At 43.0% G+C, this 144,179-nt stretch overlaps 4 protein-coding genes, 1 long non-coding RNA gene and 1 other non-coding gene across 17 annotated transcripts in view; 2 read left to right on the forward strand and 4 right to left on the reverse strand.

Moving 5' to 3' along the window:
• The window catches only part of cep43 (centrosomal protein 43), a 20,683-nt gene extending 15,649 nt beyond the window's left edge, over window positions 1-5,034 (reverse strand). For 3 of the 6 annotated variants that reach the window (XM_021311482.2, XM_021311483.2, XM_012854109.3), the window contains exons 1-4: window positions 4,874-5,033; window positions 585-638; window positions 438-492; window positions 52-140 (exon numbers count right to left, since the gene is read on the reverse strand). In XM_021311482.2, coding sequence (XP_021167157.2) covers window positions 52-140; window positions 438-492; window positions 585-638; window positions 4,874-4,957 — 282 coding nt within the window. In that variant the 5' untranslated portion in view covers window positions 4,958-5,033. Of the gene's footprint in view, window positions 1-51; window positions 141-437; window positions 493-584; window positions 639-4,873 lie in introns of all 6 variants that reach the window. The other 3 variants (XM_036130566.1, XM_021311481.2, XM_021311484.2) reach the window with 2 other exon arrangements.
• A 696-nt stretch (window positions 5,035-5,730) lies between these two features.
• Window positions 5,731-21,943, forward strand: mboat2b (membrane bound O-acyltransferase domain containing 2b). 2 transcript variants are annotated; one of them, XR_001165257.3, is made up of 14 exons: window positions 5,731-5,962; window positions 12,066-12,211; window positions 14,230-14,307; window positions 16,028-16,123; window positions 16,216-16,271; window positions 16,344-16,398; window positions 16,471-16,654; window positions 18,650-18,842; window positions 18,930-19,033; window positions 19,127-19,191; window positions 19,292-19,424; window positions 20,855-21,006; window positions 21,216-21,479; window positions 21,583-21,943. XR_001165257.3 is itself a non-coding variant. In XM_012854108.3 (13 exons), exons 1-13 carry the CDS (start codon window positions 5,873-5,875, stop codon window positions 21,385-21,387), a joined length of 1,524 nt encoding a protein of 507 aa, XP_012709562.2. In that variant the 5' UTR covers window positions 5,731-5,872; the 3' UTR covers window positions 21,388-21,943. The 2 variants fall into 2 exon arrangements, 1 of the variants encoding a protein (XP_012709562.2); XM_012854108.3 differs by having other exon boundaries at window positions 21,216-21,943.
• A 5,767-nt stretch (window positions 21,944-27,710) lies between these two features.
• Window positions 27,711-63,101, forward strand: kidins220b (kinase D-interacting substrate 220b). Of its 5 annotated transcripts, XM_036130551.1 has the most exons (30): window positions 27,713-27,892; window positions 31,659-31,814; window positions 32,690-32,788; window positions 32,883-32,981; window positions 34,393-34,491; window positions 34,577-34,675; window positions 34,761-34,859; window positions 36,729-36,926; window positions 37,031-37,129; window positions 38,415-38,513; window positions 38,599-38,697; window positions 38,796-38,973; window positions 39,071-39,235; window positions 40,815-40,994; window positions 41,068-41,233; window positions 42,784-42,935; window positions 44,391-44,680; window positions 49,181-49,321; window positions 49,400-49,640; window positions 52,711-52,802; window positions 52,888-53,032; window positions 53,121-53,283; window positions 54,365-54,543; window positions 55,521-55,756; window positions 56,399-56,521; window positions 58,316-58,345; window positions 59,790-59,927; window positions 60,005-60,103; window positions 61,086-61,316; window positions 61,397-63,101. In XM_036130551.1, the coding sequence occupies exons 2-30, from the start codon at window positions 31,683-31,685 to the stop codon at window positions 62,564-62,566; spliced, it is 5,241 nt and encodes a 1,746-aa protein (XP_035986444.1). In that variant the 5' UTR covers window positions 27,713-27,892; window positions 31,659-31,682; the 3' UTR covers window positions 62,567-63,101. The 5 variants fall into 5 exon arrangements, with proteins under 5 accessions (XP_035986449.1, XP_035986444.1, XP_035986445.1 ...); XM_036130552.1 differs by lacking the exon at window positions 58,316-58,345 and having other exon boundaries at window positions 61,397-62,566; XM_036130554.1 differs by lacking the exon at window positions 56,399-56,521 and having other exon boundaries at window positions 27,714-27,892.
• A 14,631-nt stretch (window positions 63,102-77,732) lies between these two features.
• On the reverse strand, window positions 77,733-79,854 carry sox11b (SRY-box transcription factor 11b). Of its 2 annotated transcripts, XM_036130414.1 has the most exons (2): window positions 79,259-79,854; window positions 77,733-79,132 (listed from the first exon to the last, which is right to left on the reverse strand). In XM_036130414.1, the coding sequence occupies exons 1-2, from the start codon at window positions 79,685-79,687 to the stop codon at window positions 78,569-78,571; spliced, it is 993 nt and encodes a 330-aa protein (XP_035986307.1). In that variant the 5' UTR covers window positions 79,688-79,854; the 3' UTR covers window positions 77,733-78,568. The 2 variants fall into 2 exon arrangements, with proteins under 2 accessions (XP_035986307.1, XP_012709561.2); XM_012854107.3 differs by having other exon boundaries at window positions 77,733-79,854.
• Window positions 79,855-119,677: 39,823 nt separating this feature from the next.
• Window positions 119,678-144,179, reverse strand: part of LOC110367061 — a 27,792-nt gene continuing 3,290 nt past the window's right edge. The window contains exons 2-4 of the long non-coding RNA XR_004928980.1: window positions 122,650-122,740; window positions 122,461-122,532; window positions 119,678-119,861 (exon numbers count right to left, since the gene is read on the reverse strand). This is a non-coding gene — a long non-coding RNA (uncharacterized LOC110367061). The remainder of the gene's footprint in view (window positions 119,862-122,460; window positions 122,533-122,649; window positions 122,741-144,179) is intronic.
• On the reverse strand, window positions 120,512-120,583 carry trnaw-cca. Its single transcript has one exon. It is a non-coding gene; the product is annotated as a tRNA-Trp (tRNA).

The raw sequence follows: 144,179 nt of genomic DNA on the forward strand, positions 1-144,179 counted from the left end.
ACGCTGAGAAGCTGTCACAGCAGGACGGCTCAGACGGAGCGAGGGACTCACCGCGTTGATCTCCGGCTGGAAGACGGCGAGGCTGAAGTCCAGGTTGAACACCTGCAGGAAGTCCAGGACCAGACTGGCCACCAGGCGTCCTGCGGGGACAGAGACGGGCTGAGGAGCAGACTCAGACGCTGCAGGTTTATATATCTGAGGCCGGGCGCCCACAGGTCTGACCAAACTGCAGCCTGATGGAGCAGCGCTGCCTCCCTGTGGTCTGGGCCTACAGCTGCACCTGGTGGATGCTGCCTGCTGCTCAGGGCCACATCCATGAATTCTGTTAAACGGATCTGGATCGGCAGCTCTGCAGGCTTTCCTTGCAGGACTGCAGCGGGGCGAATGAACGCCGCGGCGTTGCGGGGAAAGAAACTCCAGACACAACGTGAACTCACCGTCTTTGCTGCTGAGGCATTTCCTCAGGTTTTCGTTGATAAGCGGAGTTTTCTTCTGAGACGGTCGGAGAGAAACGTGACAAAAAGTGAACGTCGGCAGACGACAATAATGAAAACTGTGAGTCGGATCAAGAATGAAAGCTTCACCTCCAGCCTGTCCTGGTCCTCCATGGCCAGAAAAACGGCTGCCCTCATCTCCGCCTGTCAGAAAAAAACAGTTTAAAGCAGAAATGAGACGTCTGACATTTCCTCTGATACATTCAGATCAAACACAGTCCCTCACTGGGGGGGCGTACCATCGTCGAGTCTGTTCTGATGGAGGAACACAAGGCGTTCGTTAAAGAGGAACGTTTAGAACCGACCAAGAATCGTCCACCACAGAATTACTGTCGCTTGTGTCAGGAGCAAGGCTGGACAATATATTAATAAAACGCATTGATAAAATAGAATCATTATGATCGATATCGATAATTATCGATTTTAAGTGTAACCCTGGACATTTTATGCTGTTGCTTAGCAACCTATTTTTAGACACAGACACAAACACTGAATTCAAACTCTAACCTTTATTCTACCAACTTTTTAGTAAAACGTTAAGTTTTTAAAAAAAAGAAAAAAGAACCCAAGCTATCTGAATTCTTTGAAGGGGGCGGAGCTTCCTGGGTCTACGTTGTGATTGGTTGGGAGGATGTAATGATGTAATATTAACCTACATTATATATACACATTATATATTGCATTCTACCCTATAATGTATATATATTATATACATTATAGCGTAGAATACAAAAGGAAGGAAAACTGTTGTTCTACTGAACTTTTTATTTACCCTTTTTTCTATAATCGATATAAGTCTAGCGATCGATATTTATTGTTACTGAATTATCGTGCAGCCCTAGTCAGAATTGCAGGATCCAACAGAATAAATGTGTCCTTTCTGTTGTGTTACAACTGAAAAAGGGCAATATTTGTTTATTTCACCTGGTGCCCCGGTTACCTGAATATACTGAGGCGAAGACTCAGTCATCCTGGTCATGATCAAAACCAAAATAAGGTTAAAAATAAAACAACTGGACTTCTATTCTGAAACTTATAGAAGTCCAGTTGTTTGATTTTTTTTTATCCTTTTTTGGATTCAGTATACTGAGAACGTTTGCCTGATACGAGGATGACGATCGTCTGTTTAAACTGGATTATTACACTACAAAAATAGACCTAAAAATAAGAATTTATTTCTTGAAATGGATGTATTTTTCCTTGATTTGAGCAGGTAAATAGGACTATTTGCCAATGGAATAAGATTTTTGCACTTAAAATAGAAACAATTCATCTCCATCATCTTATTTCAAGTGCAATTCATCTAATTATCTTATTTTAGGGGTAAAAAATACTCATTCCATTGGCAAATAATCTTATTTACCTGCTCAAATCAAGGGCAAATACATTAATTTCAAGAAAATTTTACTCATTTTTAGTTCTCTTTTTGCAGTGTATAAACATTAACGCAACAAGTAAAAGCCTCTATGGTCATTTTTAGATGTCCTACAGAATATAATTTGCTTTGATTGTCACAAAATAACCAAACGTCTGTCTGTAGGAAACAAAACTCCACCTTCCTGAGTCAACCTATGAACACAGATGCTGCTTTATTCTTGGAAAACGCATTTCTGTCGCTAGATGGACCCCATGAATGGATCAGAAGCAGATCCTAAATGTGATAAAGTTCAAATTTAATAAAGTTACGCTCAAAAATATTATAAACTCTGGCAGATCTAGATTTTAAAGAGATTTTCATTGAATCAAGAAGCAGGAAAGGCAGGTAGCCTTCAGAATATAACCATTTATAAAGACACAGAGACAGAAAAATGGATAAATAAGAGAAAGATGGAGAGAGAAGATGGCGGCTCATATATTCTGTGATATTAAGGAGAAGCTAAGAGGAAGACAACAGGCAGCTGGAGCCGACATCTTCCTTAACTCTGGTACCAAGGACTAATCCGTCACGTCTCCAACTGGAGCTCATGAACCCAGGAAGGAAACGTCTCCTCCAAACAGAGACGAGAACAACACAACCGCCTCCTAACGTGACCCAGAAACCAGCATTTATGCCTAAAGTAGTTATGGTCGGGGATGCAGAAGTTAAAGGCATCGATCGGCTCTGCAGCACAAAGAGGACGAAGGAAATCTGCTTCAGCGTCTGATAGGACAGAGAAAATAACCTCATTAGCCGCTGATACGCCCAACATTCAGAGTCTCATCATCCATTAGCTGGAGCTAATCAGACCTGTTGAAAAATGACTTTATTCATCTTCTACGCCTGAAGATGAAGGTGTTGATGGGTGGACCAACAGCAGACTGCTTATGATCCATAAATGCTTTATTAAAGATGAAGCTCAGCCAGCGTCGTGAACTTCATTCACAAACACCAGATTTTCTGGGACACAGTGGAGTCGGTTTAAATCAAGACGGGGGAAAAAAAAACTTTTCACTGCCATTATCATCCGTGCTGTTAACAACAGAAAGTAATTTATCCAATCACAGGACGGCGGAGACGATGACATCACTGTCCCAGCAAAGAGTGGACCAGCACAAAGCCGATAGATGCTCTCCGTTCCTAAACGGACCGATAAGCGGCCGCCTCCTACAACGCCAGCTGGGAGGAGATCCAGATGAGAAGTTTCATCGCCTGGGATGATGTTGGTTAACTTCAGGGAGAAAATGGACCAGCATGCATCGTTCCTGCTACACTCCAACAGAACCATAGACATAATATAAGAGTAGACGCGTCATTGGGCGGGTTCTGCCTATGCTGCGATGCGTCAGAGCGTCCGCCATCTTAAATGTGGCAAATCTGCAGTTACTCAGTCACTTAAACAGTATCAGAGGGACTTTAATCTCTGAATATACTTTGTATTCGTCGTATTTTTTTTGTAATGTTACAAGTTTATTTTCGTGTCCCTTCAGCTTCATTTTCCTGAATTTATTCTCCTAAAGAATAAAAATATTTAAAATAATCTAACCTGGCCTACTCCAGGAGTGAAATAATTCTGCAAACTGTGATTATTCTGGAAATGTTCCCTCTTAATTCTCATAATATGATGTTTTTTATCATAACATTATCACTTTTGTGTTTGTTTGTTTATTTTTACTTTATTGACCTAGGACTTTTTTTTCTCATATTATTAATTTTACCTCTTTAATACTCACCCAAAAAGTCTGTTCCTAAAGGTTCACATGTGACACGGTTTTATGAAATAACAAAGACCACGTTTAGATCAATTAACAAATTGATCCGTATATTCATAACACATACAAAAAATTATATATATATATATATATATATATATATATATATATATATATATATATACGTGTGTGTGTGTGTGTGTGTATTTATTGCAGCACAGGAATGAGGCATCTTCTCTGATCCACGTTCACAATAACAGAACTCAACTTTTTTCTGCCACATACAATATGGCGGTGACGTTGACGTGCGAACCTGCGCCCTATGACGCGTCTACGTATATGATGTCTATGAACAGAACCACCAGAGGTCGGTTCCTCTGAACCACTTCCACACTGCACATCTGTGAATTGGTGCTAAATAAATAAAACTTAATAAACCTCTTAGCGCAACAAATTGAAAATAATGTGAAGACTGAAGCTGCACAGGTTAGAAAACACATTTGTCTTTAGGATTCAGTGTTGTGCACTAATGTGTTAGTGAGAGGATATTTTTTGGGACGCCTCTTAGCCAAAATGTTCCTTTCTGTAGATAAAACTATTAAAATATTTGAACGAGAGCAGGAGAGAATAAAACAGATGGTAGACAATGGCACAATCCATATGCTAATCTGGAAATGACGTCATGACCTACATTCATTATTGAATTTCAGACAATTCATGACAAATAAACGCCAGCTTGTTCAATTCGGAGCTGCGTTTAAAGCCTGTAGGCGGTGAAGTGAACTATGAACAGGAACCAGTTGACCCGTCTGAACTGAATTTAGAACAGATCAGTGATTTAGAACCAGTTTTAAGGAAGAACAGGAGCAGCACCGGCTGGATATGGCTAACAGAAATCATTACAACCAGAGCTGGTTCGGCTGAACCTAAGAAAAAAAACACATTGTCAACCCGAACGTGTTGGCTTCAAACTCAAAGCAAAGACTCAAAATATTTTATATTTTTTGGAGACATAACACTTATTTTTGTAAGCATAATACAATAATAATAAATAAACTTTATGATCCTCCTCCGTAGTTTTTTTTAGTTCGTTGTTTATTCAGTTTTACCCAACAGCTAGTTTACACTGTTTCCTCAAAGTTAAACTGGTTAAACTGCCTCATCAGCTGGTTAGCAACTCGATGCTAGCCGCTAAGCTAACGCCGCTAACCGTAGGCTCCCCGGTTCCGGTTTCAGTTCGGTTGTCTGACCTTCAGCTTGTTCAGAACTCCGCTGTTCTCCAGGTTCTGGATGAGCAGGTCCCTCAGCTCGGTGTCGTCCTCTGTGGCCGACATGTTCACCTGGATCTAAGCTAGCCGCTGCTGTCAGGACAACAGACCAAAACAAACTACCCGGAAGCGCCGCTGACGCTGCTTCTTCCGGTGTGTACCGCCACCTGCTGGAGCGGCTGCGCGGTGCAACAGCAGATTGATGGGAGAAATGGTAATCTTTCAATACTTTGCTTAATTATTCTGCTTGTTAATTTTATCATAAAGTTATGTGAGTTTGAAATAAATTGTAGAAACAAATTTAACATAAAATAATAAATAGCTGAAATAAAAATAGACATAAAATTAATCATCGTTTTCATGTTTGTACAGCTACATGTCACAATGTAGCTGTACAAGCTTGTGGATGTATTATAGTTTTTTTTTTGTTTTTTGTTTTTTTCAAAAGTATTATAATTTTAGCAACACTATATAGGTTTATATGCAATGTGTGATCTAAAGGAAAATAAAAACAAATCATGAGTAATAAAGTAAAAAAAAGAATAATCTGATTTTAAAAACACACATCCAAATAAAACATAAAATGGGAGAAAAAATTATAATTTTAACACAAATTAAATTACAAACATTAAATAAATGCTTAAATTATATAAAGTGATAATCAATAATTATTTAGCTAATAATCATATTTCAGTAATATTTCGCCCATAGAAGAGAAACAAGTTTAACTTGAGAAATGTGTTTATTATCACAGAAAAACGAAGAGAAGACAGGGGGTAAAAAGGAAAAGGGTGAGGGAGGGGGACAGATGGGGAGGAGAAAGTGGAGAGCTGGGTGGAGGAGGGGGAGTCAGACAGAAGGGGTGAGAAGGAGGAGGAGGAGCAGGAAGAAGAGGACGACGCTGAGGCGGACCAACGGAGCAGACTCCCGGTGGATCACGGAGCTGCTGCAGCCGGAGCCCCAAGCAGCAAACTCGGAGCCATGGCCGACGCAAGCGCCCAATCCACGGCCTGCACCGGCTCCAGCCTCCTGCAGCCGGTCAGCGAGATGACCAACCTGCCGCTGGATCAGGTAAGAGCCGGACCGGGCTCTTTCTCCATGCATCATCCCGGGGCCCGAGCCTCGGAGCCCGGCATGGAGCACTCCTCGGCTCCGGGGCTGGGATCGGGTCTCCAGCAGGCGCTGCTTTGGAACAAAAGATGCGTAAACAGGGCGGCGAGCCGGCGGCGGAGTCCTGGATGGACGGAGGCCTGCCGGAGTCCAGCTGTGGGAGGAGATTCTGTTTTGTAACGATGATCAGGGTCTGTGCGCGTCTGGATGCGCCTCTTTGTGGTGCGTCTGTAGCAAAATGAACCGGAATATATCCGAGTCTGCAGCAGATCAGAGGCAACGACCACCCAAACATCAGCTAATGCAGATTATCTCTGTAGAATAAAGAGGAAAGGCGGTTAAAGCGCCGCCAGGATGAAGACTTCATCAATAATAAGAGCAGTTATCAGTTGATTCAATCATTCCTGGCCCCTCAGAGCTCCACATGGACTCCAGACCAACAGCAGCCCGTTTCGACTTGTTTTTAAATTCTCTAGACGTTCTCCAGTGAGTGCCGGTCCAAAGGATCAGAACCCTGCCAGCAGTGACATATGGAGGTCTATGCACAGCTAACCTGTAAATATATATATTTATAAACGGTATTCCGACCTTTTCCACCCGTGCCATAAATCCTTCCCAGTTCAACTCAAACAAGCACAGGCAGAAAATTGCAATACGGCTGCCAGAGCTGCTGAAGCAGGTTCTGTTTGATTTTTAGCATTTTTTGGACCATCAATTATAATCAATCAACCAGATAAACCATAAATAACGTTCTGGTGTCCTGGTAGGAAGTGCTGATCAGTCTGCTAAAGCTGTACTTTGCAGGGAGGTTTTAAAGGACCAAATGTGTCTCACTGTGCTAAGGTACCAGTCAGGAGAAGAATACCAAACAAATCCAACAGCCTCACATCGACATATATGCTAGAATGCAGTGAAGACGGTTTGACTCAGAACCTTTAGGTGCCTAACCTGACTCCGCCAGATGGATTTGCTCCACCATATCCATCTGGAAACCTTCCGTTGAAGTAATTTTGGGAAGGGGCGAAAATACTGGTTAGCTGATTGGCCTATGTTGGTGATAGACGGGCCAAATAAACCAATCAGATCAACGAAGCATATGACGACAAGCTCTTGCTGAAACCAGTCGGGAGAAGAGCAAAAACATCTTTTCCTCTGAGAAAAGCCTCCAGAGCAGTGTTTTGCTCTTCTTTCAGTGAAGAAATACTCTGTAATTCCGATAAAACTTGCTCTATAGCCACGCTAACGCTAGTTTCATCGGCTGAAGCCGCCATGTTCTTTAGACTGAACTGGCTGTCGGGTCAGAGAGTCTCTGAATAAATGCTGCGGGGTACAATGACAGAGATCTGAGAGCCCAGACGGTGTCCTGAGCGTTCACACTGAGCCTGGTTCTGGTTCTGCTGGAGGTTCTCCTCCCTGTTAAAGGGGAGTTTTCCTCTCCACTGTCGCTTCATGCATGCTCAGTATGAGGGATTGCTGCAAAGCCATCAACAATGCAGACGACTGTCCACTGTGGCTCTACGCTCTTTCAGGAGGAGTGAATGCTGCTTGGAGAGACTTGATGCAACCTGCTGGGTTTCCTTAGAGAGTGCTGGCTTAATGACTTTAACGACTCCCCATTACTAAGGGGTGGACCTGTTTCTGTTGAATTTGCATGTTATTTAAGCCATTACAAGGCCTTTGACTTAGAGACTTAGACTTAGACAACTTTATTTGTCATTTTGTATGCACAGAGTGCGTACAGAACAAAATTTCGTTGCATACAGATTGTAAATTGCAGTAAAGTTAAAATACAGTATAAATTTAAATACAGTATAAATTAAAATACAGTATATTTGTTGGGTAGTAGTATAAAGCTTGATGCTCCACATTACTCCAGACATTTTGAATTGAGAAAACTTCCTGGATAGGAAGCGAAACGTCTTCAAACTTCGGAAAACAAGTCCAGTTGTTTTGTTTTTTCATTTTTTTTTGGAATTTCCTTAGAGAGGAAACTTTCTGACCAACCTGGAGGATTTGATGGAATCTGAGAAGAGCTTTGAGATGGCGTGTGTCATGAACTGGCGCTATATAAATAAAATTTAATTGAACTGGAGGACAACAGAACCTTTAAAGCCTTCTCCAGAGGAAAACCAGGAGCTAAACAGGGAAATAATACAGCTGATGACAGGATGTGGTTGAAAAGCGGACAAAGGTCTTCGTGACAGAGTCTAAGAAAGCGTTTTCCAGCCTCTCGCATCTCAGTGGAGGAACCCGGGTCCAGTCTCCCCTCCAACGAGGTCTCTGCTCTCTGAAGGTCCGTCCCCAGCATGTTGATGAGCCTCAGGTCTGGACTTTGACTGGACCGTTGTGACCTTAGTGCTGCTCGTTTTCAGCCCATCTGTTGTTGACCAGCTGCTGCGTTTGGGTTTGTTGTTCTGCTGAGGACCCACACTGCAAAAAGGGAACTAAAAATAAGTACAATTTTCTAGAAATGAGTCTATCTGCCCTTGATTTAAGCAGCTAAATAAGACTATTTGCCAATGAAATGCGTAATTCTACCCCTAAAATAAGATAATTAGACAGACTGAACTTTAAATAAGATGACGGACATGAGTTGTTCCTATTTTAAGTGCAAAAATCTTATTCCATTGGCAAATAGTCTTATTCACCTGCTTAAATCAAGAACAAATAAACTCATTTCAAGAGAATTTTACTTATTTTTAGTTCTATTTTTGCAGTGCAGTTAACTGTGTTAACACGTCGGCATACAGAACAACTAGAAGGTCCAAAACAGAGACTGATGGCCTAGTGGTTAGAGCAGGGCTGTTGCCTCCTGGAGAAGCTGCGAGTTCCCTGGTTCAATTCCCACAGACTGCCGCTCTGGGTCCCTGAGCAGGACGCTTAGACCCGGATCGCTCCCCACTGCTTCCTGAGGGACGGGTTGGATGCAGGGGACGCGTTTTACTGGAGCTAAGAGGATTAAAGATGGTTATCATTATCATTAAACCAAGCCCACATTATCACACCTCCACCACCGTGCTCTGCTGTTGTTCTCCAGTCTTCAGCTTCATGCATATGAAGCTCAGCAGACCAGAATCATGGTGCCATGTTCCCTGTAGCACTGCAAAAACTGAACTAAAAATAAGTACAATTTTCTTAAAATTAGTGTATCTGTCCTTGATTTTGAGCAGGTAAATAAGATGATCTGCCAATGGAATAAGATTTTTGCACTTAAAATAGGAACAACTCATCTCCATCATCTTATTTCAAGTGCAGGATGTCTAATTATCTTATTTTAGGGGTCAAAATACTCATTCCATTGGCAGATAATATATTTTACCTGCTCAAATCAAGGACAAAAACACAAACTTTAAGAACATTTTACTTATTTTAAGGTCTGTTTTTGCAGTGAGGGGACGGGAGGTTCTCCATCGATCCCTCCTAACAAGCGATTTTAGACATAAGACATTTTAGTCCAATAAGATGTTCATCCCCAAAAAGCCCTGAGCATGACGCCTCCCCCACCGTGCTTTGCTCTTGGTGTGAACCTGTGCCGTATGGCCAATCTTCTTAAAGCCACACTTGTTGATGTCCTGACGTTTGACCTTTAACCTGCTGAGTGAGGCCTGTAGAGTCTGAGGCGGAGCTCCTAAGTTTAATTTCTCTGAGCTTCCCGCTCTGACGTTGGGCTGAACCTGCTGGGACGTCCATCCTGGGAAGATCAACAGCTGCTGAGATGTTCTCCTCCTGGGAACGATGTTCTCTCTGCAGGACGGTGGACTTCAGACCGTCTGGACAGCAATAGCTGCTCTAAGGTCATTTCTGATGTCGTTCTGCCCTGCAGAGCAGCAGACGGAGAAATCTGCTGCTTTTATCGCTGATTCTGATTCAGTTAATCTGTGCATTCAGGAGAGAACAGATGAGATGAGACCTCTACTCTTCCTAAAGAAAGACAGAACAAATCTTCATTTCCTTCTTTCAGAGGGAATGTTCCTGCCGCTCCGGATCGGAGGAGTTTAACCGTGGGACGAGTAATCGCTCAGTTTACACACTTTCCATTATTTATGACACTTGGTGTCAGATTACAGACAGATGAGATGCTCTGGAAGGCATCGCTGCGAATGCGGTGAGCTCACTCTGAGGAAACACGAGACCACGGAGGATGAAGACGCTGCTCCTCATCCTCATCGTCTGCTGATGGTGATCTGTGTGTTTACGTCTGGGCTGTGCTGTGAGTTTTACTGTAAAAACACAAACATGCTCAGTTTACACCAAGCTGTTCAGGTGTGTCTGCTGGGGTCTGTGGTGGTGATGGGGGGGGGGGGGGCACCTGGAGTCTGTAGCGTCACCACGGGGGGATTGGAACCCACTCCGCTTTGCAGAATTGATGTAACTGAGGCTCATTGGAGGGTTTTCCAGGATGAGCGGCCAGATTTAAACCCAGACTTTGACTAGGCCGCCCCGAGCCTCCTTAAGCCGTGAGCTTAAGGAGGCTCGGGGCTTATGTTTTTGTGCCTTTTTTCACTGTTAAGTGTGTTTGTGGATTCTGACCCATGAAAGATTCTTTATAAATACCTACCTCCTTCCCTACTTCCTTCCCTACTTCCTTCGTTACTTCCTTCCTTCCTTTTTATTCCTCCCTTATTTCCTTCCTTCCTTCCTTTTTATTCCTCCCTTATTTCCTTTCTTCCTTCCTTCCTATTTACTTTTCCTTTCTACCTTGCTTACTTCCTTTCTTACTCACTTTCTTTCTTTCTTCCTTACCTATTCACTTTCCTCCTTGTTCCCTTCCTTCCTCCCTACATTCCTTTTCCTTCCTTCCTTTTAATTCCTTCCTTCCTTAAATATTTCCTTCCTTCCCTACTTTCTTCCTTCCTTACATATCCTTCCACTTCCTTCCTTCCTTCCTTCCTTCCTTCCTTCCTTCCTTCCTTCCTTACATTTCCTTCCACTTCCTTCCTTCCTTCCTTCCTTACATTTCCTTCCACTTCCTTCCTTCCTTCCTTACATTTCCTTCCACTTCCTTCCTTCCTTGCTTACATTTCCTTCCACTTTCTTTCTTTCTTTCTTTCTTTCTTTCTTTCTTTCTTTCTTTCTTTCTTTCTTTCTTTACTTACCTACTGGCTTCCTTCCTTCTTTACTTACCTACTCATTTCCTTCCTTTCTTATTCACTTTTCCTTCCTTCCCCCCTTCCTTCCTTTTCTTTCCTTACGTCTTTCCTTCCTTCCTCCCTCCCTCCCTTCTTTAGCGTTCTTCCTTACTTCTTCCTCCCTCGCCTCCTATCCTCTTCCTTCCTTCCGTCCTTCGTCTTACCATTGCCTTCCTTGCTTACAATCTTAATCTTCCTTAACTCACTTTCTTCCATCCTTTCTTCTTTACCTATTCACTTCCCTCCTTCTTCCCCTTCTTCCTCCCTACATTCCTTTTAATTCCTTCCTTCCTTTTAATTCCTTCCTTCCTTCCTTGCTTCCTTCCTTCCTTCCTTCCTTCCTCCCTCCTTTCCTTCCTCCCTACATTCCTTTTCCTTCCTCCCTTTTAATTCCATCCTTCCTTCCTTACATTTCTTTCCACTTCCTTCCTCCCCTCCTCCCTACATTTCTTGGTGCTCCTGCTTTATGAGCTAACTCTCATGGTGAACTCTTTCCTCCCTGCTGGACCCTCAGAGTTTTCCTCCACTGTGACTCTGCTGTGGGACGTCCAGCTGAACAAACCTCCTCTGTCCCGCCGCGGTCGGCGACCCGCCGTGACGGAGAGAAACCATCACAGCTTCACTCCAAACAGAGAAAACAAAGTTCTGCCAGAGCTGAACTGGTTTTGTTTGCTACAGGAACCAGAACCACAAACCACTGCCAGAGATTCTGGCTCCTTTTAAGGGAAAATTCATGTGAGGGTCAGTTTTCTCCCTGCCGGGCAGAGGAACCAGGGGATGAGTTTCACTCTGCGGCGTTTAAAAGGTTTTATCAGTCTTTAATATAATCTCGTGACAATAATGCGAGCGTTAAAGGGAAACTGAGAAGCTCTCTGTGGAGCCGTGCTGGTAGAGGAGCAGCTCTGACGCCACTTTTCCCTCCGCTCTGTCTGCAGGTGAACTTCGTGGTGTGTCAGCTGTGCGCTCTGATCTCAGCCTTCTGGTTCCGCCTCTTCCTGCATCCCAGGAAAACCAGTCCTTTCGTCAGACACGTGGTGGCCACCGTGCTGGGCGTCTACTTTGCCCTCTTCTGCTTCGGCTGGTAAGAACATGACTGAAACCTTCCGTCTCTAGTTTGTTTCTGCTAAACTAGACAGCTAAAGAGTAGAAATTAGTTAAATTCCTCAGAGAAAAGCTTCAGAAAACTGCTGCTAACCTGGAAAGGCTCTGCCCCTGTGAAGACTGGAAAAGAGCTCAGAAAGATGCAGGACTCTCAGGTTGCCACCGGTGCAGAGCTTACTGCAGATCAGCTGCAGGTAGAGCGTGTTCCTCTGCACGCAGCGAGGACCAGACCTTGCAGGGCGGCCATTAAGCTAAGTCTGTCCCAGGAAACGGCCACGGGACAGATATTCTGCAGAAGAAAGGAAAGAATCTTCCCTCTGATTGTCGGAGACGTCTGCAGAAGAGACGCTTAGAGTTCCAGAGTGTTACCATCTACCATAGAAAGTACTCCTGGGTCAATGTGAGCTTCTGTGCTTTCTGTGTCTCTGCTCTGTCTTCTCTAACATAGAAAGTACTCCTGGGTCAATGTGAGCTTCTGTGCTTTCTGTGTCTCTGCTCTGTCTTCTCTAACATAGAAAGTACTCCTGGGTCAATGTGAGCTTCTGTGCTTTCTGTGTCTCTGCTCTGTCTTCTCTAACATAGAAAGTACTCCTGGGTCAATGTGAGCTTCTGAGCTTTCTGTGTCTCTGCTCTGTCTTCTCTAAGCCCCAGTGGGTGGAGGCAGATGAGCGTTCACACTGAGCCTGGTTCTGGTTCTGCTGGAGGTTCTCCTCCCTGTTAAAGGGGAGTTTTCCTCTCCACTGTCGCTTCATGCATGCTCAGTATGAGGGATTGCTGCAAAGCCATCAACAATGCAGACGACTGTCCACTGTGGCTCTACGCTCTTTCAGGAGGAGTGAATGCTGCTTGGAGAGACTTGATGCAACCTGCTGGGTTTCCTTAGAGAGGAAACTTTCTCACCAACCTGGAGGATCTGATGGAGTCTGACTTTAGAAAGAGCCTTGAGATGATATGATGTTAATTGGTGCTATAGAAATAAGTAGAATTTGAAATTTAATTGAATTGAGTTAGGGGCCAGCAGAGAAGGGTCCGATTGAAGGGTTTGGCCATTTCTTCCAGTCCCGGGAGCTCTTCTGTGGAGAAAGAGTGAAATCAACTTTGTTGTTTATCATGCGTGATAAAGCAACGTGTTGCTTTAAAATGTTAAAATTAAAATCAGGAAAGTCTCCAGATCCGAGCCCCGGTGAGAACCTTGCTCCGTTTAGCCCACAGCATGATGAGACAGGAGCCAGCCAGGATCAACGGCATTTTCTCCCTCGGCTGGTTAACGTTTATTTTGATTGGCTGAGATTTGAATTGGACTCAGGGAGCCAATCAGATCGCTCATTATCTGTTTATTAATAAAGTTTCACCTCTGTAAGTATGGAGCTAAAACAGTGACAGCTTGCAGCGACGTTGACGAGAAATTTGGCGTTGAGAAATCAAACATTGTTAGAAAGTAAAAACTTGGGATTTTTCTCATTTTATGCTGCAGCTTTTATTTAATCAGATGTTTTCAGTGTCTCTGCAGAGTTTCTTCAGCTACAATGTTACTAATGGAAAGCTCCTGTCAAGTTCCGCTGCTCGACCACAAGAAAGGGTTTTACTTTCATTTATATTATCTTCATTAGCTTATATAGCAATGATTGTAGTGACATGGAGCTAAACCAGTGACAGCAGGTAGATGATGAGGAGTACTGGAAAATTGGAGGGTCCATGAAGGGGCCTTCAGTTTAGCCCCGCCCCCTAAGGTAAAACAGTGCCAGCTTGTAGTGACTTCATAGCTGAAGGAGCTCTGCAGTGACACTGAAAACATCTGATTCATAAGTTTTTTCTTTCTAACAATTTTTGACTTTTCCATGTCTAATTTTTCAACGCCAAAATTTTTTGACGTAATTACAAGCTGTCACTGTTTTAGCTCCATATGTAAGGACTTCCTGTCAGTTGGAGCTTTTGTTGAAGGTTGATTTAAAATAAAATAAAAAACGTGTCCATCAGTTCTGCCTCTTCCTTCTGCAGGTATGCGCTTCACTTCCTGCTTCAGAGCGGACTCACCTACGGCATCATGATCCTGACCGGAGTGGAGCACATGCACAAGTGAGTGTGGCGGGTCCCCTCAGTGCCGGCAGATCCAGACGATAAACGGTCCGAGGAGGCGGCAGCTGTGAAATGATCCGTTCAGATTAAATTCAGACCGTTGGGTTGATCCTCTGCTGTGGAAAACCACTTCCTGCTGCTTATGTACAGTAACTAAGGGGCGACTCCTGTAAGATAAAACCGCCACATCACAGGAGTAGATCACATCACGATGGTGACGCTAATTCAGACGTCAAATGGGCCGAAGATTAAAACTCAAGAGTTAAAAGTCTCAGTTCAACGTTGGGAAGTATTTACTATTCTTCCTGGGGTCCAGTTGAAAGGACTATTTGACATTAACATGATATGCACATAATTAATCTGACATATTTTATAAATTACATACAGAAACATGAATTTAAAAGTTGAAAGAGAGTGTGCTTTTTAAATCTCTAATGTTTTTAGGCAAGGCAAGGTAAATTTATTTATATAGCACAATTCAGTACACAGACAATGCAAAGTGCTTTATATGATTAAAATACAGGAAATAAAGCAGAAAAAAAGCAAGTAGGAAAAAATTTAAAAATAATTTATGCCCTTCCTGAATTTTTCTATAGACAACACTATCTGGTAAAATGATTATGTATCTGATCAGAATAAATAAGCTGTTCATAAAATTATTCAGGTCTCCCTGTTAGTACACTGCAAAAAGGCAACTGAAACTGAGTAAATCTTTATTGAAATTAGTGTATTTGTCCTTGATTAGAGCAGGTAAATACAATTATCTGCCAATAGAATGAGTATTTTTACCCCTAAAATAAGATAATTAGACATCCTGCACTTGAAATAAGATGATGGAGATGAGTTGTTCCTATTTTAAGAGCAAAAATCTTATTCCATTGGCAGATCATCTTATTTACCTGCTGTAATCAAGGACAAATACACTTACTTCAAGAAAGTTTTACTCACTTTTAGTTCCCTTTTTGCAGTATATGACTTTGTTTTTTTTTAAAATGGGTAAATTATACCGCAGCCTAACTTTTAACAGAGGCCACAATAAGGTGCGGTGCATTTCAATAAAGTAGAAAAATGACATCTTGGCACTAAGCGATCAGCTTTATTTGCTGCTCCCCAAAGGGATGAGTTAAAACGCAGAAGTGAATTTGTCCATTGTGAGATCAATGATGTTTTATTATTATTATTATTATTATTATTATTATTATTATTATTATTATTATTATTATTATTATTATTATTATTATTATTATTTTGGGCTACCTTGATCAATCCATTTATTCAAACACTATTCTAAATGAGACAGAACCAAAGATCGAACGTCTAGCAAAACTTTTGGAGAAACAAGAGAGGAACATCTTCTAACAACAGCAATACCTTTGCCCATTTTACCAGTGATATTGTCAATATGATGAGACCAAGACAAGTGATCCACTGTTATAACAACTAATTTCATTTTTGTATCAGTCGGTGAGACAGAAGAAACCTAAATTATTCCCAAAAGTCTTTGCACCAAGTGCCAAATAGTTGCATTTAATAAAATATATCATTACTGCACATTTAGTTTTTTTTCCACAGCTTTTAGAAGACTAACAGAAATAGCTGAATGTAGTCTAAAGCAGCTACTGGATGCTAAGAGCTCAGGAGATGGTGGCTCTGAGCTAAACGTCTCTCCATTGAGCGCTGGGACCATGAGGTGTTGTTGCTCTGACTCTTTTGGCTGCAGGTACTGCCTGGTAGTGGCTCTCAGCTACCTGAGTCTGTGCCAGATCACCCGCGTCTACGTCTTTGACTACGGCATGTACTCTGCTGACTTCACCGGGTAAAACTCCTCTTCCTCTCCTGTCCGTTAAGGCATCATGAGTCAAACGTCAGTGATGGTCAGCTGATTTGCCGCTTTGCTTCCTTTTCCAGTCCCATGATGGTCATAACTCAAAAGATCACCAGCCTGGCCTTTGAAATCCACGACGGTGAGCTGCTGTAATTACGCAACCCTGGGAAGACTGAGACTCAGGGGGGCTAACGGTGTCTTGTTTTGGCAGGAATGGCTCGGAAGGAAGAGCATCTGACCGCAGGACAGAAGATTTTAGCCATCAGGTTGGTTTTCTGCTCTGTGATTAAAGACCAGTTTACAGCTGCTTTCCTCCTGACGTCCGCATGTTTCTGCAGGCGGATGCCGAGCCTCCTCGAGTATTTCAGCTACAACTGTAACTTCATGGGCATCCTGGCGGGTCCGACCTGCTCCTTCAACGACTACATCGCCTTCATCGAGGGAGAACCGCGGCGCCACAGAGAGCAGGAGGCTGACAGGGAGTCCGGCAGCAGGCTGAGGCAGGGCGAGCCGTCCCCAAACGTGCGTCACGTGACCGCTTGGCTCTGAGCTGATTTCCCTGCAGACACAATCAATCTGAGCATGGCACAGCAGGGGCTCAAAGGCCATCAGACACTGAAATGGCCCTGAAATAACGAATATTCTCTGCTTTAAAATCCTACACTGCAAAAATAGAACTAAAAATAAGTAATATTTTCTTAAAATTAGTGTATTTGTCCTTGATTTGAGCAGGTAAATAAGATGATCTGCCAATGGATTAAGACTTTTGCACTTAAAATAGGAACAATTAATCTCCATCATCTTATTTCAAGCGCAGTATATCTAATTATCTTATTTTAGGGGTCAAAATACTCATTCCATTGGCAGATAATATTATTTACCTGCTAAAATCTCGGACAAAAACACTAATTTTAAGAACATTTTATTTATTTTTAGATCTGTTTTTGCAGTGTTACCCTAAATCTGAGTTTAGATTTTCAATGAAGAAGACAAAGAATCCCAATGAGAGACGGATTTCTTAAACCAGGGGTGTCCAAAGTGCGCCGAAGGGCCCATCTGTGGACCCTGGACTAACTTTAAAATTAGGCCTGACAAATTAAAACCTTTGTTAAATGGAAAGTGTCCAACGCAAAGAATTCATCTTTTAACAACAGAACGTTTTACGTTCTCTTTAATTTCATAGATAATAGGACCACATCTGTCCAGTGAGTTTAACTCAAAAGCAGATGTTGGTGCATCCAGATCTCCCAATCTGCTTAATTATTTATAAAAATCTGCTAGATTCACCAAGCTTTTACCAAAGCTAGACTGACCCAGATCCTGCTGTTGAGAACAGAATCAATTTTCCATTTTTTTTTTCAGTCGGGTCCAAACAGTTTGCAAACTGGATGTCTTTCCTTCAATAAGGCAAAGATGCACAATTATCTACAATTATTAACACATAATGTTTCCAAAACATCCGAATGCTTCATTAGTTTAAATAAAATGTTGCAGCCTTATATATTGCTAAACTGATATCTGCCCTGAACTTTTGACATGACAGTTTTGACCACATAACAAAAGTTTGGACACCCCTGTCCCTCCTGCCTCCTTTTGCCAGTAGGATGTCCAGAACCTCCTTAGTTCCTAGCTGGTAGCTGGACTGGGAGCTCATCCCTGTAACAGCTTGGTTCCTGTGGGCCGACCGCTTGGTTCCTCCACACTTCAGGTTCCTGAGTGTTTGGTGTTTCACTTACTGAGGTCTAGACGTTGAGACTTCAGGCTGTCTCCATGCTGTTGGTGAACCACGGTGGACTCCCAGGTGGGCAGATGGTAGCCGCCATGGTTGCAGCAGCTGTTGGCAGAACCACAGAGGCCTCTTCTACTGGACTTGTTCTTCAGTTGCATTGCAAAAATGGATCTAAAAATAAGTAACATTTTCTTAAAATTAGTGCATTTGTCCTTGATTTGAGCAGGAAAAGTAAGATTAGCTGCCAATGGAATGAGTATTTTTACCCTTAAAATAAGATAATTAGAAATACTGCACCTGAAATAAGACGATGGAGATTAATTGTTTCTATTTTAAGTGCAAAAATCTTATTCCATTGGCAGATCATCTTATTTAGCTGCTCAAATCAAGGACAAATACACTCTTTTCAAGAAAATGTCACTTATTTTTTTGCAGTGTGGTTGCTGCAGGCATAGTTTTTTGGACGGCGGAGTTTGTTAGACGGCCCACGCTCCTCCAAAGACCCGACGGAGACACTGCGTTGGAGAACCAGGAATGTTGTGTGTCCTGTTTTAGAAGGATCAATGATCCTCGTTTCTTTATCTGGAGTTTTATTTAAAAAGTCGCTCAAAAACCAACATTACAGTCCTAAATGTTAGGAGAACTCATCTTTATTATGTTTATAACTAACGCAGACTTCCAAACAACAACCAGGGGGTGGAAGCTCTATGTTGGAGATGAAATGAGGACAAAGATGTTTCTCTCTCCACAAGCAGAAGCTAAACCAGAACCAATGTGTTTCTCCTCAGGTGGAGGTGGTGCGTAAAGTGGCCACCTCCTTCTTCTGCCTCCTGGTTTTCCTCTCGGTGTGTAAAGTATTTCCTGTGGAACGAAACATTGAGGACGATTTCATCGCCAACACGCCGTTCTACGCTCAGGTGGTCTACCTGTACCTCTCCATGCTGACCACCCGACCCAAGTATTACTTTGTTTGGACGCTCGGTGGGTGACTGAAACATATTTACCAAACATCTTTGTTTCTTTGGCCTGTTTGCTCCTGTTTCATCCTGAGATTGTCTCACCTAACAGCTGATGCCATCAACAACGCTGCCGGCTTTGGTTTTAACGGCTACGACAGTAACGGCGCGCCCCGCTGGGACCTGATCTCCAACCTGAGGATACTAAACATCGAGGTCAGGGTTGTTAGGAGAGAACACATCGTTTTTACGCTTTATAACCAACACAGACCTGCAGCCAGACTAATTAGACTGTGTTTCTTCCCACAGTTTGCTACCAGTTTCAAAGTTTTCCTCGACAACTGGAACATTCAGACTGTGCACTGGCTCAAAAGGTCTGTCTGGAAACTCTGGGCTGTTTAAGACGAATGTTTGTCAAATGAATGAACGCGTTTTTCTGTAACCATATGCTGCTCTCTTTGTGTTTGAAATCAGGGTGTGCTATGAGCGCTGTCCCTACCACCCAACAGCGGCCACATTCATCCTGTCCGCCATGTGGCACGGAGCTTATCCAGGATACTACCTCACCTTCCTGACCGGCATCGTTGTGACGCTGGCGGCCAGAGCAGTGAGTTAGATCATCAGGTTCTCTGGACCTGTTATGGGATGGAGGGATGGATGGATGGATGGATGGATGGGTGGAGGAATAGTGGGATGGATGGATGGATGGATGGAAGGATGATGGACGGATGATGGATGGATGGATGGACGGATGGATGGATGGATGGATGGATGGGTGGAGGAATAGTTGGATGGATGGATGAAGGGATGGATGGATGAAGGAATAAATGGATGGATGGGTGGGTGGATGGATGGATGGGTGGGTGGAGGAATAGTGGGATGGATGGATGGATGGATGGATGGACGGATGATGGATGGATGGATGGACGGATGGATGGATGGATGGATGGGTGGAGGAATAGTGGGATGGATGGATGGATGGATGGAAGGATGATGGATGGATGGATGGATAGATGAAGGAATAGATGGATGGATGGAGGGATGGATGGATGGGTGGGTGGGTGGGTGGGTGGATGGATGGATGGATGGGTGGGTGGAGGAATAGTTGGATGGATGGATGGATGGATGGATGGATGGATGGGTGGGTGGGTGGAGGAATAGTGGGATGGATGGAAGGATGATGGACGGATGATGGATGGATGGATGGATGGATGGATGGGTGGAGGAATAGTTGGATGGATGGATGAAGGGATGGATGGATGAAGGAATAAATGGATGGATGGGTGGGTGGATGGATGGATGGATGGGTGGGTGGAGGAATAGTGGGATGGATGGATGGATGGATGGATGGAAGGATGATGGACGGATGATGGATGGATGGATGGACGGATGGATGGATGGATGGGTGGAGGAATAGTTGGATGGATGGATGAAGGGATGGATGGATGAAGGAATAAATGGATGGATGGGTGGGTGGATGGATGGATGGGTGGGTGGAGGAATAGTGGGATGGATGGATGATGGATGGATGGATGGATGGACGGATGGAGGATGGATGGGTGGGTGGGTGGGTGGAGGAATAGTTGGATGGATGGATGGATGGATGAAGGAATAGATGGATGGATGGATGGATGGATGGATGGGTGGGTGGAGGAATAGTTGGATGGATGAAGGGATGGATGGATGGATGGATGGAAGGATGATGGACGGATGATGGATGAATGATAGATGGATGGATGGACAGATGGATGGATGGACAGATGGATGATGGATGGATGGATTGATGGATAGAGGAATAGTTGGATGGATGGATGGATGGATGGATGGATGGATGAGTGGATGGATGGATGGATGGATGGATGGATGATGGATGGATGGATGGATGGATGGATGAGTGGATGGATGGATGGATGGATGGATGGATGAGTGGATAAACAGACGGTTGGATGAATAAATGTTGGCAAAGTAAGAAAATCTCCAGTTAGGAGGTCTTAAATCCTGAGCCGCTGAGTAACGGTCTGACCTTTGACCCCTCAGGTGAGACACAAAGTCCGGCCTCACTTCCTGCGTTCTGCGGCTCACAAACTGCTGTATGACATCATCACGTGGGCCGCCACTCAGATCGCCATCTGCTACACGGTGGTGCCTTTTGTCCTGCTGTCTGTGGGCCCGTCGCTAAAGTTTTACAGGTCAACAAACTTTTCACTGTTAACCCCAGATCTGGGTTTTCATTTGGGACATTTTCTACTCTGACCAGCAGACGTTTAATGGAGGTCTTTGACACTCAGCCTTTGCATAAACCTTGTATTTTCTTTCTAAGCTGGTAAAACTCAAACAGGCCTTTTTCCCTCAGGCTAAGTTTCATATTGTGTCTTACTTTCTTCCCTCCGTCCTGCAGGTCGTGGTACTTCTGCCTCCACATCATGTGCATCCTCCTGGCTGTAGCGCTGCCGGTCAAACCCAGACATCTGCGCCTCAAAGAGCAGCAGAAGGCCTGCTCCCAGGGTCCAGTCCTAAAACCGCTGGAGGCAGCAGACCCCACCTACAGTCACAAAGAGAAGACCTCATGAGGCGGGCGTCAGAAAGATCGGTGTAAATTTCCATGGACTTGTATGGGAGGACGTGAAGCCGAACGGACTGAGGGAAGCTCCAGCTGGACTAGGTACAGAAAAAAAAACAAAAGGCCAAACTTTATTAATTTGGATTCAGTGGGAGAAGAAAGAGAAAGCAGGCTCTGGGTTTCATCTTTTTTTTGTTTTTTAAAGGAATCATGACTGCCAGAACTGACAGCGGACAGACTCAGAAAAACCTGCCATGTTTAGGAATATAAATACCTAATGTGAGTTTACATGGGACAGCTGAGTGTGATCAGTGCAAACTGCCTGAATGATTTCAAAATGACTCCCTTCTGGTCAGAAACCTGCAGATTAAAGGAGGAAATATATGGTTAAATGAAAACTAACATTTATCAAAAACTGGAATACAACTTGGGTTGTGACAAAATGGGTTGTGTGAATAGAAGTCAGACCGATTAAAGGAACACTTAAATGTTTAAAAGAGGTTAGTTTTGGAAAATGTGCCAATGTTTGCTCACTCAGTCACCTTATTTGTTCTATAAAAAAAAAAGGAAAAGCGCTGCTCTGCAGGAGAACTGGTAACTGTCTCAATGTGTTTACATTTGTAAGTTTGGTTTAAAGTTCCTGCTGATGTTTCATTTAAAAAAGAAGACGCGGTTTGATAAACGGCTTAACTAAACCTTCAAAACATTAACTGAAAAAGAACTGTAATGGAGCTGAGATTGCATTTCTGTTCAACGGCATGTTTCATGGTTTTTCTTTTCCAGTTGGTTCTGGGCTTGTAGCTCAAAACGCTAATTTTCAGTTCCTTCACAGGACGGTTTGTTACGCCACTCAGGCTCGGTCTCATTACTGCATTTAGCTCAGACACTTGGAAGAAGCTGCTTGGTCTGGCAGATAATTATTTTGGGTAAAACCATAGACATGGAAGACTGGACGCCAGAGTTCGAAGACAAAGACGTATTGTGAGTGGCGTTTTTGAAACAAGGTTTCAAATTGACTCTTATATAACACATATAGTTATGAAAAAAAACAAACAAACACAGTTTGGTTGTTATGACTAAAACTAAATTGATTAAGTGGTTTGGTGTAATGTTATATACAGAGGTAAATTAAGGTAGGTTTAAGTGAATTTTAGGTTAATTGTGTTTTGTAGTGGTTAAACTGATTTGATTTGCAGATACATTGTCTGTTATTGACATTCTTATTACTAAATGATAATGTGTTATTGTTTTTAAACCAATTTAGTTCATAATTTTGCTGAATGTAAATTGAAACACTTCTTTAATTTAGAAAATTCAATTGGCACGTATGGCAATTATTGAGGAGAATGTGCCACTCACAATATGGAAAGGGAGAGAAAGCCGATACGGCTGTTAAACTTCCATGTCTACAGAAGGTTTGCCGATTATGATTAATCCTCTTAGCTGCAACTTCTTCAGAATAGAATAATAGAAACGTTTTTATTGACAACAATACAATCCGATTTTTGTGCAAAGCATTAAACGTTTGCATTCTGGTTATTCTAGACATTAGATCATTGCTCAGTGTCCAGTATTACAAAATGTTTATTAAGAGACTCAAAAGGCCTGCTCTGAAATAGAAGTTTGTGTTAAATCTGCTAATTCATTTTTAAAAGTCTTAGAAAGGCCAGTTGCCATTCTTTTTGGTACTTTCCAGATTTTTAGGTTTTCTGGCACCAAAAATAATTAAATATGTGCTCTAAAGGTGAAAAAGGATAATGTTTGTTCCGGTGATGGTTTAGTTTTATATCTGGACTACTGGGGAGAAAATCCTTTTTGACAAGTCAAGGCGAGTTTATTTATAAAGCACTTTTCAGTAAAAAGACGATTTTAAAGTGCTGACAGTTTTTTTTTCTAACCCAAATGCAAAGATGGTACAATTAGGTGAGTTTTGTTAGCTGCATACAACTCCACCAGCAAAACATAGGAAATGGGTAAAAAGAAAAAAAAGTCAACTTCTTCGACCATATGTCTGAAGAGACAAAAATACCATAAAGCAGTATTATACCAGTTTATACAGCTGTCCGAAGAGAATTACGATTCATACACCAGAAGTATATAAAAATGTTATTGCCATAAATAAAAAGAAGTGTATTTCCCTCAAGACTAAAAGAACATGCCACTTCCTGACTAACCAGTTTCTACATTTGTGTAAGGTTAATGGAATATTGGCCGTGATCTAAGTTGAAAGTACGCTGTGGTCATGATTTTCATAGGTTTCATAGGTCAATGTTCTCTTTGGGAGAGAAAAATAGCACCGTTCAAGGAATGCTCAACTACCCTCCATTACTGTTCGATAAATGTTCAGGGAACATTTGCTGAAGAGTACAGCCAACCTTGCATAAAGGTTTTCATAACCTTCATAGAGCAGTCTTAAAAGTATTCTAATGGGTTATTGTCAGTTGGATCTGTCAGATTTTATTGTAAGAACCTACGGAGAATGATTACACTCACACAATTTATATGTTGTTTTTTTTATTCTTGGTTTAAAATAAGGTAATGAAGTGCAGGTAAAACAGTTAAAGTAGAATTTTAAGATGATCAGTATGTAAAAAAAAAAAAATCTCCTGTACTGAACACTTTACTTTCATGCTAACTAGGGGTTTAATTTAGCTACAATTAGCCTACTTATTTTTGGATTTATTTAGCAAACTGATCCATGTGTACATTTATTTACTGGTAGTTTTTGTTACTTAATTTATTTTAACATTGAGCTTAGCTGAACGATTGTGCTGAAATAGCTACTTTCTGTATATCTTGGAGCTTCGGGTTGGCTAATGTTTTGGCTAGCAGGTGATAACTGTTAGCTACTTGAGCTAGCTGATACTGTGTTCCACTCAAAAATCAACTGAAATTTCCCAAGAAAAAAAGCCACAATCCAATTTCGAAAGTAGGAAGTATCCTACACCTGACCATAAACTTCAATTAACGAATAATAGTTAGTTGTTTATTTGTACTCTCAATCAATCAATCGATAGAAACAATGTTAGCAAGTTGGCTTGCTAATAGCTGTTAGCTTTGTTGCTTAGCACAACAGTTAGCAGGTTTTCTAATTTTTGAGACAACTGGAATGCAGTACGAATCCAACAAGATGGTTATATGACCCTACTGTAAATGTTCTCTGCAGACAGAATGTTGGTTTTAGTTTTGTCTAAACAATTTAATTTCCTTTTCTGCCTAAACCACTCTGAGTATTAACAATCAGTCCGTGCTTCCCATCCAAAAAAGCCAGTGTTTTCTTTGTCTTTTTTCTATGAAAAGAAAGAAATCTGAATCTTTCTCCGAATATTTCAGTTTTATTCTTTCTACATTTGTATTTGTTGTTTTAGGTTTCTATCAAGACTCCTGGTTGAAAAGATGAGATTGCTAATGAACATGTTTATGTAATACAATGATTAAAAACCAGCCACCCATCTTTGTAGTTTTAACATACATTTGTTTTGTCTGTTTATTTTTCTTTGGCTTGTTTTGTAAATTATGTGAATAAATGTTGGATTCTTTTTTTACTCTGAAAGTGTTCCAGGTAATGCAATTATCACTACACAGCACATTAATTTGAAGAGTGATGTCAGTAGTCTCAAAGCCAAAGATTTTGTTATCTGTTGATATTAAATAAATTATAAACTCATATAAATATATAAATACAACATGGGATGGATGGAATAACAGGACTTAACCAACATAATTAGGAATATACAGAGAAACGGCTCTGAGATGGTACAGTCAGAAGGATTATCTCTGTAATGACTAGAGACAACGGCCTCATACTTACACTTGTACTTTCCTGAGATAAGACCTTTAAACTTTAGACCTGAGCAAACTGACACCAAGCAAAGTTCCTCCTAATGCACTGAGCTAATGAAGATAAGAGGATTTACTGCATGGATGATCATCTACATTCATAACAGATTCAAAGAAGACAAACATTCACCGATGCTTGCAAAACATTAAACATTTAAAACACCAAATAATCAGACATTATGCTGTGGTAAGCAAAAGTATTCACACACCTTGAACTTGATCCACATTTTGTCCAAATGCAACCATAAATGTCAATGTAGTTTATGGGGATTTCAGGTGATGGACCAACAAAAAGTAGTAAATAACTTGAAGGAGAAAAAAAATTACAAAAATTCTTTTTACCACCTTCTGCTGCCGTTAGGCTAAAAGTCTGTCAGCTTTGCTCATCTGGAGACTTTGGAAATTAAATACATTATGGCACGTGTCTCTCAAAGGTTCAGAGTACACCAATAAAGCCTGATCTGTATTTTTGATGATGCTAGATCATTATTATTGACTGGTAATATTCATCAGCATCATCTTTGGACCAGAGTCTTGTAAATAATTAACTTCTTAATCAGTCACTTAATCTGGATGGCATTAAATTGGCCTCTGCTGATAAAGAAAAAATCTTGGTGTTATTTTTGACCAAGACATGTCATTTAAATCCCATATTAAACAGGTTTCCAGAGTTTCCTTTTTTCACCTCAGGAATATCGCCAACATTAGAAACATTCTGTCCAGGAGTGATGCTGAAAAACTAGTCCATGCAATTGTTACTTCAAGGCTGGACTATTGTAATTCTTTACTATCAGGAAGTCCACAAAATGCAGTTTAAAGCCTTCAGCTGATCCAAAATGCTGCAGCAAGAGTTCTGATGAAAATCAACCAGAGGGATCATATTTCTCCTATTTTAGCTTCCCTTCAATGGCTTCCTATTAAATCAAGAACAAAATTTAAAATTCTTCTTCTAACGTATAAAGCCCTTAATAATCAAGCTCCATCATATATCAGAGCTCTGATTACCCCGTATGTTCCTAACAGAGCACTTCGCTCTCAGACTGCAGGTCTGCTGGTGGTTCCTAGAGTCTCTAAAAGTAGAATGGGAGGCAGATCCTTTAGCTATCAGGCTCCTCTCCTGTGGAACCAACTCCCAGTTTTGGTCCATGAGGCAGACACCCTGTCTACTTTTAAGACTAATCTTAAAACTTTCCTCTGTGACAAAGCTTCTAGTCAGAGTGGCTCATGTTACCCTGAGCTACCTCTATAGTTATGCTGCTATAGGCTTAGGCTGCTGGAGGACATCAGGGTCTATTTATCTCACTCTGCTGAGTTCTCCTACTGCTCTCCAATTTGCATTATTTGTTATTTTCAAATTTTTCCCCTCTACAGTAGTTACAACTAGCCTGGCATTCTGTTTAGCTGTGACACTACCCTGGAGGTAGGATTCATCGACTGAGCTACTGCTGTCAACTACTTCATGTTATAGATGATAGAGTTGGGCCTGTCTTTCAGAATCTAACCCTGTTTTTCTCCTAGACATGACCATTGTCAGAGCTTTTAATGCAAAAAGCAGTCATCTAGACCTGAAAACAGTCTCAAGGCTTTTTTAGTTGTTTCTTTGTGTGATTGCCCTGTCTGGAGTCTCTGTGTTCCCCCCCAGTCAGTCATGGCAGATCACCGTTCACACTGAGCCTCTTTCTGGTTCTGCTGGCGGTTTATTCCCGTTAAAGGGTAGTTTTCCTCTCCACTGTTGCTACATGCATGTTGGTATGCAGGGGTGTCACCAAGAATTATGGGCCAAATGACAAAAAAATCTAAATCATCCTAAAAACTCACATTTATATATGTAAATTGTCTTTTTGGGGCCCTTGGAATCGTCCTAATTTTCCTCCCTTTACAACGCCCCTGTCGGTACGAGGGATTGCTGCAAAGTCAACGACACAATGCCAGCAGCCTTCCACTGTGACTCTACACTCTTTCAGGAGGAGTAAATGCTGCAAACTGCTGGGTTTCCATAGACAGTAAACCTTTTAACCAAACTGTCTGGATGATTTTATTGAATTGACTTTGTAAAATGCTTTGAGATGAAGTGTTTTGAATCAGCACCATATAAATAAAATCGAGTTAAATTATTGCCTTCCATTGTATACGTTAATTCATATACAAGTGTTTTAAGCATCATAGGTAAAATAAATAATTCATTAGTATGAAGTTGAGAAAAACTCTTAGGCTACACACCATGTGTTTATTTTGTTTTGAATATTTGACACATATGCATCATGGATATATGGATGCAGTAAATGTCACTCAGCAGTTCAATATACGTTTTTTTATATTTCATATTTCATTCTTTTAATATATTTTTAAGTTCATATTTTTAGTGGAATGGCGTTAATTCAAAGGTAGAAATTATCCGGCAGAAATCAGGTTGAAATCAAGTTTAACCGGAAACAGCTTTTATTTTGACAGGATTGAGCGGAAATGAAGTCCAGTTCTCGCGCTTGACGCACCGGCGGGCTGTGATTGGATCCCGCTGTTGTTTCGCTTGTTGTTTCGATCAAGATGGCTGCTGTTGTCAGGGATGGAGAATAGCCGCAGTCTGTCATCCGAAAACAGGCCCGGGGAACATTCCTAGAATCTCAGCACCGAACCGGAACCGGTCCAGCGAACCTGAAACCTGTTATTTTCTGAAGGTAAGCGCTCAGCATCCTCCTCCTGCTGCCACCCATGAATTATTGATCAGCTTGTCGTTGAGGAATCTGTCGGAATGGACCAGATTCCCGCTGATGTGTCGCTATTTTCCGCCTTGATCTAGGCTTTTTTTTTGCCGTTAATTTGATTATTTTAACTTAAATTTGATGTTTTTATTTTGTATTTTATTTTTCCTGCGCTGTTTGGGTCTTTCCGGCGGTGAATCGGTGAAAGTGTCCGACAGCGTGAAGGTTGTTCGGGTTACGGCGGCCATATATCACCGCTATGACAGCGGGGCTGTTGTTAAAGGACGGGGCGAGGCGGCTCGGAACCAGAACCAGAACCTGGACCAGGACCAGGACCAGACAGTCATTATAGGAGGAAATGTCGGTTCTAAAAGCAACAACTGCTTTCTGCTGGCTTCGGTCATTTATATATTATAAAAACTACCGAAATTATTTTTATTCACATTAACGACACATTTCGATAAAAGACACAGGATGAAATTAAACCAGTGTTCCGATTGGGTTATTATATGTGGTAATAAAAAAATAAAAAAATAAAAAATATATATAGATGGATGGATGGATGGATGGAGAATAATTAATATATATCACAATATAGCTTTATTCAATGAAAGGTTATATGACATTTCCCATATTTCAAAATAAGGGTGGACGATATGGCCAAAAACGTAAATCACGATATATTTCTTAATTTTGATTGATACAATAATTATGATATTGATATAAACAAAGTAAATGCCTTGGAAAGACTGCCAGCACATTAAACATTTTACTGACACCTTAAGGGCATGTCTGACCCATTAATTGTTACGTAGCCAAAAACTGCAAACCTCTTCAATGCTTTTTAAAATGTGATTAATTGTGCAGCCCTAAACGTTTCTATATAAATACACCTGCTCATAAAAATAATTGATTTATTTCTGTCAAGAAATAAAACTGAAAAAAATTTAAATAAATGTATTTACAGGCATTTTTTGTGTGTGATTATATTACAAATGTGATTAATTGTGCAGCCCTAAGCGTTTCTATATAAATACATCTGCTCAAAACAATAATTTATTTATTTCTGTCAAGAAAGAAAACAGAAAATAAATAAATAAATGTATTTACAGACACAGAATGTTCTAATATTTAATATGATTAAAGAGCCATGAAATTATATAATTCATTGGGACTAGTTTTATCTTAAATGTAAAGGTTAAACACAGTTGAGGCGAACGTTATATTTACAGTTTAACCTCATTGCTGACATTAAATAAAGACGACCTAAAATGCGGTGAGCCACAGGGCTCTGGTTTCTTTCTCCTCTGGTTTCCGCTGATGTAAACAGGTAAAATATAAAATATTAAAATGTTCCTGTACGCTGATGACTCTGTGGTCTACTGCCACGCTGCAGCTGTCTCTGCTGGGCTGAGGCGTCTGCTTCTCACTTTTCTCTCACTGCAGGAAGCTTCTTGCCTCTGTTAGAAAGGTTTTCTGCAGGGAGACTGAGGCGGACGGGGGGGCAGGGTGCTCGTTATCTTCCTGCCGTTATTAAAGGCCCTGAGATTCTGATTACATGTTAAAACTGAGCTAAAGTGGCTCCTGTCTCATGTAGTGACAGGAGGACGGGTCCAGACACATAAAGGCCTCAGAATAGCAGCGTTTGAAGCTTTCACAGGAAGCCTGCTGTACTTTCTCCTTCTCCCTGCATCAGGTGCACATTAACGCACATTAACGCCCATTAACGCCGGTTAACGCCCAGACTGCAGGTCTGAACGCCCAGAGTTCCTGCTTCTATCTGCTGATTCCACGTCTTCTCCTTATCGCAGCGTTTTAACCTGATAAGGAGACCCGCTGGTACCGGAGCTGCAGGTGGACAGGTGGAGCCTCCTGTTGACTTTCTGCCGTCGTTCCTCAAGCAGTTACACCAGTTATCAGGGCAAAATCTGCTTTTCATTCATTTATTAACATTAGCTGAATAATATTTACACCAGGGGTGCACTGACTCTGTGCGTCTCCCTAATGCAGTTCAAGAATGATTTGGTGGTTGATTCAGATGGAGGCTTTTAATTTATTAGGGCAAAAATCTGCTTTTAATTAATTTATTGAAATGACCTAAACACAGCCAGCGTTTTTAAAGAAAGGCCGACCCAAACCTGGTTCTTATTGCTGAGAATAGACGATTTATTATTGTAAATTTTTTTTCCTAATGGAGCTCAAATTGATCTGCAGGCTGAACGGCCGTCTGTTGATACGTGAAATGTGTAAAAGCCTCGTTAGCTAATGGATCTGCCGTGATTTACACACCTGCTGCAGAAAATGTTTCATTCAAACCCACCTCAGTCACATTCTGTGAAGAAGTTAAAACACTTTTTTTGTTACTCTGTTTTTTTTTTTAAATGATACTTTTGACTAGAACATGAGAGGCAGAGGCAGCTACCACCAGGAGGATCAACCTCTGGTCCGTACGTTCCTCAGAGACGCCTGCTAGGCGGCTTCCTGCTGTTCCTCTTTGGGAAAAACAATATATTTTATTATCATTGGTGGAGGAAGCAGTGGGCAGAGTTCTTCAAAGTGTTCAGTTTGGTGAACGTTCGCCAGGAAAGTCTAAAGATTCTGCAAAAGGTAGAGAGTGGCCTCCTCACTGGGGTGTTAGATGATTCTCTAAAGACTTTGTCCTACAATCCAACAAAGCCCCCCCCCCCCAACAAGGTGGATGGGTATTCCAAAAAAGTAAAAAAACAAAACAACTGGACTTTTTATTGAAGATTGAAGACGTTTTAATTCCCATCCAGAAAGCTTCTCCTCCATGCAGGTGATCACAACGTCTCTCCTGTAAACCAGGCCATTAACGACCTTAACGACTCCCAATTACTAAAGGGGTGGACCAGTTTCGGCTTAATTTGCATTTTATCTAAGCAGTTACAAGGCCTTTGTTGGGCATAATATAAAGCTTGGAGCTCCACACTACTCCAGACATTTTGAATTGAGAAAGCTTCCTGGATGGGAAGCGAAATATCTTGAAACTTCAGAGAAAAAGTCCAGTTGTTTTGTTCTTCTAACTTTTTTTGGAATGACCTGGATGACTGAGAACCTTTTGTTTACAGAGATAATTACAGAGATAATCCTTCTGTTGGCGGTTAATTTCATTAAAACTTTTAGCCTTTTATAGACAACGGCAGATCGCATCCTGAGCCATTTCTGTCTCTTGGCTCCAGAGTTAAATTTTACTCAGGTGTTGATTGAAAAACAGCAGAAACAGACCAGGAGATGCAGGTGGAGAAACCCCGGCGGGTCTCCAGTAATCTGCAGTGACGATCTGGCTGTGAGTGGCTCAGTGGGGCAGGTGAACGACGGCAGGTGAGCAGAGATGGAACTGATTAGTGGAAACGAACGAGTCCAGAACAAATCAAAATAAAACCTAAACGCTCAGAGACGGCCGGCTGCTTCCTGCAGCGACAGACCTGAGCATCCAGCCGCTCCCTGTCCTCCCTCTTTGTATGCCAGACGTGCCGGTTGTCATGGCGACGGCTGGGCTGCCTTTGATGGAGAACGAGACCCCGCCCCCACCCCCGCTCTCAGTCAGGTGAGGCGCTTTATCAGCGGGCGAGCAGAGGCTGCAGGCTGATCTGAGGTCAGCGCTGGTCCACAGGATGAAGGTCTGACTGAAGCTGCAGGACGCCCCCCCCCCCCCCCCCCCCTCCCCATCCTGTCCTCTCATTTGTCAGCGTGTTAAAGCCTCCGTCTGTCCGTCCTGCAGGGAGCAGAGCCACACGCCGCAGACATGGACACCACCACCTCCATCAAGATGACCACCCTGGCCATCCAGAACCTCTTCAGCTACGTGGAGGAGGAGAACCTGGCCGCCCTCAAAGCTCACCTGGACCGCTTCAAGGAGGTGGACGGCCGCAGCGACGTACGTAGCGCCCGGCCTCAGCCGCCGCTGTCAGCGTGTTTCTATAATATCAGCTGTGCCAGTTATGGAGGATGTAGTTCTGCATAACATTGATTTATTCAGTTATTAAAACAAAACAGTTGTTATTCTTGTTGGTCCTCGCCTTAAAACCCACCATTTGGCAATTTAGCCAGACTTAGTTTTCATTTTTAATTGGTTTTATTGTTTCTTTTAAGCTTTTTCCAGACATGATCTTTTTATTTTTTTTATTTTTTAATGTTTGTAGCGATGTGCAGCACTTAGTTTCTGCCGTTTTTAACCGATTTATAAATGAAGATGGTACGGTATTGTTTATTTTTTACTAATTTATAAATTATTCAAAAACATTCCTTTCATTCTGTTTATTAGTTAATATTTGGAATGATATAATTTTAAGATTGTTTTATTTATATTTAGTTTTACATGTGTATTAATTAATCAACCAAATGTATATATTTGTGTGTTTGTTCGTTTATTTTTTTAACTTTATTTTATTAATTAGTGTATTTGAATTAGTTAAACAATATTTTTATTCTTGCTTTTATCTGGATAAATTTTTTCCTGTGTTTTTGCTTTTGTTTTGTCTGTAATGACGTTTAATCCAAATACTGCTGGCCAGCTTTCATGCAGGTTTTTTTTGTCGGTTCTGACCCATTTTCCCGTGTTCCCATTTGTTTTTGTCGGTTCTGACCCGGTTCAGTGTTTGTTTTTGTCGGTTTTGACCCGTTTTTGTTTTTCTTGTTTTGTTTTTCTCTGTTTTGACCCGTGTTCCATGTTTGTTTTTGTCGGTTCTGTCCCGGTTCTGACCCGGTTCTGACCCGTGTCCGCTTCACTTCCTGCCTTCTCTCTGCGTCCAGAACGGTCAGACGCCGCTGATGCTGGCGGCGGAGCAGGGCAGCCTGGAGATCGTCCAGGAGCTCATCAGGAGGGGAGCCAACGTCAACCTGGACGACGTGGTGAGCGAACCTCTCTGTGGTTGCTAGGACACCGTCGCTTAGCAGCCGTCTCCGTGGCTACACCGCCTCCCTCTGTGTGTGTGTGTGTTTTCAGGACTGCTGGTCGGCTCTGATCTCGGCGGCCAAAGAGGGTCACCTGGACGTGGTGAAGGAGCTGCTGGAGAACAGCGCCTACATCGAGCACAGAGACATGGTGGGAGCAGTGGCTCATGGGAAATGTAGTTCTAATACATCAGTTTTAGAGCAGGCGTGTCCGCAGCGCGGCCATTTGTGGCCCCTGCACTGATTCTGGGTGGCATCAGATGCAGATGGAATATTTTAGTTTTTTTAATGAGGGCAAAATTATTACAGAAAAGTTAAAATCTTACTATTTAAAACGTTAAGCACAGCACAAAGTTTTCATCTTTTAATAAACAGACTTTTAAGATTCTCTTTAATTTCATAGCAACATCAATCCAGTGACATTTAATCATTGAAATACAGACTTTGGTGCATTAAATCTGCTTTGAATTAAATTATTAAAATTGGTTCATTACAGCAACAACTGACCCAAATACTGTTTTTATATTGCTAGACCAAAAAAAGGTAAAGTTTACTATTGTTAGTGAGTCAAATTAAATTATTCAAAATAATTTAGAAACTGGATGAATACAACAAATGAGCAAACCCCTTTTTTAATTTTGATCTACTTAGGGCTGAACAATAAATCGCATTTTCAATATAATTGCGATTTAAAAAAACGCAATTTCCAAATCACAGAGGTCTGCAATTTTTGGCTATGTAACAATTAGGGAATTAGACACGTCCATTAGGTGTTGGTAAAATGTTTAAAGTGGGTTTGCCTCCACATGGAAGGGAAGACAGTTGCAGCAGTGAGATAATCTAATTTTATTACTTGTTTTAGAGTTTATATAATCATACATAGCATTAAGTACAGGTCAATCAGTTTAATACATAGACTTGCTTGTTGGTTGCACTTTATGTTCAACAAGGATTGATGTCCAAATCAGTTAAAAGCTGTTCTCTTGAATAATATTCTGATGAATAGAAATATTAAAAGTTCTTGTTTAAAATAATCCTTGTTTACAAAAATCTTTATTTAGAGGCCATTTTTGTTGCTTGTGGTTAATGTGGAGAAAAGTCAAAATTGCAATTTTGGTTGAAATAAATCATAGGCAGAAAACAATAATTTCTGCTCCAGGTTTAGATGCTGTGGCTCTTTTAGCACCTGATCTGCACGGTGAGGAAACAAATTCATTCGTTGTTTGTATATATTTAAAAACACATGATAAATTAAACTTGAAAAAAATTGCATTAAATCGCAATATTAAGAAAAAAAAATCGCAATTAGATTATTTTCCAAAATCGTTCAGCCCTAGATCCACAATAATTTACACATTAATTTCCTACAAAAAATCTGACTAATTTATTTATTTAAAATTATCATATTTTGTAGAGCAGGTAAAAATAAATTAACATAACTTTTTTTTTTTGGTTTAAAAAACAAAAAGTGGATTTTTTTTGACTGGACAGTTTTGGCCCATGTACTGAAAAGTTTGCACGCCCTGTAGATGTTTGTTTTAAGTTTTGGTTCTGGGCTCCAGGGCGGCTGGACGGCTCTGATGTGGGCGGCCTATAAGGGACGGGTGGAGGTGACCCAGCTGCTGCTGGACAACGGCGCCAACCCCAACACCACGGGACAGGTAAGGCGGCCTCACAGGCGGCCTCCGCTCACGCCGCCGCCGCAGCGCAGGCTCCCACCTTCTCCTCTCCCTCCTCTCTGAGCAGTACAGCGTGTATCCCATCATCTGGGCCGCAGGACGAGGACACGGCGAGATCGTCCAGCTGCTGCTGCAGCACGGAGCTAAAGTCAACTGTTCAGACAAGGTGACAGAGACGGAGAACGAAGCTCTCGCCTCCTCTGAAGCCTCTGAACCTAAAACCTCCCTCTGCGCCCGTGTTTGTGTTGCAGTACGGCACCACCTCTCTGATCTGGGCCTCCAGGAAGGGCCACTACGACTGCGTGATGCATCTGCTGGAGAAAGGCGCCGACGTCGACCAGGAGGGGGCGGTACGCTGCTCTTGTTACCACGGCAACGCATCCAGCGGTCGCAGCCAACCGCGGTGAAGGGTTTAAAAACCGTTTATAAAACAGGAACCGACTGAAACCCAAACATGTTCGTTAGGAGAAAGATGTAAAAACATGAAAAAGTTAAACTTCCTGATTGGATAAGTGTCCTCAGTGGTTGTTGGAACACATTTCAGAGGCTGTAATCGTCCTGAGTCTTGATAAAGTTTCCAGATTTCTCATTTTGCGGGACGTCTCTTGATTCTCGTTCGGTCCAAACCTTCAAATCCTCCACGCTGTCATTCTTTGGCCTCTTCCACCCTGAAACAGATGTCATCGTCTAATTTTTATATTTGTTCCTTACATTTGTGACCCAGGCTGTAGGAGAGCTTTTACCAAGACAAAGACAAAAGTTATTAAAAATAGTGATTAAATGTGTTTGGAGCTAAAACTTAGCTTTCTAAAATGATTTATGAATTTTAATACATTGCCTGAATCCAGACTACATAAAACAAACTGTACCAAAGACATGGATATCAGCGGCACACGGAGTTAACAACGTGAATAAGGGATTCCAGCTGTTTGTGAGTCAAATTCAGGGAATTAATTTAGTGCAATACTGTCAGAGACAAAACAGACTACCGTATTTTTTGGACTATAAGTCACACCGGTCTATACGCATTTATTTAGATATTTATTTCACACAATTCAAGACTAAAAAGTGACATTTAACCTGGTAAGACAATTTATTAAATGAATCAGCTGCATCCCCAGCCGCTGAATAACCTGGAACATACCTGGGAGGATGAATGGAGTAAATTAGCACAACATCCAGCAGATCTTATTCAGTGCATTTCAGCGTAACGAGACAATGACGCTGAAAGTTGTCAAAATTACACTGAAATCAGACCGTGAGGGTAGCGGTGCTATATGCTAAGCTAACAGTACGACACGGATGTTTCAGAGCAACATAAAGTTTTATGTTCATCAGCAAAGTTGTAAAACACTCAGACAACAGAGCTGTAAGCTAGCGCTAGCTGCTATTAGCTTCACAGATGGCCTGATAACAGGTTCTGTCTGGTTCCTTAGAGCTGCTCCATGCAACGATCTGCTGAATAAATGATACTGAAACAGAGAAACAACATACAAACGTGTTCAGTCTTTGTTGTCTATAAGTTAATGTTTAAATTAATATATTCCACAAGCCTAGAGCGCCCTCTAGTGGCTATAGACGGTAACGTTTCCTCCTTGGTTCATGTTGGTCAGTATGAATTACCATTTAAAATGTTTAAATAAGTTGCAGGATCGGCCAGACAATAAAAAAAGTGGGACTTATAGTCTAAAAAATACGGTTATTTAAAATCTACATTTACGTGACTCGTAGAAAACATCCAGACCTTTGTTGCAAGATCCTGCAGCTGCTTTAGCGTTGCTGCTGGCCTCTCAGCGTTTTCCAGCCTCCGCTCTGCCGTGGTATCTATGAAATACGGCGGGGTGTTTTTTTTTTTACGTTACGTCTCTGTGATGAAAGCATATTTGGCAACGTGACATGCCTAGCATCATCATGCTCGTGTTTTATTGGACTCTTCCTAATTGATGGCAGGTTTGTACCAAAGAACACTGAATACTAGTTTAACACGTCACACACTCATGAAACCAGGTTATCGTGCTCATTTATGTTTTAGATTTTGATCCTAACAGATTTTTTTGAGTTTTAGTCGACTTTTACGGCATACATGTCCGGTCAGAGGGGAAACTGTTCTAAACCGTCCATTTTACCGCGGTTATGTGGATTTCTCACCTCCGCTGCTGAAGCGTCGCTCCGACCGGTTCGTTTTTACGCGCTGAAACAACAACCTGCGGTCTCCTCAGAACTCCATGACGGCTCTGATCGTGGCCGTGAAGGGCGGCTACACGGAGGTGGTGAAGGAGCTGCTGAAGAGGAACCCCAACGTCAACATGACCGACAAGGACGGCAACACGGCGCTGATGATCGCCGCCAAGGAGGGCCACACCGAGATCGTCCAGGACCTGCTGGACGCCGGGACGTACGTCAACATCCCCGACCGGGTGAGGCGCCGTCTTTTAAAAAGGCTCCGCCCCTGCCGACCAGCAGAGGTCGCTGCTGCACGGCGGCGGGGGGGAGGGGCCTGACAGACGTCTGTGTGTTGCAGAGCGGCGACACGGTTCTGATTGGAGCGGTGCGCGGCGGCCACGTGGAGATCGTCAGAGCGCTGCTGCACAAGTACGCCGACATCGACATCCGGGGACAGGTGAGGAGAAACACTGCAGTTACTCAGACATGGATATGAACCTTTAAGCTGCAGCTTGTTAATATGATATAAAATAAAAGGGTTAGATGGAGAAAAAACTAAAATCCATAAAAATTAACATTTCTATTATATTTATATAGCACTAATTCACATCATCATCAAGGTTCTTTCCAAAGTCAGACTCCATCAGATCCTCCAGGTTGGTGAGAAAGTTTCCTCTCTATGGAAACCCAGCAGGTTGCATCAAGTCTCTCCAAGCAGCATTCACTCCTCCTGAAAGAGCGTAGAGCCACAGTGGACAGTCGTCTGCATTGTTGGTGGCTTTGCAGCAATCCCTCATACTGAACATGCATGAAGCGACAGTGGAGAGGAAAACTCCCCTTTAACAGGGAGGAGAACCTCCAGCAGAACCAGAACCAGGCTCAGTGTGAACGCTCATCTGCCTCCACCCACTGGGGCTTAGAGAAGACAGAGCAGAGACACAGAAAGCTCAGAAGCTCACATTGACCCAGGAGTACTTTCTATGTTAGATGGTAATAGAGGATGATCTGCCTCCCCTGATGATGTCACAGCTAACAGAACGCCAGACCAGGTGTACCTTCTATGAAGAGAAAAATGACAGAGAAAAAAAAGTTAAAAGCTGAAATAACAACAAACAATGCAGATTGGAGAGCAGTAGGAGAACTCAGCAGAGTGAGAGAAATAGACCCTGATGTCCTCCAGCAGCCTAAGCCTATAGCAGCATAACTATAGAGATAGCTCAGGGTAACATGAGCCACTCTGACTAGAAGCTTTGTCACAAAGGAAAGTTTTAAGATTAGTCTTAAAAGTAGACGGGGTGTCTGCCTCACGGACCAAAACTGGGAGTTGGTTCCACAGGAGAGGAGCCTGATAGCTAAAGGATCTGCCTCCCATTCTACTTTTAGAGACTCTAGGAACCACCAGCAGACCTGCAGTCTGAGAGCGAAGTGCTCTGTTAGGAACATACGGGGTAATCAGAGCTCTGATATATGATGGAGCTTAATTATTAAGGGCTTTATACGTTAGAAGAAGAATTTTAAATTCTATTCTTGATTTAACAGGAAGCCAATGAAGGGAAGCTAAAATAGGAGAAATATGATCCCTCTTGCAGATTTTCATCAGAACATTTCTGATCCTGGATGAACTCTGGCTAAATCTGTCTTACGGCTGGCTGCAGGCTCACTTTCCAGCTCCGCTCCTCGGTGGATTTAAACGTGTCTGGTTGGCGTTGTTCTATCATGACGGTGCGCCGCTGTGTTTGCAGGAGAACAAGACGGCGCTGTACTGGGCGGTGGAGAAAGGCAACGCCACCATGGTCAGAGACATCCTGCAGTGTAACCCCGACACCGAGACGTGCACCAAGGTGAGCGCGGCTGCTGGGCTCCAGCTTCAGCGCCTGGTCCAGTTTAAAGGATCTGTTGATGATCTGCGTTTGTTCTGCCTGTCAGGACGGAGATACGCCGCTGATCAAAGCCACGAAGATGAGAAACATTGAGATCGTGGAGCTGCTGCTGGACAAAGGAGCCAAAGTGTCGGCGGTGGACAAGGTGGGCGCCTCTGTTAGCGACTGGACCGCCCGCCGTCCCTCTGGTTTATGGAAACATTAAATCATGTCAGTAACTCTTGTTCTGTCCTGTTTGTCCAGAAGGGAGACACGCCTCTCCACATCGCCATCCGCGGCCGGAGCCGCCGCCTGGCCGAGCTGCTGCTCCGCAACCCCAAAGATGGCCGCCTGCTGTACCGGCCCAACAAGGCCGGGGAGACGCCGTACAACATCGACTGCAGCCACCAGAAGAGCATCCTCACTCAGATCTTCGGGGCTCGTACGACGTTTATTCACGTTTTTAATTCCTGATCCGGGGGGAGAAATGAGTCCAGGCTCCTAAACGTCTGCCCTGTGCCCCCCCCCACCCCCTCCAGGTCACCTGTCCCCCACAGAGACCGACGGCGACATGCTGGGCTACGACCTGTACAGCTCGGCTCTGGCCGACATCCTGAGCGAGCCCACCATGCAGCCGCCCATCTGCGTGGGGCTCTACGCCCAGTGGGGCAGCGGCAAGTCCTTCCTGCTCAAGAAGCTGGAGGGTGAGTCCGCCGTCAGGTCGGCAAATAACGTCATATGTGACTCAGATTACCGGTCGTCCTTTTTCCTCCGATGCGAAGGATGGGTCCGGTGTCTCCTTCATCGATAAATCTATCCCATGATTCATTGCAGGTGGAGGAGGAACTTTTTAAATGGTAACGGTGGAACGAAAAGTTGGATTTATTAAGCTTTCTGTGACATAAAAGTTACTTTTAAAAAGATTTTTTATGGGAGAAGTTAGCTGCGTTAACCTGGAATATCTGCTAGGTTGGTTGGCATGTCGCTTGATTTAAAAAAAAAAAAAAAAAAAAGAACAACTTTCTCCTGCTTAAAGCTGGATGACAATAAATATCATCCCTTATTGACCCTTTTTTTCTATCAATGATAGAAAAAAAGGGTCAATAAAAAGTTAAACAGAATAACAGTTTTACTTCCTTTTGCATTCTAGCATGTAGGTTAATATTACATCATTACATCATCCCAACCAATCACAATACAGACCCAGGAACCAAGCCCCGCCCCCTTCAAATAGTTCAGCGGGCACACGTTCTTTTTTTCTTTTTTAAAAACTTGCAGTTTTGGTAAAAAAGTTGGTTGAATTCAGAGTTTGTGTTTTTATCTAAAAATAGGTTGCTAAGCAACAGTGTATAATAGCCAGGGCTGCACTTAAAACAAATGTTTTGAATTTGTTGATAATTATCGATATTAATCAATATGATTTCTATTTTATCGATATGCCTTAATTAAAGCTGCTGGCTTTCTGCTATGAGAAATAATTCAGAAATCTAACGTCAGTGTTTGGTTAGTTTGTTATTTTTATTCTTCTCTACATATAAACTGATTCCAGCTTTGCTCAGAAAGTTAGAGATTCCATGTTTAAGTTGGAAAACAAAATTATATTTGTCATCAATTAATTTTGTTTCGTGGTATGATTCAACATATAATTAAAAATTTGACTGATTAATTAATAATGCGCACTTTAAATCCTTAAATCATCATAAACTGATGCTGGACCTTATATCTGATCACGGATGTGTTTACTGACTGATTTTATGCGGTACAATGAGCTCAGAAATCTGTTAAAATGTGTAAATATGACTTTGGTTAGCAACAAAGCCGCTCCACTCAATGGATATTAGGAGCATTACGGTACACTGTGTCATTACCTGAGGACCCCTGAGCTGTCTACCAGACTGCCTGACTGTAATGTCTAAACTAGAAGTGCATTCATGTAAGGCAGCCTGGAGTACGCGCTAGCAACAATAAACATAGTAAGTTAATTAAATATAAAAAGTTTATTTTATGTTAGAAACAGAGCAGTGTAGTCCAGCTGCTCTGTCCTCCCCACAGAGACGATAGAGAGCTGTGGACGTGGAGGAGAGATATTACACAATATTTAGTGCGCCTTATGGTCTGAAACATACGGTAAATATGATAAAGCAACATTTTAAATAAAATGCTATAATGCATATATGTAAATAGGAAGATTAAACAGTTATTTACAGTGGAGAGACAGCAGGATTTCCGTTGGTTTGAGCTGAAACAGAAGTTAACGCTCCTCCTCTTCCTCCTCTTCCTCAGATGAGATGAAGACGTTTGCCGGGCAGCAGATCGAGCCGCTCTTCCAGTTCTCCTGGCTCGTCGTCTTCCTCTCGCTGCTCTTCTGCGGCTCCGTCGCCATCGTCCTCGGCTTCACCGTCGACCCCAAGCTGGCCATGGCGGTGTCCCTCAGCCTGCTGGCGCTGCTCTACCTGTTCTTTGGTGAGGCTCCCGCTGGCGTCTGTGGCTCTGTGCGCTTTAACCGCTGCTTTACCGGGACGTCCGTCTTCCGCAGTGGTCGTGTACTTCGGCGGGCGGCGGGAGGGCGACAACTGGACCTGGGCGTGGCTGATCAGCACCCGGCTGGCCCGTCACGTCGGCTACCTGGAGCTGCTGCTGAGGCTGATGTTCGTCAACCCGCCGGAGCTGCCGGAGCAGAGCACCAGAGCCCTGCCCGTCAGGTAAGGCCACGCCTCCTGCCGCTAACGAAGGCCACGCCTCCTGCCGCTAACAGAGGCCACGCCTCCTGCCGCTAACGAAGGCCACGCCTCCTGCCGCTAACGAAGGCCACGCCTCCTGCCGCTAACGAAGGCCACGCCTCCTGCCGCTAACGAAGGCCACGCCTCCTGCCCCTAACGAAGGCCACGCCTCCTGCCCCTAACGAAGGCCACGCCTCCTGCCGCTAACGAAGGCCACGCCTCCTGCCGCTAACGAAGGCCACGCCTCCTGCCGCGCCTCCTGCAGCTAACTGAGGCCACGCCTCCTGCCCCTAACGAAGGCCACGCCTCCTGCCGCGCCTCCTGCAGCTAACTGAGGCCACGCCTCCTGCCCCTAACGAAGGCCACGCCTCCTGACCCTAACGAAGGCCACGCCTCCTGACCCTAACGAAGGCCACGCCTCCTGCCCCTAACGAAGGCCACGCCTTCTGCCCCTAACGAAGGCCACGCCTCCTGCCGCTAACAAAGGCCACGCCTCCTGCCCCTAACGAAGGCCACGCCTCCTGCCGCTAACGAAGGCCACGCCTCCTGCCGCTAACGAAGGCCACGCCTCCTGCCCCTAACGGAGGCCACGCCTCCTGCCCCTAACGAAGGCCACACCTTCTGCCCCTAATGAAGGCCACGCCTCCTGCCGCTAACGAAGGCCACGCCTCCTGCCCCTAACGAAGGCCACGCCTCCTGCCCCTAACGAAGGCCACGCCTCCTGCCGCTAACGAAGGCCACGCCTCCTGCCGCTAACGAAGGCCACGCCTTCTGCCCCTAACGAAGGCCACGCCTCCTGCCCCTAACGAAGGCCACGCCTCCTGCCCCTAACGAAGGCCACGCCTCCTGCCCCTAACGAAGGCCACGCCTTCTGCCCCTAATGAAGGCCACGCCTCCTGCCGCTAACGAAGGCCACGCCTCCTGCCCCTAACGAAGGCCACGCCTCCTGCCCCTAACGAAGGCCACGCCTCCTGCCCCTAACGAAGGCCACACCTTCTGCCCCTAATGAAGGCCACGCCTCCTGCCCCTAACGAAGGCCACGCCTTCTGCCCCTAACGAAGGCCACGCCTCCTGCCCCTAACGAAGGCCACGCCTCCTGCCCCTAACGAAGGCCACGCCTCCTGCCGCTAACGAAGGCCACGCCTTCTGCCCCTAACGAAGGCCACGCCTCCTGCCGCTAACGGAGGCCACGCCTCCTGCCGCTAACGGAGGCCACGCCTCCTGCCGCTAACGGAGGCCACGCCTCCTGCAGCTAACGGAGGCCACGCCTCCTGCCGCTAACGAAGGCCACGCCTCCTGCAGCTAACGAAGGCCACGCCTCCTGCTGCTAACGAAGCCCACGCCTCCTGCCGCTAACGAAGGCCACGCCTCCTGCCGCTAACGAAGGCCACGCCTCCTGCCGCTAAAGAAGGCCACGCCTCCTGCCGCTAACCGAGGCCACGCCTCCTGCCGCTAACGAAGGCCACGCCTCCTGCCGCTAACGAAGGCGCCGCCTCCTGCCGCTAACGAAGCGCCGCCGCTCTCTCCCGCAGGTTCCTGTTCACGGACTACAACCGTCTGTCCAGCGTGGGAGGCGAGACGTCGATGGCGGAGATGATCGCCACGCTGTCGGACGCCTGCGAGAGAGAGTTCGGCTTCCTGGCCACGCGTCTCTTCCGCGTGTTCAAGACCGAGGAGACGCAAGGTGAGACATCAGCTGGAGCTCCAACATGGCGCTCCATGAGGCGCCGTCCCACTGGTTGCATCTGGTAAACGGATTCAAACCGGCAACCCGTCAGCTCCAGGGTTACCAGTGGGGGTGGTTTTAATAAATAGAGGCTTTTTTAAAAAGAAACAGTGTCTGTTCTAGCAAAAAGTAAAGAATAGTAACATTTTAGTTAGCAGACGTCAGAATTTATGGGTCTTTTAATCACAGCCGCCTCTTTCCCAGGATCTGGTGACCTGTAGTTATTTTGCCTTTTAGGAATAAAGACAATAAACAGCAGAGATTGGCTTTAAATCCTCTCAAACTATCACGTGATTTTTTTTTTTTTTGTTTGACGGCACAGATCCGGCGTCTCTTCTCTCTGCAGCCGGTAAAACATGTTTCCACTCTCTGGAAACCAGATAAAGAGGTTGTCTGTCAGCTTTATGCTGGTGAAGAAAGACTCAGGTTTCAGCTTTCAGAAACTTACAACACAGCTGCAGGTTTGATTCCTGCCAAGTTTCACTAAATTCACACCTCCATGATGTGAGAACAACATTTAACCTGCCAGCCAGCCTAACGAGGAGCCTAACGAGGAGCCTAACGAGGAACCTAATGACTCTCCATTGTTGGAGTTCCAGGTGAATCTAAGCTCTAAGGAGGCTATAAAAGTCTATAAAGCTGGAACTTCTCACTGCTTCAGACATTTTGGACTGAGAAAACTTCCTGGATGTGAAGAAAAACGTCTTCAACTTCAGAATAAAGTCCAGTTGTTTTAGTTTTGAATCTTTTTCTTTGGATCTATCAGCTTTATTTGACTTCTGTGGGTTAATCCCTGATATAAAGCCAATTTTAAGGTTCAATAAGAATCAGAATCAGCTGTTTGTGCCAGACATTTGGACAAATATTAGTAATTTGACTCAGACTGAGACAATAATGCAAAGAGCAGAGCGTAATAATGACAAATATTCCCGTTATTATGCTCATGTCGGAGGTGGAAGTGATGTACAGGTCTGCATTTTAATGACTACCGAGTTATTAAAATGAAATAAGTCTAATGAACGGCGATGAAACATATGGAATAAAATTAAAAAAAAGCTGTTCTAGGTGAAGCAATTGTAATATATTTTTTAAAAAGTTTTTTTGTTTCAAAATGGCTAAAAAAGTTGTTAAAATTTTTTCATTCAGTCACAAGTGCACAAATAAACAGGGGATTTTAAATTGGGTGAAAAAATTGTAAAAACTTTGCTAAAATGAATGTGATAATAAGTTTATTGTTCAACTTAAGAGTCATGTGTTAACCAGCCAGCAGGGGGCAGTAGATTCGCTTTTAGCATTTATCCACTTAATGTTGCAGCCTTCATAACAACATGTTCAGATTTGTGTGCATTTTACATTATGAGGACTACTTTTTCCCGTGGAGGGACACAAACAAACTGTGACTCTGTCCTCCAGGCAAAAAGAAGTGGAAGAAGACGTGCTGCGTGCCGTCCTTCATCCTCTTCGCCTTCATCCTGACCTGCCTCATCACCGGCATGGCGCTGCTGGCCGTCTTCAAGGTGGACGGCGAGAACCAGACGGTGAACGCCGTGCTGATCGCCATCGGCAGCGTGGTGGGGCTGGCCCTGCTGCTCAACTGCAAGACCTGGTGGCAGGTCACCGACTCGGTGCTGAACTCGCAGAGGAAGAGGCTCCACGGCGCCGCCAACAGGATGCACAAGCTGAAGAGCGAGGGCTTCATGAAGGTCAGCAGAACCGATCACTGCAGCGGTGATTTCACTTAGAGAACGTAGAGAACATGACCCGGTTCTGAAGTCCTCACTAAGACTAAGAACGTAGAGAACATGGACCCGGTTCTGAAGTCCTCACTAAGACTAAGAACGTAGAGAACATGGACCCGGTTCTGAAGTCCTCACTAAGACTAAGAACGTAGAGAACATGAACCCGGTTCTGAAGTCCTCACTAAGACTAAGAACGTAGAGAACATGGACCCGGTTCTGAAGTCCTTCCACTAAGACTAAGAACGTAGAGAACATGGACCCGGTTCTGAAGTCCTTCCACTAAGACTAAGAACGTAGAGAACATGGACCCGGTTCTGAAGTCCTCACTAAGACTAAGAACGTAGAGAACATGGACCCGGTTCTGAAGTCCTTCCACTAAGACTAAGAACGTAGAGAACATGGACCCGGTTCTGAAGTCCTCACTAAGACTAAGAACGTAGAGAACATGGACCCGGTTCTGAAGTCCTTCCACTAAGACTAAGAACGTAGAGAACATGGACCCGGTTCTGAAGTCCTCACTAAGACTAAGAAAGTAGAGAACATGGGCCCGGTTCTGAAGTCCTCACTAAGACTAAGAACGTAGAGAACATGGACCCGGTTCTGAAGTCCTCACTAAGACTAAGAACGTAGAGAACATGGACCCGGTTCTGAAGTCCTCACTAAGGCTAAGAACGTAGAGAACATGGACCCGGTTCTGAAGTCCTCACTAAGACTAAGAACGTAGAGAACATGGACCCGGTTCTGAAGTCCTCACTAAGACTAAGAACGTAGAGAACTTGGACCCGGTTCTGAAGTCCTCACTAAGACTAAGAACGTAGAGAACATGGACCCGGTTCTGAAGTCCTCACTAAGACTAAGAACGTAGAGAACATGGACCCGGTTCTGAAGTCCTCACTAAGACTAAGAACGTAGAGAACATGGACCCGGTTCTGAAGTCCTCACTAAGACTAAGAACGTAGAGAACATGGACCCGGTTCTGAAGTCCTCACTAAGACTAAGAACGTAGAGAACTTGGACCCGGTTCTGAAGTCCTCACTAAGACTAAGAACGTAGAGAACATGGACCCGGTTCTGAAGTCCTTCCACTAAGACTAAGAACGTAGAGAACATGGACCCGGTTCTGAAGTCCTTCCACCAAGACTAAGAACGTAGAGAACATGGACCCGGTTCTGAAGTCCTCACTAAGACTAAGAACGTAGAGAACATGAACCCGGTTCTGAAGTCCTTCCACTAAGACAAAGAACGTAGAGAACATGGACCCGGTTCTGAAGTCCTTCCACCAAGACTAAGAACGTAGAGAACATGGACCCGGTTCTGAAGTCCTCACTAAGACTAAGAACGTAGAGAACATGGACCCGGTTCTGAAGTCCTCACTAAGACTAAGAACGTAGAGAACTTGGACCCGGTTCTGAAGTCCTCACTAAGACTAAGAACGTAGAGAACATGAACCCGGTTCTGAAGTCCTTCCACTAAGACTAAGAACGTAGAGAACATGGACCCGGTTCTGAAGTCCTCACTAAGACTAAGAACGTAGAGAACATGGACCCGGTTCTGAAGTCCTTCCACTAAGACTAAGAACGTAGAGAACATGGACCCGGTTCTGAAGTCCTCACTAAGACTAAGAACGTAGAGAACATGGACCCGGTTCTGAAGTCCTCACTAAGACTAAGAACGTAGAGAACATGACCCGGTTCTGAAGTCCTCACTAAGACTAAGAACGTAGAGAACATGGACCCGGTTCTGAAGTCCTCACTATGACTAAGAACATAGAGAACATGACCCGGTTCTGAAGTCCTCACTAAGACTAAGAACGTAGAGAACATGGACCCGGTTCTGAAGTCCTCACTAAGACTAAGAACGTAGAGAACATGGACCCGGTTCTGAAGTCCTCACTAAGACTAAGAACGTAGAGAACATGGACCCGGTTCTGAAGTCCTCACTAAGACTAAGAACGTAGAGAACATGGACCCGGTTCTGAAGTCCTTCCACTAAGACTAAGAACGTAGAGAACATGGACCCGGTTCTGAAGTCCTCACTAAGACTAAGAACGTAGAAAACATGGACCCGGTTCTGAAGTCCTCACTAAGACTAAGAACGTAGAGAACATGGACCCGGTTCTGAAGTCCTCACTAAGACTAAGAACGTAGAGAACATGGACCCGGTTCTGAAGTCCTCACTAAGACTAAGAACGTAGAGAACATGGACCCGGTTCTGAAGTCCTTCCACTAAGACTAAGAACGTAGAGAACATGGACCCGGTTCTGAAGTCCTCACTAAGACTAAGAACGTGGAGAACATGGACCCGGTTCTGAAGTCCTCACTAAGACTAAGAACGTGGAGAACATGGACCCGGTTCTGAAGTCCTCACTCAGACTAAGAACGTAGAGAACATGGACCCGGTTCTAAAGTCCTTCCACTAAGACTAAGAACGTAGAGAACATGGACCCGGTTCTGAAGTCCTCACTAAGACTAAGAACATAGAGAACATGGACCCGGTTCTGAAGTCCTCACTAAGACTAAGAACGTAGAGAACATGGACCCGGTTCTGAAGTCCTTCCACTAAGACTAAGAACGTAGAGAACATGGACCCGGTTCTGAAGTCCTCACTAAGACTAAGAACGTAGAGAACATGGACCCGGTTCTGAAGTCCTCACTAAGACTAAGAACGTAGAGAACATGGACCCGGTTCTGAAGTCCTCACTAAGACTAAGAACGTAGAGAACATGGACCCGGTTCTAAAGTCCTTCCACTAAGACTAAGAACGTAGAGAACATGGACCCGGTTCTGAAGTCCTTCCACTAAGACTAAGAACGTAGAGAACATGGACCCGGTTCTGAAGTCCTCACTAAGACTAAGAACGTAGAGAACATGGACCCGGTTCTGAAGTCCTCACTAAGACTAAGAACGTAGAGAACATGGACCCGGTTCTAAAGTCCTTCCACTAAGACTAAGAACGTAGAGAACATGGACCCGGTTCTGAAGTCCTTCCACTAAGACTAAGAACGTAGAGAACATGGACCCGGTTCTGAAGTCCTCACTGAGACTAAGAACGTAGAGAACATGGACCCGGTTCTGAAGTCCTCACTAAGACTAAGAACGTAGAGAACATGGACCCGGTTCTAAAGTCCTTCCACTAAGACTAAGAACGTAGAGAACATGGACCCGGTTCTGAAGTCCTTCCACTAAGACTAAGAACGTAGAGAACATGGACCCGGTTCTGAAGTCCTCACTAAGACTAAGAACGTAGAGAACATGGACCCGGTTCTGAAGTCCTCACTAAGACTAAGAACGTAGAGAACATGGACCCGGTTCTAAAGTCCTTCCACTAAGACTAAGAACGTAGAGAACATGGACCCGGTTCTGAAGTCCTTCCACTAAGACTAAGAACGTAGAGAACATGGACCCGGTTCTAAAGTCCTTCCACTAAGACTAAGAACGTAGAGAACATGGACCCGGTTCTGAAGTCCTTCCATGGCTCCCTGGATGTCAGAGAATAGACTTTAAAATCCTTCTGTTAGTCTATAAATCCCTGAATTAGCACCTAAATCCATCACAGACTTGTTATCAGGGCATCAACCCTCCAGACCACTCAGGTCTTCTGGCTCCAGCCTGCTCTGCAGAACCAGAACCAGAACCAGAACCAGAACCAGACATGGAGAAGCAGCATTTAGTTCCTATGCTCCACTGATCTGGAACAAACTCCCAGAAAACTGGAAAAGTTCCTTTAAATTAAGGTTAAAAACACATTTGTTCAGGACTTTAACTGTTCTAGTTAAACTGTTTTACTGAAACATCATTAGTTCAAGTTTGTAGTCCAACCGTTTATAATGTTTGCTCTTAGTTTCTATTATTTTATTCCAACTTGCCTTTATTCAGTTTTATTTCTCTATATTTTAATCACATAAAACCAGTGGCGGTTCTAGACCAAATTTACCAGGGGGGCCAAAGTGGGGGCCAGTGTTTTTTCACAGGGGCACAGAACAAAAAAAATTAAAAACAATAAAATGGCAATATTTAACTGTGTAATAATATTAAGTGAGCCACTTGTGGCTCTGGAACTGCAGGTTTCAGACCTCTGATCTAGCAGTTGAAAACTTTGCCCCCTGCTCAATACGGCTAAAGCTAAACGTGAAACATCATAAGTTTTAAATTCTTTTTAGAGTAAAGCTGTATAAGTAAAAAATAATATTGGTCAAAGTGACCAATCAGTTATGGTTTCTTTGCCATTGCAAATAAATAATTATGAGAAGTTTATTTAACATCATGCTTTTAGTACAGGGCCATTTCTACAGGGGCATGGGCCCCTGTTGGCCCCTGTCTAGAGCCGCCCCTGCATAAAACCCTTTGCGTCGTCTTTAAATTTGTCTGAAGGAGAATTTTTTTTTCTTTCTCCACCTCCCTAAAAAATAAACTTTTAAAGAGGAAAGCAGAAAAGTCAGCCTTCATCTCAGACTTTGGTCCTGCAGGTGCTGAAGCACGAGGTGGAGCTGATGGCGAGGATGGCGAAGACCATCGACAGCTTCACGCAGCATCAGACCAGGCTGGTGGTCGTCATCGACGGCCTGGACTCCTGCGAGCAGGATAAAGTCCTCCAGATGCTCGACACGGTGAGAGGGGAAACATTTGGGTGGGGGGGGGGTCAGCTGACCGGCGTGCTGACACCGTTCGCCCTCGCTCTCCTGCAGGTGCGGGTTCTGTTCTCCAAAGGCCCCTTCATCTCCATCTTCGCCAGCGACCCGCACATCATCATCAAAGCCATCAACCAGAACCTGAACAGCGTCCTGAGGGACTCCAACATCAACGGCCACGACTACATGAGGAACATCGTCCACCTGCCCGTCTTCCTCAACAGCCGCGGCCTCTCCAGCGCCAGGAAGATGTGCGCCGCCGCCGCGCCCGCCAACGGCGACACCGCTAACTCTGAGGGTAAACGCCGCCACGACGACGACGGCCGCCACAATCTGACTGTCTTTGTTTGGAACATTTTAGACACAATAAGTAGATTTCAGATGTTTAGAGAAAGTAAAATCCTTTTTTATAGAGATTTTAATCAATTATTGAGTGAAAATGACCAAAAATGTCATAAATTGACACAATGATAACTAAACATATCAGAGAAAAACTGATTTGAAGAGCGGTTCAGATAAAGTTAGCACAGCCCGGCTGTCTGAAGGTCCGGTTCTGCTGCGGATCAGAACCGGCCCACAGCATCATTCCTCCACCTCCGTGCTCCACAATCAGCTTTTAGTCACATTTCCTGTTTTCCTCTAACCAGAGAGACTTTCTCCTTTAACCCAGACCTGATAAAGGTAATAATATACCGTATTATTCAGACTATAAGGCGCACTTTAAATCCTTAAATCTTCTCATAAACTGATGCTGTGTTTACTGACTGATTTTATGTGGTACAATGTGCTAAAAATCTGTTAAAATGTGTAAGTACAACTTTGGTTAGCAAAGAAGCCGCTCCACTCAATGGATATTAGGAGAATTACGGTACACTGTGTCACTACCTGAGGACCCCTGAGCTGTCTACCAGACTGCCTGACTGTAACGTCTAAATAGTGACCAGTGGACGTGTAGGACTGATATTACACACTTAGAATATTTAGTGCGATTTATAGTCCGAAAAATACGGTACTATAATTTTTTACCCTGTGCTATTTCCTCTGAGGGTAAACGCCGCGAGAATCTGACGGTCTTTGTTTGGAACATTTTAGACATGATAAGTAGATTTCAAATGTTTAGAGAAAGTAAAATCCTTTTCTTTTTATTTATTTATTTATTTTTTTTTAAGAGTTTTCAATCAATTCTTAAGAGAAAATTACCAAAAATGTCATAAATTTCTAAAAAAATAAATTGGCACAATGATAACTAAACATATCAGAAAGAGACTGATTTGAAGAGCGGTTCAGATAAAGTTAGCACAGCCCGGCTGTCTGAAGGTCCGGTTCTGCTGCGGATCAGAACCAGCCCACAGCATCATACCTCCACCTCCGTGCTCCATTATCAGGTTTTAGTCACATTTCCTGTTTTCCTCTAACCAGAGAGGCTTTCTCCTTTAACCCAGACCTGATAAAGGTAATAATATACCATATTGTTCAGACTATAAGGCGCACTTTAAATCCTTAAATCTTCTCATAAACTGATGCTGCTCCTTATCTATGATCACCGTTGAGTTTACTGACTGATTTTATGGTACAATGCGCTAAAAATCTGTTAAAATGTGTAAATATGACTTTAGTTAGCAACGAAGCCGCTCCACTCAATGGATATTAGGAGAATTACGGTACACTGTGTCACTACACTGCAAAAAGGGAACTAAAAGTAAGTAAAACTTTCTTGAAATTAGTATATTTTCCTTGATTTGAGCAGCTGACTAACACTATTTGCCAATGGAATGAGTATTTTTATCCCTAAAATAAGATAATTAGATATTTTGCACTTGAAATAAGATGGAGATGAATTGTTCTTATTTTAAGTGCAAAAATCTTATTCCATTGGCAAATAGTCGTATTCACCTGCTCAAATCAAGGAAAAATGCAAAAATGTCAAGAAAATTGCACTTATTTTGAGTTCCCTTTTTGCAGCGTACCTGAGGACCCCTGAGCTGTCTACCAGACTGCCTGACTGTAATGTCTAAACTAGAAGAGCATTCATGTAAGGCAGCCTGGAGTATGCGCTAGCAACAATAAACCTAGTAAGTTAATTAAATATAAAGTTTATTTTATGTTAGAAACAGGGCAGTGTAGTCCAGCTACTCTGTCCTCCCACAGAGACGATAGAGAGCTGTGGATGTGGAGATGTTACACGCTATTTAGTGCGCCTTATGGTCCGAAACATACGGTAAATAACATAATTTGATGTTATGCTTGTTTAGTATTTTCCGTCACATCTCTGAGCACCTTGGGGTTATTTACCAGGAGTTTATTCCTCTCGTTTATAATGTTTCTTTAGAGCAATAGACCTAAAAACGGGGCACACACTGCAAAAATAGAACAAAAAATACGTAAAAATGTCATGAAATTAGTGCATTTATCCTTGATTTGAGCAGGTAAATAAGATTATCTGCCAATGGAATAGGATTTGTGCACTTAAAATAGGAACATCTCCAGTGTTGTATAGTAACAAAGTATAAATACTTCACTACTGTAATTAAGTATATTTTGGAGTACTTTATACTTTCCTGGAGTATACATTTTTTTTATAAATTTGAATTTTTAATTCACTTTATTTCCGAACTTAATTGCATACTTTTACTCCAATACATTTTCAATCTTTGGGTTTAGTTACTCGTTACAAAAAAAGAGAGAGAGAGACGCACACAATTTGTATTACTTACTTACTTGAAGAAGGAAAACTTTAAGCTCACAAAATGGTTGTATTTTCTGTCTAAACTTGGTCTAAATTTCTCCAACACTTGGTTGTTTGTATTATTTTAAGTGAATTTGACTTTCAAAGTTTACCAAAATGTAAAAAAATGTCATTCAAACTGCATTTGCCTTGTTTTACTTTTCACTTATACTTTTAATTGCATTACTTGAGTACATCTATTTTTACAGTCATTTTCATACTTAAGTACAAGACATTTCAGATACTTTAAGACTTTTACTCAAGTAACATTTCAGTCAGTGACTTGGACTTTTACCAAAGTCATATTTTGGAGAGGTAACTATACTTTTACTGGACTCTGAGATTTTAGTACTTTATACAACACTGAACAACTCATCTCAATCCTCTTATTTCAAGTGCATTATATCTAATTATCTTATGTTAGGGGTAAAAATACTCATTCAATTGGCAGATAATCTTATTTACCTGCTCAAATCAAGGATAAATGCACTCATTTAAAGACATTTTTACGTATTTTTAGTTCTGTTTTTGCATTGTAACTGGGGCTGGGTGCTGTAACTGACTCAGTGGACGCAGAGACGTCGTGCGTACCTCGTTAGGACGGCTGGCGTCCGTCTCTGAGCGGCGGTGTTTGTGTCCGCAGTGGGCTGGCATGAGGAGCTGGACAGGAAGCTGTCCCAGCACAGTCTGGGCGAGCTCACCAGGCTGGGCAGCAAGACCACGCTCAACCGCCGGGTGAGTCGGGCCGGCGGGTTTTAAAATCGCCCCGTCTGTCGGCGGTCAGGCGTGCGGTCATGTGACCTGTGTTGGCTCGCTGCAGGACACGTACCGGCGGCGGCAGGTGCAGCGCTCGGTGACGCGGCAGATGTCCTTCGACCTGACGAAGCTGATGGTGACGGAGGACTGGTTCAGCGACATCAGCCCGCAGACCATGAGGCGGCTGCTCAACATCGTCTCCGTCACAGGTGAGCCGCGCCCCCGTTCCTCCGGGGGGGGGGGGGCCGCGCCTGCTAGGCGGTCGCTCGCGTCTGACCCCGCCCCCTTTCTGTCCAGGCCGCCTCCTGAGAGCCAATCAGATCAGCTTCAACTGGGACCGGCTGGCGTCCTGGATCAACCTGACGGAGCAGTGGCCCTACCGCACCTCCTGGCTCCTGCTCTACCTGGAGGAGACCGACGGCGTCCCCGACCTGGCAACCCTCAAGAGCATCTACGAAAGGTCAGGGGTCACGCTCGCCGCCCGAAATTCAGTTCCCCTGTGAGAATCTGTTCCCCTCTGTGTCGGGAGTGTCACTACCACTGAGCTATATAATACACTGGAGTGCTGACTTTGCCGAAAAACTGAAGTCACTGGCGGCCATCTTGCTACTCCCTACTCTCACGGAATCCCACAGGATTTGGTTGCAACAACAAGCAGTTTTCTGGCTCAGTGAAAACGTTTCACAGGTAATTCTACAGTCAGTGGATGTACTAACACTATCAACTACTAGGAAATTAGGTGTGTGTATGTGTATATATATATATATATATATATATATATATATATATATATATATATATATATATATATATATATATATATATATATCTCTATATATATATATATATATATATATATATATATATATCTCTATATATATATATATATATATATAAGGACAATTTAAGAAATAAGGATATATATATATATAATATATATATATATATATAATATATATATATATATATATATATATATATATATATAAGGACACTCTCCTGGAGTGTCCTTATTTTAGGACACTCCAGGAGATCAACTGCCACTATAATCCACCCTCAAAATCCCTCTTATCCATGTTTTTTTATATATTCCACAAAAGGACCCCAAATGTTTTGAAATAGCGACGATTTCCCTTTTATAATGAAAGTAATCTTTTCCATTGGCAAAGTTATGGATATTTCTTTAATCCAATTAATGAATTTTGGTTTACTGGTACTCTTCCACGAAAGTGCTATAACTCTTTTTGCAAGTAATAGATAGTAATAGTACTATAGATAGTAATAGTAATAGAAGAAGACATAGATCCATGGCATTAGTAATTTTCCTGGATATATGATGTCTGTTTGGGTATAATCCTAGAATAAACAATTTGGGATCAAAAGCTAGTTTTATACCTAGATGAGTTTTTTACCGATAAATCAATCAGAAGCTCTGTGAAAACGGCTGCAATGCGCGCTCCCGCCACAGGGGGGGGACAGATTTTCACCGGCCGCCTGAGTCCAGACCCGGCGGAGCGGCTGACGGCTTTTTTCTTCCCCAGGGTGTCAAAGAACATCCCGACCACGAAGGACGTGGAGCCGCTGCTGGAGATCGACGGCGACGTGCGCAGCTTCGAGGTCTTCCTGTCGTCGCGGACGCCCGTCCTGACGGCCAGAGACGTGCGCACCTTCCTGCCCTGCACCGTCAACCTGGACCCCAAACTCAGAGAGATCATCGCAGGTCAGCCCATACCAGAACACATCTGGTTGTTTTATTTTTATTTGCTTACAGTAAACTTTATTACTGAACCATTTCTTTTATTTATTACATTTTTGTTAACTACAAAAACACACATTAGGATTATACAACAGTACGACACTGAGGGCAAATATGACATTAAACAAAATCAGGCCTATTTACAATTATATAAGTCAGTAATTCTCAAATATAACCGTCTCCAACTTCAGTTTAGAGGAAATCCTTTTACACTTTGAGAATATTATGAATCTGATCTGTCAGCTCATTTAATGTTGCTGTTTTCACCTCAACCAGTTTAGATTTTTTGCCTTTTTAATAATCCTCTCATTAAGGAGTGTTTCTGTGCTTTCACAGCAGTTAATGACCGTTCCAGATGTTCTCATCTGTTGGTTCCGCTGATCCAGATGTCGTTTCTTTGACGTTTTGAACAGATTTAGTTCGGTGTCGGATCTCCCTGACGCAGCGGTTTCTGTTGTACACTGCAAAAACAGAACTAAAAATAAGTACAATTTTCGTGAAATTAGTGTATTTGTCCTTGATTTGAGCAGCTAAATAAGACTATTTGCCAATGGAATAAGATTTTTCCACTTAAAATAGGAACAAATCATCTCCGTCATCTTATTTCAAGTGCAGGATGTCTAATTATCTTATTTTAGGGGTAAAGATACTCATTTCATTGGCAGATAATCTTATTTACTGTCTCAATTCAAGGACAAATAGACTAACTTTGAGAACATTTTACTTGTTTTTAGATCCGTTTTTGCAGTGTAACGACTTAAATATTGCTTTCCAGCCTGACTTTACACACTGTAGCTCACATCCGTCTGACTCCGGTCCTCCGGGGGGCGCTGTCCCCGCTTCACCACTGAACCGGGTCGCTCGTTCACCAGCAGAACTCTGTTGAACCAGGAGGGCTGCAGACATCTCGGCTTTGCTCTAATCCAGATGTTCTGATCCAGATGTCCGCGCGGCCCGGGACCAGATGAACATGGGCGGAGTCACTTACCCGGCCATCCCGCTGCAGGACGCCCAGGCCCGGCCCACCTCCGTCTACAGCCAGGTGTCCTCCACCTGCTCGCCCTCCGCCTCCTTCAGCGGACCCTTCAACCCGCCAGCAGGGGGCATCATCTCCCCGCAGCCCCACAGCAGCTACTACAGCGGCATGGCCGGCCCGCAGCACCCCTTCTACAACAGGGTGCGTACAGGCCCCGCCCCCCCAGCCTCACCTGGCCGAGCGGTGACGTCATCATGTCATGTGACCTCCCGGTTTGGTTTCATTTGTCATCTTTTATTTGTCGTTTTGGTTTGACCTGATTCCATTTCCTTGTTTGCAGTGAATCTCTGCTGCCTCGAGCAGTCGACCAATCGCCTTCGAGGTCGACTCTCTGTGAACCAATCAGCTGCCTCTCTGAAACCAGAGTCTCTGTCTTTGCTTAAATTGAGAGCTTTGACTCGTCAATTTAAAAATAGAACTAAAAATAAGAAAATATTTCTTGAAATGAGGGTATTTTTCTTTGATTCGAGCAGATAAATAAGATTATTTGCCAATGGAATAATATTTTTACGCTTGAAATAGGAACATTTCATCGCCATCATCTTATTTCAAGTGCAATATATCTAATTATCTCATTTTAGGGGTAAAAATACTCATTCCATTGGCAAATAATATTATTTACCTGCTCAAATCAAGGAGAAATACATTAATTTACTTATTTTTAGTTCTCTTTTTGCAGTGAGACGGCAGAGATTCACTCCCTGATCTCAGCGTTTGTTTGTTTGTTTCTGTTGAAACGCCTCCATGAACGTTATTTTGATTTTCTCCGCCCCGCCTCCTCAGCCATATTTCTCCCACCACCTTTACCATCTGCCACGCCCATTCGTGGCCCCCTTCCCGCCGCATCTCGATCTGTGGCCGCCTCCTAAAAGCTTCCTGAGCAGGGACGCCGGCGCCGCTGCACCCGTAAGTACGAGCGGCAGGAAGTCGGTGACTACGTCAGCCGCCGTCACAGAGAATTAACTCACCGCCTTTTTTCAGGTTTTCTGACTCTAAGACGCGTCAGAGGCGGAGCAGCCGCTGTAATCTGCTGCTTCTTCCTCATCAAACCCACCTTTACCTCAGGATGAGTCGGATCTGACCCGCCTGCGGACCGAGCTGCATGCAGGGTCAAATATATACATACAGCCCTCCCTCTGATTGGCTACAGCCTCGTTAGGAAGCTGCTGGTTGATTTCTGAGCAGGGTGGGCACGGATCAAGCAGGAGCAGGTTGGATCTTTGCAGAACCTTGATGGATCGCGGTTCTGTTGGAACAGCCAGCCGTGTCCATGTTTCCACCATCTGGCTGCCCACAGCATGATGCTGCCGCCGCCGTGCTCTGCAGCAGGCTGGACTCCTTCGTCCCGTAGATTTCTGTCTCTGAGCCCAGAATGTGTCTCATTTGACCAGGAAGCTCCAGAGGACATGTCCTTGTCCTCGTGGGGCTTCAGTCCAGCTGTTTAAATGATCAGAACTAGGGCTGCACAATTAATCGCATTTTCAATATAATCACGATTTTAAAAAAACGCAATTTCCAAATCGCAGAGTCTGCAATTTTTGGCTATGTAACAATTAGTGAATTAGACGCGTCCATTAGGTGTTGGTAAAATGTTTAAAGTGGGTTTGCCTCCACATGGAAGGGAAGACAGTTGCAGCAGTGAGATAATCTAATTTTATTACTTGTATTAGAGTTTATATAATCATACATAGCATTAAGTACAGGTCAATCAGTTTAATACATAGACTTGCTTGTTGGTTGCACTTTATGTTCAACAAGGATTGATGTCCAATTAAACTAAAAGCTGTTCTCTTGAATAATATTCTGATTAATAGAAACATTAAAAGTTCTTGTTTTAAATAGTCCTTGTTTACAAACATCTTTATTTAGAGGCATTTTTTGTTGCTTGTGGTTAACGCAGAGAAAAGTCAAAATTGCAATTGTAGTTGAAATATATTGTAGGCAGAACGCAATAATTTCTGCTCTGAGTTTAGATGCTGTGGGTCTTTTAGCAACTAATCCGCATTGCGAGGAAACAAATTGATTTGTTGTTTGTATATATTTTAAAACATGATAAATTAAACTGGGAAAAAAAACCGTATTAAATCGCAATATTAAGAAAAAAAAATGGCAATTAGATTATTTTCCAAAATCGTTCAGCCCTAATCAGAACCTTCTCAGTCCATGATGATGCTAAGCGGTTACGCCCTCAGTAGCCTCTGAACATCCTAGGCTGCTTTTGGCTCCCAGAGCACAGACAGATGTTTGATGGCAACAAAAAGGCTGTTCAGAGGAGCTTAGTGAGGCTTTGCTACCTGAAACCAACGTACTGACTGCTAGGAATGGTGGAGGCAGCATCATGCTGTGGGACCGGGGCACAGAAGAAGGTGGACTGTCTCCAACAGCTGGATGGTTGAACTGGTCCTAAAACAATCAGACAGGTTTGGGGGAAACGAAGCAGATATTTAGCTTCTGGAAGCACAAATTCAATAAACTGTTTAATTAATAGACGTTCTGGCCTGAAGGACTGAAACTTTACGAAGCATCAGGTTAAAAAAAAAAAAGGACTTTTAGTTTCTCTTCCTCTTCTGTTGCTCCTCCATCTTTTCTCTGCTGAGGGTTTTTATTTGTCTCAGAGCTGCTTGTTGTCAGACTGATTTCCTGTCAGAGCTGTCCTGACGTCTCCGTCCCTCGTCTGTCTGTCTGTCCTTCTGTCTGCAGTCTAAGAGTTCATCTTTTAAAAGGAAGCAGGTACTGAACTCCCCCTGACGTAGCTTCCCCGCCGTCCTCCTCATGTCCACAGAGATCCTCCATTAGCCGGGCAAGCTGCAATGAGCCGTTAGCGATGCCGCTAGCGATTTTGTTAGCGATGCCGCTAGCGATTCTGTTAGCAATGCCGCTAGCGATTCTGTTAGCAATGCCGCTAGCGATTCTGTTAGCGAAGCCGCTAGCAATTCTGTTAGCAATGCAGCTAGCGATTCTGTTAGCGAAGCCGCTAGCAATTCTGTTAGCAATGCCGCTAGCGATTCCGTTAGCGATGCCGCTAGCGATTCCGTTAGCGATGCCGCTAGCGATTCTGTTAGCAATGCCACTAGCGATTTTGTTAGCAATGCCGCTAGCGATTCCGTTAGCGATGCCGCTAGCGATTCCGTTAGCGATGCCGCTAGCGATTCTGTTAGCGATGCCGCTAGCGATTCCGTTAGCGATGCCGCTAGCGATTCTGTTAGCGATGCCGTTAGCGATTCTGTTAGCGATGCCGCTAGCGATACCGCAGCCCGTCCTTCCTCCCCTGTAGAGATCTGGACACGCCGAGCTGCTTCTCTTCATCTGTTTTCCAAACAATCGTGTTTCAGATAAAAACATCTTTAATCTTTAATTGGACTTATTTTAAACTTTCTGAACAAAACCTCAGCGGCTTCCAGAAACACAAAGAATACGCAGACATGATTCTGTGGACATGAAGAGGTCGTGTTCCCACAACTCCCAGCATGCACCTTGCCTGGACCACCCGTAGCTTCAGTTGCACCTTGATCTTCTCACTGTGGACACCTGGTCTCACACCCCCCCCCACCCCCCACTCTGACACCTACCAGAACATTTCAGACTAACGGGCCAAAAGGTTTGTTATTAGATCTGAGGAGAAAACTTTGGACTAGAATTTAGTTTCAGCCTAAATGTTCGATTTTAGGAATAAAATAAGCTGTTCGGTTGTTATAGTTCTCAATAATAATAAAAAGTTAGTTAAATTTCATTTTAAAAGGAGATTATTATGTTGTTCTTTTTATATATAATATATAGTAACAGAAACTTGATATTTAAATAAGCTTTCTTGCTTTTTTTCTTTTGACTTTTTATCATTTTATAGAGGTAGAAATAGTATTTTACTGCTACTAATATTAATAATGACGTCAGGTTGTGTGCCTGGGCTGTTGGGTTCTTCCTCTGCTGTGTTTCAGAACCAGAACTAGAAATGTTTGCATGATTCTGGTTAAAGTAGTTTGGCTTTTTGTCGTCTTTGCTGTGAGGCTCGTAGTTTTCCTGGATCCCAGATTTTAGTTCCTCCTGACGTGTTTTTACTGGCAGCTAATCCAGTTTCTGTGTCTGCATTAATAATAATTAATTATGAATTATCAGGTCTGCTGAAGTTCTGCCTGGCAGTAAAGTCCGTTTTTTTTAATCGGCTGTCTGCCTCCAGGGCCCGGCTTCGGTCGTGTCGGGGGCGCCGGCCGTTCTCCTCAGCTCCATGACGACGGACGGCGTGTGTGAGCGCGTGCGTCTGACCGAAGGCATCGACCAGAGCATGGTCGCCCAGTACACCGCCACCATCAAGAAGGTCGGTGTCACGACGCCACGCGGCCGCCGCGGCGCCGCCGGCAGCCGGCGGTAAACGTCTGGATGTTCTGTCTGCAGGCCAACGTGAACGGCAGGGTCCTGTCTCAGTGCAACATCGACGAGCTGAAGAAGGAGATGAACATGAACTTTGGAGACTGGCAGCTCTTCAGAGCCACGGTGGGTGTCGGCTAGTGGTGGGTACTGCCAAACAAGTCACGATACTTGAATTATTGCGATGCATCGCAATGCATTGTGATATTTTCACTGAACACTGTACACCAGTGGCTGACTGGCTGTGTATGATCTGGATAGTGTCTATAATTGATACATACTGTAACTGAAAGCAACTGAAGTCATACATAGCTGCATTTATTGAAATGACTTTTGGAGGTATTGCCGTGAAAATAAACATTACTGTAACTGGACACAAATATTACTATTACTGGAGTGGACACACTGACAAAAAGTGCTTAGGATTTATAAAACTTAAAATAACAAAATAAGGATAATCAGTGCCGTTTACATGGCCTCAGCGGTCCTTTAAACCAATGAAATGAAAACATTCAAATGTTTGCGCGTGTAGAAATTGGGGCTAGCTTGTTTGTTTAATCAGTGTTTGCGGCTCTTGTTTTTCTGGATGGCGCCTCTGCATGTGCCTTTTTAAGTTTGTTGTGTTCCCACAGTATTTCTTTACGATGTAACAGTGTTTGCAAATTGCGTGCGTCATATCAATTTTGTTTTTACCTTCTTTGTTTTTAAAGCCAAAATGTGTCCAAATATCTGACTTGACATGTGATGGAGCCGGGCGAATGTTCTCAGTCTCCTCCATGTTTTGTTTATAAACGACTCGCCGCAGTATCCCGCGGCCAGAAATGCTTTTGACACAAGGCAGCGGGCGTCAACACATCTGCAGCGACATCTACTGGACTGGAAGTTGTATTGCACTTGTTTTTGGCTGATGTTCGCCAACCATTCATCCATTTTATTTATTCATTTCTTAAATTAATAATCGATGCTTGGCGTCAAGAATCGATGCATTGGATCGCGATGCATCGTCATGACGATTATTTTGCACACCCCTAGTGTCGGCGCCGTCCAGCGGCCGCTTTAGGATCCGCCGCCGGTCCGAGTTTAACCGTTCTCCTTTTTCCCGCCGCAGATCCTGGAGATGCGTCACATCGAGAGTCAGGTGCTGCACGAGGAAACCGCCAGTGAGCAAGGCAGCGTCGTCGGCGTCCCCACGGAGGCGAGGCGCTCCGCTGCGCCGCCCCACGCCGGCGCCGCCAACGCCGCCGACGCGTCGCCGATGTACAGCTTCAACCTGAGCTTCGAGGAGCTGAGCGGCGTGGGGCTGGACGAGGCGCCGCGGCACGGGAACCTGCCCTGGATGGTAACGGCGGCTCAGAACCGGCCGGCAGGACATCGGGTCCGGCGTCTGTGCTAACCTGTCGTTTGGCCGTCTGTCCACAGGGGGGCGCTCACCGCACCGCCAGCATGACCAGCCTGAACTCCCAGGAGTCGTCCGGCGACATCGGCAAGCTGACGGACAAGCAGCAGGCCGAGTACCGCAACGCCTACCAGGAGTACATCGCCCAGATGGCCCAGCTGGAGATGAGCGGCGTCGGCGAGAAGCCCGTCCAGCCGCAGCCGGGCCAGTTCATGACGTCATCAAACGGGGACAAGGGCAGGGACGGCGCCGAGCCGGACGGCCGCAAACCCTTCAGCAAGAGGAGCGCCGTCAAGATGGCCGCCGACGCCGCCGCCGTCGCCGACTTCGCCTCCGGCGGCGACGGCCTGGACCCGATCACGGAGGAGGACGAGAAGACCGGCTCCTCCAAGTCGCTGCTGACCAGGAAGCTGTCGGCGGAGAGAGGCGGGCTGTTCCAGGGCGCCGGCGAGCTGAAGCTGAAGGCCGGCGGCGGCGGCGGGCTGCGCTACCAGAAGCTGACCAGCGACGACGAGGAGTCCGAAGAGTCCGACAACCCTCTGCTGCCCAGAGAGTGCAGGAAGGCGGCGGAGCCCAGGCTGCCGGCGGCGGCGGCGCTGGCGCTGAAGGGGAAGGACTACCTGTCCGACAGCATGCTGGACAAGAAGGACTCGTCGGACTCGGGCGTGCGCTCCAACGAAAGCTCGCCCAACCACTCGCTGCAGGACGAGGAGGCCGACCTGTCGCAGCTGGAGCGAGCCAACCTGATCGACCTGGACGAGGAGGGCGCCGGCAGGAAGCGCGGCCTTCCCAGCAGCCTCAGCGGCCTGCAGGACCCGGCGGTGACCCGCATGTCCATCTGCTCCGAGGACCAGTGCAGCCTGCTGGCCAGCAGCCCCGAGGAGAGCTGGACCTCCTCCAGGAGCTACAACCTCAACCGCACGCCCAGCAACGTCACGCTGAACAACAACACCAACGCCCAGCAGGGCGGCCGGCCACGCCCCCCCGCCGACGGCCCCGCCCCCTCCGACCACACCTCCACCGCCGACGTCATCGTCCCGCCCGGCTCCACCACCGCCCGGCCGGGCCCCAACAACGAGAACGTGCGCGTCGTCCACCTGAAGCGGGGTCTGAAGCCCGGAGACCCCCCGGAGATCTGCGCCGTGTCCTCCGACACCGTCACCTTCGGCGAGGAGCGCGAGAGCATCCTGTGACGCGGCGGCGAAGAGCCGCCTCCCGCCGAGGCGCCCCGGGCGTCGGGGAGGCGGCGCCGCCCACACCTGTAGTCGTAGTCGCACGCCATGCCGTACACGTGAAAATTCGTGGTGCCGTAGAAACCTGCTGCATGCCGCCGTTGTGATGTTGTCGTCTGTGGGAGCTCTGAGATCAGGGCGTCTGAGTCCGGTCCGCCGGCGCCGAGTTCTGGACCAGGGCTGCATCCCAGCCACACGATATGTATAGAGTATCGTATCGGCTCATCCAGCCGATACGATACGATACTCGATCATAGCTCAGCTTGATTTGACTCCAATATCAATATTTATTGCTTTCAAATTAATGCTCAAACTCATTTAATCAACAAAACCAGCCAAATATTATATTTATCTTCTATTTATTGAACACTAATATATTAACAGGAACATAAAGTGCATCTGGTTCAAAGCATTTATCATATCACAGAAACCAAAAATGTCCCAAACGTCTGATTTTAGGGACGAAGGCGTTTCTGAAATCCTGTCGGCCGTTCCGCAAATTCGTCACACTTCCTCGCTGTGAACAGTAATGGCTGTAATAGCGCCCCCTAGGGGTTGGGAGGTATATCGATATTGAAAACCAGAATATCAATATTAAATCGTCTTTAAAAATAATCATATTTGTATAAATTTTTATGCCCAGCCCTAATAAAGACCAAGGCTGGGTGTAATCTAGGATGATACGATACGATACTCGATCATAGCTCAGCTTGATTTGACTCCAATATCGATATTTATTGCTTTCAAATTAATGCTCAAACTCATTTAATCAACAAAACCAGGCAAATATTATATTTATTTTCTATTTATTGAACAGTAATATATTAACAGGAACATAAAGTGCATTTGGTATAATGCATTTAGCGTATCACAGAAATTAAAAATGTGCCAAACGTCTGATTTTAGGGACGAAGGCATTTCTAAAATCCTGTCGGCCGTTCCGCAAATTCGTCACACTTCCTCGCTGTGAACAGTAACGGCTGTAATAGCGCCCCCTATGGGTTGGGAGGTATATCGATACTGAAAACCAGAATATCGATATTAAATCGTCTTTAAAAATAATCATATTTGTATAAATTTTTATGCCCAGCCCTAATAAAGACTAAGGCTGGGTGTCATCAAGGATGATACAATACGATACGATACTCGATCATAGCTCAGCTTGATTTGACTCCAATATCCATATTTATTGCTTTCAAATTAATGCTCAGTCATTTAATCAACAAAACCAGACAAATAATATATTTATCTTTTATTTATTGAACACTAATATATTAACAGGAACATAAAGTGTATTTGGTTCAAAGCATTTATCGTATCACAGAAACCAAAAATGTGCCAAACGTCTGATTTTAGGGACGAAGGCGTTTCTGAAATCCCGTCGGCCGTTCCGCAAATTCGTCACACTTCCTCGCTCTGAACAGTAACGACTGTAATAGCGCCCCCTATGGGTTGGGAGGTATATCGATATTGAAAACCAGAATATCAATATTAAACCGTTTCTAAAAACATGGATATTAATCTTTTTATCGATTTTTATGCCCAGCTCTAATAAAGACTAAGGCTGGGTGTCATCTAGGATGAGCCAATACGATATACGATATGATACGATACTTGATTTGACTCCAATATCGATATTTCTTACTTTCTAATTAATGCTCAGTCAATTAATCAACAAAACCTGCTAAATATTATATTTATCTTCTATTTATTGAACACTGATTTAACAGGAAAAATTCGTCTCACTTGCTCTTCCTCGCTCTGAACAGTAATGGCTGTAAAAGCGCCCCCTAGGGGTTGGGAGGAATATCAACATTGAAAACCAGAATATCGATATTAAACCGTTTTTAAAAACATTGATATTAATCTTTGTATCGATTTTTATGCCCAGCCCTAATAAAGACTAGGGCTGGGTGTCATCTAGGATGATACGATACGATTCGATACGATGCGATACTCTATATAGCTTTGATTTGACTCCAATATCGATATTTCTTACTTTCAAATTAATGCTCAAAGTCATTCAATCAACAAAACCAGACACATATTATATTTATCTTCTATTTATTGAACACTGATTTAACAAGAAAAATTTGTCTCACTTGCTCTTCCTGGATGTGAATAGTAATGGCTATAATAGCGCCCCCTAGTGGCTGGGAGGTATATCAACATTGAAAGCCAGGATATTAATATTAAACCGTTTTTAAAAACATTGATATTAATCATTGTATCAATTTTTATGCACAGTTCTAGACGTTTCCTGGCTGGTTGCCGTTCGTCTGAACCAAGACACGTGGAGAACCTTCAGGCCAGCGCCGCGTCGGACCGACTTCAGAACCGCTGATCTAGACTCTGTAGGTGTAGCATGGATGTGACGTAGATTAGCTTAGTTGTTGTGATGGAAACCGCCACATTTCCCCCGCTGGAGCGTCACCCAGAACCGCTTTGTGCTGAAAGTTCTGCTGCCGAGTCCGAATTAGGCGTGTCGTGTCGGTGTCGTTGTTGTTGTTTAGCCACTTCCTGGACCGGGTGTCGCTTCCTGCTGAAATAAAGACGGAGTAGAACCCAAACGGAGGGGAAAGTCAGAACCCGGGAATGTTCTGCAGGAGTTTGGTGCTGAGCTGGTTTTATTCAGTTTCCCCCCAATAAAATAAAGCGTTAAAAGGCGTTTGTGGTTCCGGATTCTTCTGCATGTTCCTGAATATAAAGATCTGAAACATTTTTTGAGGAAAACCCAAATTTGTCTCACATCCAATTCTCTCTGAGATTATAAAACGGGAAAAGAAGCTTGAGATGTCGTTACCTCGAGATAATCAAAGTCTGGTGATCTCGACATGATGAGACGATGAAATTCATGATGGATGAAGCAGAAAAGAGTTTTAGATCTTACCTTAAGGGCAGCGATTCCAGCTGAGTGGGACAAAAACCAGCTTCAGATTTCCTCATCTCATAAGATCATAAATAAGCTTAGAGTGAATCTGATTATCCCAGACGTCTGATCATCTCCTGCAGTAAAACTGAGTTTAAAAGTTGTTCCTTCAGAATAAAAGCCAGACTGAAATGTGCTCCTCTGTGATCATGTGACTCTTGTTGTGCACATAAACACCTAATAAACCCTTGATGTGACCTCACCTCTGCTTCCTGCTACTTTTTTGCCTCATTTCTGTGATTTTACGTCAGAATTTCTTCAATAGGTCCAAATATTCTGCATCATTCATGACCGCCTGCTCTGATTGGCCGTTGGGAGGCCGCATCCAGCCAATCAGACACCTGGTTTCAACCTGCTATTTGCTCTCAGTTGATTACTGATAGTTACAACAAAAACACGTATTAAAAGACTTTATATATATATATATATATATATATATATATATATATATATATATATATATTAAAAAAAAGGAGCTTTCCCATTGAAAGCTGAGTTGATTTAGCTGTAAAATGTTATCCTGCACTTCCTGCTTTTATTTTTCATATTCGTTTACAGTTTTCTTTAAATTTTAAATTTTTCTTAGAATTTATTCACTTATTCGTGATTTTTATTTTATTTTAACAATTTTGATTTATTTGTTAAACTGACAAGTTTATATGTGCATAATCTGAATGGTATTTCAATTTATTAATTGGTAAATTTCTTAAATAGATTTCTGTCCTGTGGTTTTTATGTATGCCGAATTTAATCATACATTAAAAATGATTTTAGAATAATGTAAAATAATCAGGTTTTTTTTCTTGATTTAGATTTCAAACTGATTAGACTTTTTTTGTGGCAAAAATATATAAAAAAACATCTTTTTTATCAATTTCTTTACTATATTTTATTGCCTGTTAATTTATTTTTTTGGTTTATTAAATTTGTCTATGATTCTTTGATCTATTTATTGTGCTGAAAACATTTGGGATCTTATCAGGATTTAATTCATATTTATTTATATAGGGAAATAAATCACTGCAGTTAATTTGATGGACTTTGTGCTGAATAATTGTAATTTAATTATTTCAGGTATGTTTGTTTCTGCTGGGATGAAAAAAAAAAGAAAACTATTATGACAGGAATGTCCAGCAGGTGGCGCCACACACCTACTAACTGACTGCAGCACTTGGACAATAATTAAAAAGACGAAAATGTTGAAAATCTTTAAACTTGTTTTCTTGTTTGAGAAACTTTATAAACATGATAAAACTAAACAGATGTCTCTTTACCTTTAGTTTCTCTGTGTTTTAGCTGTTTTCCAGATTAACTGAGTAATGGGATGATGGGAAATGAGGAACAGGAAGCAGGTTAAACTACAAAGGCCTTAAAAAACGTTCAGGATTGATGCTTTAATGCTGAACTGTTTGATAAATCCCAGAAAATGGATCCGAGTTCAGATCAGAGTCACCGAACGTGGAGCTTCTAAAAATAACTCCTAATTGCCTGTTTTTGGTGAGATGTCTGCGATAAAAGTGACGTCTGACTGCAACGTTGCAGATCTGCTGCCACGCGGTTCCTGATAAGAGTGTTTAAGGTACAGTGAAACCATGCAAATAGCTGCGGGAGGAAGCAGATAAGAGTTCAACTGTAGCGCAGCAGCGCTGACCTGCACTCCGTCTGGACTCAGCAGGAATTCAGGTGTTTCATTTATACACCACTAATCCACAACGCGTCACCTCAAGGCTGCTGAGAAGGGCAGGTCAATCAAATCCTGCAGACACGGTCACTGAGTCGGTGACTTTGCAGCAATCCCTCATAGCGAGCATGCATGCAGCGACAGTGGAGAGGAAAACGCAGATGCAGCGGGGATTATTGAGATGTTTTTTTGATAAAAATGAGGTGGGGTTTTGTGTTCTTTTGGGTCAGCAGTGGTTCTGGTCTTGGACCTCTCCCGTTTTTTCTCAGTCCCTGAATCCTGACCTTGACTGAGGCCTGCAGAGCTCCAGATGTTCTGGGCTCTTCTGGAACCTCCTGGTTGAGACATAGATGAGCTCCTGGAGTGATTCTGGTGGGTCAGCCTCACCTGGAGCGGTTCTCCTCTCTTCCAGGTTCTCTCTGTGTGTGGATCGTGGTTCTGACTGTGGTTCTCTGGACTCCACAGCCTTAGAAATCACTTTCCAGACTAATAGATGTCAGTGGCGTCTCTTTTGATCGGAGTCAGATGTTTTGGGTTTTTAGCTCTTCTAGCCTACTTCGTGTTGTCAGGCGGGTTCTGTTCCAGTGATTTTATTCTACAGCGGTCCGGTTCATTCTGGGTGGTGAGATCTACTTTTTCACAGCTGCTAGGTGAGTTTAAATGTAAAGTTTGGGAGCTTGTTCTGGTCCAGAAGGCCGTGAACCCAGTGGGCCGGGCCAGCGATAAACCAGCCCTGGGGATCCGGGTCAAAGGTCGGGGGAGGAGTCCGCTCGCAGCTACAGCCCGGCTCCCTGCTGTTTGGTTCTGTGCCGATAACCCGACGCTCAGCCGGCTTCATTTCCATACGTTAGGAAGCTTCCTGTCTGAGCGCCGAGGCGGGGAACCAGCGGCGTTAATGTTTGACGGCAGAGAGCGGAGAACCCGGCGGAGCGTGGAAGACAGAACCTTTTTTCAGCAGCTGCGTCACGTTTAACTTTATTTTATTCAGTTTCCTGCAGGTCAAAATTCACACGTCTTCCTCCATCTTCAACCCCCCCCCCCCCCCCCCCTGACCCCAGTGTGACCTCAGCTCCCCGTTACCCAGAATGCCCTGAGGTTGGTCTCTATTATGCCGAGCAGAATCCCCAGACTTATCAGGCTGGAGAGGATCCAGAGCGGCTCTGATCCGCCGCCAAACATCTGATCAGAGAGCAGCAGAGAAGGAGGAAGGAGCAGGTCGCTGCAGCAATTCCTCGCTGCCGGCTCGGTCCGCATGGAAACACCGCTCTGAGGAGTCAGAACCTGTGGAGCTCCACCACTTTAAAGCTGTGTTTCATCGTCTCCTGGGCTTTAAAATGTGTTTTTTATGGATGTTCACTGGAGGAAACAGGGAAACTGGACGGCTGAGTTAAAGGTTTCTTTAAATTAAGGGACATTAAAGTTCTTCTGCTTTATTATTTTACTGGTTCTCCTGTTTGTTTAAGCATCACACATATCAATAACCCCCGGTGTTCTGGAGGAAACCATGTCCATTGCTCTCCAAAGGAAAAAAGCCAGAAGTAAAGCACTAAAACAGATGGTTCCTGTGATGAGACGGTAACTGGACCGGGCCAGACTGGATTCTGAGAGCTGGATCAGAACCACATAAAAAAAAACACCAACCATCAATCGACCAATTAAACGACCAGAAAGCAAACAGGGAGGTTAAGATGAAGCCGGACGATAGTTCAGTAACAATATATATCAATGATAGAAAAAAGGGTCAATAAAAGGTTAAATAGAATAAAAGTTTTTCTTTCATTTACATTATAACCATGTAGGTTAATATTACATCGTTACATCCTCCCAGCCAATCACACCGCAGACACAGGAACCAAGCTCCGCCCCCTTCACAGAGTTCAGAGAGTACACGCTCTTTTTAATTTGTAAAGTGCAAAAGTTGGTTGAAAAAAAGGTTGAGTTTGACTTCAGTGTTTTTTTTTTTTTTTTTTTTTTATTTCCTTTATTTAACCAGGTAAACCCCGTTGAGATCTGGATCTCATTTTCAAGGGGGACCTGGTGTTTGTGTGTTTGTCTAAGCAGCAGCATAAAACGACCAGGGCTGCACTTAAAATATATGTTTATAATTTGTTGATAATTATCAAAATGATTTCTCTTTTATCAAGATGCTTTTTTTCTGTGTCGTCCAGCCCTGCATTAAGCTGCGATCACATCATTGTCCTGGTGGTCAGAGCCGGACGCTGCTGGCCTGAAGAGGCTGGTTTGAATCCCTCAGATCCCAGAATGCTCCTCGGCGGCGCCCAGTGATGATTGGATGGCTTTGGCAGCTACCTGCAGCACTTCCTGTAGAGACAAACGATAAAACATCACCAGCTTTGGGATTAGTTTAGAGAAACCACGGCGTGCATCAACGCAAACATCAGCATCCAGGTACGACGGCGTTCTTATTGCTGGGAGGAAGTTTGCTGGTGTTGGTGAGTTGGGCTCCTGGCTGTCGGCGCTCGCTGAGGCCGGATTAATCAGAGGCACATGTGGGTCCAGATATAATCCTTCCTCTGCTCCTGGTGGCTGTGAGGAAGACGGCTGCTGCAACACGAGGCCGTTTGGAGCAGATCAGGACGTCAGTCTCAGCTTTCCTCTTTAAATGAAAAAAAAAAACAATGCAAAGTGTTAATTTTTACGACAAAAAGCACAACTTTCCAGTGTTTAGTTCTTTATCCGGCTGGGAATGAGAGCTGATCAAAGTTTTCACACAGAAGGACGCCCAACATGCAGAAGATCTGAAGGATTTCTGGCTCATTTGCTTGAAATCTGTCGCCGTCGGCTTGAACCCTTCCAGAGGAAACGGTCTGTGCACAAACACAGAGCAGGAAGCTGATGGTTGGTGGGTGTGTGAATGGCTTCCAGAACCGCTCCCATTAACACCAGCACAGACCTCAAACACAGCAGCTGGTAAGAATAAGCAGGACCCAGGTGAATTCAGGCCACATGGAGGCATTTCTCACTGCAGCAGCGTTCTCCCACCAAACACAAAAAAGCAGAAATGCTCCAAAAAGCTGCTCGGGTTTTTATTTTTCTGAACCTTTCCGCTGATTTTCTTCCCAAACGAAGCCTTTCTGTCGCTGATGAAGCCGTCCTCACACCTCTGCAGGACTGGCGGTCTTTAAAGCCGCTCCGCTCTGATGAACTGGGAGAGCTGGTTCACACACACTGGAAAAATCAGACGGGGTCAGACAGGGCCAAGCGCCGGCTTCCTGCCCCCTCCGAGGACCCCAGCCCCAATTCCTCAGCCGGCTGGCCTGTGTTGGTTCACATGTACGGCTGAGGACAGCCTGTCTCTGTCAGCACGGCTCCACAGCCTAAGGCTCGGTTGGGGAAACTGGTTTTCTTTGACCACCTGAACCAGTTATCACCATGTTGGAGCAATGAAACACGACCAAAGACTCATCAGAACAACTAGAGAAAGGTGGACGATAAATAAAATCATGAAAAGCAGCAAAGAAACGGTGACAGAAACGGCAGCGGGGAGGAACTAAAGCAGAAAGATCAAGAATAAAAAGCAACAAAAAGGAAAATAGAGCAACAAGGAGAGAGAATTTATTCTAAGATTAAAGCTGAAGAGGGTGAGAAGGTCCCAGCTGATGGAGCCACCATCAGCTCCATGATCAGATGAGAACAAGCTCCACCCAGCCAGCCGTGGTTGGTGGGTTATGGTTAGATAACCTGAAAAACCCTCATCTGCAGTCAGGCATGGAGAAGGAAGCGTCATGGTTGGGTTTACGGTCCTGGTAAAGATACGCCACCCTGTACCATAAGACCATGGATGATGGACGGATGGATGGATGGATGAATGGACGGATGGATGGATGGATGGATGGACAGATGGACAGACAAACGGATGGATGGATGGATGGATGGATGGATTGATGGATGGATGGATGGTAGATGGATGGATGGATGGTAGATGGATGGATGGATGGATGGATGGATGGTGGACGGATAGATTGATGGATGGACAGACAAACGGATGGATGGATGGACAAATGGATGGATGGATGGATGGATGGATGGTGGATGGATGGATGGATGGATGGACGGATTGATGGATGGATGGACAGATGGACAGACAAACGGATGGATGGATGGATGGATGGATGGATAGATGGACAAATGGACGGATGGATGGATGGATGGATGGATGGATGGATGGATGTCCCTTTGAAATGCGATGGGAAAGAGAAGATCTCATCTTCTGCAGAACTTTTCCTCCAGCATTGAGCTGACCTGAGGACCTTGTGTCCATGGAGACGAAGGCGAGTAGTAAGAGAAAACATTCGTGCCAGAAGCATCAAATCAGGGGACGGCGTTCTAGAGAAACTCTCTTAAAAAGAAAACAGAAGTTTTGATGTGAAAATGTGAGCTCCTGCTTTCTGGGGGTAAACTTCCCACCAGCTGCTGCAGAACCAGAAACTGAACTAAAAGTTTCTCTTTAAACTCGTACTCTGCAGCGAACCTTGGGTTGTGATTTTAAAAGCCTCCTGGCGGCTGATGTTCTGCGTGTTTCTGTCTGGGACCAGGATCCGGACCCGGCGGGGTTCCTGTTGCCGTGGAGGGTTCTGCTGCTGATCCGTCCCCGGGCCGAGGCCATGATACCGGCTGCTATCTGGTGTCAGGTGATGTTTGTGATGTGGTTTCTGCTCTGTGACCTCACCGCCGACCAACACTGGGGCTTTTGTCTGCCTCTGGAGGTAAAATGAGCCGTGCTGTCATCGGGGCCTTAACGAGGCTTTTAAACTGATCCAGAGCCGGCTCATATTGAGCCGTCAGTCACAGCGAGCGCCTTCACCGCTGAACGCCTTGTGTCTCTCACTGATCTTTAACCTTAAAACGTGTCACACTGAAACTCTGAGCTGCGTGGAAACACCCACAGGGTCTCTGCTGGTAAACACAGAGAACCTCTCAGGCCTCAGGGAACATCTCCCTCCCTTAGAGGAGTTCCTGCTTTCTCCTATTCTTAGTTAAAGGGTATAACTTTTCATTTTTCAACACAAAACCATTTTTGTCTCACCTTCAACTCATTGTCGTTTCACCTGGAGCAGGAGGCGGGCTCATGGGGACCAACGACCAATCAAATTCACATGAGCAGCAAACTAATTTCACTTTTTGTCTGATTTAAAGAAAAAGCAGCAGAAGCTTTTAGCTTCAGGGTTAATCTGAGGTTTTATTAGCAGGAAAACATCAGGAGCTCCTTTAATATTAGACATCATGTAGCGGCTGTAGGTGTGTGCATCATTAGTGGAAGCGGTCAGATGTTTCCATCCAGTCATAGTTTACATGTTTACAACAATTCTTTCTTAATCTGATCCATACAGAGTCACAATTATACTCACAACCTTAAATATAACCACACAGGTACGGTTAATATTTGTTTAAATGTAAAGAGCTGTTAAATGTGCGGGGCATCGTTCTGTCTGGACCACCAGTCACGCAGGAATGGGTGGAGTTCAGTTATTGGTTGGTTTCCAGGCACAGACCCAGATTTAATCATCGTACTTCACACATTTTCCACGCCGTAAAGCAGAAGTCGGGTCTTTGGGAAGAGCCTAATGTCAGAGGTGGAGAATCCGGCTTCATAAAGGAAAAACCCTGCCTGGTTGTCTTTCATCCTGTTCATTTAAAGCTACAGTTGGTAGTCCTGATCAGAAACACTTTTGTTGTACTGGGTAAAATCACCCTTCCATCCTGACTGTAGTCAATACCATATATATTCAGAAAAAGGAGGTTAACAAAATAGATCTCTGTGGAAGCTACAGGCCTGTAAAAACTCTCACCAATCCCAGCCCTTCGGTCCAAATGGAAAGAACCAATCAGATGCCTTCATGTCTCCTCCTGCCCACGCCTCCTTCTGCCTCTCAGGTTCCAGGGGAAACATCTTATCTACTAGTTGTCCCACATGCCACCATTCTGACGCGCTCACATAACGCCAGTGCGCTCGTTCCTTATTACTTTCTGCTTGCTGACTACGCAGCACGGCTAGTGTTTATGTAGCCAGTTAGCTTAGCGGTTAGCTTCGGTGTTAGCCGTTCATTGTAGCTCGACTTCTCTCTTCGTAGACTTTGAACATGGCTCAAAGTCACAAGAAGTGAACCACGTTCATGTTTATGAGAAGAAGAGGAAGGCCTCAGTAGAAAGAAATAAGACCAGAGTGGATTTCATGTGATCCTCCTGAGAAGCGGAGGAGCAAGTAAGATGGTTTTGCAAATGCACAGTTAATAAAAAATTGTATTAACTGTTTCTGGAAAAATCCTTGACTCTGGCTTTAACCGGGTGATTTTAGTCCTTGTCTATACTTCATAGCTGGAAATGCAAATGGGTGGCACTAATGTCTGGACTGGCCTTTTACTTTCTGAACCTGGATTCTCCACCTCTGCCCAATGTCAGCCGCTGGTCCAGTTCGGAAGCATTCGTGATCGTAAACTTTGCCCGAACACTTCCACTCTAAGTGTGACCTGCCACCTAGAGGCACAACCTTGGTATTACAGCTACCGTCAGTCTTTAAATGTCACCGACTGCCGTTTATGAACACTGCCTGAAACAGAGAGTTTAACATCACATACAGCATTTACAAACACTGCCAGTGGTAAAACAAGTCCTTATAAAGGCAAACATCTGTTTGCAGAGATTATGCGACCATTCCAGCGCTCTGCGAAGGTAAACAGCCCCCAGACAGTCAATGCTGAGCTAAAAGAGACGACTACAAGCTAAATTTGCCTATAAAGAGAAAACTGACCCTCAGATCTGCCTCGCCTCCTCTCGCTCTGGTAAAGGCCGGTTTGCGGCGCCCGTCCCTCATGATAATCAGCCGCAGTTGTGAAAACAAGCTGACGTCACGGTCAAGACCCCCGAGACGCTTCAGACTGCAACTGTGGCTGCAGCGTTGCTTTGTGGAGCTCAGCTAATCGCTGCAACAGGTCATTCGCTTAGTTAGAACTGCAGCATGGGAGCAGAGTCTAATAAGACATGAAGGTCTGAGCAGAGAAACCTAAGATGGAGACCAGAACATGAGATGAAGTATGAGATAAGACAAAAAAGGCTAACAGCCTCTTTGAGGACATTTAAAAGACTTCATTCTAGTCTGAATCTGTACAAACATGTGAATCATGAGTCATTAAGGCGAGTCAAAGCAGCTCCGCTTGTTTCCACTTTGGTCCCAAACAGGTCGGAGCGGAAGATGAAAGTGTCCAGGAGGGACGGTCCATCTGGATGCTTTTAGGAAAGTCAATTTAGAGACGTTCAGATGTTTGTGTTTCATCTGAAAGGAATTTTTCCTGAAAAGGTCCCAGTTCCAACCTCTGCAGCCTGAAAGATCCAGAATAAGTGGTGGATGGATGGATGGATGGATGGATGGATAAATGGTTGGATAGATGGATGAATGGATGGATGGATGGATGGACCGATGGATGAATGGATAAATGGTTGGATGGATGGATGGATGGATAAATGGATGGATGGATGATGGATGGATGGATGAAGGGATTGTTGGATGGATGGATGGATGGGTGGATGGATGGACCGATGGATGAATGGATAAATGGTTGGATGGATGGATGAAGGGATTGTTGGATGGATGGATGGATGGATAAATGGTTGGATGGATAAATGGATAGATGGATGGATGGATAGATGGATAGATGAATGGATGGATAAATGGTTGGATGGATGGATGGACGGATGAATGAATAGATGGATGGGTGGATAAATGGATAAATGGATAGATGGATGGATGGACTGATGGGTGGATGGATAAATGGTTGGATGGATGGAGGGATGGATGGATGGATAAATGGATAAATGGATGGATGGATGGATAAATGGATGGATGGATGGATAGATAAATGGTTGGCTGGGTGGATGGATGGATGGATAAATGGATAGATGAATTGTTGGATAGATGGATGGATGGATGGAGCCATGCAACCAAAGCAGATTCACTTGTGTTCTTTAATGATCAAGTTTTAATAATTAGGAGTGAATCGGGTCGTTTTCTGGGTTTGTCCAGAACCTCCGGGTCCAGAACCTGCTGGCTTTCACTCTTCTGGGCCAGAACCACGGTCAGAACCGTCTGGTCTGGGTTTGATTTCCTAAAGGACAGATGTGACCCAGTGGTTGGTCAGCAGGGAGCTTGTGTCTTGGGAGAGGCTGTAAGGTTCTGGGTTCAAATCCCACGGACTCCCACTGCCCTGAGCAAGACCTTCAGGCCCAGGATTCTAACCCTGGTGCCGCCCAGCGCAGCCCTCTGGCCCCTGAGGGCCCCTGGGTTCCATCTGAGTGGATGTTGCATTGACAAAGACAGTAATGTGTAATAACGTCCTGGTTCTGCAGGCTGGGTTCTGCAGCATGTTTGGGTCCAGGGAGTTTCGTTGAACCACTGGGGGAACCGGACCCGGCCTGTGTGACTGGGTCTGGGGTTTCAGGTTCTGCTGCCTGGGTGTCTCATTACTGACTTACCTCTAGGTGGGTGTGCTGGGGCCCTCCAGAACCGGGTCCACCTCTCCTTTCCTGCTCCTGGGTGCTGTGGTTCTGCAGAATCTTTAAGGCGGGCTGCTGGAAATCTGTCAGAGCGCCTTTACCCTCCCTGCAAATTCTCAGTAATTCCTTCAGCCTCCCAGCGCTGAGGCCAAACTCCAAGTCCGCCTGATGAGGGCGTCTAATCTGCCCGTTAGCTGCAGAACCGCGGCTCAAACGGACCTCTGGGTTTTTTTTTTCTCCAGTGGCAAACACTCAACTTTTAAATTTAGATCGGTCAAAGTTCTGCAGAACATTTTCAGTCCAGGGGGACGTCTGTCTGACCCGGACCTCTGAATCATTAAGACATTTTCTGCGGCCCCCAACACCGATTCAAACGGTTAACACAGATGGATCATTTTTATTCTTAACAAGTCAAATTATTACAAATGTAGTTCTTCATGCAATTGAACATGTTAGGTACAACATAAATTCTTCATTTTTTAATTACCACACTTTTTGCATTTCTATTATTTATCTGTATTTATGCTGAAAAGTAGGCTTTTGTGGACATAAATCTGCTAAATACAGCAAATGTTTTCAAAGATTGACCCAAATCCTGTTTTTTAATACTGAGAATAGACAAAAAAATGTTTCTTTTGACTGAGATGGTAAAAGTTAGCAAAACAACTGGTAAACTGGACGATCTTCTCCTATAAGGCAAATGTGCAAAATGCTTTTTAAGTTTCAGACTAACAATGATTTCTGCATCTATTTCCTACAGAAGATCTAATTTGTTTGTTTAAAATATTTTGTGGAACAAGTTTTAAAAAAATCCCATTTTATGGTGATTACATGTGTGTTTTTTTGGCCCTCGAATACTTTTGACTTGACAATATGGCCTTTTTGACAAAAAGTTTGGACATCCCTGCTCTAAACTAAAAGGATGATTCTTAAATTGTCTTTTTGTTATCAGCAGCTTTTTCTCATTGAATCTTAAAACTCCCTAAAAAGCAACTTTACAGACAAAAAACTCAACGGAAGCATTGCATCTTGGTTCCGATGAGCATCCAGCTTATCTCTTGAAACTTGGAAGTTGAAAGTTTGGTGGAAGGAAAAAGTTTGGTTAAAGGGTGCACAAGTAACAGCCTTTAAAGAAATACTCTCAGTATATCATGTTTTTTTTAAAATCTATGTAAAAAAAAAAAAAAAATCACTTTCACCCTTCAATGATTAAAATAAGCGATTTTGAAAAAAAAAATTCTGACTTGTTTGGTTTTAATGTTGTAGCTCAAGTAATCTTTAATACATTAAGGTGTATGTGAATAAATTTAAATCCAGGTAAACGCAGCACATATCGAAAAGATGGGCCAATGTTTTACTCTCACGATACGATTCTCGATAGTTTGATTTGACTCCAATATCGATATTTATTACTCTCAAATTAATGCTCAAAGTCATTCAATCAACAAAACCAAGTATATTTGTTATATTTATTGAACACTGATATATTAGCAGGAAAATAAAGAGCATTTGGTTCAATGCATTTAACAAACCACATAAACCAAAAAGTCCCAGAACATCTGATTTTAGGGACGAAGGAGCTTCTAAAATCCTGTCTGCAAATTCGTCTCACTTCCTCGCTGTGAACAGTAAAGACTGTAATAGCGCCCCCTAGGGGTTGGGAGGTATATTGGATATTAAATTGTTTTTAAAAACATCAATATTAATCTTTGTAGATTTTTATGCACAGCCCTATTAGCCATTTTTAAGCTTTTATTAAACTAATTTTGAATTACCAGGAGAAAATCTGCTTCTTTTAAAGCAATGTAGTAAAATCAGAATAAAAAGTTTTCCCCTATACAGTATTTTCTTTATTCCACATTTCTCCCAAGACTTTGTCTCCATCACCAAAGGGGATTTTATGCAGAAACTGACCTTTTATGAAACGTTTACCTGCTGAGGGAAAACCAGGTGATGTGACAGGCACGGCCAATCAGAGCCCGGAGGGACCAATAAGGAGGCGGTTCTGGTTCAGTTCCAGCTGATTTATTCAGGGTGACATACAGACTTCATGTTAACGTTCACACAGCTTCCCTTCGCTACCAGGACGGTCCTTTGAGTCCCTTTTCATCGGTTCTTCCATATATTGCACAAAAAAAATATAAAAAATAAAATAAACGAGCAACAAAACAGACGTGTGCAGCTGATGACGTCATACAAAAATAATTAAAACAGAAACTCCAGCTTTTTTTTTTACTCCCCCTCATCCTCCTGCCATCTTTTTTATAAATCAGTCACACAAACGTCCTAAACTTTTTTTTTTATCTATGTATTCACAACATTTACACGCTGAACGGTACTCCCAGCAGAACCGGACTTTCTTTAAAACAACAACAACGGCAAGGCATCACGTCGAGGCAGGCGGAACAACGGAACCGGGAAAAATAAAATTAAAAAAAAGGAGTGGAACAAGTGCCTGACATTCCCTTTGAATGTACAAAAATATGCCTGAAAATAGTATTTTTATTATTATTATTATTATCTTTAAAAAGATGAGGTATGTTTGGTTATGCAGGTATCAAAAAGGTTTCCTGACATCTGAGTTTGGGTTCTGCAAAAATCAGTTTAAAACAAAAAAAGAGTCACAAGTAACACCTGCAGCTGCAGGAGCGCCCGAACCGGACCGGTCCCGGTTCTGCAGTTCTGAGCGGGTCGGTGTGAGACTGCATAGTCCGGTGCTGGGTCGGACCTGAGAGACAGAAACCTATAAAGTCCTAAATAAAAAAAAAAAAAACCCTGTTGAAGAGATGCTTCCTGTGTTGCATGAGGAGGAGAGTCTCTGCGGCGACCCGGTTCTGGTTCCGGGTCAGTAGGTGAAGACCAGGTCCGAGAAGTTGGCCTCCAGCCAGTCGCCGGCGATCATCTCGCTGAGCTCCGGCGTGCAGTAGTCCGGGAACTCGAAGTGGGAGCCGAGGCTGGCCTCGCTGCCGCAGGAGTCCAGGTCCTTGTCCACCAGGGACAGACTCAGGTTGCCGGCGGCCGCGCTGCACGACGAGGCCCACGGGTCGCCCAGGAAGCCCGGCGCCGGCTCGTCCGGGTCCTCCCCGCAGCAGGAGGACGTGGAGCCGGACCGGGAGGAGGAGGAGGAGGAGGAGGAGGCGGGGGACAGGGAGGCCGGGTAGGAGGCGCCGCCCTGCCGGGTGATGTTCTTGAAGCTGTAGAAGAGCCGCCCGGAGGACTCGAACTGCGGCTCGGACGGGACGCCGAACCGGCTCGGTTCCTCCTCCTCTTCCTCCTCCGCTTTGAACTCTTCCTCAGAGTCCTCCTCGTCTTCGTCCTCCTCCTCTTCCTCCTCGTCGTCGGTAAACTCCCGTTTCACGCTCTTAAAGCTGCTGCTGACCATGTACCGGTACCGGTGGTCCTGGAGCGGCGGCGGGGGGCGGCCGCCCGCACGGCCGCCCCCCGCCGCCGCCGCGCTCTTCCCGGCCTTCAGTCGGGAGAGCTTCTTGGCGGCCGCGGGGTTCTTGCTGGCCGGCCGCCCCCCGCCGCTTTTCTCCGGGGACTGCGCGGAGGAGGACTTGCCCGGCGGGAACGCGCAGCCCTCGGTCTTGGGCTTCTTCTTGGGCCGGTACTTGTAGTCCGGGTAGTCGGCCATGTGCTTGAGCCGCAGCCGCTCCGCCTCCCGGATGAACGGGATCTTCTCGGTGTCCTTCAGCATCTTCCAGCGCTTGCCGAGCCGCTTGGAGATCTCCGCGTTGTGCATGTCGGGGCTCTGCTCCATGATCTTCCGCCGCTCGATCTTGGACCACACCATGAAGGCGTTCATCGGCCGCTTGATGTGACCCGACGCCGTCTTGCACCAGTCCGGCTTCAGCGGCACGGCGCCGCGGGCCGACGCCGCCAGCAGCTCACCGTCCTCGGTGTGCGGCGCCTCGCGGGACCCCTTGCCGGCCGCCGCTCCAGGAAGCTCCCTGTGCTGGACCATGGCGCCAGACCGCTGCAGTCAGCCGCAGGAGACTCCGGTAATCCCGCGGAAACACTTTATTCCGCTGCTTTCCCACAGTTTTTAACTTATTTCGCTCTCCCGTCCCGCCGTGAGACTCCGCTCACACCAGCAGCATCTCCCCGTCTGCCGACACGCTCGAACCGGCGTCTAATTAACACATTGGTCATGCGCACGGCTCTTTAAACTCCAGCCAATCGCAGCGCTTCAGACGGGCAAACCTTCCCGCCTCCGAGGCAGCTGTCAGCCAATCAGGACTCAGAGGTCCTCCCACCAGCCACCGTCCGTTATTTTGATCTCGTTTCAATTGATAACTGAAACTGTCCGTGTTTAATGAGTTTTTATTGGTGTTCAGGGACGCAACAATCACATAATCAATATTTATGCGGCCTATAGAGAAGCAGGACTTTGCCAAGTCTCTGCCCGTTGATCTGGACCTCCGAACAGAACCAGAATCAGGCGTTACAGCTGCACTCATGCAAATAACAGGGAAAAACCTAGAAAGATATGCAAACAGAAATAGAACTGAACAAACCGAAAACAAGACGCTTAGGAATTTGTATATATATATATATATATATATATATATATATATATATATATATATATATATATATATATATATATATATATATATATATACAAATATATGTGTGTGTATATGAAATGAAGAATCTTAATTGTCACTATGTCACCATGATGACAATTTGGTGAGACATCGGCTCAAAATTCACACAGATGTACTCATAACTGGCAGACACCAATTTTTTTTAATGTTTAAATAATTGAATGAACCGACAACTCTTACTGAGAACTTAAGAGTGTGCAAATAGTCCTTGGCATCGGATACGTTTAACTATTTAAGTAAAAAAAAAGACAGCAGCCACCTTACAGACAAAAATATTACAGTGCAATTGCATGAACTGATGCTCAAGTTAAAAAACAGATCTATCTATCTATCTATCTATCTATCTATCTATCTATCTATCTATCTATCTATCTATCTATCTATCTATCTATCTATCTATCTATCTATCTATCGATTATATATAAATATATATATATATAATATATGTGTATATATATATATATATATATATATATATATATATATATATATATATATATATATATATATATACACATTTTGCTGGAGTTAGTCTTCCACCAAATATACTCCTCTGTTTGACCAGTGTGTCGTGGAGTGAGTGGCTGACATCGTCCAAGATGGCATGCAGGAATAGCAGGATTGTATTAGTTTAATTTATTAAATTTGTATTTCTGTAACTTCCAGCAGCACAATAATGTAACAGTAATAATAACAGGAGATGCAAGTAGAGTGGCCAAATATGTGGGATGATAAAGCGAATAAGAACTGAATTCTGAAATTACATCAAAAGGTACTTTACAAGTATTATGCAATTATACTTTTTAAATGTAATATTACCCCTCCTAATAAATTTGCACGCAGTCGTTTAGAAAGGAGCAACACGCAACACAAACGTTTCCTCTGGAGAACTGTGAAACATGTTTTTTCTTTAAAATCAGAGAAAATCTGCCCACAGTTTGGTCGGCAGTCTCCTTGTTGAAGCAGGATTTTACATGAGAAACAAAATGCAGCTCTGAAACAATCAGTGCAGTTAGTGGGCCATCGATTAGCCTCAGTGTGTGTCAGCATCCATTTACATACATGAGCCGAGCCGTTACTCAGGAATGCGGCTGTTGTTGTGAGGTCAGAGGTCACGCTGCTGCAGAGGTGAGAACGGTTCAGGTTGGAACAGGAAGCGGCAAAACGTCACCCACAGATTGATGGTGTGGTTGCCGTGGTAGCAGAGCGCCAGAGTTGATCAGCTGCACGGCTTGATTGGGAATGGAGGAAGAATTTCATCAAGAGGAAAAACTGTTTAGTGATATGAGACGCTTTGTAAGTAAGAAAAGAAAGGTTTGACAATAAAAGAATGTGACACTAACTCTGTTAATGTTTTCTGCTCTCTGCAGCTGTAATGGATTTTTATAAGCGCATTCAAACCAGAAATCAAATAAAGGAAACATAAATGTGAAGCATGTTTGGATGAATGAATCTTTTCATTTTCTAATTATTTTTAACATATTGTGTACAAAATGTTATTATATTGTTCACAAATCAATATTTAGTCTTTTTTTTTGTAAAGCTATTACCAAGACATATAATACATACAAAAAAACAGATAACAAATAGTGACAATAGTGACAAAGTGAACCATCGTTTAACCGCAGGGTTTTTTAAATCAGTGGAAAACAACTATTTTCTGATTTTTACCACATTATAAAAGGCTTTAGATCTATAGAGCATAAAAACACACCATAGATTCTGTCTTTATCTATTAGAGAGATGAAGCTAAAATGAAACTAAGTCCTTCCCTGCTGCTTTCACAGAGTTCAGGGTTGAAAGTTGTAGCCTGGAGCTGCTGATCTTATTCCTTGATTAAGTGTTCCTCCACAAGTTTTAAATCTGCTCTAAAAATGCAGCTTTTCTCATTAGCTTTTGACGTAGCATGACAAAGCTCACCTTATTCAAGCTTTTACAGCATCTTTTAGGTGTTTTATGTTGTATTTTACTCTAGTTTCTTGTAACTTCGTTTATGGGCTTATCATGCATGCTCCACATATTTGTGCAGCACTTTGGTCCACTGTGTTGTTATTACAGTGCGTATGAGTAAAGTTGGCTCTGCTTGGCATAAAAGCAGGAGGTTTAGTAGGTTTGCCGCTCTGGAGGACTCAGGTGTGTGTTGACACAATGCAAAGGGTGAGACCTCCATCTTCACACTAAATGAAGTCCATCTCTGCAGAGAAAGATCATGCAGAATGGAGAACATCTCAGCCAGCTGCCAGTCTTCCCAGGAGTGGATGTACCAGCAGGTCCAGCCCAAGGTCAGAGGAGGAAGCTCAGAGAAATGAGCAGAAAACCCCAGAGCTCCAGCTCAGACTCTGCAGGCCTCAGAGTCTTCAGGTTTGCAAATCTACATCTGAATGAAGTGCAAGACTTTTGCAAAGAGCCTAAAGTAGAGAAGTTTGACCCCAATAGACCCCTTGCAACCACGTGACTCCGTTACCCAGAACCCCTTGCGTGGCGGCCATATTGGTTGGCACGCCATTTGACGAAATGACGAGTTCTCCACGTATTTTTCTTCTTTAGATAACGTATCACAAGATCGTTTTAAGAGTAAGTTGATGGTTGATGGTATCAGATTGCCAGATCCACACAGCAAAAGCCTGAAGGGACGGAGCGAGTCTGAAATGCTGGCCAATGGTTTCGTACCGCGACACAGCTGCTTTATAAACACGCAGGCCAGTACGGACAAGAGAGCACCAAAGCCCCTGAAACCACTGGACGGCTGCAATTATTTTATATCAGGAAAAAGGCTCCAGCAACGCCCGCGACGCCATGAGGGATTAAGCGGGTCAGAAAATGGATGGATGGATGTTCAGACATGTTTGTGTAACAGCAGAAAGCAGAGAGGAAGACCCGCCCGGTAGGTTAAAAAAACATCACTCACTACGGATTATTTAGGTGTTTTTGTCTTGTTAAAATGGGTGGGGGTGTCGGCGACATTGCAGCGTAAACACAGAAGTACTAGCGCCCGTGAACGGGCGGAGGGGAGGTAGCTATCGCTACACGGGCCGGAGAAGCCGCTGTTGCTGCTCTAGCCGCCGCTGTCTGAAGCAGCACCCGCTTCCTGCTGCTCCAGACAGCGGCGGCTCTCCGGCCCGTGTAGCGATCGCTACACGGGCCGGAGAGTGTCTGTGACGTCAGATGCAAGGGGTCTATTCACAGAAAACAAGTGACACCCGCTGTTGAGCACGGCGGTGGAGGGTTTAGGCCCATTACACTACACTTTTTTAACCGAGCCGAGCCAAGACCAGTCTGAGCTTGGATCAGTTAACCAAGCCAAGACGACCGTTTACACACCAAGCTGATCTGGACTCCCCCAGTCATAAATAACCTTTTGCTTTGGGCAAACTTGGTGCTGAGGGCTGTAAGAGCTGCAGCAGAAGTGTCAGACTGAATGAAGGCGTGACGGCGGCTGTTTCCACTCAGCAAACCTTCCTGCCTCAGGTGTGGCCTCCTCTGAGCTCCTCACTTAACATCTGTATGGAGGTTAGACGGTTCTGGGCTGGAGGAGGGCCAACACGTTTCCTTCAGATGCAGCGGCTCGTTTCTGAGCTGATTGCACAACAAAGTGTGGCTGATGAGACGGTAATCTGCGGTGATTGTTGCTGCTCAGAGGGTTCTGAAGCAGCAACAAAGCAGCAGAACAGACGAGACTTTGGCAGACCCGCTTGGCTTCTCAGCACTGTCTCAAACTTAAAACACACATTAAATCCTTTAAAAGGTCTGAGTTGGACAAACGTGTCCCAGCATGAGCCATTTCCCCTTCATTTCACCTTTAAAAGCTTTAAACGTTGGTCTTTAACTGCAGCAGCAGAGGTCCACGCTGTTCTTGGAGTAAATTAAACACTTTATGGTATGATATTTTTTTTAATACAAACAGTTGATAATGATTATTATTTAATTCAATTAAAACATACTTAATTAATCCCAAAGGGAAATTAAACGCTAGTTTAAATGTAACTCCAGTTGTAGATGCTTAATGGCTGCAGGCAGGAAGGATCTCCTGCAGCGTCTGTCTTACAGCGGCTCTGGACACGCTCTGTTCTTCCATGACAGTCTGATGAAGAAGATCCTCAGGGTTGTCCATGATGTTCTTCAGGTTATGAAGAACCCGTCTGTGCAAAGTAATCTCCAGAGGTTCTAGAAGCGTCCCAGAACAGAGCCGTCCTTCTTTATCAGCTGGTTGAGCTGCTCTGATGCTGCTGCTCCAGCAGATGATGGCGGAGGAGACCTTGCTCTCCACGACAGACGTATAGAAGATCTGCTGCATCTTGCTGCAAACCCTGAAGGACCTGATCTTCCTCAGGAGGTCCAGTCAGCCAACAGTGGTACAAACCAAATGTAACTGAAGCATTTTGGCTTTCATACCAAAGTAACGCTCACATCTGTTCTCTCCTTTTCAGCGTTCCTGTGTTGGGTTTATTTTAGTTAAGGTGTTTTTTACGTGTAAATCATACTTTTAACACGCTGGCCAGATGAGTATATATGGATGCTTTCAAACTTTTGGCCATGTGACTTCATGCTGGCCTCTGATTGGTTACTTAAAGATTCTCCTCAGGGCGCATCTCTCTTCACCTTTGGCCAATCAGAGCTCCCTGTGTTATTTGTTGTCCAATCAGATTAATGAATCATACCAATCAGTCATTTATTTACTAAATAATAATTTTACGAAGCTTTTGCTGGAGGACAAATAACAGATAAAGGAACCGGGGTAAAAATCCAGCAGCAACCAACCAAGGAATCCTGTTTTATTTTCACTACATTGGTTTCATTTCCGTTTTAGGATAGATTTTAAACTTTTATAATACGTTCTTAAAGCTCTCAGCAGCCTTCACCCCCTTATTATCTGAGTTATTGAGCTTTTCTAGTCACAATAAGTCCTTCAGGTCAGACCTTGCTGTCGGTTCCACAGGCAAAGCCAAAATGTTGGGGTAACCAAGCTTTTTCTGAAGCTGCACCTCAACTCTGGAATCAGCTTCTAGATCTTCTAGATCTTCCATCTCCAACTGAACCTGATCTTAATAAATCCAGCCTCAAGACCTTTTCATTCAGCCAGGCATTAAATACTTAAAACCACGGCGGCTTTTTGGTTCAGTCTACCTCGTTTTATCTATTTTGTTTCATCCACTTTGTTTTAACTTGTTTTATGCTTCCTTTTATCTTCCTGTGTGTTTTTATTGTTAAGTATGGATTATCCTAAAACACTTTGGCCACCATCGTGGACGTGGGAAGACCTACACAAATAAATTAATGAATAATTTAGCACCAGTTTTTTTTAAATCACTCAAAATTTAAGTACATGTTTTGAAATTTAACTCAAAAGAAGCTTTTAAATAATCCACGATTTCTTGTTTACCAGAGGGATACATATGACGTGACCCAGAGGCCCATTTATATGAGCCACTCTTCAAACTGGAAAAGGTAAGAGAACATGTCATTAGAGAGAGGCAGATGTTGGTTAATTTTCCTTTAAGTTAGCCGGTAGTTAGAAGAACACAGCTAAACACGCTTGCATCTAACATCAGGGCTAATAATAGTTGTGGAAAATCAGCCAGATGACAGATAAACTGAACTTTCTGCTCCCAGGTCACGTCGTCAGTTTTTCCAGCCATAGTCTCATCCAGATGTGATCTGATGTGAAGGGGACTGGGGTCAGCTCTGCAGGCGTCAGTTAGCAGCTGGACTGAAGCACCTGGAGAACTGACCTCAGGTCTGTGTTTACAGGACCGTCATCAGGCTGCTGCTGCCTGGAGGGAAACCTGCAGAGGCCGGGATGGAGAAGCAGCAGAAAGATCTGCTGAGTCAGGAGAAACAGTTCAGGTCAGATCGCCAGCGTTGATTCAGACACAATCCAGTATTAAAAACAGCTTCTTCCCCAAAGCTGTGAAGGCTATCGCCCCCTGCTGGTTCATGGTGTCTTGTTCCAAACACACCGCTGGTTGCACATGTTTCTGATCTGATGAGCGCCAGTTATACTGTCTGTCACCTGCTAATGAGTATTCACACACCTCAGTCTCTCAGGGACTGTCTGATTAGCAAAATGCACAATTCTATAACTAAATTTTTGCCCAGTATTACAGTCTGCTGTCCGACTTTTCAACTTGAAAATTAGTCCATTAGCTGCTAAGGACTGAACCTAAGCCCTCAGGGGGTGATGATCAGTGGAATCAATTGTTTTTTTTGTTTTAAATAGAAAGATTGTGGGTTCTTGTGTCTGCGTGTTCTGAACCGGGGTCCTCGCACCAAAAAGTTTTATAGTGGTAACACACAATGACAATAAAGCTTCCTGATCCTTGACATACTGGTCAGAATAAATTCTGTAACAGATTACGGCTTTAGGGTATTTAGGACTGAAGAACAGCAGAGTCGCTTTGTTTAGCGTTAGATTAGATCATTAAGTTGGCTTTAAATCACGCTTTTAGACATTTCAACAGATCATGCAACACGACGGTAGATTCAAAAATGTTAAAATTTGCAAAGAAATGCACTTGCTGGCCAATTTATTAGGTACTCTTGTAAAATCACCAAACATATACTGAATGAGCCAATCACACAGCAGCAGCTAAAAGCATTTAGGGATCTAGATGTGGTGAAGACAAGTTACTGAAGATCAGACTGAACATCAGATTTGAAACGGTGTCTTGCCCAAGGACACAATGACTGCAGATGTTCAAACCGGCAACCCACCAGGTGAGGAACAAACTCCTGGTTCCTGGATTAAAGAAGAGAGAATGGATGAAAGGGTGTTTGAACGTGCATGGTGGTACGGACAGGGAACGGCTGATCCGCTGGGATTCTCACACTCAGCTGAAGCACGAGAGCAGAGGAGTGAGTTCACATTCAGACAATAAAACTAATGAGCGCAACAACAACAATCTGCAGAGTATCTGCACAAACAAACAATAAATTCAAACAATGTTAATTCCTGTCAGGCTGGGGAAAAAAAGAGAAGGGTTCAGTGTCAATAAAACAATAAAATGTATTTATTCTGGGATTGTTGATTGGCAAATTTTCTTTGTTTTTTTTTCTTTTTATATCATTTAAAAATAGAGGCTCCTCTGATGATTCAATTGTGGGGATAAATCAAAGTTTTTCCAGACTGATGGGGTACAGACTCCCCATCCTCTCCAGTGAGTCAGGACTCATCAGATTTCCTGTCACATCAGGTCAGTAACCTGCTCAGAATCAGGCTGTAAAAGAGAAGTTAACAGCATTTCTCTTTTTACGCGCTTTTTACGCGCCCTTCTGGAAATCTTTGGTCAATTTCTTAGGATTTTCTTTTGCTTCGGATAGATAAATTCAAATAGAAACGGAAGAATCCATCCATTCATCTGCTGGTAAAGTACTGAGCAGAGCTTTAAGGATCAACTATGCGAAGGTCCCAGTAAGAGATCCGGTTGATAAATATGTCAGAAGATAACATTTCTAACACTGGAAAAATAGCTGAGAGACTTTTTACACCAAGAAAGGTAAAAAAAAAATCCTGAATAACAAAAATTAAGCAAAAAATTGACACAAAACCATTGAAATAAATCAGCAAAGGTGAATTTTTCACAAGTGAAAGCTGATTTATCTCCAGAGTCACACTGGGAGTGCTGGGCTGATTGGTGGTGGTGGTGGGGGGGGGGGGTGCGGTTGGGGGTTGGGCCGTCTGATGGATGCGTCTCCTCCATCGGGGGAGTCAGAACAACTGGGTTACCGTGACAACCAATTATGTCTGTGGATGGGATGGGGGAGGGGTGTCAGGGATGGTGGAGATGAGGGGGGGGGGGTGGGTTGGTGTAACCTTGGATTTATGTTGCCATGGTTACGGTGCCCATCATGCATTATGGATGGTTCATTGAAATTCAGCTACAAGATGGCGGAGTGGGGGGCCCATACTGTGTCTGGATGTATATGTGTTTACTGTATATTTATAGGACACGTGTATATATGAGCTGCTTTTTTTTTTATATATGTTTGGAAGCATCTCAACATGAGATGTTATTGGGCCAATAAATGGTTAAACATTTGGAAAGCAGTTTACACAAAGTTTATTAGTGATGAAAGTACTGTCAATATGATGAATATTATTATATATTCATTTGCTTATGTATTTATACCTGCCTAACTCACCTGTACACTGACAAAGGTTCAGACTAAATACATGAAAAAGGAAATAAAAACAAATACAGAAAAAGTCATCCATGTAATTAGCTAACTTTAAAAATGCCAAGAGAAAATAAAACCAAACACCAATAATTAGAGCAAAGGATTAATTGGCGTCTACCAGATGGTTGTTACATCCATCAGTCAATCACAATGTAAACACAAGCAAATATTAAAGATGGATGGATGGATGGAAGAATGGATGGATGGATGGATGGATGGATGAATTGATGGATGGATGAAGAGATGGATGGATGAAGGGATGGATGGATGGACGGAATGATGGATTGACGGAAGAATTGATGGATGGATGGATGGATGGATGGATGGATGATGGGATGGAAGGATGGAGGGATGGACGGAATGATGAATTGATGGATGGATGATGGAATAATGGATGGATGGAATGATGAATGGATGGTTGGATGGACGGAAGGATGGATGGATGGAATGATTAATGGATGGATGGATGGATGGATGGATGGATGGATGGATGGAAGAATTGATGGATGGATGGTGAGAAGGATGGATGGATGGATGGACAGGTGGATGGACGGAAGGATGGATTGATGGATGGATGATGGAATAATGGATGGATTGATGGATGGATGGATGGATGGATGGACGGAATGATGGATTGATGGATGGATGATGGAATAATGGATGGATGGATGGATGGATGGATGGATGGATGGATGGATGGATGGATGATAGATGATGGATGGATGGATGGATGGGCGGAAGGATGGATGGATGGACGGAATGATGGATTGATGGATGGATGATGGAATAATGGATGGATGGATGGATGGATGGATGGATGGATGGATGATAGATGATGGATGGATGGATGGATGAGCGGAATGATGGATGGATGGACGGATGGATGGACGGAAGGATGGATGGATGGACGGATGGATGGACGAAAGGATGGATGGATGGATGGATGAATGGATGGATGGATGGATGAATGGATGGACGGAAGGATGGATGGAAGAATTGATGGATGGATGGAGAGAAGGATGTATGGATGGATGGGTGGATGGATGGATGAATGATGGATGGATGGATGGATGGAGGGATGGATGGATGGATGGACGGACGGACGGAGGGATGGATGGAGGGATGGATGGCTGAGAATGACACCTTGAGGCAGCTTCCTTACATTTATTGTTTTGCATGAATGCTGAATATGTTTTTGCCCTTAGGCTGACCAAATTCCACTTCCCAAAATATTTTGTAAAAGAACTAAATTAAAATTTTGGATTGAAATAAAATCAGACATTTTCCATAAGGTTTACTAACAAACTCTCCATATTAATAAAGAAATCACCTTGTGCTGAGAGCAGAGCCTTTATTTGGTCATCTGGAGAACACGGACCTTCACATTACCATGAAACCTGCTCATGTCCACGCCGTCTCTACCTCAGAACTTATTCAGCGCATTAACTCTTTGTTTTTGCTAAATCTAAAAAAACAACTGAAGTGAGCATAAAAACGTTTTTACGAAAATTAAAAAAGTTATTTAAAGTTTTGCCATTTCCACCAACCTTTCCTAATGCGATGTTTCACAATGAGCATGAAGAACATTGATGGAAACTCGTCTGTCTCTGTCACCGTTCACCTGCTTTCTGCAGTAATGGAAAGGCCGAGGAAGTTTAAACAATATTATTAATAAATGCCATCATAAAATAACACATTCCTAGCCCATGAGGGACTATGCTGAACTAAAGTGCCCATAAATACATAAAGATACTGTAATCATTTAATAAACTAATAAATGTAGCTATCAGCTAACAGGTTAGCCTAATGGGGGCCATTATTGTTGGTCAGTGACCATAAAGCTTCTTGATCTCCATGCCGTATCACCTCCTCCTCCTCAGTGGGGGAGTCACCCCCCCCCTCCCCCCCGCTGAGGACGGACCTTTCCTGGGAGCTTTGAAGCCCGGCCAGCAGCGCCGCAGCTCAGACGCTACCTAGCAGCAGATTACATGAAGGTTCACTTTGCTGTTTGTGCGTCAGTGATGCCCTTCTGTCGTTAAATATACTTACATAATTTTTTTTTTAACGTTTTGACCAGCCTTTAATTTGTTTATCCTTTATCCTGCTGTCTGCTTTCAAAGCCACCACAGCAATGGAGCCATTTTATGAGTGTTTTTTTTTCATGCCTTTTTCACATTTTCTGTCACCAAAATTAATAATCTGTGTGGTGCAGATTTAAAAACCGACATGAATCCCAGGCAATAACATTTATTTTCAGTTAGAATAAGCATCTTTAATAGACTATATAAGCTAAAGCTGATGCCTAAACTACACCGCTCCTTTCAAAGGGACATTCTTTTCTTATTTTGAAAAAAAAAAAATGTGGAGCCAAAAACGGTGACTATTTTTTTCCTAAACAATGTTCGGGCCATTAGCTTTGTCTGCATGTTTTAAGGTTGATGGTTACAGAGCCATAAAAGCGAAATGAGAAGACAAAATGGCTCCACTGCTGTTGTGGCTTTGAGAGCAGAAAGCATCAGAAAGTTCAGTTTGTTAGAAAATCCATCCTTCCGTCATCTGTCCATCCTTCTACTCAAACATCCGTCCTCCTTTTCATCCACTAGCTGATGGTGACGGCCTCTACTGAGGCATTTTATAAAAGCAACATATACACTCTTCTACGTGCAATTTTTTAAAAAGGTTTTCTGCTTCCTTTAAATTTAATTTGGCCTTCAGACAAAAATCGGTCGGTTTCTTTGGATGTTTTCAAACCTTGGTTAGAAGAGTAAAAAACAAAATAACCTCAAAATAACCAACTTTTCAGATTTTTTTCAGCCATTTGTGGTGGTGTTAACACAAGCTTTGCATTTTTAAGACAAATCTTGACCCCTATCTCCTTTAGATTCAGCCGACAGTACGGCAGAACGCCAGGCGTCTCTGTGAATAATCAGAAAGGTGTCTTTTTAGATAAATGGCCGGACACCGGTGGCCGGGTTTGATTGAGGCCGGGACGATGGGTTGTGACAGCCTCCAAACAGGATCCGTCAAAGCTGGAGCAGCGTCCGCGCTTCCAGATGAGGCTCTGATGGATGCAGCCGCCTGAATTTAATTCTGCCGACTGGACGCTGCATAATGGAGAGGCCTTGTTGTGCGGCGGCCTCGCACCGGCGGCACGGCGAGGACGCCCCGCTGTGAGTGCAATCACCACGAAGAGAGAAACAACAGAGAGAAGTAAACGCACATCCTGATCAGCCGCGCTGACACAACACCAGGCGTCGACTTTGATTGTGAGGGACGAGGATAAAACAAATGTGTCGTCGTCTTCAAGCCGGCAGCTTTACGTTGTGTGGGAACAAATGAGACAGTGTGGAGGTTTTTACAGCATAATTTGATGAGTCTAGGGGATAAACCAGGATTAATAAAGGAAAACAGAAACCAACTGACAGCATAACTATGGATAAAAACGCCAGATTAGGGATTAAACTGGGAAAACTACCAGCAGTCCAAAACAAAACAGGTTAAAGTGCAGATTAAACTGATGTTAACGTAGCATTAACTGCAACAGATCAGATAGACTATACAGGCCCAGATTAGGGAATGACAATGGAGAAAGCAGACATCAGATTTTAGGATCATTTCTGGGCTAAAGCCAATCCAGAAACAACCCCCACAATGCATCTGGAGTTATCTGGAGATCCGCACTAAGCTATTTATACTCCTGCCTTCTAACAGAAACCCAAGAAAAACAGTTAAATGTGTTTTTATGCCACAGGCTAAGAAAACTTGTAGTTGTAAGGAAAGACTCCCTGAGAATATTCCAGGTTTATATATGGCAGTGAAATGTGGGACCATGCAGAAAAGTTTTATTAGGTCTCAGTGATGCATACTCGTTAAGAACCTTGGGGTGGGGGGGGGGGGGTGGAACTACCCGACAGAAACCAACAAAGACCACATACAAGTACAACACTTCTGGGATTTTTCCTGGTTTATTTTAAGAGTTTAGAGATGCATGATATCAGAAAAACAAACAATTATGACGATGATTATTTATGACTGCTTTGCTTGCCAACATTTTGCTGTTTTTCCTAAAAATTCCCTTAAGCCAGTCAGGTGCGGTCCATCCAAACGGCCTAATTTATCACTGCACAGCAGTTCAATTCAATTCAATTTTATTCATATAGCTCTAATTAACATCACATCATCTTTAAGGCTCTTTCCAAAGTCAGCTTCCATCAGATCCTCCAGGTTGGTGAGAAAGTTTCCTCTCTAAGGAAACCCAGCAGGTTGCATCAAGTCTCTCCAAGCAGCATTCACTCCTCCTGAAAGAGCGTAGAGCCACAGTGGACAGTCGTCTGCATTGTTGATGGCTTTGCAGCAATCCCTCATACTGAGCATGCATGAAGCGACAGTGGAGAGGAAAACTCCCCTTTAACAGGGAGGAGAACCTCCAGCAGAACCAGGCGGCCATATAATAACCAGGCTAGTTCCTGTTTTAAAACGGTTCTTATTAATTATTGCAACAATAAATCAAGACACTTTGTTGCAGAATAATTATGAGCTCAGGGATAAAAATATATTTTTCACCACAACTTCAGCTGTGATCATATCTGCTGGTCGTAGTGATTATATAAACTGGTAAATAATGGTAAAAAATTAGGTTACACAGACATAGACTCCTATCAAGGTTCCTGCCACACTTCAGGTCAATAACCTGATCGGTTATCAATTAAATTAAGCTTTTAAAGTTGTACTCCTTTCTTTAAATTTCCCTTTGCCTTCAGAAAACCAGTCTTGTTCTTGTGCTTTTGTTAAAGGTGTGTTAAAGAAATATATCCATCCATTTTCCATCACGCTTATCCCTGATGGGGTTGTGGGGGTTGCTGGTGTCTTTCTCCAGCTGTCAACGGGTGAGAGGCGGTTCATCCTGGACAGGTCGCCAGTTTATCGCAGCGCTAAAAAAATAAAAATTGGCTATTTTCAGGAGATTTTGTCCAAGAAAAAAGTGTGGTAAATGTCAAAATGACTTTCAATTCAATTACATTTTATTTATATAGCGCCAATTCATGAAACATGTCATCTCAAGGCACTTTACAAAGTCAAGTTCAATCATATTATACAGATTGGGTCAGATTATACAGATTGGTCAAAAATGTCCTATATAAGGAAACCAGTTGATTGCATCAAAGTCCCGACAAGCAGCATTCACTCCTGGGGAACCGTAGAGCCACAGGGAGAGTCGTCTGCATTGTCCATGGCTTTGCAGCAATCCCTCATACTGAGCATGCATGAAGCGACAGTGGAAAGAAAAACTCCCCATTAACGGGAAGGAAAACCTCCGGCAGAACCGGGCTCAGTATGAACGGCCATCTGCCTCGACCGACTGGGGTTACAGAAGACAGAACAGAGACACAACAAGAGAAACAAAAAAGCACAGAAGCACACATTGATCCAGTAATCTGTTCTACATTAGATGGAAGTAGCGGGTGAGCCGTCTTCTCTGGATGATGTCACAGTTAACAGAACGCCAGACCAGGTGTACCTTCTATGAAGAAAAAGAGAGAGCAAATAGTTAAAAGCTGAAATGACAACAGTCATTTCAATGCAATGTAAACATGTGGAACTGAATGTTGACTCTAAACTAAAAGAGAGACAGAGAAGCTCAATCAAGTCCAAACCAAGCCTGACCCACTTCCCAGATCCGTTTGTTGTGAATTTTCGTCTGGATCACACATTTAGCAAAGTTCTGCTTAGTTTTGTTCCTCACCTCGTGGAACTTTATCCAGTTCATCCAACTGTGTCATCTGGTTCTGAATGTAAAGCTTCCAGAACCTCGGGGAGGCCGGCACCGCTTGGCTTTGTGGGAGGGACCGCTGTTGGACCTGGAGACAGAACCACGGAGCAGAAATAGACAGCCGGGTCCGACTCGCAGTAGCTCCAAGGTTTCCCTGTTCTACCCCTGATGCTTTGGTCCAGGAGGGTTTAAAGATTTTAATTTGTTCTTTCCTCCGTCACACCGTTAACTCTTTATCCGTACTATCCTTTGGTTCTGGAAACCCAAATTAGGCTGTGAAATCTTCACTTTAAACAGAAGACAAAGAAAACTCGGATAAAAGTTTACCTTAAATCTATTTTAAATGTTGATTTTTGTTATTACGAAAACATTTATTTTGCATTATGTAGAAGTAATCTGTATTTATAAGTATTAATGGCATTTCTGTGTGTTTAATTCAATTAAAACCTTAATAAAACAGAGATCTGTGTGATTATTGATTATATAACATTTGATCATTTGTAATAAATTTGATTTATGGAACAAATGCTAATTTTGTTGCATATCCTGGATTTTATTGCTTTTAAATGTGGGCTGAAACCATTTCCTGGGATAGATAACGGATTTAATCTTCAGTTTTTATTAATCTAAGAGAAGGATTATTCATGTCATTTAAAGCAGTTTAACTCAAGTCTACTGCAGGACATACTTTACTATGTTATAGATAAAAATACAACAACCATCAGGACGTCTTTGTTTCATAGTTATCCTGAAGCTGAGATCTTTTTATCTTAAATCAGGCAGATGAAATTAGTTAGGCTATTTCAGGACAGGAAACATGAAGCTCAGAAGCTCTGAGTCAATTTGTCCCTTTATTAATTCGCTCCTCCATTTCAGTTTCTCTCTAGGTGTTTTCAACAAATGCAGAGGTATTAAAATCCCCAATTCTGAATGAATACTTTAGTATTAGTTTTACAAAAAAACATAAACCAACGCAACACATGCAAATGAAAAATGCTGCAAGTTAAGAAAAGCTGCAAACTAGCTCAGCATAACGGAAGTCCTCCAGACCACTAGGGGGAGTAGACAGCGGCCTGTCGTCTACAGACATCAGGCAGCAGTGATTTATATCAGAAATGTTACTAAAAATTCTCAAGCACGCTAATACTAAGCAAGTATATAAGGTATATACTATGGAGGCTAGGAAAATATACCTTTTCTTTCTTTTATCCAACTTTCCTTTGGGCTTCCTGTTATTGTTTACTAAGACCGCCGGGTCTGGTCTCATATGACTCAGTTGGTGATTGTCTCCCTCTAGTGGTCTGGAGCACTTCTGTTATGCGGAACTTGTTTGCAGCTCTTTTCTGCTACTTGCAGCATTTTGCCTTTGCATTTGTTTTGTGTGTTAGGCTCAGTTTTGTGTTTGCAGAGCATTTATGTATTTGCGGCGCGTTTCCACGGCTTATTGACTTTAAAATGTCGGATTGTGACCCACCCTCTACGGTACGCATAATGATGCCTGTTTGTAAAAAAAGGTTTGGGATGTTTTATAGACATTAAACCAACCAAGTGAACATAATCAAGATAATCTTTTAAAATATATTATATTCTACTTATTTTTGTTGATGTTGCCCTTTGGCAACACTGTACGATAGTGGAAATGAATGAAAATGAGAGAGTTTGATTTATTATTGTAAAAACCTTTATTTATCAATTCAGGTTATAGTCTAAAAAGGTCCCAGTAGCTTTAACAGTATAAAAGCTAAAAAGAATTTAAAAGACATTTTTCAACGTCTCATTAGAAGTTTTCCGTTGAATAATTGTTTTCATTATATTTTAGTACCTTGCTGCTTGTGGAAACTGATTAATCAGTTCCTCTCAGGTGTGAGGCACAGGTGGGTCTCACACCTGAATGCATTGCACTCTGACAATAACCGGTACAGCCTGGGTATTTGCACCGGCAACCTTTTTGCCATGACAGCGAGCTTACTATTATCTACAGGAAAAACTAGTTTGGTTTTCTTCTGTAAGAAACTACAAAAGTTTGTTGCATTCTTTCTGTAAATTGAAGAAAAAAGTCATATGCGATCTGGAAAGGATGCTTTATTATAGCAGACTAATCAGAGCAAAGCAGCGACATGTTAACAATACAACGGTAATCTGAACGGTACAGCGTTACCATGTGGTAACTTCCACATTTTAACATTATTAAACGATCAAATATAATGCAATAAACCACAGAATAGTGAATTTACCTCACTTATTGTTGAATGTGTATTTTTGCATTTTCAAAAATGCAAAAATACTTTTTTTATGATTTCTGAGGAGTCAATGATGCTCCTCCCTGCAAAGAGGTCTGCAGAAAACAGCAAATTATTTTTTTTTCTTATAAGATCCCGTCTCTCTCTTTTTCAGTGCAATACATCTTATAAATAGAAGCTACTGTGTGTTTGTGGAAGGAACTCAGTGGGTTTGTTACCAAATGGCAACATTTTACCATAGAGGGTAAATAAAACCAAAATACCGAACCACCACAAATGTACAGGTCCAAAATGGAAGAGGGACAAAATGGTCATTACATTAATCAGAACATTTTTGGTTGTTACCTTCTATGAACCCACTTTAAGTGCCTCAAGAAAGCAGGTCTGTCGTCTGGACTGGTTTGGGTCATTAAGGGGGTAAATTATATCTGTTAATACCACAATAATGTGCCAGAAATCCAAAAACCAGAACCAGAACGTCTGATCAATGTGGAAATAATGCCAACTGCAGTATAAGAGAGCTGGGAACAAAATGGGAGATTTAATCAAAGACCTAACAGCACAAAACTACATGTACTGAAATAATAACAGAAGGAGGCAGAAACCAGAGTATGGAATAAAAATATGCAGGTTTACACAAAACACAGATATAAAAATGATTTTAATTGGATGAAGGAGAGACAAAAATGCCTGAACCCCAGGAGTTCATCAGCCAATAAAAGGAGGTGTGAATATGTGGCTGCTGGTGATTATGTCTGTGATTTAAATCTCAGAGCCTGAAGCTGAACCTGGGTTCAGGCTGAGAGGAGAGCAGCTGGTTTTTCTAAAGAGGCGAACTGAGACCAAGCTGTACGACGCCCCCAAACACACACCCAGCTCCCTGCTCCCAATCACCGGGGGACTCACCATTGTGGTGAAGATGAGGGGGGAAGGGTGACTGCATGGGGGAGGGGAGGCTGTATGGATGCAGGCCTTCCTCCTCCTCCTCCTCCTCCTCCTCCTCCTCCTCCTCCTCCTCCTCCTCCTCCTCCTCCTGAGGATTAGAGGAGTTCAGGGCAGAAATTCTGGAGCGAGATTACGGCGTGACAGGAGCGCCCCAAAATAATATAAAACCTAAAGTGCAATAACTGTATCTCAGGGGGAGAAATTTAAATCCTTTACTCAGTTATAAAATAATTGTTTTTGTCTTTTTGAATAATTTTGTCTATTTTTCTTCAAATGTCTGTTCTGTTTCAGATATTTCGAGAAACAATAATTTTACGTGTATAGTTATTTTTTCTGTCATATCTACAAATTTACAAACATATTCAGTTGCTTGCTTTATTTTGATTTTAATGAAGTACCAGAAAAAAAAGGACAGAAAGGACAAAGAAAATAAAGTTCAAACTTTGCTTGAACGAGTTTTGGAAAATATTCAAAAGTGTAGCTTTAAAACCACAGAAACAGAGACTATAAACACATTTTTATCACTACATGGATTCTGATCTAACATGTTCTTTACCTCCTCCGTCTCAGATATTAGATCAAGCCTTTCTCTCCCTTCTCCCTTCCTCTGCTTCAGTTTCAGGACGTCTAACCCAGCAAAATGCTCCGTTTCAACCCATGAATCACGATAAGCTCACAGAGAGACATTAAGCTATCATCTATTTTTTAGACAGGCGCTTTTTTTGTTTCCCTGACGTATAACCAGGCGGACAAGATGCAGTTAGACTGAAAAATGTATGTGTGAAACAAATTAACGGTAATAAAAAGAAAACTGTTTATGGTTATTTTCTTACTGTTTCCTGTTGTTGTTCAGTGTAATAAAAAGTTATCTTTATGTTTAAATGCACCTCTTGTTCCTCCGTCATGAGGCCCAAACAGCCTAAGGTGTCGAAAGTATTAACAACTATTAGGGTTTAAAATACTTCTGTAGAAGTAGAAGTATCAACGCAAACATTTTACCAAAGTAAAAGTATAAAAGCACCGGATATAAAACTACTTAAAGTATTAAAGTCAAAGTCGTTTTTCCCCATTACTATAATTGTATAGCATTATGTTAATATTGAAAAAAATGGGATTGGCTGTTTCACCCACATAAATGTCCATTGAAAAGGAACTATTTGGTACAAAGCAAATATAATAAAGGTCAATTTAGGTGCAACACTGAGCGTCAATGCCTCTAAGCATTGGTGCAAAAAGTCAAACTTCAGAGACATGTTATCAATAACCTTTTACTTGTTATTATTGGAATGTAAATGAACATCCAGGCATAGCTGCAGGAATTAATGAGGACAACATGAAAATCAGAGCATTACCCTCTTATAACATTTGTATGGTTTTCTGTATGCAGTAGAAAGTGTTTTCAAAATGAATGATTAATCCTAGCAGTGAAAAAAATGAAAGGAAATAACAAATAATCCAAAAAATTGTACAATTTTTTTCTACGTTTTGTTCTTCTAATTAAGGCCTCCAACCACGATTAAAACCACTCTGTTCACGCTGCGCTATTTATCTGAATATTTTTTTGTTTTTTAAACAAACCAGAATGAAAACAAGCTGAAATAAAATAAGTAATGAGACTATTTTCAAAATGTAAGACGTAGAAAGTACAGATAATTGCTTGAAACTGAAGGAGTAGAAGTAGGCTAAAAAAAATATTACTCCACTAAAGTATAAATAACCAAAATTTCTACTTAAGTAAGGTAACAAAGTGTTTTTGCTTAGTTACTTGACACCTCTGTGAATAGCAAAGCGTTGCGAAGGCCTATTGTTTTTCACATGTTTATTAATATTATTCTTCCGTCAAGATAAATTGGCTATTTAGAGGCCTAAACATATACAAAAAGTAAATTTATTCAATTTTATTTTTTGCACATGCATCAGCTCTGGTGAGAAATTATGTATATTAAGTGTTTCTTGAAACACCCACTCCTTTAGCTTACTCTGCCATAGAGGTATGAAATCTTTCCCATGTGCCCTGAAGCAAACAGGAAGTCGGCCATCTTGGATTGAACGTAGGATTTTGACCCCTTTTCTGATCAAACTCCTCCAAAAGTTTCAGTCGATCGCCTTAAATGTAGCCGGTTTGCTCAGAAGGGACTGGGCAATCTAAAGTTATCAAATTGTGAGTTTCTCTTCATGCTGAAGGGACAAAGCCAAACTTCAAAGTTTGACTTCTCACCAAAAACAAAAAACCCAAATATTAAATCGTTATAGTTCAGAAAAACTAAACCTTCTGTGATTGAGCCACATGTGGCCCCAAACAAAACTCAACAGTCACACACTGACATCCCTGAAGCCCCGCCCCTAAGTCTGAGATGGACCAAGATGGTCTCCACTACTGAGACTGTTGGCTGGGGGGCGTGGCCATGGGGGAATGGCGAAGTGCGGCGTCATGCCATGGCCATACGCTCGGCTATAATTTCCCATTTTTCTGATCTGATCTTGGTCCAGGCCCTGAGCGATATGTACAGAAATATTTGGTAGGCTTGGCCTAATCCCTCCACAGCGCCCCCTTGCAGCACTAAAAGAATTAGCCCAAAGCCTAAGGAATATGAAATTTGGTACATATTCAACTTCTCAGAAAAGAGTCTCCTGGAGTGAAGATCCAAACCTCACAGTAAGTCAGCCATTTTGGATCAACACCGCCATTTTGTCTCTTTTGCTAATGTTACATCTGAGCAAAATCCTCTTAGAGCTTTTGACTAGCAATGATTAGTATACGCTTAAGGAACTGGAGTTCAAAAGTTATCAAAACTGTTTTTCTGCATGAAAGCATGTGAGCAATCTGATTTTTTTCCATATCGGACAAGATAACACTTTACAACGAGGTACACAACATTTGATTAACTATTAGAGAACGCTTTAGGAACTAATCATGTCCTAAGTAGTAGTTAATCAGTACTTACTGGTGACCATAAAGGCCAGTCTTATTATGCGACTACTGGTTAGTTACATGGGAAACAAAGATGAACTAATCAGGAACTAGTGGCTGGCTGCCTTAGACAAAACTATAATAACTTTAAAACACAGGATCCCAGTAGCAACAAGCTTTTTCTGAGTCATGTCACAGAAGACTGCATTCATCTGCTCATTTGATGACATCACTTTAGCCCCACCCACTCAGAACAGGAAGTTACCAGTTTCACTGGTGGGTGTCCACTTTTTACTCACTCTTACTCACATCTTTCAAGCAGATGTGATCCCACAGAACAATCCCGTGAAGCCCAGCGTCCCAAAGCCCTTTTTTCTCAACGTTAGCTCCAAATAACATACTGAAATCTATTATATTAAGCATTTACAAAATTGCACATCCTGACATGAAGGTAGCGCGCTTTCTGACAGACGTGCGTCCAGAGTACCCGTGACATTTGAGAGCTCGCTGATGGATGCACTGGACCTCGTTTGGAAAAGCTTCTCAGTTTTCTGGACCAGACTGAAGGCTTCATGTGATGCTCAACGTATAGTCAACATTTTCTAGCCTTTTAATTGGTCTTGCTGCTACATATGCGGCCCATGTCAGTGGTGATGTTTACCGCAAAATGTTATATGGAAGCTGCTCTCTCAAAGATTTCTAGGATGATTGGCTTGTAATTTGTCCAATTAATGGAATTGCCTCTGAAACGGTGACCTACCACTTGCTTCCATCTTGTTTTTCTGCCGACATAAAACACACACACAGGTGTTGCTGCTCTGCTCTACGCCCAGAAAATGCCACGTCTCAAAAGCTTCCCATATCGTCTAATGCCTCTATTATTCTTCATGCCAGTGGCCTTCATCTGATCTTTGGTAAAAATGTGACCCAATTATTTTTCAATCGTTAAAACTTTCTTTCGTAGGACTGGATATATTTTATCTGTGTTAAATTCTCCTTCTATAATTTTTAATGTGATGTTTTTGGCTTTCTAATTCCTCCCACAGTTTTTTTTTTTTACCTCAGTTCCCTGCTTTGTATAATAAAATGTTTGTTTATTTGTTTTTGCACAACTGACACATGCCTATTTACCTCCTAGTTTTGTTTTAACCAGAAATTGTTTTATCTAAATTTGCATTTTAATGAATTATAATTATGCAATATGCACAATCAACTGGGTTATACATACATGTAGTACTCCGTTCACATGAAAATTTTAAAAAGCAACAATAATTATATCTTTCACATCAGTCAAAACATCCACAGCCCCATAATTTCCTCCAAATATTTAAAACGTCTTTAAAATGTAGATCAGCTCTAACATTCAGCTAATTTTCCATCAGATAAAACAGAAGGACTAAATCGTATCAGCTATGGATGAGGGTTATAGAAATATAGGAGTAAATCCTTAAAACAGTGATATTCTTGCTTTGTTGAAGGATGTAGAACTGAAGGTGAGCTGGAGCAGGACAAAGCTGGAGGACAAGGTCTAGTATTCCCTGAAAGATCTTTAAAACTGATAATATTACTCCTGTTTGATCTGCTTTACATGCAAAGCTTTATTATAAACCATTGTAGACATTTTATATTGATCAGTGTATTCCATAAACAACTATTTTTATCAAATATGATCTGTGGCTCCAATGTATTCTACGCTGTATTGGGAATAATGTTTCCACTCTAATATTTATTCATTATTTTATCTATTTATTTTTTTATTTAATTTATTTATTTTTTATCCACCCTAATATTTAAAACACAGATAACGTCCCTGCCGCGCTGACTGCAGTGTGAAGTCTGTAGATCCACATGACCTGGCTGGTGGTCGACTCCCCCTAGTGGTCTGGAGCACTTCTGTTATGCGGAGCTAATTTGCAGCTTTTCGTAACTTGCAGTTTTTGTTTTGCTACTTGCAACAGTTTGCATGTCTTGTGTCAGCGATATTTGAGCTTGCAGCATGTTTGCACTTTGTGTGACTAATTTCTGTGACGCAACATTTCTCTTTTGCTGCATTTTTTTGCATTGTGTGTTTTGTGTGCAAACCCATGTTTTGTATTTGGAGTACATTTGTGTTAGCAGTGCATTTATGTACTTGCAGTGCGTTTGCACACCTCGGCCACTGTAGTTTATGCTTGGTGCATCTGCGAGGTCTGCACAGCCACATTACATAATTTTGGCTCCCACAGCCCTCCGCGAGGCCAAACGTTTCCACGCGGACAGTCCCATATGGAAAAACATGTCGGCCAAGCAAGAGCTTCTTCTAGTCGAGTTTCGTAAATATAGACATCTTTATGATTCGGCCCATAAAGATCACGGTGATCAACAGATTGTTAACAATTCTTGGACAGAATTCATCGTTACTGTTGGAAGAAAGGAAGAGGTTATAAAATGTTGGAAACAACTGCATTTTCGACTTCTACGTATAGTACGCTTGGCGTAGGAGCACAACGCTGCCCCCTAGAGTCTAGGAGTATGGCGCTAGTTTGGAGGCATAAATGCTGCAGAAATTATGTCCGCATGTTTCATTTCCAAGTGGAACATACATGCATCAAGCATAAAGCAACCTTAAGCCTGGTGGAGGGTAATGTTAAGGTTTGCTTGTGGCACCCCTAGTGACGGGCTTTGGAACAGCAGGTGAGTCGTAATAAAGGAGTGGTGCTAAGTTGCGAGGGCCATGCTGTGCTACTTGCAGCTTTAATCAGTCTTGAATTTTTAGAATCTTGCTGTTGAACTGTGAATTTCAATGAGAAATACAACCAAGATAATATTCATGGCGGTGAACAAGAAGGAAATTTCTGCCCAGTAGGAAGCAGTTTATGGAATTTAACACTAGCGCAATGAGGAGGCTTAAATACACCATCAACACCACAAATGAAAACATCATACATGAAAACGATGTATGAAAGGGGTTAAGACACTTTAAATTTAGGGCTACGGGCTGCTAGTGAGGACATTTTTCAAATATCTTCAACTTGTAAGTTAAATTCAATCCCAATTTATTTAAGGAGTTGTTCCCTTTGATTAATGCCCCTATTTTAGACATGATTAAACTATCCTTGGTAAATGGACAGGCTTTTAAAGTAGCTGTTATTAAACCTTTACTTAAGAAGCCTTCTCTTGATCGAGATGAGTTAATAAATTACAGACCTATATCTAATCTTCTTTTCTTATCTAAAATTCTTGAGAAAGCAGTTGCTAATCAACTATGTGAAAATTTACAAAGTAATGACCTACTTGAAGAGTTTCAGTCAGCTCTTGTGAAGGTCACTAATGATATTCTAGGGATTAAGGGGAAAGCATTAGGCTGGTTTGAATCTTATCTATCGGACAGATTCCAGTTTGTTCATGTTAATAATAAATCTTCCTCAAACTCTAGGGTCACCTGTGGAGTACCACAGGGTTCAGTCCTTGGACCAATTCTCTTTACTATATATATGCTTCCCATTGGCAAAATTATTAGACAGCATGGGATTAATTTCCGCTGTTATGCTGATGACACTCAGCTATATTTATTCATAAATCCTGATGACACTTGACAATGTGAAACAGGGCAGTTTTACACTTTATGTTTACATTTCTTTTCCAGTTAACACAACAAAAAGTGAAGCTATTGGCTGAAGTTTTCCTACAACCAACTGTCTGTGCTCTCTTTCATCCTCTAGACCTGAACTGGCTCCGAGTTTACCTGCTTAACTCTCTTTCTCTCACAGACGAAGCCACTAAAGGAGCTACTGCTGCCATCAGTCTTTTACTTTTCTCTACCATAGAAAGTTTGGGTCAATGTGAGCTTCTGTGCTTTCTGTGTCTCTGCTCTGTCTTCTCTAAGCCCCAGTGGGTGGAGGCAGATGAGCGTTCACACTGAGCCTGGTTCTGGTTCTGCTGGAGGTTCTCCTCCCTGTTAAAGGGGAGTTTTCCTCTCCACTGTCGCTTCATGCATGCTCAGTATGAGGGATTGCTGCAAAGCCATCAACAATGCAGACGACTGTCCACTGTGGCTCTACGCTCTTTCAGGAGGAGTGAATGCTGCTTGGAGAGACTTGATGACTTACCTGACTCCGCCAGATAGATTTGCTCCGCATATCCATCTGGAAACCTTCCGTTGAAGTAATTTTGGGAAGGGGCGAAAATACTGGTTAGCTGATTGGCCTATGTTGGTGATAGAGGGGCCAAATAAACCAATCAGATTCCTCGTCGCTCTGTTACGAGCGACGACGAAAACACAACCACAAGCCAAGCTGCTCTTGCTGCTGCAGGTAAAGGCTCGTTAGCTCAGCAGAGAAATACTCTGTAATTCCGATAAAACTTGCTCGATAGCCACGCTAACGCTAGTTTCATCGGCTGAAGCCGCCATGTTCTTTAGACTGAACTGTCGGGTTGCGTCACACCTCAACCCGCCTCAAAGCCAACGCTGATTGGACGTTCGTTTGGTGAACGGCTCCAAATTTTCTTTAACGGAGAGTAGCCAGACTGATCTGCGAGTGAAACCTTGAAAGCTCGCGAGATCAGGATGGTCTCACGAGGCTACTTGATGACACCACTGACTTGTAATCCTGAATGGACTGATGCAGTGAATTTCAGCTGGACTATTTTATAGGTCCACCTGTACTGAACATATCACTATGCTGACATCCCATTAGCTCATCAGTTTGGGCAAAATAAATATTTTTGTGAATAAATATTCTCCATTCTATAATTTACAGTATCCTGAACAGCAATATAAACTGTCTCTCAAAAAACATGAAGTCACAAAATGTAGAAAACACAATATTTGTGTTATCGCAAAAGTTTTCAGCCGTATCTGTACAACCAATGTGTCGACCCAACATGCAGAAAGTCTGCACACGTTCTCCAGAAGGATCAGCATCGCTGTTTAAAGCACACAGAGCCGGGGCAGCCGGGTCTGATGCACTTTGATTCACTCTGAGCCGGTTTTTGTCCTGCCGCTGTTAGTGAATGCATCGAGCTGCATTCACTAACAGCGGACAGCGTCTCGCCCACAGAAAGCCGCCTGCTGCAGAGAAGAAAAGAGGCTGTGGGAAACAAAACGCCCCTCCTTCCTCTGACCCGAGCCCCCTGATGAGGCGCGACACACGACACGCTTTTCTGCTGCTGCTGCTTTAGTTCAAGCCTGAATGAAGACAAAAATCATTCACAGACAATTTCAGTCAGAAAAAAAGAGCTTTGAAAATCTGCTAAAACTCTTATTCTTTAGTCCTGAAATAAGAAATTATGAATGTCGTTTTTTTCTGTTTCTTCAATAAAATCCTTTTTGCAGCATGGTTGCTGTGAAAACAGTGATTTCAGCGTCAGAATGGGAATATTTGGAGAAAGATTTTTCTTCCTATGGGGATCCAATCAGCAGCCATTTCTTCTCAAACAGCTAATATGTAAAATCAAATATTTTTCCTTTTAAAAATCACAAAGCAGTGTCGTAATTTTTGGAGTTTAAATGGAAAATGTTTACTTACTTTTGAGTTGTACCATGATGCACCAATCACACAACCTTGAATTCTCATTGGTTGATGAAGGTTTATGGAACCCTCTGATTGGCTGGCTCTCTGTTTTTCCATTTTGGATATTGGGTTCTGGTCAATATGTATCTCATCCCTACGGCTGGGAATGAGGCTGAGCTTCTCTGTTTTTTTGCAGGTTCTTAATGGGCAAGTTGCTCACATTGAGACACTAAACCAATAAAATAAATAAAAAATGCCTTTTTTTGGTGATTCTAGCCCCTTTTTGCACGTCTTTGGGCTCTGAATCACCTGTCTTATGTTCCAGATGCATGTCAAGGAAAACAATTTGCTCATTGCTGTTTTTACTGTAATCCAATTACAATATCTTTTTCACATCCTAAAGGAACATGTTCACCTATAGACTCTGTGTGGGGAGCTGATTTAACTGGATTTCAATAGGAACAGTGCATAAACAGTTTTTTGATTAAGTTTCACTCTGTGCACGGTAGCCTCTTTACGTTCAGGAAGGAGTTGCTGCTGAGACAGAACCAGTTTATAGGCGCTAGAATCAGTGCATGAAAGCACCAGCGCCACTTTAGCTCTCGCTGACTCCTGCATTACCAGACTGGATTGTTTCTCAGTAAGGCCAGACTAAACCGTGAAGGACTCTATAAAAACAAAGTTTAGTGGCGATAGGATCAGAATCCTACCAGCTGGGCAGAAACATGGTGAGAGAGAGCAGCGGCCTGCAGGTTTTTAGCAACTCTTTAGGGAAACTAGATTGATTTTTAACTCCATCAGATTTGATTTGAGGTTTTGTCAATTTTGGATGGGGATAAAGACGACCTTCTGTGATTTATGGCTAATAAAAGAGGGTCTGTAATGGAGCAGGCGCTGCCAGCTGATCGAGCCAGAGTCCATGGAAGGTAGAGTTAGACGAAGTTTGGGCAACAGAAACGTTTCTGAGACGCAGCTGTGAACTAATCTGCAGGAGAAAAAAAAACTCCACCACTGATTTCCCCTGCTTCCCTTCAGCTTCCTCAGATCTTCACATTATCACCTCATAATTCAGTTTACTTTAGTTGCTAGAAAACACAAAAATGAGCGCTAATGTAAAGCAGAAGGGAAATAACAAACGTCTTTGCACATTTTTGACGGGTAAAAACAGGAAAAAGTGGTATTTGTATTCAGCACACCCAAGTCAATGCTTGGTAGAAACTACACCTGCAGTTACAGCAGCTAGGAAAAGTTAAATGTCAGACGCTCCTCTTTTCAAACCACTGTCTGAATATCAATCTTCCAGTTTGAATTTAGCTCTGGACTTTGACTAGGCCATTCAATGCATGATTCTACTCTAATCAACACCATCCTGGCCTAGTGGTTAAAGCTGCATGCTTATGCTCTGAGAAAGCTGCAAATACCTAGTTCAGTCCCTGCAGACTGCCGCGATGTGTCCTTGAGCAAGACGATTGATACCTGAAGATACATTTTGTTGAGACGTACAATTGCAAAGACAGATAAAGATTTCTTCTCCTAATACCTCTGGCTGTATCTTTAAGTTGGTCGTCCTGGGGGAAAGTGAACCTCCACCCCGTCTCAGGTATCCTGCAGCCTCTAACAGGTTTTCTTCCAGGATGTTCCTGATTTAGCTCCATCCATCTTCCCATCAGCTCTGACCTGCTTCCTTGTTCTGCTTCTGTGAAAAGAAAATGACAGATGACTGAGAATGACATCTAAGTGCTCCATCTGTGTCCCCAGGAAGGCATGCAATTATCAGCCGAAAAAAGTGAGACAGCAGATGATGCCATGAGTTTAAGTCTTTAGCACCAAGCATCCCGAGGTGAGCGGAGCGTCTGCTGAGCGTAGTGAGGAATGAAGGGATGTAATTTCTTGGTCTATTGCTGCAACATTTGAGAAATAGTTGCTAACCCAGTGATTGCTGGTTGACAAAAAGTTCAGACAATGTTTTAAAATTTTCAAAATGTTTTAACTTTAAATTCAGCGTCATCTTGTATTTCAGTAAAGCTTTGCTCCTCAACAACGAAACATAGAACTGCTAAAGTTCTCTCCATGATTTTATGTTGACAAAAAAAACAACAACAACATTAACTTAAAAGCATCCAAACCAGTTTGTCCATGCAGGGGCATCACCAGTCCATCACAGGACACTCATGTTTTGGACCCAGAGACAACCCACACAGACTGGGATTTGAACCCAGGACCTTTTTGTTGGTGGTCAACAGAGCTACGAACCACTCCAGCATCCCTCATGAACAGTTTTCCTTTAAATATAACAAAAACGGATAAATGTTTTCTGGTTCCAACCTAGTTTTCTACCTTTGAAACTTGAATATGGTTTCATTTCTGATTCAGAACTTCTGCTCCCTTTCAGGCTGAAGTCCTTAAACCTCCACAGCAGAGATTTAAATGAAATGACAGATGTTTTGTGCAGCTTAAATGGATTTTTTTTGCTAATTTCTTAGAGCTCTTTGTTGGCGACACGCTGCACCAATAAAGCCGTTCAGATCCCGCTTCTTGAGGGAGAAAAACTTGAAAAGAGGAAGAATGGGAGGAAAGCAGCAGAAGAAAAGAAGGAGGAGAGAAAAAAACCACAAGGAGTCTTTTCTTCATTTGAAACTTTCTCTGGTTGAACAAACAGAGCGGGTCTTTCTGCTCCAGGCTGCTTCACCTCTGAGGGTTACAGGCCAGCTCGCTAATAAGCACCAACACAAAACCCCCAGCATGCCGAGGGGGAGGACGAGGGAGGCGGGGGAGGCAGATGCCAGACCTGGGAGCCGGCAGATGGGGCCTGATGAATCCTGAAAAGCAGGAATTGAAACCCGCAGAAGTTGCCAAGCGGCCGGCTGTAATTATCGCCGCGCCTTTGGGTTCATTGTCAATTAGAGTGGCGGTTGGGGCGAGCGACAGCTGCGGCAGATGGCGAGGGTCCGGAGAGAGAGTCAGAGTGGGTGGGGGTGACGGTCTCTGAAGGGTTCCCCACCATTAGCGGCATAAGACCCAAAGCTACACGCCGGGATTTTCCCCAAATCCAAACTCAGGAGCAAAAAAAATCCCTCCAGGTTCAGAGTAAAGAGCCAAAACATTATAAAAAAGCACTAAGAACAAAAACAACGGCGTCTAAAAGTATCTAAATATAAAACACAGGCTTTGCTAAACAAGTTTTGGGAACTTAATTTTGAAGCTTGCATAAAACAGCAGTGACAGGATGTGGATGTTGGGACTGGAGCAGGACTTCAGGATTGGTCCGTTTGGTTCTGGTGTCGACGATGAAATAATAAGTTTATCAGGAAAGAAAAGAGAAATAAAAACCTGGTAGGTCACAGCTCTGTTCTTGGTGCCTAAAAGTCTTCAAACTTCTCCAACATCTTCACGTTTCAATACGTTGAAACTGAGAGAAGTTTTAGGATTTTATGAGGCAGATCAACACGAAGCAGAGCATCATCGTGAAGTGGAAGAGAAATTAATAATTTCTTTAGATTTAATCTTTATTATCATTGTCACATGAACAACAAAATTAAAAGTGACATCAGTCAGAGGCAGTGAAAACAAAACATGAAAACTAAAATAAATAAATAAATAAAAAACATTTACACACAGCGTAATAAATAAATATAAAACTGATAAATTACTAATGAATTAAAATAGCCTACACATGCACAATCTCACACAATCATTCATGTGGATTCTGGTGGTTTTGAGTTCGTTTTGTTGCATCTGTGGGATAAAAACTCTGATTCGTTCTTGTACCTGACGGCAGCAGTGCCAACAGAGCCTGACCAGGTGAGAAGCTGCTTTTATAATATTATTAAAGACTCTTTACTAAATACTTAAATGATGGTTTTCAACATGTTATGTCCATTTTTTTCCAACATCCTTGACTCTGATTCCTCTAAACAAACTCCAAAAATCACCGGACTAATGAACAGAGTCCACCTTGGTGTGATTAGGTCAAATCCAGCGGTACTGGTTCTGGCCTCAGAGGTTCTTCAGAGAACATCAGGGAACAACCAGCACCATGGAGAACAGGGAACCTAGAAGACGGGTCAGGTAGGAAGTTCTGGTCCAGTTTGCAGCAGGTCCGGTTCTACAGAACCTCCCAGAGTTCTGATCATCATGTGGACCTGGAGAGAGGATGGACCACCTGCAGACCTACCAGGACATGGACGTCCACCTGGACTGACAGGCTGGACCAGGAGAGCATTGATCAGAGAAGCAGGAGGACCATGGTGGCTCTGGAGGAGCTGTAGAGATTTATATACTCCACGAATACAAGCAGGAAGACTGACAAGAAGTCTCACAGTTTGCCAGAAGATGTAGGAGCCAAAGTGCAGATCAGACTCAGAATAACCGTTCAGCCATGATCAAGGAACATTTTGTTACAGCGATCACAGCCAGCAGACATTTGGTGCAACCAGTCTGGGTTTTTGTTTTACTTTAAGAAAAGAAGAAGGGATGTTGGGAGAGGAGAGTAACTGACTACCTGTTCCTGTAAAGTGTTGATTGTGTCCATCAGAGAGACAGCCTGGGGAAGAGGAAGGCTTTGGATTCACTCTTCTCCGGATAATTTTAAATCTGCTTTAAAAACAAACCTTTCTTAATTGGCTTTGACCCAGAATGAGCTTATTTTATTTTTTAAGATAATTTATAGCATCTTTTATGTGTCTTGTTGCATTTATGTTTTAATGCCCGTGTATGATGCCTGTTTAGCCCTTAGGTCAGTTGTGCTGTTTTTAAAGGGATTTTATACCACACTCTGGGTGATAATGCCCTTTGAGGTGTCCATTAATGTCTGATAATGGACATTAATCCCTTACATAAACAACGTTGGCTTGCCCAGTCCAGGATGGAGGGAAGGTCCGCCCTGACGGTCCTGTCGACAGACCGGATTGGTCGTTGCAGATCCAGTCCTGTTCTATGGACGATCCAAACCACTCGGTGATGGACGAACACAGACTGGCTGGGGACGGCTAGACTTCCTGAGTTGCAGCAGGAAGTCCAGTCTGTGCCGGGCCTTCTTCAGAACCCTGTCTATGTGTGAGGAACACCTCAGAACCAGAGAGAGGGTGGTTCTGGCAACTGGAAGCGAGCCAGACCAGGCACTGTGTTGATGAGGATGGGGAGGCGACGCAGTGAGGGGGAAGTTCTCAGGAAATCCACCGTCATCTCCACTGTCTTGAACGTTATTAAGCTCCGGGTGGTTCTGATTACAGGGGTGTAAAGATGAAAATGAAATCAAAACTACTAAAATAGTTTCTGTCTGCCTGTGGGGTGAAAACATGGCTGCTGTGGGCGCCCCCACCCCCATGCTGCCCAGAAAAGGGAATCACCATCGCCACCAGTGACTTAACTAAGTCCTGGTTGTTGCATTACTCAGCAGGATATTTATTTCTTATATTAATCCATCACAGCTGGCCTCATAGAGCTCGTATAATCTGAGCCAGTGTGTCATCTCTGATGTCAACGTGCTTAACTGGGAATTATGGGAGACGCCCCGCCGAATTCAGTATTCCCGCATTTAACATGCAAATGGCAAAGAAACAGTTTTAAAGTTGATCTTCAACATCAAAACACATATTTTGGATTGTTTTTTGCAACTTTGAGTCCAGATTTAGCTCAATAAGAAGCTTAATGTGCTACAAATTATATGAAATTCAGATATAATTTCCCCTTAAAATGTTCTGTGGGTTTTATGTGTACAATTTAACACATGGAGCAACCTAAACGTTGTTATTAATAGAGTCTAATGCTGCGATGCTTCTGTTTTTTGTTGCACAGCTAATTAGCTCTCTGCTTAACTGTTGATTAGTGTCCAGAGCTCCAACTAAACATTTATCTATCTATCTATCTATCTATCTATCTATCTATCTATCTATCTATCTATCTATCTATCTATCTATCTATCTATCTATCTATCTATATATATATATATATATATATATATATATATATATATATATATATATATATATATATATATATATTTCACTGCATCAGTCCATTCAGGATTACAAGTCAGTGGTGTCATCAAGTCTCTCCAAGCAGCATTCACTCCTCCTGAAAGAGCGTAGAGCCACAGTGGACAGTCGTCTGCATTGTTGATGGCTTTGCAGCAATCCCTCATACTGAGCATGCATGAAGCGACAGTGGAGAGGAAGACTCCCCTTTAACAGGGAGGAGAACCTCCAGCAGAACCAGAACCAGGCTCAGTGTGAACGCTCATCTGCCTCCACCCAGTGGGGCTTAGAGAAGACAGAGCAGAGACACAGAAAGCACAGAAGCTCACATTGACCCAGGAGTACTTTCTATGTTAGAGAAGACAGAGCAGAGACACAGAAAGCACCGAAGCTCACATTGACCCAGGAGTACTTTCTATGGTAGAGAAGACAGAGCAGAGACACAGAAAGCACAGAAGCTCACATTGACCCAGGAGTACTTTCTATGATAGAGAAGACAGAGCAGAGACACAGAAAGCACAGAAGCTCACATTGACCCAGGAGTACTTTCTATGTTAGATGGTAATAGAGGATGATCTACAAACCCCACATTGGTTAGCGTGGGATTGCAGGTCATAAAAACCTTTGTCATTTGCTGCAGCTCTTGAGATCTTTGGAGATTTTTTGAATGTCCTTATTCTATAACAAGCAGAGCCTGGTCTGTGTCTCAGTTTGTGGGTAGCTGGTAGGATGTAGGAGGCATGAGGCGTTAGCTAGTGGGTGTACCATGTTAGAAACAGCTGTTCCAGATGTTTTAGGCGATGACAAATCCTAGTCAACACAGGAGGAGTCCCTGGTTTACAAGCTGAACCAATTCTGTGTTCAGTGGTGATATTACTGTTGGTGACGCCTGTTAAATGCAAAACAGCGCCAGAGATGACAGCCTCTGTGTTTCACTCACCATATTTACTTTTATCCCCCACCAAATGTCTATATTGATATTTTAAATGTGTGTTCATTAAGAGAAAAGTAAATTCTTACATTAGTTCACAAAGTGGTCAATTGAAGCTGATTCTGGTTCACATTTTAGAATAAATTCTATCAGTTAATAATTACTGTGGTTTTGGTGCACTTTCTACTGCATTGAGGTCAACACAGTAGTTCTCAAATGAACCTGTTTAAATCTGATTCTACGGTAATAATTTAAACTCTCGTGTGCAAAAAAGCAGCTTTTACAAAGTTAGGAGAGTTTTGTAGGTGAGCTGAGAGGAGAAGCAGACGTTTTCTGGATTACTGCGACTGTCTGAATGCCGACGGCGGTTGTTTTTCTGAACCCAGTCAGTGGGAGCTTCAGAGGGATCTCAGAGAAAACGTCCCCCACAGAGGAGGAGAGCTGGAAGAGAAAACACCTCAGCAGGAACTGAGCGGATCGATGAAGAGCTTTTAACCACAGAGAGGATTAAACCTGATTATGGATCCTCCTGCCACAGGACAGGACTTCCTGTTACACTCTTAGTGTTTTTATTGAACACTGAGGTCTGCAGAGCTGCAGGGAGAATGACCACATCGTAACCTCGTACTGCTGGATTAAATTACCGCGCTGCTAGATTACACGTGGATATTAAACATGTTCTCCGTTCAGATGTGTGCCACTCTGTGAGAAAATAATAAATCATTTGTATCAAACAGAATAAACTGCATATTTTATCATAGCAACATGTATTGTTATGTATGAGGCTCATGGTAAATTCATCCTACGTGCTGAAGATGTTTACACAAAGCGTCTGAATAATGATGATGACGGGTAACTTGGAGGAAACCTGTGGGTTAGTTAAACATTAAGGATTAAATCAAAGCGTTTCAAGATTCAAAGCTCCTGTTTAATTTATTTGGGGTTGTTCCCCCAACTACTGGTTCCTCCAGTCTTTGGCTGGCAGGCCGGGACAGCAGGGGGTCGCTGGAGAGCATGTGGTCATGAAGGCAGTTCTGCCGTCATAGAGGTGGAAATAAGCATCGCTGTAGACACAACGTTCCATACGTGGTCTTCTCCCGGCTCCATTTCCTCTGGCTAACATCTGGATCCAGGCCCAAGAAGTAGACGCGTCCTCTGGACAAGCTTAACATGAGCCGTCTGTTCTCTGCTGTAACGCTTTATTTAGAATAAACTTTACGTTTGTGGGGACAACTGAGGAACTTGACTGTAGATCGTATTGTTAAAAATAAAACAGGTACAGGTACAGCAAGCAGAACAACAAAGTACAATTTATAACAGAAAAAGACATTAAGTTTACCATAACGTGTTATTTTAGTGCTTAACATTATAAGTAATCCGGTAAATGTTGGTCATTAATTTGGTGGAAGGTGAAGTGGCGCCATCTGAAGGAATGGAGATCACTGATATCCATTATTTTGCTTCCTGCCTGAGGTTCATTCAGATTTCTTGAATGGTTTCGTCGTATTCTGGCTGCAGAAAGACAAAAATGCTAATGATTTCATTATTTTAAGTGATTATATGGTTATTGGTCAAACCTGAGGTCCTTGGAATCCCTTGAAGGCAGCATCATGCTGTGGGACTCAAGATTGGGCTGGAGGTTCAGCCTCCAGCAAGAAAACAACCGAAAACATACAGCCAGATGTTCTTTGTGTCTGAAATAAAGTCCAAATAAAATCCACTGAAGTTTGTAGTTTTAATGTGAGGATCCTGACCCAAACACCTCATCATGGTGGCCACAGCTTCTTCTCCAGATCATTATGGTCCCCACAGTGAAGCAGAGGCTCTTCATTGACAGAAACACCTTTTATCTTACAACCAGCCACACTCAACCTTTGCACAAAAGCAACCAGAGAAACCAGAGACCCCTGGTCTTCCTTTGGGTCTGAACCGCCATCGTCTCATTCTTCTTCACTCGGACCCATGGACCTCCTCAGCTTCCACCTAAAGCACAGGCGTCTGCCTCAGTGTGTAATAAGGTTCATCTAATAATTTCTCCTCTCCGGGTCAGAGTCCTGACGTCTCCCGTTCTCAATCATTTCCTGCGTTTTACAGACGAGTTTAAACTACATCGCTCTCTGTGTCGGTTCTGGAGTCTGCATCTAGGGCCATCCGTACGAAACGTAGAAAACTTTTTTTACGGCTTTCCTTCCTCGTCATCTGCTGCTGATTAAATAGCATTAATTCACTTGTATTTTATCTCAAGGACACACGTGCTCGCAGACTGGAAGTGTTAATGATTCTCGTTGAGTTAATAAAGAGCCATTCAGGAGAAGCATTGTGTTCATTATCTCTTTTTTTTTTACTGCCTTCCACCATCAACCGGCGGCTTCATTATTAAACATTCTCCTCACACCAATAAAAAACAAACAAACTAATTGTGAAATAATAACGTCTGCTTTCCACTGGGCCCATGTTTGTGGGCTCAGCCCTGTTTGGAGGTAATTACACGTTCACAGCATCACTTTATGATGGAGGGCTTTTGTGCAGCCGAGTGTTCAGAAATAACGCGGCTCGTCTTTCATCAGCCGAACAAAGAAACACAAAGGGTGAGCGATAAAGCTCAACAGCTCCCGGTTATGGTCAGCTCATCGTTCTCTGGAGACAAAACACTTTAAACATGATTCCATGAAGGCTGGGATGATTTATATTTTTAAATTATGCATAACTTTTAAGGGATTTTTCCTCTTTGTAGACAGCAGGGGGCGTTAAAGAGAAAATGTACACCTTCTAAAACTTCTCTGAACAGATTTAGTGAGTCCCATTTCAGGTATTTTTAAGTGTCGTCGTTTCAGCATTAGGAGGTTTTAACTGGGTTGGCAACAAAAGAACCAGAATCAGCTTCCATTCTCCAGGTGTGTTCACACAAACAAGGGAATCGGCTTTGGTTCTGCTCCGTCTTGAGCAGGTTAAGCTCCAGGTGGTTCTGACTGCATCAGTGGACTAACCGATCCGCCTTCTGCCTGTATGCTGACTCGTTAGCGTCCTGGATCTGACCAACGACGGTGCTGTCATCTGGAAACTTTGTGTCACAGTCAGGTCCGCTGTGGCGCAGGGAGAAGGTGAGTGGGGCGGGAACACACCCCTGTGGGACGCCGGTGCTGAGGAAGCTGGTGATTAAAAATACTGATTCACAGTTACTGACAAGTGTAAGTGATGTAAAATTTCTTGGGGTGACAGTAGAAAATAAGTTAAGTTGGAAACCACATATTAACAGATCAAAGTTGTCTAAAACATCGGCAGTGTTATATAAATCTAAAGACCTTTTAAATCAAAAAACTTTATATCTATTGTACTGTTGATTAGTTTTGCCTTACCTGATGTACTGTATTGAAGTGTGGGGAAACACCTATAAAACTAATTTAAACCCTTTGTGCATAATTTAAAAGATTGGATAGATTTTTAATCGACAGGGTGTAAATACAGGGTGAGTATCGGCGATATCGATACGATACCGATGTATGTTACCGATTTTGACATATAAGCTTGATGTATCATGAAACTGTTGACCTTTTGGGTTTTGTGATTTTTATTTTATTATTACAATTAAATACTACTACTGCTAATAATAATAATAAAAATAATAATAATAATAATAATAATAATAATAATGTTATGTTCATAATGTTTTCTTCCTAATCCAACTCTTATTTCTTTCAATCCTTATGTAATTGTGTCTGTGTTGTGTGCACCTACCTGTTGCTTTAATCCTATAATTTTCCCCGTGATGGGATAAATAAATTATTAGCTAATGTTATATTATCTTAAACAACACTTTTTATTAGGATATATATACTGGGTTCTTTCAATGTCTTAATTACATTTTCTGTGTGGGCTCCAGTAACATATGATAGATAATATCTACTTTGAAAGTTAAGATTAACTGCTGCTGAAGATGACCACTCTGATCTACCTGGATGTTCTCTGGAGGACTGAAACGCCTCAGTCAGAGACGTCTGTGGGTCTGTCGGGGCAATCAGAGAAGTTTCGTCTCCTCTCTTCTGTTTCTGTCGCTCCACGTTTTCTTGCTCATGGTTTTTCACGTGCTTAGATAAATTTGTTGTGTTTCCACTGAATTTAACCGGCTTTTTACAAAACTTACTTGAATTCATTTGCGGTACTAAAATAAAGCCAAACAGCGCTTCTATCCCTCTTCATGTTTTTTCCCTCCTGCGGTCTCTCTCTCTCTCTCCAAGTCTGAGCAGCAGCAGCGCGGTTGTTTGTGTGTTGAGTGAAGAGAAGCTGAGTGGGCGGGCCAGGCTGAGCCTGCGTGCTGATTGGCTGGCGCCGCTGAGCCATGTAGGGGAGGGGAGGGGGAGCAGCAACATGCCGTGACACTGACGGGGAGACTTTGGTGAAGCTGCTGCTGTCAGCGGTCAGAGTAGGCCTGTTTACACTACACTTTTTTAACCGAGCCGAGACCAGTCCGAGCTCGGTAACCGAGATAACTCTCGTGTGTAAACGGTCAGCAGACTGAACCGGACCGCGCTAGACATAACCGGACCGTGCTAACTGCAGACCAGTTCCTGAGTAGGTCTCGGACTGGTTTTTTTTAGCCCGTTTATCTGATAACGAAGAGCTCATGAGCAGACCGCGTCATCCCCTTACAGTCAGCTGACTGTCCGTGTTTTTTCTGGCGTGTCTGGCTGCACGTCCCGATTCACACTCCATTCAGACAAATTTCAGACATTTATAATAATACTAGCTTCCTTACCGTGCTACACAATTTCCAGTGATGATTCTGCTTAGCAGCGTGATGAACCTCAGTGTCTGTTGTTGTTTCCTGCATCTGTAATTCCTTATTAGACGTTTTTTTGTCTTATCCACGTCCCAAAAGCGGACTCTGTCTAACCATAACATCCTGAATGTTACGGGTGCTGCCATTTTGATTTGCTCGGTTCCGCCTTCAATCCCAGAGAGCAGCAGTACCGCAGATTGTCACTAGGAGGCGAGGAGCAACCAAGGAACCGGGATAGTGTGGTGTGTAAACGGGCGTCTTGGCTTGGTTAACTGATCCAAGCTCAGACTGGTCTCGGCTCGGTTAAAAAAGTGTAGTGTAAACGGGCCTAGTGTCAGTTTTGGGCCCTCTCCTGTCCTGGGCCCGGGACAATTGACCCGTTTGTCCCCCCCCCGTCAGCCAGCGTGCTCATGATGCTCTACCACTATATTATACTGTACTATACTTGTAACAAACAACCATTTGTTACTTTTAAGTAGAGGCACCTTTAAATTTTCACTTAAGCACTTTAATAGCGTATCTGGGTCCTGGACCTGTTTGTTCCTGTAAAGTGTGATCAGGCTAAAGAAAATCTGCTGTTTTTTAACTGGAGTGAGTGTTCTGAGGGGGTTGTTGGGTGTGATCCCTCAAAATGTGTCTTAATTACACAAGAAAGACCTAGAATGAGGAAATTACTAATTAAAGGAGAGAAAAGATGACTTTGTGAACAAAAGTGGATCAGGAATCATTAAAATGAAAAAACTGGAGCGCTCAGAAAAACCTCAGCCTGTTTCCATGCATGACATCTTCTGGGATTTTGATCCAGCAGTCGTTGGCAATCGACATGGTCGGTTTTCAGGGGCCCCTTGTTCAGGCCCCTAGGGCTCTTTAACCTGATTATGGGGGCCGACGTCTTGCAAACAGAGAAAAGTCATTAGAAAAGAGGAGATGAAGCGGCCTGACGCTGCAGCGCTTCAGAGCTGAGATTTACATGAGAAAGAAGGCAGAACGCAGCCGGCGCTCTGCAAACACGACAAGAGAAGACGAATGCAAACTGGGAACACACACGCAGCATGCACACACGCAGCATGCACACATGAAGCCCGCATTCATGTCAGATGAAAACATGAAGACCAGCAGAGAGACCAGCATAAAATGGAGGAATCACAGGAAAACTTCACAGATCAAATGAAGAATTGAAACAAAAAATTAGGAAGAGCTTCATAAAAAACCTTGTAGGCTGTAAGGAGAATGTGGAAAATGTAAAGGATGATGGAGAAGAGACGAAAGGCAATAAATCTATTTAGTTCAGTTTATTTCTATAGCGTCAATTGACAACATATCATCTCAAGGTTCTTTCCAAAGTCAGACTCCATCAGATCCTCCAGGTTGGTGAGAAGGTTTCCTCTCTAAGGAAACCCAGCAGGTTGCATCAAGTCTCTCCAAGCAGCATTCACTCCTCCTGAAAGAGCGTAGAGCCACAGTGGACAGTCGTCTGCATTGTTGATGGCTTTGCAGCAATCCCTCATACTGAGCATGCATGAGGCGACAGTGGAGAGGAAAACTCCCCTTTAACAGGGAGAAAGTCTCTATAAGAAATGCATCGATGCGGCGTGGCATGGAGGCAATCAGCCTGTGGCTCTGCTGAGGTGTTCATTTACCTGTTCCTCTGCAGTTCTTAAGGATGTCTTCAATAACAGCTTGTTTGGTTTTGTCCACAAGGGTCCAGGTATTGGTCTGGAACCGAGAGGCTCTTCCTTCCTGAGAAGTTTGGGAACACTGTCTTGTTGATATTTCTTCTTCTGCAGCTAGGTGTGTACAGAGATATGAACCACTGCCACAGCTCCACGCTAAAGTGATTAAAATCACTTCATGAAAGCTGCAGGGGCTTTATGTCTTCTCCTGATTTCTCCTTCTGAGTCGTACATCAGTTTCCAAATGCGACTCCTACCTTGGCAGTAAAACGGGATCATTTTGAGCCTGAAAAGCCTTTAAGATGCGAACAAAGAGAATTGGTGAGCAGATGTCGAAGTGGAACAGAGAGGGAGAGAACACCTTCACAGAAAAACACACAGAGGGGGGAATCTAAATATTCATCTTTTGAATTTAATGTGTCGTTTAAATCCCAGCAGGAAGACAAGAAGAAGACGGAGCTGCTTTGTTGTCGACCTCATTAGATGCAGGAGAAATAAAGTGGAATTCAGAGTCAGGGAGGAATCAGCAGCAGCGCAGCCAGATTAAACGTCTGCTGGATGAACCGACAACCACAGAGGAGCCGAAGGTGTCCACCTCTGGTTCTGCTGGGTGTCGCTGATGATGGTGTTTCATCACAGCTAGAGACAAAAAAAGCAACTCAAATAATTGTTTTACTTAGTTTACAAAATTACCAGATTACAGACTACATAACAGATTTAGCTGTTTTCAGAGGAGAAGAAGAAGAAATCTATTTGCAGCAGTGGGCAGCTTGCAGCATCCTGCGGTTTGGGGTCTTCTTCAGGAACCCATAAAAGTAGACTCTCTTTCTTTCACATTTCTCAGTTCTTTTAACTTGATCTCCTTATAATTGCAATAAGTGTGGAATAACTATTTGATACCCTGTGCAATAATCCTGTACTATAAGAGTCTTCACCGATCTCAGTTATCTCACTTATTTTATTTCATTTAACAAACCAGACACCAAACTGTTTTTTTTTACCTGCCACCACTTGAATGTATCTAAGATACCATAAATCCTTACTGTATATAAATTACCTTAAATCTCTTTAATTATTTATTTTTTCTAATTCACTGTATATGCCCCATGCCCATTTTCCTCCTATGTGCACCTTCTAGTGCTTATAAGAGGCGATGTCACAAGTGAATTTCTTCATTGTGAGATCAATAAAGTTTTCTATCTAATCTAATCTAATCTTTTGTGATGGATTTGATCAAAGAAACATTTCAGTAGAAGAAAATCCTACAGGTTTGCAGTGCAGACTTAAAATGACCCTGACGTGATTTGAACACGCAACCTTCTGATCTGGAGTCAGACGCGCTACCTTTGCGCCACAGAGTCTGTGCTCCCTGCCCCCCCCCTTCCTGTTTACACAACGCTTGAGTCAATCGCCAGTGACGTCATGTTAAATCTAGAATGGCACAGTGCCATAGATCATTTTAGATAGAACAAATATTGAGCGGTAAAGCTCGTATAATTCACTTGTAGAAGTCAAATAGGGAAGAGATCAGCTCTGATAACAGAGAGTTTGTTTTATCAGAGCTCTGAGTTATTCAGCCGACAACGTTTCTTCTGCCACGGAGGAGAAAGTAAAAGAACACGTCAGGAAATCGCTGCAAGCTTGTGGTTACCCTAACTGGGCGTATGTCAAGTCAGACACAGAACTAGCAGAAAAAAAATCAACAACAATGCGTCAAAGACAGAAGAGAAAACAGAGATGGAAAAACATTGTTTGAGAAAATCAGGCAAGTTTTCTCAAAGTACCAGTAAATTTCACACTCCAAGACAGAACCCGGTTCATCTCAAAGACAGAACAGCTAAAGCACAGCTGAGCGGCGTGGAGTCTGCGCTCCGATGTGGCTCAGACGGCTCAGACTCCTACATCAGGGAAACTAAACAAGGAGAACAGACGGTTTGAAAGAATCCATCTTTGTCCAGATAGAAAAGCCATCAGTGAACAGAGGGAGGATTGAGCTTCCAGCTCCCCAGAGTTTACGGCTCGGTCCTCCAACACGTTCCAGAGAGATTACATCATCTCATCATGGTTCAGGAGACCAAGTCCTCCACTCACACCAAGCAGCAGCTTCTAACCACCAGGACAGAGATGGTGGGTCATTGATTCTGACCTGGACTGGTTCTAGGAGGATGGACCTCCATGTGCTTAAAAACAGCAGCGCTCCAGCTGCAGGTTGTTTAGATCCTCCAGAACTGACTAAGACTCCTGGAAAGGTGTAGAAACGTCTTCAGGAACAACTGAGGGAACGTCAAGTTGCCGCATAACTGAGAATTTGCACAGGCATCTATACGTCATGAGAGGAAGCTGAAGTACCCGGAGAAAACCCATAGAGAAGATTTAAGGTCCAGGACCTTCTTGCTGCAAAGCAACAGCGCCACCAACAGCACCACCGCGTCATTTCACTCATGTACGTAAGAGATGATGACCGACGAGGTGTCCATCAGCAGACAAGTCCATTTCTGATAATGGACACCTCATCCTGCTTATACCATGGTCATTTACAAAAGAAATTAATATTAACTCATTAATTAATACTTTAATGTATTTTTCACTGTTAAAATTGAAATGGCTGAGAGAACTATTTAATATCTCTCGTTGTGACGTGTTGCCAACATAACCAGCATCAACTGTCTCGCCGTTAGCAGCTAATGTTCGAACCAGCGCAATAATTTACAACAATCAAGGCTATTTGACCAGAACTTTTTTTATAGGTGTCCTATAACGCTTTTTAACGAACACCCTGCAGCCAATCAGAATAGAGGATTTACCCAGACCATGGTATAATATAAATTAAGCATCACAAGTTTACTCTGGGCGTTCCAAAATTGTTTAAAAGCTTTAATAATCTTAGTTTTGTGGTGAAAAATTAATGGGACACCTTTAGTAAAACGTTGAGGCGCTGGAATAATGGCTGCTTCTTCATTAATGGCTGCAACATTAAAGGAAACGTCTCATCTCCTGGAGGTATAAGCCGTCCTGTCGGCCTGGCCCATAAAGACAATAAATATGCTTTTATTGTGGCTCTGATGTCTATTTATGAAGCGCGGAGGGAGGCAGGAGGAGGACGGATGAAGACAGCCGCGTTATCAGCTGATGATTATCTGCTTATATGAGTTTCCAGCGGGGCGACGCGTCACATGGATTTACATTCCCATCATCTGATTAATGCAGGGAGAACCGAGTCATGCAACACTTTAACTACCTGCTGCAGACGTTCATCTTCATCGCTGCTGCTCCTCTCACATCATCGGCCCTCATCCCAACAAACCTCTGGCTGCAAGGCAGGAAAACAGAAAGAAGTGATGAAGGCATTTTTACCACGCCGTGTGACTCTTTGGATTCATATAATTCTGCTTTATGAGTTCCAATCATTGTAAAATATTTTACACACTTGCATGAGCCTGATATTATCTCCCTGGTGCAGAAATAGGCGAGGAGCCTCGTCTTAGACTGCCTGCTTGACAAATAGGAAATGAGATGACCTGAAAATGTAAGAAATGTGTATTTTAACTTTAAGCACAAATGAATCCAGGCGACACCGAAGCAGAATCCAAAAGATGAGAGTTTTGCTTGTTTCATCCATGCCGCCTTGCATTGAGACGATCAGATGGCAGATTTACAGACGGCACATTATAGATCAGCTGTTGGACATTTAAATGAGCGTTGATCTGGCATCGCTGCCAAAAACAACAAGCAATTTCTAAACAACTCCCTTCTGAATGAACGCTGAGGTAAGCGTCAAAGTTTGAATTTGCCTTATGTTTTTACAAAGCACAAGCAGAATGTTATTTAAAAAATCATCTATTTCTGAATCTCAATCACAAAGTGAAACACGTTATTTAGATTAAAAACACAAAGACATGTTTTCAACTCTTCATTTCTGTAAGCATTGATAACTTTCTGCTTACAGATGGCATTTAAAATTGGAATATTATATGAGACCAATAAAAAACATTTCAACACATAAATGTGGGCTAAATGAACGGCATTATTTTCAAAAGGTGCTTTTAATCTGATGGACGAACCTTATTACAACCAGATTGTGATTCAAAATGAATATTTCTGGACTTCATGCAGCTGCACAACCAGCAGGTTTGGAGTCTGGATGAATTAAAGACTGGTTCAGTTTTGGGTTTTTCTCTTCTTACCCTGAACTATGAACGCAGTAAATCTGAGGAAAAAGATTAAAACCCAAAGCTCCACCTGCCAACAGACTGAGAGATGTCGGGTAAAATCCTCTGCAGGGCTCATCAGCAGCTGAATTTGGCGTAAATTTGCTGGTTTCCATCATGCTGCCCATTAAGCCGGAGGAGGAGCGGCTGATGAGGCGTGAATGACACGCTGCTTTAATTTATTTAAATTAAAAATCAGAGTGAGCCACCCTTGTCAGAGCAGGTCATCGCCTTGGAAATGCAGCGATTCAGGTTCTGATCCACAACGATTTCCTTTCTTCACAGACAAAAAGACACATTTTATCAGTGAAGAACTGATACAGAAATAAAATCCAGCTGTTTGTCTGCTGCTAGTCATAGAAAACAGCACACAACTCAAAAACTGGTGTTAATATTCATCCGTCCATAAACTATCCCTGTCACGGTGTGTGAGGTGTTACTGATTAACAGTCAGAGAAAAGAGCGACACAACTACGTAACACAGACCTAACCTCATGTTCTTAGACTGTGGCAGGAAGCCGGAGTACCCAGAGAGAACCCACGCATGCACAGGGAGAACATGCAAACACATGAAGGGACACACACTGTGATTTACTGCTGTGCCTTCATTTTTAAAACTAATTTGTGTTCCTGCTTCCATTCAGTTTAACTCAAATATATGAAGATAATTCATAATTAAAATAAAAGAACCCATACATGCACAGGGAGAACATGCAAACACATGCTGGGACACATTGATTTACTGCAGTGCCTTCATTAATAGAGCTACTTTGTGTTCCTTCTTCAATCCAGTTTAACTCAAATATATGAAGATAATTCCCAGTTAGATTAAAATAACAGAACATAATTCAAATAAAAGATGTTTAAAGGAGGTGTAATAGTAATTTCTTTTAAATTATTAATTCAAATCAAGCTAAATGTTGGTTTATGGGTTTTTTTATGCTTTAAGGGACCAAAATAAAGGAATTAAAAAGCTCAACCTGCTCCAGGTAACTGATATTAAAATGTTGTGTGGAACCAAATCTGATCATCCCACCCAGATGTTCCCAGATGTTTTTACCAGCATTGAAAGCACAACTTTGTGTGGATGTGAAGAAGCTGCATTAGTTTCCTCATTAATGAGCTGAAGCTTTGTTCCTGTTTGCTCGCCACTGCTGCCTGCAGGACTGGGACCATTGATCCGTATGGATTTATTCAGCTTCCACACCTCAAGGCAGCAGCTCTACAAACCATGGATGTGGCTACAGGGCTGCCTTTGAAATCAGCACAAACCAACTTCTTAATCACTGAGCCGTGAACACCATTAGAGATCATTTTCTGCATCGATCCGTCCTGCTGCAGACCAGAAGATCTGATTGATTGGGCTGAAACCGGAGGATGGACAGACGGGAAGAGCTCTCAGTCCAAACACTTCCTGTCTGTTACAGAGATGTCACGGGCGGTCAACACTTCTTGCTGGTTTCCAACACTTTTCCTTCATTTTATTGTACAGCTGAGTTCTTACTAAGAGCAACAGGTCCATGCTGAAGACTTTCCAATTTTAGATTGTATGTTGAATTTAAAATTCCCCTTCTAACGTATAAAGCCCTTAATAATCAAGCTCCATCATATATCAGAGCTCTAATTACCCCGTATGTTCCTAACAGAGCACTTCGCTCTCAGACCGCAGGTCTGCTGGTGGTTCCTAGAGTCTCTAAAAGTAGAATGGGAGGCAGATCCTTTAGCTATCAGGCTCCTCTCCTGTGGAACCAACTCCCAGTTTTGGTCCGTGAGGCAGACACCCCGTCTACTTTTAAGACTAATCTTAAAACTTTCCTTTGTGACAAAGCTTCTAGTCAGAGTGGCTCATGTTACTCTGAGCTATCTCTATAGTTATGCTGCTATAGGCTTAGGCTGCTGGAGGACATCAGGGTCTATTTCTCTCTCTCTGCTGAGTTCTCCTACTGCTCTCCAATCTGCATTGTTTGTTGTTATTTCAGCTTTTAACTTTTTGTTCTCTGTCATTTTTCTCTTCATAGAAGGTACACCTGGTCTGGTGTTCTGTTAGCTGTGACATCATCAGGGGGGGGCAGATCATCCTCTATTACCATCTAACATAGAAAGTACTCCTGGGTCAATGTGAGCTTCTGTGCTTTCTGTGTCTCTGCTCTGTCTTCTCTAAGCCCCAGTGGGTGGAGGCAGATGAGCGTTCACACTGAGCCTGGTTCTGGTTCTGCTGGAGGTTCTCCTCCCTGTTAAAGGGGAGTTTTCCTCTCCACTGTCGCTTCATGCATGCTCAGTATGAGGGATTGCTGCAAAGCCATCAACAATGCAGACGACTGTCCACTGTGGCTCTACGCTCTTTCAGGAGGAGTGAATGCTGCTTGGAGAGACTTGATGCAACCTGCTGGGTTTCCTTAGAGAGGAAACTTTCTCACCAACCTGGAGGATCTGATGGAAGCTGACTTTGGAAAGAGCCTTGAGATGATGTGATGTGAATTGGCGCTATGTAAATAAAATTAATTGAAATAAATTGAAGAGAGCTGTTTGACCATGAAGCACCGAACAGTCTTAAAAGTTCTCTGAGGGGTTATTTGCTAGGATGTCTAGGACAGCCTGATTCATAGTTTTTAATCGAAAAACCTATTTAGCAAAAATATGATCTCTCAACTCATAAATATAAATAAACCTTTTATGTTTATCTCTAATTGAGGTTGACATAAGTTAGGGAGAGAGTGATATAACATCCTCTGAGTCTGCTTCTACACCTGCAGAGAGAGATATAAAGAACAGCAGAACCAGCTGATAAAGTATTACAGGTGCAAACAACCAACACCTTGATATCATCACTGAAGAATATACAGGATTAATTAATACGACATGTAGAAAGTGACAGCTGAAGATAATACCAGGAGTTTTCTGGATAGAAGTGAATCTGTAAGCACCTTTGCACTTATGCATAGACCCTTACAGATTTATGCATCATTCCTTAAAGCAATCTAAAGTTCGCTTTGAGCAATAAAGGATTGAAAACCTTGGGTTTTATCCGGTATTTATAATGTTTGTTGTTCCATGGGTGCAAACATCCAATCAGTGAACGCAGCTCCGAGGAGTCCAGCAGGAGCGGTGACTTCCAGAGCCTGCAGGCGAGAGGAAGGGATACGGAGAAGGTGGGCTGATGGAGGAATATGCGATGAGGAGGGTTTGGCTCCTTTCCAAACACGGAGAGAAATCATCGGGAGGAGCGCTGAACTCCTGAGTTTGATGCTGATGGTTTACGGCACAATCTGCCTCCCCCAAACTCAGCAGGAAGTCTCTTTTCATGTCCCCTCGTCTCCATCTGTCTCTGCCTCACCCCCTTCCTCCTCCACCCGCTTCTAATTGGCAGGAAGTTCGAAAAGTTAATTTCGCCATCTGTGTGGTGGAAAACACGAAGATGGTGAAGAAGAGCAGCGAGTGTGATGCTTTAACTGGTGATGAGACTGTTTCCGAGACAGGTTTTTATCGCTGAATGATCAAAATGGATGAGAAATCACTGAGTTGCTGTTTAGTTGTTCAGACTGACTGACACATGAATATAAAGACGATAGTCGACATTTAAGGATGAGTCGTGTATCTCGCTTCAGTGACGTTGATGTTTTATGAAATGTGTACAATGAGTCTCAAATTCTCATATAGTGAAACATTTACACTGCAAAAAGGGACTTAAATTAGTTACGTTTTCTTGAAATTAGTATATTTTACTTGATTTGAGCAGGTAGATAAAACCATTTGGCAATGGAATAAGATTCTTGCACTTAAAATAAGAACAATTCATCTCCATCATCCTATTTCAAGTGCAGGATATCTAATTATTCTTATTTTAGGGGTAAAATGCTCATTCCATTGGCAAATAGCTGCTTAAATCAAGTAAAGATATACTAATTTCAAGAAAATGTTACTTACTTTTAGTTCCCTTTTTGCAGTCCTCAAGAGTTCACCTTCTTGTCACCTAAAAACTAATTTAATAAGTTATTCTAGTGAAGATGGAAATAACCAATATTAGCTTTGAATCAGCCCTCTGAGGACTATGTAAATGAGAATGATAAACTTTGTAATAAATAAATAAATAAAATGAATGAACTAAATTAAAGGTCAGATTATCAATAGAGGGGAATTTAATGAAAGTATCAAAATGACGTAGATTTGTGAGCGTGAATACTACACAGTACATGCTACCCATGCATTGACCCTCAAAGGTGTAATACGGTTTATTTATGAAGCAACAATTTAAACCAAATGCCATCTGAAGACACCATAAGACAAATAGATCAAATTTATATGTAAAAAAAAACATAATCAGATCATTCAAATCCTGCAGACAAATTCAAATTCAACTACATACCTTCAAACACTAACCGTGTTATAATGCAACACAGTTACATTTCAATTAATAATTAATTAGTGAACAGTTAAGCCTAAAGACATTCCTGAATGAGTAATTAGCCAAACATGTATGTTATGGGACTCATTTGACCACGGGCCTTTGTGTCAGTCAGAAACAGGACAAGCCGTGGTTCTGTCAGTCCAAACTGCTTCAGTTCTGCTCATAACAGCTGGTTAAAAGATGCAGGCATGCTGAAGATGGAGCAGCTGGATGAGAGTACAGGAACATCTGTGTTGGGAATGGGCTTAAAGTCTCCAAGTCAGCGTGGAGAAACCACCAAGAGAGGCTGAGGATGGTAATACTGAGAAGCTCTGGGCATCGTGATGGTGAGCAAAGGAGGCAGGAGGGCAGAGGTGACAGACAGCAAGCGACAAGACGAAGCCAAAAAAATACCGGCGGCTAAAAGAGGAACTGGAGGAACAGAAGTGAAGAGTCCAGAGAACTCAGACGTGTCACAAATCTGACAAAAAACCTTCAGCAGATTCCAAAAACAACTCCTGAGACCTTCATCTGGATAAAGGTTGCTTCCAGGAACAGAAACTAGGAATGCTAAATCACCTATACCCTACTTTTCGGATTAAAAGGTGCAATAAATATTCTTCCCAGGTGTGTAATATCTCTCCTCCACGTCCACAGCTCTCTATCATCTCTGTGGGGAGGACAGAGTAGCTGGACTACATTGCCCTGTTTCTAACATAAAATAAACTTTTATATTTAATTAACTTACTAGGTTTATTGTTGCTAGCGCGTACTCCAGGCTGCCTTACATGAATGCACTTCTAGTTTAGACATTACAGTCAGGCAGTCTGGTAGACAGCTCAGGGGTCCTCAAGTAGTGACACAGGGTACCGTAATGCTCAGAATATCCAGTGAGCGGAGCGGCTTTGTTGCTAACCAAAATCGTTTTTGCACATTTTAACAGATTTTTGAGCGCATTGTACCACATAAAATCAGTCAGTAATCACAACGGTGATCATAGATAAGGAGCACCATCAGTTTATGAGAAGATTTAAGGACTGCTGGACTGCTGAAGCCACAAATTGACTCTGTACCACATTTGTATATTTTCACAGTTTTTAATAATCCTCACCTGTACACTGTGAATCGCACACTGTATATTTCCCCTGCATTGTTTACATTGTTTACATTTCAATTGTTTACATAAATCACTGCTGCACCTTATCCTGAAATTTACTGCAATTTACTGTGATTTTTCAAGCTGTATGCAAACGAAATTTCGTTCTGTACGCACTTTGTGCATACAAAATGACAAATAAAGTTGTCTAAGTCTAAGTCTAAGATTTAAAGTGCGCCTTATAGTCTGAAAAATACGGTAGTTGTATAGTGCTCCATCAAGTCCACAGGACCCTGAGGTGTTTCACACTACAGTCATTCTCCCATTCACACCCTGATGGTGGTGAGCTATGCTAGCAGCCACAGCTGCTGCCGGGGGGTCCGCCAGACATCGGTGCCACCCTCTGACTATCAGCAGGCTATGCTGGTTAAGGACCTAAACTTGAAGTAGACTTGCTGAAAAGGAGAGTTTATACACTGCACTTCAGAAATCATATAGTTCTCTTTTTTGGACCACCTTTTGTTAACATTTTAGCACACGTGCACTGCGGCATAGTTTTGATTGTCTTTTCTAACGTTGTAACATTTTTGTACAGGTCCTCACTGGGGTTCAGGTCCAGACTCCGTAGCCGTCAGTGTGGGAAAATGTTTTGTCTCACTTTTTGAACCACACTTGCCCTTTTTGAGCCCAATGAAAATGGTCATACGAACTGAGAATAATAGATTAATTGATGGTCATTCAGTACCTTCAGGTAGTCTGCTGACCTAATTCTTAAGGGTCATAGCGTTGTTGAATCAAGAACTCTCACCTTGATGAGCCCAGAGTTCTGGGACTCGGTACCGGCCCGCACATAGAACAGGCACATTCATTTTGTCTGCCAGAGGTCCAGAGATGGAAGGATCCCATGCTGGTATTACAGCCTTGGTTTGGGAATCCTCGACACGTCATCTGGGCAGAACTATTTTCTAGTGTGGTGTCCAACCGCTACTGCATTTAAATGTTGCGTTGGGAAGGACCAGTGAGGATTTTCCAAGAGTTCTGCACTTCTTGCCTGTGCAGATTGTAAGTCATCCGGGTCTTGGCCACTACAACTGGCCCAATTGGAAGGCAACCATAGTTTCGTTCAGTGTTTCTAAATATGTTTGGACGCCTATCCAGGAGTCTTTGTCAATTCAGGAGGCTCACAGTTGTGCTCTAGAACTGAGAAATATTCCAAGTCTGGTTTCTTTTATTGTCAGCATGCTGTGGTCGCCTGAGTTCTTGTGAAAAGTCGTCAGGCAGAACTTGGTTCTTGTTCTGGCCACGTCTCGTAGTCTAGGCACTGGCCTTAAGGTTAGACCCGTCAGACTCGGTTCTTCCTTTGCTCCAGACGCCAATACTTTTGTTCTCTTAACAAACTGAATCAGAAGAATCCTAAAGTTGTTTAGAACCAATCGTTTGATTTCCCTTTTTAAAGGAAATGTTTTTGCTTTCACTATTGAAATGAGCTGGGAGTTCTTTTTATGATTTCACCAAAAGTTTATGATGATCGTCTTTCAAGATCATGTTTCTAACCATGTTTCTTCCACCATGAAGATGTTGGTATTTAATATCATGCACAGTTCATAAGCCGATGTTAGCTTCAACAATCTCCCTGGATGTTTTCTTTGGTTTATGTCAATACGTTGACTTCTCTCAGGCAGATTAGCATATTTCAACATAATAATTAGATTCCTCTGAAACAGATTAACATCTTCCAACGTGGTTGTTTAGGAAACAGGAAGCGGAGAATCACTAAATGCATTAATCTTCCAATAGGAGGTTCTTACCTGTTTGCAGGGAGTGAATTTTTTATTTTATTATTTTTTTTGGACAAGCAGTGAAGAGAGATGCAGGATTTAATGATCCATTTTCCTGTCCTAAAAACTCCATTCCATCCATGTAAGATGGATTTTTTTTTTTATTATTATTTGTCTAGGAGCAGATTACATTGACCGTTTTTGTTAAAATTGTCTCTGACAGCATTAAATCACACTGTATGAACTCCACCTTTAACAGTAAGAAACAATTTATGGCAGGTGTTCTTTTACATTGGAATTATTCTGTCACTTTTTCTCTCCTGATGTGTTTTTCATAGACATGAGGAACAAACCACCACCTGGGATGTTTGTTCATAATCTGCCTCGTTTCTTTAAAGCAGCATTTCTAACCGCTGCCAGTAAATCTGTGCAGAGCAGCTACTTAGTCTGTTTTATGATCTCAAATGTTCATCAGGAAGAAAAGTGGCTCTCACAGCTTCTCCTTTGACACGTTGGGAAAGCGTCCTGCAGTAATTTACCGAGTTAAAGTCGACCTTCATTGATGAGAAAATATGAGATTATCCGTAAAATTTCTGACATCATAAACTTTTATTTCCAGTCGTGGCAAAGTCACCCTCTCTATCTTCACATTAATTGCTTTCTTCTTTCTGAATCATTCAGCTCCTGAATTAAATGACTGATATTCACTGTGACCTTTTTTCATAATTAACTGCTTCATATGGAATATCACTTAATCTGGCCTTTTCCGCTGTTATGGCAGCGATCGTATATCTGCCATCGCTGCAGCGTGTCGCTCAGACTTGGATGCTGATGGTGCGAAAACATCGTTAGGCGTCGTCATAAAGCTCAGCAGACAGGAGACGCGTCCATGCGTGGGGTTAGCAATAAAATAGTCGCTCTCATCTTCCCATGAGAAAAGTCTCTTCTCTGGTTTTATGTCTTTATGTCCTCATCTCCATCATCCATTATGGAAAATGAGTGGTTGCTCTGCTGTTTTAGAGACTCAGTTAATGTTTTCATCACCGTCATCTGAATAAAGACGGCCCCGATTCTTAATATCTACAATCTGAGTACAGCTACAGAGAAAAACTGAGGTCACAGAAACAAAAAACATTATAAATTACAAATAAAACATATAAGACATTACACAAACATCTGTATTTTGTATTTTGAAAGATGAGAAGGTTTTCTCTGAGGAAGTCCAGGGAAAAGTTAAACTGAAGAGCGACAACATTGATGTTAAGGACCACCAAGAACAGAGAAATATAATTTCACTATTTACAAACCATGAACCATGCAGGCAGGAAACAATGAAGAAGAAATAAAGTACACTTTAGCTTTCTATAAGCACAGGTACGGGCTGTTTATTAACCTAATTCAGATGCACAGATTTAGCAAGGCATTCTCTCTTTTTACACTGAGAGTTACTGAGGGTACATCACAACTTTATTTGACTTTTTAATTATTTATACATCAGTCTGGTTGCATACAAAACTTTTATGAAACATTGTCACGTCCGGCTGGTGTATTTATTGTTATTTTGGTGTTTTATGCTGTGATTTTGCTCATTTTGTTAGTAAATTAAACCTTACGTGTTTATTTACATTTTAACAGAAGTACGTACTGCACTGCACATACAAAGTAGGGGTTAAAACAAGGAAGCGGCTAATGGCTATTAGCATATCCATGTGAAACAATGAAATTTATTTTACTGATCCAGTGAAATAAAATACAAAAAAATCTATGATTCCAAGAGGAAAAAGTCTGGAATGTCTCTGGGAATCCAGTCTGAACGTTGGTGTTCACTGAAGCGGAAGCTAAACCTGTCGAGGCTCAGATGTGACGCAGAGTTGACTGACGTGAGGCTCTTAAAGTTGCTGTACTGTAGATCGTTTATTTAATTAATAATGACTGGTCTTCATCACAGCGAGCTGCAAGATTTTGATAGTTCTGTGATACTGTCGCTAGATGGCGCCACTTCTGTTTATATCTGCTAATCTCGCCCGGTGCTGGGAATATTTCTATCCACAAAAAGGACATCAGAATATTATCAGGAAGGACGCTTGATGTCTATAACCTTATTTTATCATGATCAAAGGGTTTTTTTGTATTTTTTCTAAGCATATAACGTGGCTATGTACCTTTAAAATTTGTGCCCTTGGTAAAACCACCATGTGCTGGGGGGGCACTTTGCTCCAGACTGCTGCCTGCTCCTCTGCCAAAGAACGTTCCATTAAGTCAAAGCATCACAAATACCAATATCCAACGTCTAAAAAGAATTTAATTGCAGTCAAAAGTCTGTGGTTTTGTGCTTTAAAATTGTTGTTGTTTTCGCCATGGTTGAGGCAAAAGCTTAATTAGAGAGAAGCTGGGCCTTATTTATCGGTTCAGGCTAATCGCAGTGGACTATTGTATCCTTATTGTTGCATATACGATGATACAAACAGGTGTGGTTTTTGTTTTATTTATGTTTTTATTCATAATGATTACTTAACCATTTTTTAATTCAAAGATTTCTTTAAAGTGTTAATGTCACACGGTAAGGCTTAATGGCGGCAGAGTGGTGGGGCTAAAGCAACCCCCCAGGAGGCGTTCACCGGGTCAGAAATTCGCAGCATCCATCAATGACTTGATTCGACGACAGAAAGTTTAAGTAATTTCAGCCACAATGACAAGAAGCTTGTTTGAAGTCAGAGGTTCTAGTGGGTCCAGTGGAGAGACAGCTTAAGAAGAAAGGAACCAGGAGCGGGTCAGGAAATGGTGCAGACCTGTGAATGTACTGTTAAATGCTTATTGGTGGAGGTAGAAGAGGCGATTTGGTGGAACCCTCAAAAACCGAAGGAGTTGGTGCCATACAAACCCTGAAAGGCTGAGAAGATGTTGGCTGTGTGATCCTTGGACACTGAAGAGGATTTGTTGGCTGGTCCATCTGTACCTGAACGTTCATCACCAACTGTAGCCTTAGAGACCGAAGCGGGATAAATACTCTTAGAATGAGAAGAAATCACTGTTTGGACCCATTGGAGGTGATGCCAACCGGACCCCTGCAGAAAGTCATATCACCCTTATAAACTGAAAAAGAAAGCTTCTGCATTTGGACTCTTTACACCTGAAGCTGCATCACCTGTGGGACCATTTATAACTAAAGCAGTTTGATGGAGGGGAGTTTTATGAAGCCATTTACTTCTAAGGGTTCCCCTGTCAAGCTAGATTGTCTTTAACTAACCCCCAAACCCCCAAAATATGACAAACCTGCATTAAACTGCAGTATAAAAATGAGCCTTTTCTGTTGGTATGAACCAGTTATCCAGACTGCAGTAGAAGAGGTGCCATGTTCTGCATCCAGAAAATAATGAATACAGCTGACTCAGTTCGTTGCACGCTCCTCTGTAGGTGCTGACAGTCTCAAAAGACGTCAACGAACAGAATCTGTTTGGGGTTTTAGGAAGATCCTGACGCTTCTGTCGTCCCCATTTCAGCTAAGCTTCTTGTTTGCTGCAGATGAATGAGTAAATTAGGTCCAATTAGAGTTTCAGGTTGACTGAGCAGCAGGACAGCGACTCGTCGCATCCCCAAAGGTTGCATAACAAAGATGAACGAGGCGACTCGCCACACTTCACACCTCATTCACAGCGCAGATTAATTACAGTTAATCATATTGGATGAAGAGTGGATCGGCTTCTGATTGGCCTGTCGCTTTGATGCATTACATCGTCAGAGCAGTCGGGAAAAAAAACTCCATCATTAGAGACAAAGCTGACAAAAAACAGAGGATTTCATTATGAAGATGGTTCCTCTGAAGCCTTTATGAAAGGTTTCTTTTTCTATCTTACATCACTATTTTCCACAGAATTGATCCATCTTCCAACCACTTAAAAGTTTCCACATTTTGTCAAACTAGAACCACAAAAGTCAAGGTATATCATTGAGAATTTATGAGATAAAGCAACCCAAAGTGGTGCGTAATTAAGAATATGTCATTAAATCAGGATTTTAAAAGAAAAGTCACAAAGGAAAACTTTGAAACATGTGGATCTCTGCAGCTCCTCCAGAGCCACCATGGTCCTCCTGCTTCTCTGATCAATGCTCTCCTGGTCCAGCCTGTCAGTCCAGTTGGACGTCCATGTCCTGGTAGGTCTGCAGGTGGTCCATCCTCTCTGCAGGTCCACATGATGATCAGAACTCTGGGAGGTTCTGTAGAACCTGACCCTGCTGTAAACTGGACCAGAACTTCATCCCTGACCTGTCTGCTGGGTTCTAGTTGTTCTCTAAACAACCTCTGGGGCCACAAACAGAACATCTGGATTTGCAGCCGACACAGAGCCAGTTTCTATCCCCAGGCTGTGTCTCTGATGAACACCTTACAGCCAGCGTCCCTGCAGGAAAAATACGTATCAGATACGCCGATTAAGTTGCACTAACATGCACTCTTTCTATTAAATGGTGACTTTTTTAGGCTTTATTTAGGAATAAGGGTGGCTGAAAGTAAATGGGTTCTACACTTTACACCGCTCTCTAGATTTTTATTTGCAAAAATCGTCTGTAATCTTAATTCCATTTTACCAGCTATGCTCGACGCTGTCTTTGTCTATCACATAGAATGAAATATGTTGAAGTTTGCAGTGGAAGCTTTCCTTTCCTTAAGGACACTGAAAGGTTTGCCCCGGAGCAGCTTGAGCAGGTGGGTATGCACACAGCGAGCGAGTCTCTGCTTGTCTCCAGGCTGGGAAGGCGCATTCAAAGGCCCGGCTGAGTCAGCCGCTGTTTTCAGTCGCACACTGACGAGACGCCGGGCAACGAGCAACTGACTCACCTGCCTGCAGCCACAGGATACACCTGAGCCGTGTGAGTCAGTACAGACTCATCAGGTGAGGCGGTAATGTGAGTTGTTTTTGTTTATCCGTCTCTCTGCCAGTGTTGTAGTACTCGAGTCCGAGACTCGAACTCGAGTCCGAGTCATTAGCTAAATTTAGAGACTCGTGACTTGACTTGGACTTGAGCACTGATGACTCGAACTTGGACTCGGACTCCTACATTTAGATCATTCTGACTCAGAAATTGAGAAAAAGACTCGACTTTTTTTTATATCATTAGGCTATAATTTTAATATGTCATTAGAATATTATTTGGTGTATGATTTTAATATCTAAATGTCGTACCGCGCACGTGACGTCACCATCTCATGAGCAATCGCCCCTTGCCGCTAAGGTTGGGCAAACAGTGTGAGAGCGTACGTAGCAACCAGCCATTACACATCCAACAGATACAACGATATGACCAACTTTTCAGCTGTTAAACTTTCACAAAAGGATGTCCAGGCGCCCATTTTACTGGTAGAACTGTGGAACAACATACCAACGTTCAGCTCAAACGATTGCTTGAGTGTCGAGGGCTCGGAAAGCCTGGAAAACTGGCCGAGTTGATAGGAAGGTAAGTCGATGTTTTTCTCCTGCTCAGCGTTCATGGTGTCAGCGGCTGTTTTTTTTTTCCTGTTTGTAGTCACCGTCCAGGAATCGGTATAAATTTTCCGGCCCGCCGAACAATTTAGTGCGGTCCGGTGGCCAAATGCATTATCATTATCCAACTGCTGTATCTCCTCGCTGCATCGACCGATCTGCTCCAGATTTGTTGTGAGTAATGGGGGAACGCTGCCGAACGCGTTTGTGGGAATCGCCCGGTGGACGGGCGAGGAAAATGCGTGACAGCATCTGTGGTGGCGGGCGGCCGGCGGTGCGCGAACCCCGCCGGCCGGCCGGCACCGCGGCGGTGCGCGAACCCCGCCCGCCGGCCGAGGGCCGATCGACGCCGCTTGCGGCTTTAACATCCTTCATATGCGGCCTATCAGCGTACCTCGAGTCGCTGTTGCGCGTTCCATAACAACAATGTTTAAAAGCCATGGTTAGGAGACGTCTTAGACTTGGAAAAAGCGGTAGTTTTACCGAGTAAAACCAGGGTAACTACAGCGAAAGAGTTATTAGTGCAATGGAATGTTACTGCTTCATGTCATACATCACATGTCAATAGTGACTCGACTCGAACTTGACTCGGATGAGTAGTGGACTCGACTCGGACTCGACTCGGATTTTTTTTTTAATGACTTGGACTTGACTCGGACTTGAACACTGGAGACTCGTACCTGGACTCGGACTCGAGGCATAGTGACTTGACTACAACACTGCTCTCTGCTTAGGTTGTGCGGTTGTTCCCTGTTCCTCTGTTTTCCCTTTCTTTATGAGCTATGATACATTAGGGTACTTCTCTGTCGTATTCCTATTACAGTTATTTTGTGGGAAGATTACTGCCCCCTGGAGGCCATATTTAACAATCCATTAAGACATGTTTAGGTTGTTGGCTTGTGGTGAGATAGAACATTTGTCCAATCTTTTTAAATCTCTCTAATTTGATTGTTTTGGGGAGAAGACAGCTGTTTTGTGTTATTGGCTTGTCTAAGTAGAGGATATTTGTCAAATCATCAGTTAAGTATTTGTACTATCAGTGAATAATTTTATTTTATCCTTTTTAAATCTTGAGCCCGTTTTAATTCCCAGGCTATTTGTGTAGTTAGTACAGACGCAGCAGCAGCTACTTCATAGCTAATGTCTAAGATGTACTGTAATTTCAAAAGTAATCTTTCTCCGTGTCAACAAGGTTTCTGGCCAGTTCTCACCAACCCTAACCCCATCCCCTCAGGGTGATCAAGTTCCAAGGTAAGTCCTGTAGCCAATTAGGGGTGATTTAGTGATATGTTGTTTAGGATCTATAAAAAGATGGGAAGTTCTAGTGATTTTCGAATAACGGGTTAAAACTGGTTGATTTAGGCTGACTATATTTGAGTCAAAGTAGAATTTCAATTGTTTAGGAGATGTTTTAACTGAAGCCTTTTTATTTTTAATCCAAAGATTGCCAATTAAACCCCACAGTTTAGAGTCGTTTACTTCTATTTTGGTATTTTTTTGAGGGATTTTAATTGTGCAAAGGTTGGCTTGATGCTAAGTTTTTTTCAAATTTCAAACCAGACTGGATACAACGGATGTTTTGGAGATGGTTAACTTGACTCTATTCACATGTTTTGAATGGGTTCCAGCTGTTGGGAAGGTTGGAAAACTTGATTACGGCCGTTTGCTGGGGGGGGGGGTGGTTTATGCTTAATGCACAGAAAATGAGACATGCGGACATAATGTCTGCAGCATTGATGTGATTCAGTAACACTATTCTCAACTCGAGAAAGCAGCATTGTGCTCTATTGCCAAGCGTACTACACCCAGCAACATGTAGAAGTAGAAAACAAAGTTGTTTCCAACATTTAAGCCTCTTACTTTCTTCAGAGTGACACCGATTTCTGTCCAGGAATTGTTAACAATTGTTGATCGCGTGATCTTTTTGGGCCGAATCATAAAGAGTTCTATATGGATGAACCTCCGCCAGAAGGAGCACTTGCTCGTCCACCAGGTTTTTCCGCAGGGGACTCCATGTAGTTAGTTATTTTCCTAGGTGCGCGGAAACTTTTGACCGCACAGAAGGGAGCGGTAGCCAAAATTACCTAACATGGCCGTGCCAACCTTGCAGATGTGTCAAACATAAACCAGGCTTAAATTGAGAAGCCAGATCTCGTCGCACCCAAGCTAGCCCCTAGACATGCTAGTGGATGTTTATTTGGGTATAAAGATAATGTTTTTGTGGCCAGATTAGACGTGTATTGTGTAGAATGTGCTACTGAGGCTATATCTCATATAAGACTGCTTTTAAGATTCCTGGTGCCCAAAGGTCACATTTCCCACAAACTGTCCGTACAGGTGCGACATGGGAGGGCAGATATGTACTATGCCTCTGTTTCAAAAACACACTGCCTGTTAACACCGCAAGGCGGAACCAGTATGCCTGTCCCCTGATCAGATAACACTCTGAGACTATAACCAAGCCTGAACGCTTCTTTTGCACAGCTTCGCTGTAATGGGAAGACAATCAGCTGAACTCTGTGTGGTTTTTTTCACATGTGGTGGGAGGTGGTCGAATTCCTCGCAGGACCAAGTTGTCACATCACTCCTATTCCTCTGTGTTGTTGTACCAGAGAGGTCTGGACTCTAAACTCATCCTCTAAACTCAACTGCAACTCAACCCCAAATGGGAATACTGGGAAATCCCACATCTCCCAGTGAACCAATGAAGCGCCGTCCGTTTTGCTTTAGTCAAGCAAACCATCAGACCAGCCGAGGTCGACTACAGCCGCCCAGACAAAGCAAGCCAACACCGTCCTTCCCCTCTCCACCTTAAATCTGAAAGGGACTGAGCTGTGCAATCATCAGTCTTCCATCAGGAAGTGACCATAGTACCAGAGAGCTCTCTTTCTTTTCTTTCATACACCTAAAAGGTGATATTTGTTCCTGCATGGGCAGAATCTTAGTAGAAGTAGAATTTAATGCTTAATTACTCCAAAGGGAGTTTGTTGAACGTTGGTGAATATTTCTAATGTGTGACTGAATTTAAGTGACAATCTCTTATTGTGCTTTTCTTTTGGTTTTTGTGAAGAAAGCCAGTCGGCTCAGAGCTATTCCCCCCTTCCCGTCTCCTTTCCTCTCTTTCTTTTTGCTCTTTTTTTCCAGTTTTGAGTCTCCTGCGGTTTTTGTTGAAGCTGTTTCTGTTTGCCAGTAACAGCCCTCGAGTCGAGTCCGCCCTCAACTCTTGTCTGGGTGAGGCGACCACCGTGACTAGTGAGTGAGCTTATCGTTAGCCAACGCCATCGAGTGCAGGGCACAGAGTGCAATTAGCTTCAATTATTGAAGTTAATTGTTGGATGAGCTAACTATTGCTAGTGGCTAGCTCATTTGCCTGAAGCGTCCGCCATTTTAGCTTCAGGTTTAGTGTACCAGCCATTGCCTAATCTCAGAGCTACTAGCCGAAACCCCTTTTAATGCTGTTTTACATCACAAGTGCTACTATTTTGATGGTGAGTATTCAATGTTGGACCCCTCAGGATTTAATCAACTGAATGCTACCTCTACAATTAATCCATTTTACTGATCTTTATTTACATTTGTTTTCGATTTTCGTGTTTTCATTTAGTAGTAGTGTGTTCAAGTAGTGTTGTTAAACAGAATATTTGCCTTAGTGGGGAATTATTGGTTTAATACATTTTAACTAGCATAATTGTGGTTGTTCCGTGATTATTTTTGAATCAGCGATTGAATGGTCTCTAAGAGCATTGAATTATCTCTCTTCTGAGTTAACGACCAAATATACTTAGACATTTTCATTTGCTTGTGGTTAATGACTAATGAATAATAACTCCAAGTGTAATTTAAAGTTATTAACGTTCACTGGGGCAAGCCTAACTTAGTTCTACAACTGGTTAGACACCCATCTCCCAGGTTAAATAAGGTTGATAGTTGTTTTGTAATAAGCCATTAGCTGGTGATAATCATTAAAAGCTGATAGCCCTTGATAACCATTTTAAACAATTTCTGTTGGTGCTACCCTTTGATTTGAATGACATATTATCAATTATAATATCCATTTATAGTCGTTAATAACACTTATAAGCAAACAGGTGAACTGCACAATTATAAAACTAATTATTTTGTCATTGCAACATGCATTTAAAATGAAATGTGTTCTTTTAATTCCACCAACCTCTTAGGGAGTAGTGGGCTGCTGTTGTGTGGCACCTGGGGAGCATTCTGGGGCTAAGGGTCTTGCTCAGGGATCCAGAGTGGCAGTCTGTAGGATTTAAACCCTAAACCTTGCAGCCTCTCCAGGATGCAAGCTCTCTGCTCTCTAACCACTCAATCACATTTGGTAATCACTTAAAACATACGTCCAAATCAGAGCACTGGTTCTGGAGACACGTATAAACCTTGTTTCGTAACACACTAACCCAAAAGCGCATCTTGTTTGACTTGTAGTTTAGATACAAATTTAAAAGTCTACCCTTGTTTTCCTCTTAACCCCAGCCCAACTTAATCCTTTCTGTAAAAACTATGCCAAGTTTAACTTTAAGAGGGCCAAAGTTACTCGGTCTCGACAGTCTGTCTTGTTAACAGTCCCCTCTCCAAATTATCCCACAGCCTCCCAGCAGCAGCACTTCAAACACTTTCCAGCCACAGGGACCCCGCCTCGTTTACATGTTTAATTAGACAACGGATCCCCCGCTGAGGCCGCGAGGTTCACCGGCAGGTTGCTGGGGTTTTTTTTTTTTTTTTGCCACTCTGAGAGCTTTCAGTTTCCCTGAGCAAACGAGCCCACATTGGGATAGATTCTTCAGTTGTCTGCAGCCACCGTTTCCCCAGCAAGCTTCATTTCCATCACATCTTAACCTCGGGACACACAACACTACATTAACGGTCTTCACAGCTTTTGACAAGACTTGGAATTCACACTAACAGACTGTTTCAGCAACTTTTTTCACTATTGCAAGACCAGGGACCTGCACCTGCTAAAGGGGAAGTTTACTTGACTTGTGAAACCACCTGAAACCACCTGAAATCATCAAACTGTGGTGAACGCTCTAGTGGGAGTAACAGTTTGACTTAACAGCAGCTGGAAACAACAAACCGTATTCTCAGAATTTAGACATTTCTTGTCTGACCCCCATAAAAAAAATGAACATTCACTGAATGGCGCATGAAAAATACATTATTTATTCTATTTCAGAAGAACATAACGACTGCCGTGTTCAGGATGGACCACGAATGTCAGGTGATGGACTGCTTGGAAATGAAAACGGCCTCAGGCTGGAGAAGCACAGGACAACAACATGAACTGAGAGTGAGCCGTTCACCACAGACCAGTCAGCTCAGCTCAGGACAAATGTCCAGTTTATCTACAGCAGAGGTTCTCAAATGTTTAAAAATTTTCAGGCCCTACAAAATGAGTCACAAAGGTAACTTTTATTGGTTTCTGTTTTAATGCATTGAAGCCGTTGTTCTGAAGATTACCCAGAATTCCTTTTAAAATGTATAACATATAGATGGGTTAATTTATAACATATAACAACAGTTTCCAACAAATAGGATTTTTCAACATTTCCACACTAAATGCTGTAAACAAAGCCTCAAATCATCACCATTCAATATGCACCGTACAACTTCATTATCTGTAATTGGTGACATTCCTGAACACTAAAAAATAAATGAATAAAAATAAAAAATACCTGTTCATCGCCTGTGTTTTGTCTGGTTTTTTTTGCTTTCATTAAAGTGAACCAGAGTAGCCAAAGAGAAATCTCGCCGCGGTGAAAAATAAAATATTCTTGATTCTTTATATAATATTTGCAACAATATAAATGGCTTTTAGCCTGCAGTCAACGTTTAACTAGCTATGAACCTCATATGGCAAGAATAATGTCAAGTTATTACTATATACGATAAATTCGGGTACGTTAAGTTTAATAACAGTATTCATAATACTACTGATGGCAGGTGATAACCAAACAGCAGGGGGTGCTGTTGTCCCGTTTAGAAGGCCTCTATTTTATTATAAAAATATTATTATTATTGTTATTTTCTAGTCCAATTTTGTTTATTAAATTTCAAATAATCGAGACCAAAATCTAATTTAGTTCGATTGATGTGTTTAGACCATTAAAAATGTAAATAAAACATGTTTTCTTCTGCCAGAAAAACACCTGCTTGTAAATTATTTTTATTTCAAGTTTTGTCAGTGTCATCCATCCATCCATCCATCCATCCATCCATTGTCTTATCACAGATTGGGTCACGGGAGAAACAGGTCCAGGCGAGGGAAACCCAGACATCCCTCTCCTCAGCAACACCCGTCAGCTCATTCTAGGGGATCCCAAAGCGTTCCTAGACCAGACAGGTTTATTTAGTCCCTCCAGCAAGTTCTAGGTCTTCCCTGGGATCTCCTCTCAGTGGGACATGCCAAGAAAACCTTGAAAGGAAGGTGCCAAGATGGCATCCTGATCATATGCCTCAACTGTCTCCGGCTCTACTTTGAGCTCCCCCTGGATAACAGAGCTCCTCACCCTGTTTCTAAGCATAAACCCAGCCTAAAAATACCTTCTGGAGACAAGAAGGTACAGGTGTTATTGTCAGACAAGACAAAAACTGGCCTGTTTGGCCACAGCAACAACCATGATGTTTGGAGGTGTAGAAAGGCAGATTTCAAACCTACACTATAACAAGTATGGTGATGGTCGTTTCACTCGCCAAGTTACTGAGGTGTTGTACAAAGTGGACAAAATAATAGTGGATGACCACCTTTAAATCACTTAACATCACCTGAGATCAACACCTGGACACGTCTGACTGTTCCAAGAGGACAACGATCTAAACAACACATCCATGCTGGTTTTGCACTGAAACAGCATCTTAACACTGAGCTTCTGAATCTGCCTCCAAAAAACCTGAAACAAACAGTTTGTTGTTAATCACGATTAGAAGGAACTTATATAATACTAAAGCTTTTGTTGTGTTGAAGATCCAGCTTACAGTCAAAGAACAGCTGATTTAACTTCAACACACAATCCAAGAATATGAAAATGATGTTTTACCAATGAGCCAGTTTCTTTTTGTCTTTTTCAATGGATTCAAACCATTACAGTTTAAGAACAGTTTATGGTGTTCTTTCAATAGTCTAATTTTTTATAATATTCTACTGTCGTGGTTTCTGGTGGAGACCAAAGCGGCAGCAAGACATGAGCCACTGAATCACATCAGTGGATGTTTTCAGAGGCAGGAAGGGGGGCAAACATCTCAGTCACTGAATCACACCAAAACTTAGGAACAGGGACGGAAAAGGGACGGAAAACAGACGATGCGACAAGGAAGGAACCAAAACCTGGAACTTAAATACAACAGGGAATAAACGGAAACTCCCTGCAACAGAGGTGAGATGGATTTACTAACTAAGGCTGGCTCAGGCTGAGGGAGAATAACTAAAGATCTTGGAACATAAAATTAAAAACACAAACAACCAAGGATCATCAACAGGTCACAGACATTAGTTAAAAGGCCAATACAATATTTTCTGTAAAAATGGGGTTAAATATGTGGCTGATTGTATTTTTTTTGGACATTTTCACTTGTTTAAATATTCAGCACCTCTACAGAGCCATGTCAGCAGTTTGTCCTTTGTGAAAGTCTAGAGGTGAGCTCACAGGTGCGTCACTAATGAACTGCAACAGGTGAATCCATGCGTCCACCGTCCTGTGACAACCTGAATGAAACACATCCCTTCAGATTTCCATCACCTCGTTTGCATCTGATTACAACTTGTAACTTACACTAATTAACAGCCAACAAGACTTCCTAAATGAGCTGCAATTAGCGGAGACAAATGAGATCAATGTTTTCAGATGCTGCGGGATGTTTAACTTCGTCTGTTTGTTCGGATTCGCTTCGTTGTTTTTCTGCCTGCCGTTAATTCAGACAAACAGCAAACCAGGTTCCAGACAGTGATCCATGGGAGACGCCGCAGGAGTCAGTTCATTTTTACATCTCAGCTCATGTGCAT

This window comes from Fundulus heteroclitus, unplaced genomic scaffold (genome assembly GCF_011125445.2).
Source record: "Fundulus heteroclitus isolate FHET01 unplaced genomic scaffold, MU-UCD_Fhet_4.1 scaffold_36, whole genome shotgun sequence".
Taxonomy (NCBI): domain Eukaryota; kingdom Metazoa; phylum Chordata; class Actinopteri; order Cyprinodontiformes; family Fundulidae; genus Fundulus; species Fundulus heteroclitus.

Bases quoted from the DNA above. Each gene is read 5' to 3' on its own strand.
- mboat2b (XM_012854108.3), top strand. From the start codon at position 5,873: ATGGCCGACGCAAGCGCCCAATCCACGGCCTGCACCGGCTCCAGCCTC. The intron at 16,124-16,215 runs GTAAAACTCCTC...TTCCTTTTCCAG, and splicing joins TACTCTGCTGACTTCACCGG to TCCCATGATGGTCATAACTC. The intron at 21,007-21,215 runs GTCAACAAACTT...TCCGTCCTGCAG, and splicing joins CCGTCGCTAAAGTTTTACAG to GTCGTGGTACTTCTGCCTCC.
- kidins220b (XM_036130551.1), top strand. From the start codon at position 31,683: ATGGACACCACCACCTCCATCAAGATGACCACCCTGGCCATCCAGAAC. The intron at 34,676-34,760 runs GTGACAGAGACG...TTTGTGTTGCAG, and splicing joins AAGTCAACTGTTCAGACAAG to TACGGCACCACCTCTCTGAT. The intron at 54,544-55,520 runs GTCAGCCCATAC...GTTCTGATCCAG, and splicing joins ACTCAGAGAGATCATCGCAG to ATGTCCGCGCGGCCCGGGAC.
- sox11b (XM_012854107.3), bottom strand. From the start codon at position 79,687: ATGGTCCAGCACAGGGAGCTTCCTGGAGCGGCGGCCGGCAAGGGGTCC.